The sequence below is a fragment of the Choloepus didactylus genome, chromosome 13, assembly GCF_015220235.1.
Source record: "Choloepus didactylus isolate mChoDid1 chromosome 13, mChoDid1.pri, whole genome shotgun sequence".
Classification (NCBI taxonomy): Eukaryota; Metazoa; Chordata; class Mammalia; order Pilosa; family Megalonychidae; genus Choloepus; species Choloepus didactylus.
Genome location: NC_051319.1, coordinates 92,284,971 through 92,429,149, shown reverse-complemented (window position 1 = coordinate 92,429,149; position 144,179 = coordinate 92,284,971). Strand labels below are relative to the sequence as shown.

Genomic DNA, 144,179 nt, shown 5'->3' with positions numbered 1-144,179 from the left:
GATTTGTCCTTTTATTCTCTGAATCTCTGGGGAAGCTTTTTCAGGGGATGTCTTAATCACCATACTTTAAACTTTCACGAACATATCCAACAGATTTCAGCATTAAAAAATAATAAATATTTGGTTTCACTCAATGGTCTCAATGAGTTTTGGACCTATAATATTACAAATAACCTTGGAAAGTCTTTAGTTCAAGAACTGGGGCTCCTCTGGCTTTAGTAGTTTAGCTCTCACTAGCTACTCCTCACTTTTTAGCTGCTCTCGATTCACAGAACCTGTACTTCCCCTCACATTTTTTCCCATTTGCTCTTAACACTTAAATTGCTCACATATCACCAGCTGGTGGTGGTTATGGAGCGGCTCCTACTACCTGAATTTCTCAGGTTATTCCAGTCTCCCCTGTGCCTCCCATCATCCAAATCCCTTGTCTGGACTTCTCTTGTCTTTCCTTATAGCAGTTCTAAATTTTACCTGCAACAAAAATCATTAGCCCTTTCTTAAACATCTTTTTCTGGTTCTCCACAGAAAGTTTTAGTGCCTATTATCAGCTGTTTATGACTTTTTAGCAACTTGAAAGGGAGCTGAGGAGAAAGGAGGCAATTAAGCTAGCAGAGTAACTAAAGAAATCAGCCTTCTGGCTGGTACTACACTTCAGCCTTTTCCAGACATTAACAAATGTTCCTACTTTTTTCTGTGATCCCATTCACATGTCCTCAGAAGCCCATTTCCCTTTTGACTACCTTTCTTAAATTTGTTCTGCTGTTAGCTGATATTTAAGATACTCAACTGCTCATTTTCTCAGCTGTACCCTTTTCCAATATTGTTCCTGTATCTCCTAGTAAAAACGTATTCTCAGATGGTCCCATCTCCTAAGCTGCTTTTCTTTTTATGCACTATTTATATTATTGGATCTTTCTTCTCTATTACCATGTCTTTCTCCATTCTTCCCTGGTTTTATGTTTTCTTAGAAATTGCACCAATTACCTCACTGGTTTTAGCAGAAAAGAAACTGAAGTTAGAGTAAGTTTCAAAAGCTCCCATAATGACACAGAAGAGCTACCACTACCCTGTCCTATGTGTTTCCATTCTCCTGAAGTTTCCAAGAATGCTTCTTCTGGTGAGATCTTTTCCCTCCCATTTAGATTATTCTCCAAGAGGTTGTTTCCTTGTTCTGCTCTTTCTCAGATTTTCCCTTATTCTGGTCTAATTGTTTTCTCCAGAATCAAGAAACTAGCTGAGGGTCATTCACTGTTTCATTTCTTTCTTTCTTTCTTTTACTTTGTTTTCTTTCCTTTTTTTTTTTTTTTCTCTCTCCTATATATTTTTTATGAATGCAGAAAGTATATTACACCATTATTTTTCACATTTAAGAACTTTGGTTAAATACTCATAAACACATCAATCAACCATATCGTTTAACATCAAACAGGCAAAGCAGAATAGCATGATCACACAAATATTGAAAGTGGCAGGTTATAGTTTAATCTTTTTATATTGACACACAGTGTATTTGCTTAAAGGCATTTGCATTAAGAATTTTTTTTCCCCAAAAGAATGCATTAGCCTGCCTTGCTTTATCATCTAAAGTATTGCAAAACTTGTTAAGGAGATTTAAAAAATACAATTTTATTCTGTCAATTCAGTATTGAAGATTGTCATATAAAAATTCTGTTTACAAATTTTGGGGGAACTACTGATTAGTTATAATAGATTAAAAGACATATACAAATATTGCACAAAAATAAAAAGCTAAATATGTAAAACTTCTAGACTATGCATTACATTGTGAAAAAGATAATGTGGAAGTGTGCCTGAAAGTAGTCCGAGCAATAGGATACCTCAGATTCCTAAACAGATGACAGTCCTTCCCACACCAGTGAAGTTCCTCAGGCAGTTGACCCCAGACCTCTGTGGACGTCGGTAGTTCTGGTGGAGCAGTGCCGCCTTACCCCCACACTCAAGTGTTCTGGATCACAAGCCTGGGTCCGTAAGAAGACACATCTCCCTGCAAAGATGAACTCTGCAAACAGAGAGAACCCACCCTTATTTGTGCAGCACCAGGCTCTCTCCCCTCCCCAGCTGCCAACTCCAATCCTCCATATTCACAACTACCTCCCATCCAGTCCCACCCCAGCACAAATTCCCACACCTCACTTCTTCACACTCGGGAAACACTAGCCTGGCACCACATAGAATGGAAGAACTAGAATCATTCCTCATGAAATTTGAGTCTCTGATTGCAGTTCTTCCCATGGAGAAATGAGACTATTGACTATTCATGGTCCTGGTGGTGTTCTCCCATGTCACAGGACAGGTAGGTGGGGAGAGAAATCAGGGTGCTTGTCAGGAGCAGAACCCAAAGGACCTCCCACCTGAGGTCAGCTTCCTAGAAATAACACCAGTTTGACCATCTTCACCAAAGGACCTAAAATCAGTCCAATTTAGAGTCATAGATAACACCCTAAGCCTCAGGAAACCACTGCTGGACAAAGACATTCAGAAGGGACCCCTTTAAACCTTGATGAAAGAGATTGACCTGTAAACCTTGGGACTTTAATATCATCCTTAAGCAACATACTTTCCATTACAATTTTCCCGTTTCCATTTCCTTCCAATTTCCCCTCTTATTTGCTAGCTATGTACATTTTCTTCTTTCCAACTGTGTTCTGTGCATCTGGAGGGAAGGAGCTGAAGGTTATTCATTTGTAGATCAAAAACTGCATAATATAGTATTTTGTTCTTATTAGAACAGTAATTCAAAAAATTTTCTTGAGTCATTACTTTGAATCCTTCTTTTTCATTCCTCATAATAACTGGCACATAGGAGATTCTTCATAAGCACTTGTGTGAAGGACTGAATAAAAAAGTAATGTAAAAGCATCATGTCCTACTATCTCCTAGGACCAATTTAATTTATATAAACACTTGCAAAATGCAAAATAATGTGCTGATTACTATAACTCACCCACTGATATGAAAACACAAACCCTCAAATGTTGTCTATTCCAAAGGGTTGGAAAAGTACAAGAGGACAGAAAAGAAATAATACCAATTCAAAATGGGGAATTACAAAGAGATTTCTAATGAAGTGCTGCTGGGATGCAGAAAGTCAATCTCATTTCTAATGGGAATATCAATGAAAGCATCATGAAGTAGGTGGCATTTGAACTAGCCTGAAAGAATTCTTAATATTTCATCAGGTAGTTATGTCTGAAAGCTATTCATACAGAATATACCATAAGGAATGTGTTCAGTATTAGGAAGGATCAGTAAGAGATTCTTTGAGGGGACAAGAAACAAGACAGAAATATCAGAACGGTAAGCATGTTTGATGGAGATTGTAAGTAGAGTTGAATTCAAACTGAGAACTCTGCTCTTTAAGGAAGTAATTGAGAGTCAATGAAGATTTTGAGTAGATGTATGCCTTGGTTGGAATTGTCTTTTGAAGAATTACTCAGGAAACATGTGTAATATCAAGTGGATTGAGGAAAGAATACAGGAAAAGGGACAAGCCGGAGAGTTTAGCCACAGGTTGGTATGATGTAATGAAGATCTGAAATGAGGGCATTTAGTGGAATTGAGAAGAGGTTAGATTTGACAGCATAATAAAGAGAAAAACAAAGCAGCATAGATGCCAAAAATCCATGTCTATATTCTTGGGTGGATGTTAATGTCAACTTTTTCTCTTTCTCTTCTTTCAGGAGTGTGATGGCTAGGTTAAGGTGTCCAGTTGTTTGATCAAGCAAGCACTAGTCTTATTATTACAGTGAAGGTACTTTGTGAAGCATGTCAGTTGATTGCATCTATGTGTAATCATATATACATTCAATAAGGTAGAGCTTTCAGCAATGAGAGAAGTCTCATCCAATCAGTTGAAGACCTTAAAGAGAGAACTGATGATTTCAGCAGTCAGAAAGAATTTCTATCTCTACTTCAGTCAGCCAGCTTCTCCTGAAGGGAATTCATCAAAACCTTCATTGAATTCCTAAACTGCAGCCTACCCTATGGCATATACACTTGCCAATAACAACTGTTATATAAGCCAATTCCTATAATAAATATCATAATATTTACATGTATACATACACATGTACATATACATATACTTACCTATATTTTCCTGGAGAACCCTGACTAATACAGATATTTGTTACTGAGAGTGACTCTTGAGAAACAGAATCTTAAGGATAACATTTCTGAATTGGTTCTGGAATATTTGGAATTGGTTCCCTAATCTGATTAGATTAAAAGCCACCAATGACTCTATTTCCAATGATTAACATGGTTCTGATAGTCTGTGGCATGAATTTACAATACAGTTATGCAAAATATTACCATTGGATATTGCTGTTTATAAGAGGCAAGGCTCTGGGTGACAGTGAGTTGATATCTTAAGAGAGTGTTGTGGAGTTAAAAATATAATGATGTTGGCCAAGTATGCTGGATATAGTAGTTAAGACAGGGACTAGCTCAAGCCTTCAAATTTCCAGCTCAAGTACCACATGAAGGACATGACAGATACTATGTGTGCCTTGTAAGAAACTCTTCTTGTAGCTGCAGACTTGACATTTCTGAAAACTAGACCCAGAGTCTCAATGTGTGAGTGTATGAATTATAAGGGAAATTGAACTTCCAACCTTGCATGGTATCTGCTTTAATGTGAGGGCATTGATGGGGAAGGAATGGGATAGTGAAATTTGGGTTGGGGACATATTGGGTAATAGTGATGATGGTAGGACATTGAAACCCTAGATTTCACTGAGTCTTCTTTGCAAGATAAACCTATAAATGCCCCATATGAGGAAATAGCCATAACGTCTCTGAAGAGATTAATCCTGTTTCACCAGATGAAACTGCAATGGTTTGTCCTGAGGTTTTAGGCTCACAAGACACTGCTAATTCCTCTCATGACACCGACACCCATCTTTTGTTCCAGACCTATAATTAGACTGAAGTACAAAAGATACCCTGAAAGGTAAAGTAAAAAATGTGAACCATAAGGAGGTGTATTAGTCAGCGTTCTCTAGAGAAACAGAAACAACAGGAGATATCTGTAAATAGTATGAGATTTTAAAAAAGTGTCTCATGCAACTGTGCAGATGCATAAGTCCAAATTCTGTAGGGCAGGCTACAAGCTGGAAACTCCGATGAAGGTTTTCAATGAATTCATCAGGAGAAGCTAGCTGGCTGGAGTAGAGATGAAGGTTCTCTCTTCTGACTTCTGAAGTCATACTTCACCTTTTAAAGCCTTCAACTGATTGGATTAAACATCTCTTATTGCAGGAGACACTCCCCTTAGTTGATTGTAGATATAATCAGCCATAGATAAAATCAACTTACAGATGATTTAAGTCCATGAAATGTCCTTACAGTAACAGTTAGGCCAGTGCTTGTTTGACCAGACAACTGGGCACAATTACTTGGAGGTGTGCTACACTCTAAAAGAACTGCATGATTTTTGCAATTTTGCAATTTTTATAGACAAAAAAGGGGGAATATGTATGCAAATGGATATTAAGGATGTGGGATAATTGTGGAAGGAAGAGAAACTTGAATCAGGCTGAATTTACTGATATGGACCTACTAATCAGATTGTGGAATCAATGATGTAGCTTGAGGTGATAGAAATGACTCTAACAGTTTGATTAGGTAGTTGGCTGAAGAATGGACAAAAAGGTGGACCACGTTACCTGAAGTTGAAATGCCAGAACTGCCTTTGTGTAATGTAGATGAGGAGAGCCAAAGGTTTAGAGAGATTGGAATGCTTGGATGGATTTATCATGTAAGACCTATTCACCACCTCAGGAATGTCCAGAGATCACACCTTTCACCAGGTCTGTGAGGAATAAATTTATGAGAGCAGCTGTCATCCCTGAAGAACTCTGTGGTCACTCTTCTCTGTAGGTCAGATATTACTGTGGAACTGCTGCCACTGAACTTGGATCCTTAAACACAAGGGAGAAGATCAGATTCTGGGAGGGCAGGAGCCAAGTGGCAGCACTTAATTGCCAAAGACAAGATAGACATAGTTACTGTAATGGACAGCAGACTCAGGGCAGTAATCAGAATAGTCTGACTTGCAGAGACCTATGGCATTAGCTAGTTGACCATGGGGTACCTAGAAGTGAGATAGATGGGCACTCGACTAAATTCTCATTTGATCTATATAAGCAGAAGAGTTTTAAGTCAAGTGAACAAAAATCTATTTCAATCACAAAAACAGAGAGTCACATCTCCTCAATTCCCAAACTGGAGACAGTGTAGAGTCCCAGACCCCTTGAATGAAGGGAAGGCTGGGTCCCCTTGAAACAAGGCCCTGCTACACTGCCAAAAATTTATATTGTTAATCTTCCTCCCAGACTTCCCCAGAGGGATCTACAGCCTTTTACCAGGGTGACTGTTTATTGGAGAAAATTAAAGGATCAGGCATTTTTGTGATTATTAGACACTTGCTTGGAAGTGACATTAGTTCCAGGAGACCCAAAATGTCACTGTGGTCTACCAGTCATAGTAGGGACTTACAGAGGTCAGGTGATCAATGGAGCCTTAGCTCAGGTCCATATAACAATGGTTTAGTAGGTATCTGAACCCATTTTGTGGTTATTTCCCCTGTTCTGGAATGCATAATTGGAATAGATGTACTCAGAAAATAGCAGAATTCCTACACTGACATGTGGAGTAAGTACTATTATAGTAGGAAAGGTTGAGTGGAAGCCACTAGAACTGAGTCTAAATAGCCAAACAGTAAATCTAAAGTAATACTGCATTCCTGGAGGGATTGCAGAGATTTGTGCCACCATTAAAGACTTGAAGGATGTAAGGGTGGGTGATCCCCACCACATCTCCATCCAACTCTCTTATTTGACCTGTGTAGAAAACAGATAGAACTTGGAGGATGAGAGTGGATTATCATAAACCTAACAAGGTGATGTCTCTAATTGCAGCTGCTGTTCTGATTTGGTATCATTGCTTGAGCAAATCAACACATCCCTGGCACCTGTTATGTAGCTATTGCTCTGACTTTTTTTTCCCCCTTTATGCCTGTTAGTAAAGTTCATCAGAAAAAGTTTGCTTTCAGCTGGAAAGGCAAGTAATATGCCTTCACTGTCTTAACTCAAGGGTATATCAGCTCTCTAGCCCTATACATAATTAGTCCATAGGGAGATTGGTCACCTTTCCCTTAGATAAGATATCACACTGGCCCATTATATTGATGACATTATGCTAACTGGACCTAGTGAGCAAGAAGTAGCAACTACTCTAGACTTATTGGTAAGGCATTTGTTTGTCAGAGGGTGGGAAACAAATCCAAGAAAAAATGAGGAGACTTCTACCTCAGTGAAATTTCTGGGCATGCAGTGATGTGGGTCATGTCACATCTAAACAACAAAAAGGTACCAACACCTAACTGGTCTCTGGATTTTGGAGGCAACATATTCCTCATTAGGTGTGCTGTGTGTCTTCTCTTATTTCCTGATCATTTTAGTTAGAGGTTTATCAATTTTATTGCTATTCTCAAAGAGCCAGCTTCTGGTTTTATTGATTTTCCTTTATTGTTTTCTGCTTTCTATTTTACTGATTTTAAGTTTAATCTGTGGGTCTATTCCCAAGCTCCTGATTTGAGTCCATTGATAATTATGTCTATCTTTGTGCCAGTACCATGCTGTTTTGACTACTGTGGCTTTATGATAAGTTTTAAAGTCAGGAAGTGTAAGTCCTCCCTCTTTGTTCTTTTTTAGAATGTTTTTGGCAATTTGAGGCCCCTTTCCCTTCCAAATAAATTTGATAACTAGCTTTTCCAAGTCTGCAAAGTAGGCTGTCGGAATTTTTATTGGAATTGCATTGAATCTGTAGATGAGTTTGGGTAGAATTGACATCTTAATGATGTTTAGCCTTCCTATCTATGAACACAGAATATCTTTCCACCTTTTTTAGGTCTTCATTGACTACTTTTAGTAAAGTTTTGTAATTTTCTATGTAGAGGTCTTTTATGTCCTTGTTTACATTTATTCCTAAGTACTTGATTTTTTTAGTTGCTATTTTGAATGGAACTTTTTTCTTGACTGTCACTTCAACTAGGTCACTTCTAGTGTATAAGAACATTACTGACTTTTGCACATTTATCTTGTATCCTGCCATTTTGCTGAATATCTTCATTAACTCAAGTAGTCAATTTCTCAGGGTTTTCCAAAAGTAAAATCATATCATCTGCAAATAATGACAATTTTACCTCTTCCTTTCCAATATGGATGCCTTTTATTTCTTTGTCTTGCTGGATTTTCTGGTTAGAATTTCTAGCAAAATGCTGAATAATAGTGGTGACAGTGGGAATCCTTGTCTCACTTCCAATCATAGGAGGAAGGCTTTTAGTCTCTCACCATTGAGTCCTATACTGGCTGTGGGTTTTTTTATATATGCTCTTTGTCATATTGAGGAAGTTTCCTTCAATTCTTATGTTTTGAAGTGTTTTTATCAAAAAGCGATGCTGAATTTTGTCAAATGCTTTTTCAGCATCTATTGAGATGATTGTTTGATTTTTCCTTTACTTTGTTAATGTGTTGTATTACATTGATTGATTTTCTTATGTTGGACCACCCTTGCATGCCAGGAATGAACCCCATTTAGTCATGGTGTATATAATTCTTTTAATGTGCCTTTGGATTCGATTTGCAAGTACTTTGTTGAGAATTTCTGCATCTATATTCATTAGATAGATTGGCCTGTAGTTTTCCTTTCTTGTAGTATCTTTACCTGGTTTTGGTATCAGAGTGATATTAGCTTCATAAAATGAATTAGGCAGTGTTGCTTTAACTTTTATTCTTATTCTTTTCTCTGAGTGATAAAGAAAATATTCAAAAATTGATTTTTGGTGTTGAATGCATAACTATATAATGGTACTGTGAACAATTATTGTACACTGTGGATGATTGTATGGTTTGTGAATATATCTCAATAAAACTGAAGTATATAACAGCTTTTCTGAAGTATATAACAGCTCCAAACTACCACAAATAGGTGAATCATTGTTGTCTATTTTTTCTTTTTCTGTGATGTTTCACTCTCTTTCTTCTGGGACATCTGGTCCCTGATTCAATTGGTGAATTCTAGGTCCCAAAACTGACTCAGATCTGGAAACTAGTGAAGGTAATTTGACATTTTATTGAGGGATAGCCCTCAGCTTCATGATTATCTATCCCTGATTTCTTCTTACTGTATTGATTGAAGAATACCCTTATTGACTGCTGTGATGGTTAGTCTTATATGCTTAGGCTATGGTACCCACCAATCTAGGTGTTGCTGTGAAGGTATTTTGTAGATGTTATTAATATCTACAATCAGTTGTCTTTAAGTAAAGTAAGTTGCCCTCTAAATGTGGGTGGGCAACAGCTGAAGGCTTAGTTTGCCAGTGTTTCTTTGATAAATCTTACACATTGGTTGGCTTAACAACAGGAATTTATTGTCTCAGATTTTCAGAGGGTAGAAATCCAAAGTTAAGGCATTGGCAAGGCCTTGCTTTCTCCCTGAAGTTGGTAGTGTTCTGGAGCTGGGTTACTGCATCCTTGGGGTTCCTTGGCTTGTAAATCTGCCTCCTGTCATATGGTGATGTCATTGGTTTCCTCCTGGGTTTCTCTGATTTCTGCATCTGAATTTCCTCTCTTATAAGGCCTCCAGTAATATAGATTGAAGCCCACCCTGATTCAATTTGACCACACCTAAAAAGGATCTTAAAAGATCTTTTTCAAAAATAAGTCCACACCTTAACTGATCTTTAACAGGTCCTACTTACAAATGGGGTCATAACCATAGCAATGTGGATTAAGAGTAAGAATGTCTTTTGTTGGGGTACATAATTAATTGTATCAGAAAAGCTTTAAATGCATATACTGAGGTTTCCCAGAGAAGAAGAAATTTTACCTCAGGACTACAACATCAACTCCTGCCTGAATTTCCCGCTAGCTGGCCTGCCCTATAGATTTAGAGCTTGCCAGCCCCTCAATTGCATGAGCCAATTATTTAGAATAACTCTCATATGAAATTATATAGAATCTCCTATTGGTTCTTTTTTTCTAGAGAACCCTGAATGATATGGCTTTCCATCTAGTTTTCTACTAAGGAAGCTGTATTCAATTAGCCATTTCTTTACCTTTCTACAGAGCATGCCCCCTTGGCTGAAATTCTGACTTGCTGCTCATTATGATAATTTTAACCACCTGGCTCCTGTCAAATACTGCTACTCAGCCTGGCCTCTATTGTTTAAATGTCCCACCATTTGCCTTGTTATTAGGGAACCCAGTTCAGCAATTTCATCTTCTACCCTCAGACCCGGTCCTCAGAGTTCCATGAACTTCTTAGTGATGCTGGTTTTCCTCTCACAGGCATATTTCATAATGCAATGGTGAATGGCATATCTTCCAGCCCTCTCTTAATGGGTTTTTAGCCTCAAATTTTGCATCTGGTATTTGCAAACCAATAACTCAGACCAATCCATCTGCTGGAAAAAAAGGAATGAAAAAAGAGAAAGAAACTCTTGACAAAATATTAAAAATATCTTAATGAAGACTTTGGAGTACTAAAAAGCCAGTGAAGAAACACAGAGCCAAAATTTGGAAGAGGAAAACCTAGAAAAATTAGCATACCATTCAAAGTCACTTTTACCATAATGGCATCTACGAGGATAAATAACATTGATTGGTTTTCAAAATTTAAACCAACCTGCATTGCTGGAACAAACCCCACTTGGTCATAAATTGTTGTATTTTATTTTTTTAATGTTGTTCATAATTTTTACATCCAAGTTAATGGATATTTGTCTGTAGTTTTCTTTTCTCGTATCATCATTTACTGCTTTTTGCATTAGAGTAGTTATGACTTTGTAGAATGAGTTGGAATATATTCCCTCCTCTTCAATTTCCTGGAAGAATTTGTGTAGAATTGGTATTATTTCTTTCTTAAATGTTTAACATAATTCACCTGTGGTACCATCTATGAATGAACTTTTCTTCTTGGAAAGGTTTTACTTCAATTTCAAGTTATCTAATAGATAAAGGGCTATTCAGTTTATAAATTTCTTCTTGACTGTGTTTCAGAAAAACTTGTCCATTTCATTTTAGTCATGGAATTCACTGACAATGTTGTTCATAGCATTCTCTTTCAATATCTGTTGAATCTTTAGAGATGTCTCCTTTCTCATTTCCAATGCTGGTAATTTGTGTCTTCTTCCCTTATTTCCTGATCATTTTAGTTAGAGATTTATCAATTTCATTGCTATTCTCAAAGAGGCAGCTTCTGGTTTTATTGATTTTTCTTTATTGTTTTCTGCTTTCTATTCAACTGATTTTCAATTTAATATTCATTATTTCCATTTTTTATTCCTGTTGGGTTTAATTTGCTCTTTTTTTTTTCCCTAGGCTTCCAGTATAAGCTGACATCAATGTTTTGAGAACTTTCTTTCTAATGTATGCATTCAGTGTTATAAATTTTCTCCTATGAACTGTTTTAGAAGTTTTCCACAATTCTGATATGTTCTTTTCTTCTATTTTAATTAATTTCAAAATATTTTTTAATTTCCCATTTGATTTCTTCTTGAACCCATGGTTTGTTTTTTAAAAGTTGTTACATATTTTCAAAATATTTGGAGATTTTACAGAGATCTTTATGTTACTTTCTTATTCAATTCTCTTGTGACCAGAGAACATATGCCGTATGGCTTGAAATTGTAAATTTATTGAAACTTGTTTTATGACCCAGAAAACTATCTGAGTTGGTAAATATTTTGTGTGCACTGGAGAAGAATGTCTGTATTGTTGGTTGGGGATGGACTAGTCTATAAATGTCAATCAGGTAATGTTGGTTGATAGTGTTGCTTGCAGATATTTGTCTATTTGTTCTATCAATTATTGAGGAGGGGTATTGAAATTTCCAACAATAATTGTAGATTTTCCTCCTCCTTGCAGTTTTGTTCAATTTTAATCTTGTATTTTGAAGTTCTATTATTAAGTTGTTAAACATTTAGGATTGCTATATATTCTTAATTGGCCTTTATCATTATGAAATTATCTTCTTACTATAGATAATATACTTTGTTCTAAAATCTACTTCGTCTGAAATTAATATTGCCACTCTAGCTTTCCCTTGACCAGTGTGAGCCTGGTAAAGCTTTTGTCATCCTTTCCTATTTATCATATTTGTGTTTTATACTTAGAGTGTGTTTCTTGTAAGCAGTATATAGTTGGATCTTGCACTTTTATCCAATCTGACAATCTCTGGCTTTTAGTTGAAGTGTTTAGACCATTTATACTTAATGTGATAATTGATATTTCTTTTACCTTTGGCCCATTTGTTGCTTTTTTCCCTTCTTTTGGATTGAGTATAGGTTATGATTCTATTTTATATCCTTTGTTAGCTCATTAGCTGTAACTCTTTGGTTTGCTATTTAGTGTTGCTTTAGGGTTTATACTATACATTTTAACTTTAAATGCTATTACACCGAGGAGGCGGGGCAAGATGGCAGACTGGTGAGCTGTATGTTTTAGTTACTCCTCCAGGAAAGTAGGTAGAAAGCCAGGAACTGCGTGGACTGGACACCACAGAGCAATCTGACTTTGGGCATACTTCATACAACACTCATGAAAACGTGGAACTGCTGAGATCAGCGAAATCTGTAAGTTTTTGCGGCCAGGGGACCCGCCCCTCCCTGCCAGGCTCAGTCCCGTGGGAGGAGCGGCTGTCAGCTCCGGGAAGGAGAAGGGAGAACTGCAGTGGCAGCCCTTATCGGAAACTCATTCTACTGATTCAAACTCCAACCATAGATAGACTGAGACCAGACACCAGAGAATCTGAGAGCAGCCAGCCCAGCAGAGAGGAGACAGGCACAGAAAAAAAACAACACGAAAAACTCCAAAATAAAAGCGGAGGATTTTTGGAGTTCTGGTGAACATAGAAAGGGGAAGGGCCCTGAGGCGCATATGCAAATCCTGAAGAAAAGCTGATCTCTCTGCCCTGTGGACCTTTCCTTAATGGCCCTGGTTGCTTTGTCTCTTAGCATTTCAATAACCCATTAATCTCTGAGGAGGGCCCGTTTTTTTTTTTTTTTTTTTTTTTTCTTTTTCTAAAACAATTACTCTAAGAAGCCCAATACAGAAAGCTTCAAAGACTTGCTATTCGGGCAGGTCAAGTCAAGAGCAGAACTAGGAGAGCTCTGAGACAAAACGCAATAATCCAGTGGCTGAGAAAATTCACTAAACACAACAACTTCCCAAGAAAAGGGGGGTATCCACTCACAGCCATCATCCTGGTGGACAGGAAACACTCCTGCCCATCGCCAGCCCCATAGCCCAGAACTGCCCCAGACAACCCAGTGTGACAGAAGTGCTTCAAATAACAGGCACACACCACAAAACTGGGCATGGACATTAGCCTTCCCTGCAACCTCAGCTGATTGTCCCAGAGTTGGGAAGGTAGAGCAGTGTGAATTAACAAAGCCCCATTCAGCCATCATTTGAGCAGACTGGGAGCCTCCCTACACAGCCCAGCAGCCCAGAACTGCCCTGGGGGGACGGCACTCACCTGTGACATAGCACAGTCATCCCTCAACAGAGGACCCGGGGTGCACGGCCTGGAAGAGGGGCCCACTTGCAAGTCTCAGGAGCCATACTCCAATACCAAGGACTTGTGGGTCAGTGGCAGAGACAAACTGTGGCAGGACTGAACTGAAGGATTAGACTATTGCAGCAGCTTTAAAACTCTAGGATCATCAGGGAGATTTGATTGTTAGAGCCACCCCCCCTCCTGACTGCCCAGAAACACGCCCCATATACAGGGCAGGCAACACCAACTACACACGCAAGCTTGGTACACCAATTGGACCCCACAAGACTCACTCCCCCACTCACCAAAAAGGCTAAGCAGGGGAGAACTGGCTTGTGGAGAACAGGTGGCTCGTGGACGCCACCTGCTGGTTAGTTAGAGAAAGTGTACTCCACGAAGCTGTAGATCTGATAAATTAGAGATAAGGACTTCAATTGGTCTACAAATCCTAAAAAACCCTATCAAGTTCAGCAAATGCCATGAGGCCAAAAACAACAGAAAATTATAAAGCATATGAAAAAACCAGACGATATGGATAACCCAAGCCCAAGCACCCAAATCAAAAGACCAGAAGAGACACAGCACCTAGAGCAGCTACTCAAAGAACTAAAGATGAACAATGAGACCATAGTACGGGATATGAAGGAAATCAAGAAGACCCTAGAAGAGCATAAAGAAGACATTGCAAGACTAAATAAAAAATGGATGATCTTATGAAAATTAAAGAAACTGTTGACCAATTTAAAAAGATTCTGGACACTCATAGTACAAGACTAGAGGAAGTTGAACAATGAATCAGTGACCTTGAAGATGACAGAATGGAAAATGAAAGCATAAAGAAAGAATGGGGAAAAAAATTGAAAAACTCGAAATGGACCTCAGGGATATGATAGATAATATGAAACGTCCAAATATAAGACTCATTGGTGTCCCAGAAGGGGAAGAAAAGGGGTAAAGGTCTAGGAAGAGTATTCAAAGAAATTGTTGGGGAAAACTTCCAAATCTTCTAACAACATAAATACACAAATCATAAATGCTCAGCGAACTCCAAATAGAATAAATCCAAATAAACCCACTCCGAGACATATACTGATCACACTGTCAAACACAGAAGAGAAGGAGCAAGTTCTGAAAGCAGCAAGAGAAAAGCAATTCACCACATACAAAGGAAACAGCATAAGACTAAGTAGTGACTACTCAGCAGCCACCATGGAGGCAAGAAGGCAGTGGCACGATATATTTAAAATTCTCACTGAGAAAAATTTCCAGCCAAGAATACTTTATCCAGCAAAGCTCTCCTTCAAATTTGAGGGAGAGCTTAAATTTTTCACAGACAAACAAATGCTGAGAGAATTTGCTAACAAGAGACCTGCCCTACTGGGATACTCAAGGGAGCCCTACAGACAGAGAAACAAAGAAAGGACAGAGAGACTTGGAGAAAGGTTCAGTACTAAAGAGATTCGGTATGGGTACAATAAAGGATATTAATAGACAGAGGGGAAAAATATGACAAACATAAACCAAAGGATAAGATGACTGATTCAAGAAATGCCTTCACGGTTATAACATTGAATGTAAATGGATTAAATTCCCCAATTAAAAGATATAGATTCGCAGAATGGATCAAAAAAAATGAACCATCAATATGTTGCATACAAGAGACTCATCTTAGACACAGGGACACAAAGAAACTGAAAGTGAAAGGATGGAAAAAAATATTTCATGCAAGCTACAGCCAAAAGAAAGCAGGTGTAGCAATATTAATCTCAGATAAAATAGACTTCAAATGCAGGGATGTTTGAGAGACAAAGAAGGCCACTACGTACTAATAAAAGGGGCAATTCAGCAAGAAGAAATAACAATCGTAAATGTCTATGCACCCAACCAAGGTGCCACAAAATACATGAGAGAAACACTGGCAAAACTAAAGGAAGCAATTGATGTTTCCACAATAATTGTGGGAGACTTCAACACATCACTCTCTCCTATAGATAGATCAACCAGGCAGAAGACCAATAAGGAAACTGAAAACCTAAACAATCTGATAAATGAATTAGATTTAACAGACATATACAGGACATTACATCCCAAATCACCAGGATACACATAGTTTTCTAGTGCTCATGGAACTTTCTCCAGAATAGATCATATGCTGGGACATAAAACAAGCCTCAATAAATTTAAAAAGATTGAAATTATTCAAAGCACATTCTCTGACCACAATGGAATACAATTAGAAGTCAATAACCAGAGACTTAGAAAATTCACAAATACCTGGAGGTTAAACAACACACTCCTAAACAATCAGTGGGTTAAAGAAGAAATAGCAAGAGAAATTGCTAAATATATAGAGACAAATGAAAATGAGAACACAACATACCAAAACCTATGGGATGCAGCAAAAGCAGTGCTAAGGGGGAAATTTATAGCACTAAACACATATATTAAAAAGGAAGAAAGAGCCAAAATCAAAGAACTAATGGATCAACTGAAGAAGCTAGAAAATGAACAGCAAACCAATCCTAAACCAAGTAGAAGAAAAGAAATAACAAGCATTAAAGCAGAAATAAATGACATAGAGAACAAAAAAAACAATAGGATAAATATCACCAAAACTTGGTTCTTTGAGAAGATCAACAAGATTGACAAGCCCATCTCTAGACTGACAAAACCAAAAAGAGAGAAGACCCATATAAACAAAATAATGAATGAAAAAGGTGACATAACTGCAGATCCTGAAGAAATTAAAAAAATTATAAGAGGATACTATGAACAACTGTATGGCAACAAACTGGATAATGTAGAGGAAATGGACAATTTCCTGGAAACATATGAACAACCTAGACTGACCAGAGAAGAAATAGAAGACCTCAACCAACCCATCACAAGCCAAGAGATCCAATCAGTCATCAAAAATCTTCCCACAAATAAATGCCCAGGGCCAGATGGCTTCACAGGGGAATTCTACCCAAACTTTCCAGAAAGAACTGACACCAATCTTACTCAAACTCTTTCAAAACATTGAAGAAAATGGAACACTACCTAACTCATTTTATGAAGCTAACATCAATCTAATACCAAAACCAGGCAAAGATGCTACAAAAAAGGAAAACTACCGGCCAATCTCCCTAATGAATATAGATGCAAAAATCCTCAACAAAATACTTGCAAATCGAATCCAAAGACACATTAAAAAAATCATACACCATGACCAAGTGGGGTTTATTCCAGGCATGCAAGGATGGTTCAACATAAGAAAATCAATCAATGTATTACAACACATTAACAAGTCAAAGGGAAAAATCAATTGATCATCTCAATAGATGCTGAAAAAGCATTTGACAAAATCCAACATCCCTTTTTGATAAAAACACTTCAAAAGGTAGGAATTGAAGGAAACTTCCTCAACATGATAAAGAGCATATATGAAAAACCCACAGCCAGCATAGTACTCAATGGTGAGAGACTGAAAGCCTTCCCTCTAAGATCAGGAACAAGACAAGGATGCCCGCTGTCACCACTGTTATTCAACATTGTGCTGGAAGTGCTAGCCAGGGCAATCCGGCAAGACAAAGAAATAAAGGCATCCAAATTGGAAAAGAAGAAGTAAAACCTGTCATTGTTTGCAGATGATATGATCTTATAATCTAGAAAACCCTGAGAAATCGACGATACAGCTACTAGAGCTAATAAACAAATTTAGCAAAGTAGCGGGATACAAGGTTAATGCACGTAAGTCAGTAATGTTTCTATATGCTAGAAATGAACAAACTGAAGAGACACTCAAGAAAAAAGATACCATTTTCAATAGCAACTAAAAAAATCAAGTACCTAGGAATAAACTTAACCAAAGATGTAAAAGACCTATACAAAGAAAACTACATAACTCTACTAAAAGAAATAGAAGGGGACCTTAAAAGATGGAAAAATATTCCATGTTCATGGATAGGAAGACTAATGTCATTAAGATGTCAATTCTACCCAAACTCATCTACAGATTCAATGCAATCCCAATCAAAATTCCAACAACCTACTTTGCAGACTTGGAAAAGCTAGTTATCAAATTTATTTGGAAAGGGAAGATGCCTTGAATTGCTAAAGACACTCTAAAAAAGAAAAACGAAGTGGGAGGACTTACACTCCCTGACTTTGAAGCTTATTATAAAGCCACAGTTGCCAAAACAGCATGGTACTGGCACAAAGATAGACATATAGATCAATGGAATCGAATTGAGAATTCGGAGACAGACCCTCAGATCTATGGCCGACTGATCTTTGATAAGGCCCCCAAAGTCACTGAACTGAGCCATAATGGTCTTTTCAACAAATGGGGCTGGGAGAGTTGGATATCCATATCCAAAAGAATGAAAGAGGACCCTACCTCACACCCTACACAAAAAATTAACTCAAAATGGACCAAAGATCTCAATATAAAAGAAAGTACCATAAAACTCCTAGAAGATAATGTAGGAAAACATCTTCAAGACCTTGTATTAGGCGGCCACTTCCTAGACTTTACACCCAAAGCACAAGCAACAAAAGAGAAAATAGATAAATGGGAACTCCTCAAGCTTAGAAGTTTCTGCACCTCAAAGGAATTTCTCAAAACGGTAAAGAGGCAGCCAACTCAATGGGAAAAAATTTTTTGGAAACCATGTATCTGACAAAAGACTGATATCTTGCATATATAAAGAAATCCTACAACTCAATGACAACAGTACAGTCGGCCCAATTATAAAATGGGCAAAAGATATGAAAAGACAGTTCTCTGAAGAGGAAATACAAATGGCCAAGAAACACATGAAAAAATGTTCAGCTTCACTAGCTATTAGAGAGATGCAAATTAAGACCACAATGTGATACCATCTAACACCGGTTAGAATGGCTGCCATTAAACAAACAGGAAACTACAAATGCTGGAGGGGATGTGGAGAAATTGGAACTCTTATTCACTGTTGGTGGGACTGTATAATGGTTCAGCCACTCTGGAAGTCAGTCTGGCAGCTCCTTAGAAAACTAGATATAGAGTTACCATTCGATCCAGCGATTGCACTTCTCGGTATATACCCGGAAGATCGGAAAGCAGTGACACGAACAGATATCTGCACGCCAATGTTCATAGCAGCATTATTCACAATTGACAAAAGATGGAAACAACCCAAATGTCCTTCAACAGATGAGTGGATAAATAAAATGTGGTATATACACACGATGGAATACTACGCGGCAGTAAGAAGGAACGATCTCGTGAAACATATGACAACATGGATGAACCTTGAAGACATAATGCTGAGCGAAATAAGCCAGGCACAAAAAGAGAAATATTATATGCTACCACTAATGTGAACTTTGAAAAATGTAAAACAAATGGCTTATAATGTAGAATGTAGGGGAACTAGCAATAGAGAGCAATTAAGGAAGGGGGAACAATAATCCAAGAAGAACAGATAAGCTATTTAACGTTCTGGGGATGCCCAGGAATGACTATGGTCTGTTAATTTCTGATGGATATAGTAGGAGCAAGTTCACAGAAATGTTGCTATATTAGGTAACTTTCTTGGGGTAAAGTAGGAACATGTTGGAAGTTAAGCAGTTATCTTAGGTTAGTTGTCTTTTTCTTACTCCCTTGTTATGGTCTCTTTGAAATGTTCTTTTATTGTATGTTTGTTTTCTTTTTAACTTTTTTTTCATACAGTTGATTTAAAAAAGAAAGGAAAGTTAAAAAAAAAAAAAAAAAGGAAAAAAAAAAAAAAAGATGTAGTGCCCCCTTGAGGAGCCTGTGGAGAATGCAGGGGTATTCGCCTACCCCACCTCCATGGTTGCTAACATGACCACAGACATAGGGGACTGGTGGTGTGATGGGTTGGGCCCTCTACCACAGATTTTACCCTTGGGAAGACGGTTGCTGCAAAGGAGAGGCTAGGCCTCCCTATGGTTGTGCCTAAGAGCCTCCTCCCGAATGCCTCTTTGTTGCTCAGATGTGGCCCTGTCTCTCTAGCTAAGCCAACTTGAAAGGTGAAATCACTGCCCTCCCCCCTACGTGGGATCAGACACCCAGGGGAGTGAATCTCCCCGGCAACGTGGAATATGACTCCCGGGGAGGAATGTAGACCTGGCATCGTGGGACGGAGAACATCTTCTTGACCAAAAGGGGGATGTGAAAGGAAATGAAATAAGCTTCAGTGGCAGAGAGATTCCAAAAGGAGCCGAGAGGTCACTCTGGTGGGCACTCTTACGCACACTTTAGACAACCCTTTTTAGGTTCTAAAGAATTGGGGTAGCTGGTGGTGGATACCTGAAACTATCAAACTACACCCCAGAACCCATGAATCTCGAAGACAGTTGTATAAAAATGTAGCTTATGAGGGGTGACAAGGGGATCGGGAAAGCCATAAGGACCACACTCCACTTCATCTAGTTTATGGATGGATAGATAGAAAATAGGGGAAGGAAACAAACAGACAAAGGTACCCAGGGTCTTTTTTACTTCAATTGCTCTTTTCACTCTAATTATTATTCTTGCTATTCTTGTGTGTGTGCTAATGAAGGTGTCAGGGATTGATTTGGGTGATGAATGTACAACTATGTAATGGTACTGTGAACAATCGAAAGTACGATTTGTTTTGTATGACTGCGTGGTATATGAATATATCTCAATAAAATGAAGATTAAAAAAAAAAATAAAAAAAAAAGACATAATGCTGAGCAAAATAAGCCAGGCACAAAAAGAGAGATATTGTTATGTTACCACTAATGTGAATTCTGTGAAAAAATGTACAATGTTTTATACTGTAGAATGTAGGGGACCTAGAGATACCAATTAGTGGAGGGGGAAAATGATAATCTAATAGGAACAGATAAACTATGGAGGGTAATCTCAATGTTATGGGAATGCTCAGGATGATTATGGTTTGTAACCTCTCTTGGATATAGTAAGATCATGTTGGAAGCAATAGAGTTATTTTAAGTTTTTTTTCCTCTATTCCTTTGTTTTCTTTAGGGGTTGTTAATTTTTCTGGGGTATGGTAGGAACATGTTGGAAGCAATGTAGTTATTTTAGATTATTTGTTTTCTTACTCCTCTGTTTGGACATGGTTTATTAATTTTCTTGGGGTATGGTAGGAACATATTGGAAGCAAAGTAGTTATTTTATGTTATTTGTTTTCCTTAATCCATTGCTTTGTTTGAAATGTTGTGGGGTTTTTTTGGTTGTTGTTTGCCTGTTTGTTTTTAACTTTTTGATAAACAAAGTTAAAAAATTGAAAAAAAATCAGTAGAAAAATGGGAGGTAAAAACTAAATGACAAATAGGGTGGGATGGGGGGATGGTTTTGGGTATTCTCTTTTCACTTTTATTTTTATTCTTATTCTGATTCTTTCTGAGGTAGGAAAATGTTCAGAAATAGATTGTGGTGATGAACGCATAACTATATGATCATACTGTGAACAGTTGATTGTATACCATGGATGACTGTATGGTTTGTGAATATATTTCAATAAAACTGAATTTAAAAAAAAAAAAATGCTATTACACCATTTCACTTATATACCAAAACCTTACAATACTATTTATCCCCTCCTGGCTTTTATACTAATATTGCCATGCATTTTACTTTCACATAGGAAAATAAATAATAATAATTTTGGCAAATACCTCATTATGTCACATATAACTCATGTCCTTTCCTTTCTAGTTCTTACTGAAACTTTAATAATTATGGATTTAGTCCTTGTAAAATTGTATAGTAATCAACTCTTTAAAAGTCTATTTCTCTGGATAGTCCTGAAATTTATTCATGTCATAGACCCTTCTTTTGTCCTTTGTATCACTTCTCCCCATACAACACATTGTCTTATACTTAGTGCTGCTGGTAAAAACACATGAATCTTCTCTACTGCATAGCTAGCTAAGAGTCAGTCAAGATATGTTAAACAACAGTTGTGCTCTGGACAGATGATCTTATAGGGCATAATTTTGTTCTTATTTTGCAGACAGACTATTAGTAAATTCAGTTCTTTATCAAGACAGAAGATCTATCTCTTTAGGTGTTTTAGTTGGCTAAAGCTGCTGAAATGCAGATACCATAAAATGGGGCTTTATTGGTTTACAAGCTTACAGTTCTAATGCCATGAAAATGTCCAAATTTAGGCATCATCAAGATGATACCTTCTACCTGAAAACAGGCTGCTGGTGATACTGGACTCCTCTATCATGACAAGGTGCATGACAGTGTCTGCTGGTCTCTCCCTTATCTTCTGGGTTTTGTTGCTTCCAGCTTCTGGCTTTAGTGGCTTCCTCTCTGTTGTTGTGGTTTTCTCTCTCAGCTTCTGTGTCTTTCCTCTGTGTCTTTCTCTGAATTTCATCCTCTTATAAAGGGCTCCAGTAAGAGGATTAAGACTCACCTTGGGCAAGCCTCAATTGAAATAACCTAATCAAAAGTCCCACCCACAATAGTTTTACACCAACAGGAATGGATTAGCTTTAAGAACACGGATTTCAGGGGTCCATGCAGCTTCAAACTACCACATTAGGTTACTTAATGGTCTGATTCTTATCTACAGTGACACAGGCATGAGAAAATTCTGGTCTGTCTCTTGACAGTCCATTTTTCCCAGTGTCTTTGAATTTTCTTCAGTGCCTTCAACATTTAATAAGGTTACATTTTTATCACTTCTTCCAACTTTATGCCTTCTTTTGCATGTATCCATATATGAATAAGTCCTCTTAATATAGCGATACTTAAAGTTTGTACATTATTTCTGGTCTAATTAGTACATAATATTATGGGTTCTCATTCTATCTTCTTCCAAAACTGAATTTCCACTATCTTTTAATGTAGCTCAAGTTAATGTGAAACTAATGGGCAGATTGATTCCTTGACCCATTTTTACTTAAAAGGTTAAGGCTTTTGAATTTTTGATGCTTATGAGCAGATTCTCCTCCCACCAGTATGCTTAATTAACCAGCTCTCACCTTAAATAGAAATAGAGAAAATCTTTCTATGTGACTTGTAGTTTGGGAAAATGAACACAGACCATCTCCTTAAGAGAAGAATTACCTTTACAGAGACAAGACTGACATTCAGTTGCATGAAGAGAATATTTATTGAAGATTCAAATGCATAGGTTTTTACCAGAACTTTGCTTGTCCCACATCATTAAAAAGAAATTTGTTCTCTGAGTAGAATCTTCCAAATGGGACCTGTTGACCTTGAGCATCGGGGAGACTCAGCATGATCCATAATTTGCCAAAGTAAGTTCACCATGACTCTCCCTACAATAGAAATCATGTTTTAAAAGGAAAGCTTTGGAGAACTTAAATGAAAAGTTGTATATTCTTAGACCAAGCCAGCCAGATGAGTATGTTAGCATGAAAGGTGAGCAAATAACATCCAAGTCTCAGCACTGTGGAAAAATGAAATTCAATGTGGTAGTAAAAACCAGTATGTGGAGCCAAGGAATCTGAAAATTTCCCCTTATGTACCACTTAGTAATGTTATGCTGTTGATGAAGTCTCTCATCTTCCTAGCTCATTTTCTTTTTTTTTACTTTGTTCATTTATTTCATTCTTTCTTTCTCTCTCCCTTCCTCTCTCACTATGTCTCTCCTACTCTGTCTTTTTTTCTGGAAAATATTTTGATTCTCAGTGAACAATCTCAATTGTCTATTTTCACAAAATCATCACCTAGCTTTTTAAGTAGCTAAGGTGGTTTCTGATAATGTGGGAGGAGCTATTTCTGCAAATAATATATTGAACCCAGCACTTACACAGCAGCGTTGCAAAATGAACATTTGTTGGGATATTCTTGTCCATCAGATCCACAGTGAGGTTGGAATTCCATGGTACATATTTCAGAATATCCAGTGCATTTAATCTACCCACCCATTGAAAAAAAAAAACAGAAAAATCAGTTTCAAATTTCAAATAATTAATTCATAGAAAATGAATATTTTAAAGGCCCTGAGGGATCATTTAGTCCATGTCAAACATACAAAAATATATATCCTGTGAAGCTAACATCCTCTGACCCAATAATGGTGAGCATCTCATCAAGCAATGGACAGCTCAGCTATTGTATAGCCCTCCTTCTCACTCATTCCCTACATTTAAGTGTTAAACACTTCCTGTGGATTCCACCTCATACTAAACTTCTGAACCCATTCTCTCCTCTCCATGCTGTCATCCACTGCATTCAAGCCCTCAAGTTGCAACTGTCTGCCAATTTATTGCTGTGCCACCATACTTACCCGATATTCAATCACCCTCTACATTAATGCTAGTGTGATCTTTCAAAATCAAATTCAGATCTTGTTCTTCAAACACTAATTGATTTCCTATTAGAAGGAATTTCCCTCATGGCCCCTACTTATCTCTCTAAACTCATCTGCTACCATTCTCTGCTTCTTATACTAAGTTCCATCAAGCCTAATGACTGAATTCCCAGAGTGTTTCCTGCTGTCATACATTGTTGTGCCTTTGCTTCTGCTTTTTTCCTATCTTACAAGACCTTACCCACTTTGTCCATCAGGCCAATTCCTACTCCTCCTGTAAATGTCAACATAACTATTTTAGACAGTTTTATGATGACACATCTCTGCCTCACCCATAGAGTTGGGTTAAGAGTCCCTTCTTAAAACAAATTATTTTTACTACCACAATCCCCATTTACGATGCTCTAATATCACATTTCAAACTATATTATTGTTAATACCCTACTCACATAGCTCTTTATTCCTGACTTAATTGTCTCTATACCGGTTCTTGAATTTTTTCATGCTTTTTAAAATAACTTCCTTTATTGTTGTGAGAGTGTCTTTTACTCCCTAATATTCCCTTAACATAAATTTCTTAATCTTCTATTAATTAGTTGAAGTGTTAGAAAATAACCACACGTTTACCTGTCTGTCCCAATTAAGGGTTATGAATACGTTTGTGAGTATTCCTATGGGTAAGTAAATTTGTTATATGTCATGTCTTCTGTTTACTCTGGCCTGATGCTTTATCTATAATCACACATAATAATAGACTCTTTCTAGAAAATAAATCTTAAAATAGTTAATCTCTATGAAAATGAGGGATTACTGTAACATTTTACATTAAGAATAAAGAAAATTTCTACCACTTACACATTCTTCGTCATGAAGTTTTCTCAGTTGAAGTCCTGTTTCTCTGGAAAAGAAGATTTTATTGAATAACATAATGCAATTATTTGGGATTTCGTAATCTACAGAGCAAAATATAGTCATAAATCATTCTGCGTTGTCTGACCTGGACTGGGCATGAGGAGTTCTGTTTAATATACTACTTTAATTGGCTGATATTGAGTGTAAATATCTTTGACAGAGATAATTTTTCAAACACCTATAAGAAAATAAAATCAACACTAAAAGGAGAGTGTACAATTTAAAAATAGTCTGTGAATACTCAGTTGAAAATCAAGGACATAATACAGTGCGAAAACATTTTTGCACTTAAGAAAAAAATATGCCCAAATCTATCTCTGTCACTCTTAATCTATGTGATTGTGTTATAGCCACTTTTCCTTTCTGAGTATTAGATTCCTGCCCTCTAAAAAGAGGATATGAGATAATATAATTAACAAGATCTTATCTGTCTTTAATCTCTTATGGTTTTATTAGTGTATGAGCTTGCGTGGTCTGAGCCTCATTTTGAACAATTCTTGCAATTGTACTTGACTGCCAGTGTTCAGAAGGGCTGGAAAATATGCGATAAAAAAGGAGGGAAAAAGGTAAGAAGGAAGAAAAACTAACTTCTATGACTATTCAGTCTGTGCCAGCTGTTCTGCTAAGATTAGTTTTATCACAGTCAATACTAAATGTTATTATAATTTCCATTTTACAGGTGAGAAAACTGGAGCTTTTGGTGGCTTGGGCATTGCCTAATGTTACAAATGTAATAAGCAGTCTGGATTCCAAACTAGTTATCTGACACCAAAGCCCATGATTTTAACCTTTAATCATAAAGTAGTGAATTTATTTTGCTGGAATAGCATGCAAGTACAGTTCTTTCGTTTTAGAAGCTCAGAATGTCTTAAAAGGACTTTCTTTTTAAAACAATTCCAAATGGACAGTTGGAATTAGCATTTTACAACCACCACCAGCTCCACAAATTTAATATTAATTTCAACTGTTTATACTGTAACTGTCTACCCTTGACTTTTTCATGATCATTAGAAGCAACACGCATTTTTTTTATTTAAAAAAATTTTTTTTTGTTTTTTGAGTATGAAGGATAGATCAGCCTAAATACAAATCTATGTGTGCTTTCTCAGTTCCCATTACATAGGAAGAAAGATTCACAGAAAACTGACCAAAATACATTTACTGACTGATTCCCAGTTTCCTCACATGTAATGTTTGCATAAAAAATTTCTGTATGTACCAGCTAATGCTCATATAATATAGGCATATATGTATGTGTATATATATATATATATATATATATATATATATATATATATATCCTTAGAGATAAAACCTAAATTGTTCATTGCTGTTTTAACTAAGCAATGTCCAAGGTTTATTGAAGGAACATGCTGCAAGATAGAATTTGTCAAACCAAGTTTTAGAAAACCAAGCAGATTTAGGCCACTATGGGCTTATGATCTAAAAGAAGGGCTCCAAATTGATACTTACTTGTTTTTCATACAAAGTTCGCATTCATTGTTGTAAGTTTGCTGATCTGTGCCACATATTTGTTTAAATTCCCTTGTGCATGAAATCCCTCTGCTTTTACTGTAGTATTTGGAGCAGTCCACCTATAATTGGAACAGCAAAAAAAAATGCCTTTCAATTCCCACAGACAATCTCCCAGCAAGATGGAGAAAGAGGAAGAAGAGTGAAAAGAGCACTAGCCTCTTTAGCCTTTCAGCAAACACATCTAGAGCATTGTCTGTGGACCAGGTGCTGTGCTACAGAAACAAATCAGACATGATAAATGCCTAAATGAAAGGAAAATCAGGTTTAAGGATGGCATATTAGTGTTTTTTTGTTGTTTTCTTATATATTTTAATTCATTTTTCATTTTTTTATTTTTATCTGATTTCAATTTTATAAAGACCACATGGAGAAGGTAGTACTTACCTCTGTCCCTTTTGCTTATTCACCAGAGGGGAGTGGGATGAGACACAATTGGAGAAATGGAACAGGAGAAAGAGAAAATTCCATAGTTAGAAGTGTGAAACTCTATCCGTTGTTCACAGCAAACAAAACCCATTCCCAACATCCCTATTGTAGCCCCATCCTAAGAGAGGCCATTTCTTCACTTAGGGCCAAACTCAGGGTGAAGACAGAGATGTGTGAACCCTGAAATAAAGAGGGAGGAAAGCCCTGACATATGAGAAATGGCCAAGACCTCAGAAGGTGTCCAAGAGTTCCTGTGGGCATGCCTATGGTTAGAATTCATTTATGGTCCCAAGTTGCATGGGTTGTCTCTGAAAGGAGAATTCAGAAAACTGAGGGGTCTGACCAGGATCTGAGCAGAGAGTTTGTGATCCTTTTTTCTTCTGCTCTGTCTCTCTCTCTCACTGGAGGTCTGACCCATTCCCCTCCATTAATCAGGTCAATCCCACTAGACACCTTCTAAACTTTCCATGGGTTTTAACATTCTATAATTTGATGAAAGCTGAATATATTGCAGTCAGCATAAAGGCATAAGCATTGGAAAAGAATCCTAACTCACCAAGGGGAGGGGCAGCCCACGTCGTCACAGCCAGAGCAAGGATGACAAAAGCAGAGATGCCCTGCATAGTGATGGTGGGAGAGGTGGTGGAGATGTGCTTCTCTGAGATGAAAAGTCCTGAGATAAAGCAGTCTGCCAAATATATATATACACACACACACATACACACACATACATGAGGCCAAGTCCTCCTCATTTGAAACTGACCTTTTCACTGATGACTGGTTGTTTACCCAAGAGAAGGTGTGTATTTCTTTTGTCAAGGTAAGCTTCCTTATTATCTTGAATTATTGGCAGTTGGAACAGTTGCACCTGGAATCTGCCAAAAGATTTCTTGCATTGTGACTCTCTCATGTTCTCAGCAAATACAATGCCATTGCTATATTTGAGATCAAATAAAATCTTACTTATCGCAAGAGGAAATAAACACCTAAATGACAGGTATAAAAGATATTAAGATTATATTACTTCTGGGCAATTAGAAATGGAAAAAAGAGGCAATGAGACATTTCTTTAAAATGTGCAGTAGTAGATAATATTAACAGTTAATATTAACTGATAGTAGATAATACTAACAGTTAATGTTAACTGATGATACCTTGCTTTTATAGACTATGCAGATACATTACAATGTTTTATGACGGCAAATAACATGCCTTTGCCTGTGGTATAATTAATCAAACTTACAAAATATGAATCTCAGTAGTGTTACTATTTAACAGAAGGAGCAATAAACTCAGAAAGATTCAGTGGGCTGTATTTAGTCACACAATTAACCGTTGAATGAGCCAGTTGTCCAAAACCCAGTCTTGGGTTTTGGAAAATAGTTTCTTCTAAATTATTTTTTCATTCACCAAGATGTACCTCTTCCATAACTAAAATGGATATTTATAATGAAAATCCAGATTTTAGAACACTACCACATGTCTTCTAGGATTATAGCATGACATTCTGTTTAACACATTCCCTGCACCAATATCTACATATTTCTGTTTAGCCTCTTACCCACTATTTACAATTTACTTTAATATTTTATTAAAAATATATGCCCCACACCGGGGATGAGCCTGGACCAGCATTGTGGGATTGAGAAAATCTTCTCAACCAAAAGGGGGAAACAAAATGAAACAAAATAAAGTTTCAGTGGCTGAGAGACTTCAAATGGAGTCAAGAGGCCACTCTGGAGGGTATTCTTAAGTGCTATATAGTTACCCCTTTTTAGTGTTTAGTGTATTGGAATAGCTAGAAGGAAATACCTGAAACTGTCGACTGCAAGCCAGTAACCTTGATTCTTGAAGACCATTGTATAACCATGTAGCTTACATGCTATAACTTTGTAATTGTGAAAACCTTGTGGCTCACACTCCCTTTATCCAATGTATGGACAGATGAATAGAAAAATGGGGACAAAAATTAAATGAAAGACAGGGTGGGATGAGGGGATGGGATTTTGGGGGAGTCCTTTTATATTTTTATTCTTATTCTTATTTTAATCTTTTTTTTTAGAGCAATGAAAATGTTTAGAAATTGACTGTGGTGATGAATGCACAACTATATGATGGTACTGTGAACAACTGCTTGTACACTGTGGATGATTGTATAGTATGTGAATATATCTCAATAAAACTGAATTTAAAAAATATAAGCCCAGTGATTTCCACTCACTTATCCCTTTTACTCTTATTATCTAGGGTTCTCACATTAGTTCTCCAGAAAAGAGAGTTAATAGCTCTACTTTACAAATGACCCAGAGTTAGAGGACTTAAGCAAATTCCCAAAAGCAGAGCAGCTATTGAGTGGTAGAATCTTGAGCAAACCCAGAGCTTCTGATTTCAGAACTCAGATCTCCCCATAACTATTTGAATTTGATTCTATTTTTTTTAGATGTGTATTTCTCAACAGCACTTTCCCTTTGATGATATCACCTCTCCTTTTCTCAGAAAGAATTCTACTATTTTAGCTTATGATATTTTGAAATTTGAATATATGCATCTTGACCATATTTCAATGTTTCATCAACATTTGAAATATGTACACTAAAATGAAATGCTCTCCAGAAGCTTTTCTGGGTGGAATCAGTTATTTTCTTCCCAAGTCATAAAGAAGCATCTGACTAGGTTGATTCTGTTCTAAGTAGATAATAGAATTGAGAACAATGGCTTCACCAGATGTTGGTGTCCCAGACACTAATCTAGGTCTGTGGTTTTCAAGCCTGTTGTTGGTTTTGCTCAATTAAGAAATGAGACTTTTTTTCTCCAGAATTTAATTTTATGAGGCAAACAGTAAATGCAACAGATTTTGAAAAGGTGTCATTTAAATTGAAGCAGGAATGGGTTCCAGAGTGCCTGCATTTCTGCCACACAAACCAAGGGTCCATAGAAATCAACTTGAAAACTTCTAATCTATGCCGCACACACACAAAAGAGAGACCCTGAGATTGGGAATATTTTACCTAAGACCACTCAGTGAAATCAAATCCCCTGATTCTAGTATAAGATTCCTTTAGCTTCCCCACACCTTCTAACACCACCACGCAGCCCCATGTCAACATGGGATTTCTGTTCCTGCTTACTAGCTCCTTAACAAGCTCAATGTGTTCCAAAATGGCTTGGTTCTGATTCTAGAACAGCCAACATGATGTAGATATGCACTGCACAGAATTCATAGCAAAGCCAGGTATAGCTCCACAAATAATAGGTGTGAATATTAATCAATAATTGTTTGTGCATATCCACTCTGTTATTTTCTGTAAACAAAATTACATCTGATTCTGAGCCAATTATTCCACCTGGATGATGGGTGGTTTTGTTTCATTCATAAATGGAATTTCACAAGGATCTAAGATGCATGAGAAGCACACAAAAAAATTAGAGCAGAACCTCTAACCTCCAATCGTGCTTGCTATCTGTATCATGATGGTTCAAGACAGCTATAAGTGGTTCACTATACTGAGGTTGCTCTGTGCTTTTGTGTCACCCATGGGGCAGGGTGATTTTTGAGATAAGAACCTCTGAAACTAAGGTTCAGTAGACACTTTAAAGATTCATACATTTGGTAGTCTTTGCTTTCTCAGGATGCTGCTAAGCAACACTCTGTACATATATAAATTTGCCTTTTTTAATTGGAGAAGTTGTAGGCATACAGAAAAATCATGCATAAAATTCAGATTTCCCATTTACCACCCTATTATTAACACCTTGCATTAGCATGGTACATTTGTTACAATTCATGAAAGAATACTTAAAATTGCATTATTAACTATAGTCCATCATTTACAATAGGGTTCACTGTGTTGTAGGGTTCTATGTTTTTTTAACAGTTTTACACTGGTAACAGGTAACCCCTTTTAACCACATTAAAATATATAATTCAGTAGTGTTAATTTCATTCACAATGTTGTGTTACCACCACCACCATCCATTACCAAAACATTGCTATCAACCCAAAAAGAAACTTGGATCAGTCTAAGCATTAACTCCCCATTCCCCACCCTACCTCCCATCACCTGGTAACTTATATTCTAGGTTCTGATTCTATAAGTTTGCTTATTCAAATTATTTTATGTCAGTGAGTCATGAAATATTTGCCCTTTTATGTCTGGCTTATTTCACTCAACATGATATCTTCCAGTTCATCCATGTTATCCCATGTATCAGGATTTCATCCCTTTTTATAAATGAATAATATTCTATTGTATATATATGCCGCATTTTATCCTTTCATTGGTTGATGGACACTTGGGTTTCTTCCATCTTTTGGCAATTGCAAATAATGCTGCTATGAACATTGGTGTGAAAATATCTTTTTGAGTCCCTGCTTTCAAATCTTTTGGGTATATACCTAGAACCGGGATTACTGAATCATATGGTAATTCTATACTTAACTTTCTGAGGAATTGCCCAACTTCCACAGTGGCTGCACCATTTTACCTTCCCACCAACAATGAATGAGTATTCCTATTTTTCCACATCCTCTCCAACATTTGTAATTTTCTATTTTTTAAATAGTAACTATTCTAGTGGGTGTGAAATGGTATATCATTGAGGTTTTGTTTTGCCTTTCCCTAATAGTTAGTGATATTTAATAGCTTTTCATTGCTTTTTGGCCATTTATATATCTTGTTTGGAGAAATGTCTATTCAAGTCTTTTGTCCATTTTTAATTGGGTTGTTTAACTTATTATTGAACTATAGGATTTCTTTCTATATTCTGGATATTAAACCTGTATCAGATATGTGGTTTCCAAATAGTTTCTCCCATGGAGTAGATTGTCTCCTTATTTTCATGATAAAGTCATTTTATGCACAAAAGTTTTTAATTTTTTATGAATTCCTTTATCTAGTTTTTTTTGTTGCTTGTGTTTTGTGTTTGAGATCTACAAAATATTGTGTAACACAAGGTCCTGAAGATGTTTCCCTATGTTTTCTTCTAGTTTTAGTTCTTGTTCTTATATTTAGGTCTTTGATCCACTTTGAGTTGCTTTTTGTGTTTGATGTGAGGTAGGAGTCCACCTTCCTCTTTTGCACATGGACATCGAGTTTACCCAGCACCATATTTTGAAGAGACTATTCTTTCCCATTGCGTGCATTTGGCACCCTTGTCAAAAATCATTTGGCCATAAAGTTGATTTCTGAACTCTCAATTTGAATCCATAGGCCTATTTGTCTGTCCTTGTGGCAGGACCATGCTGTTTTGATTATTATAAGTTTTAAGATTGGGAAGTATGAGCCTTCCAACTTCTTTTTCAAGATGGCTTTGGCTATTCAGGGCCCCTTAACCCTCCATATAAATTTGATGATTGGCTTTTCCACTTCTGCAAAGAAGGCTATTGGAATTTTGATCGAGATTACATTGAATCTGTAAGTTGTTTTGGGTAGAACTGACATCTTAACAATATTTAGTCTTCCAATCCATTAACATGGATTGTCTTTCCATTTATTTAGTCTTTGATTTTTTTAGAGATGTTTTGTAGTTTTCTGTGTACAAGTCCTTCACATTCTTGGTTATATTTATGCTTAGATATTTCATTCTTTTAGTTGCTATGGTAAATGGAATTTTTCCTTGATTTCTTCTTCAGATTATTCACTACTGATTTTTGCATGTTGATCTCGTACCCCACCACTTTGCTGAATTCATTTATTAGTTCCAATGGTTTTGTTGTGCATTTTTCAGGATGTTCTGTTTATAGGATCATGTCATCTGCAATAGGGAAAATTTTACTTCTTCCTTTCCAATTTGGACACCTTTTATTTCTTTCACATGCCTAATTGCTCTCCAGTACAATGTTGAATAACATTGGTGACAGTGGGCATCCTTCTCTTGTTCCTGATCTTAGAGGGAAAGCTACCAGTCTTTCAACAGAGTATGATGTGAACTTTTCATACGTCTTTTTCATAGATGCTGTTTATCATGTTGAGGAAGTTTTATTCTATTCCTAACTTTCTAAATGATTTTATTAAAAAGGGGTGCTGAATTTTGTCAAATGCCTTTTCTGTATCGAGATTATTATATGTGTTTTCCTTTGTTGTGTCAATGTGATATATTAAATTTATGATTTTCTTATGTTGAACCACTTTTGCATACTTGGGATGAATCTCACTTGATCATCATGTACAATTCTTTTGAGGTTGGATTCAGTTTTCTAATATTATGTGGACAATTTTTGCTTCTATTTTCATGAAGGATCTTTGTCTGTTCTTGTGATACTTTCTTTTCTTGTGGTATCTTTATCTGGCTTTGGTATGATGGTGATATTAGCCCCATAGAATGGTTAGGGAGTGTTCCCATCTCTTCAATTTTTTGGAAGACTTTGAGTAGCATAGGTATTAATTCTTAGAATGTTCGGTAAAATTCATCTGTGAAGCTGTCTGTTCCTGGGCTTTTCTTTATTGAGAGGTTATTTGTTACTGATTCATTTTATTTGCTAGTTACTGGTTTGTTGAGAACTTTTTGTCTTGAGTCAATGTAGGTAGTTTGTGTATTTCTAGGAATTTATCTATTTCATCAAGTTTATCCAATTTGTTGGCTTACAATTGTTCATAGTATCCTCTTATAGACCTTTACATCTCTGTGGGGATAACAGTAATGTCCCCCTTTGTCTTTCTGATTTTAGTTATTTGTGTCCTCTCTTTTTGGTCAGTCTAGCTAAAGGTATGTCAATTTTATTGATCTTTTCAAATAACCAATTTTAGGTTTTGCTGGATTCTCTCTACTGTTTTTTAAATTCTCTATCTCATTTATCTCTGCTCTAATCTTTGTTATTTCCCTTCTTCTGCTCACTTTGGGTTTAGTTTGTTTTATTTTTCTAGATCCTCTAGTTTTGATATTTGAGATCTTTCTCCTATTCTAGTGTGAGCATTTAGAGTTATAAATTTCCCTCTCAGCACTACCTTTGCTGCATCCCATAGTTTGGTATGTGATGTTTTCATTTTCATTCACCTCAAGATATTTCCTAATTTCTCTTGTGATTTCCTCTTTGACCCATAGGTTGTTTAAGAGTATATTGCTTGATTTCCACATATTTGCGAATTTTCCATTTCTCCCTCTGCTACTGATTGTTAGCTTCATTGCATTGTGGTTGAAGAATATATATTGTATGATTTCAACATTTTTAAATTTAATGAGACTTGTTTTGTGGCCTAATATACGGTCTATCCTGGAGAGTGATCCACATGCATTAGAAAAGAATGTGTATTTTGCTGCCATTGGTTTAAGCGTTCTCTATATGTCAGTTAGGTCTAACTGATTTAGAATATTGTTTAAGTCTTCTACTTACTTATTTATCTCTCTAGATGTTCTATCCATTATTGAAAGTATTGCATTTAAATCCCCTACTATTACTATAGAACCATCTATTTCTCCCTTGAAATCTGCCAATATTTCCTTCATATATTTTGGAACTCTGTTGTTAGGTGCATATGTATTTATAATAGTGATGTCTTCTTGTTGAATTGATCCCTTTATCAGAATATATAGTAACCCTGGTTGTACCTTCTAACAGTTTTTTACTTACAGTCTATTTTATCTGATATTAGTATAGCTACCTCAGATCTCTGTTAGTTACTACTTGCATGGCATATTTTTTCCATCCTTTCACTTTCACTTATAACTTTGAATTTAAGGTGCATCTCTTATAAACAGCATATAGTTGGGTCATTCTTTTTTTTTTTTTTTTAATCCATTTTACCAATCTCTGCCTTTTGACTTGGTAGTTTAATCCATTTACATTTAAAGTCACTACTGTTAATGCAGGCTGTTCTTTTGCCTTTTGTGTCTGTAAGTCTTATACCTTTTTGGACCCTCAATTCTTCCATGTATGCCTACTTCCATATTTGTTTGCCTTTTGATTGCACTACTGTGAGACCTTTCTCATTTCTTTCTGAATATGTTTTCATATTTTTTTGTGTGATTACCATAGAATTAAAATTTGATATCCTAAATCTCTGACAGTCATATTTGTATTGATAGCAACTTATTTTCAATAACATACACATCTGCTTTTCCTATATCCTTCCATTCCCTTAATTTATTTTACTTGTTACAAATTATATCTTTGTATACTGTATGTCCAAAAACATCAAGTTATTATAATTGTTGTGCATTTGCATTTTAGCACCTTTATGAAGCAATGGAGTTACACAGCAAATAATACAATACATTAGTATTGGCATTTATAATTACCCATATGGTTACCTTTTTCAGAGGTCTTTATTTCTTTATGCTGCTTTGATCCACTGTCTAGTGTCCTTTCCTTTCAGTCTGAAGGACTTCCTTTAGCCTTGCTTTTAGGGCAGGTATAGAGGTGACAACTTCCCTCAGCTTTTGTTTATCTGGAATGTCTTAATCTCTCCCTCATTTCTGAAAGAAATTCTTGCTAGATATAAAATTCTTGGTTGACAATTCTTTCCTTTCAGTGCTTTAGATATTTCATACCATTGTCTTCTTGCCTCCACAGTTTCTGATGAGAAATCAACATTTAATCTTACTGGGATTCCATTGTACATAACTCATTACTTTCCTCTTGTGGCTCTCACAACCCTCTCCTTGTCCTTGGCATTGTACAATTTGATTACTATGTTTCTGGGCATGGTTCTTTTTGAATTTATGTTTTGGGTTCATTGGACTTCTTGAATGTGCATATTCATGTATTTTATTAAGTTGACATTTTCTGCCATTATTTCTTTGACTATTTTTTCTGCCCCTTTCTCTCTTTCTTTTCTTTCTTGGATTCCCATAATTTATATATTGGTATTCGTGATAGTGCCCCACTGGTCTCTGTTCGTCCTTTTTTATTCTTTTATCTTTCTGATCTTCAGCCTAAATCATTTAAATAATTTTGGCTTCAAGTTCACTAATTCTTTCTTCTGCCACCTCCAATCTGCTGTTGAAACCATCTAGAGAAATTTTCATTTCAGTTATTGTGTTCTTCAACTCCAATATTTCTCTGGAGATATTTCCATATTGTTCATTCATCGTTGTCCTCATATCCTTTACTTCTTTCTCTGTGTTTTCCTTTCTCTCCTTGAGCATATTGAGGACCCTTATTTTAAAGTCTTTGTCTGGTCAGTCCAAAGTCTGGTCCTCTTCACTAATGGTTTCTGGATTTTTATCTTGTGCCTTTGGATAGGCCATTATTTCTTGTTTCTTTGTTGCACACTGTACATTTTAATATTTTAAGTGTTAACTCTGGGATTTTTGTCCCTGAGTTGTCCCTTAAGTTTATATCCAGTAGCGATATGACATAGATTTTCTTGAATGCCAGGAGCTAATCAAAACAAACAAATCAAATAAAAAGGCACATTTCTTTCTCTTTACAAATTGTCTCTTCTTTGACTGGTGGTCTCTTTCAGAGCTTAGCTTTCCTATGAAGCAGGTCATCCCAAGGCAAATGGGAAGTGCAGAGTTCTCTCATGGAGCTGAAGCCAGGGAACATGCTTCTCCTCCTGGGTCTGTACTCTCTGGAAGCCCCAGGAATTCCTAGTTTAAGGTCCACAGGAGTTTGAGTGAGCATCCCCTCAACTTCCTTTGGAACAGAGCTCCACCCCTTCCTGGGTGCTCTGTCAAGTGACTTCCTGCCTTCAGGAAAAACTCTTGGAGGGTGAGCCCGAGACACATTCCCTGGCACAGTCCCTTAGATGTCTACCTGATTGATTGGCACTGATATACATGCACTCTAGTATGCAGTATACATAGTACACATTGATTGGCACTGATATACATGCACTCCAGTATGCAGCCACTCTGCTCCCTCTGGAACAGAGCCAGGGACCCACAATGAGAGTGAAAGCTGGTTCCACGCTGCATTTTGGGGAGGGGCCAGCAAGGGCACCAGGAGCTCCTTCTAGGGCTTTTGAAGGTATGTTTTCTTAATTCAGCACTAGCCCGTTTAATACAGCCCTTTAAATGTTTTCTATAGTTTTGACGAAAGTTACTGTCTATAAAAGTCATCTGCCACATTTGCTGGAGTAGGGTTGGAACGATGGTCACCCTCAGAGCCAGCCCCCAGCAATCTGAAGTAGCTGATCAAAGGTAGAGATCTGGGATCAGAACACAAACCCCAGGAATTTGTAGGACTAGTCTTTACGTCTTGCCCTGGCACCAACAAACTGCTCCAGGAGCCAGAACTCCAGTCCCCACTGCTGCTCTCCACAAAGCTGGGGGAAGGGGCCTGTTACCACTGCAAAGAGAGCAAAACTCACTGGTAGTTTTCACAATTTACCAACATCATCCATCTGCTCCTCTCTGGATGATGCACAGTGTTCCCTACATGCAGGAGTTTCAAAGTGGTTGATTTGATAGTTCCTGCCAGTTAGTTCAACAGTTGTTTTTGTGGAAGGACTGATTCCTGGAGCTTCCTACTCTGCCATCTTCCTACAATCCCCTCCCTAAGCAATATTCTTGATCACTGTATCACTGTCACACTGTTAGAATGCAATCCTTTTCATTTCTCTTTAGATTTTAATTCCTTATCTTTTGGTTATTTTCCAAAGTAGTCAAGCAACTAGGATTAATTTCTTGCCCATTACATATGCTTTTGTTCAGTTTAATGCAAATACCTTCTAAGGCAAAAGTACACATTTTTATTGCTAGTTTTGTGATAGGAAGAAGGGGAGAATCTCCAAGGAAACTAGTTAATAGCTTTTAACTTTTCAGCATTGTTTTTGCTGTTGATGCATTTCCTCCAGATTGACCTACTGACATCGTAATGACTTGCCAAAATTCCATGCTTCCTCTGGAATTTTATCCCCTGCTTCCAATAAGAGCCTATCTAGGAATGAACAATCTCACCAGAAATCCTGCAGTGGTTCTTAACTTTTGAAACCCATCCAGCTGCCTAGGGTTCCTCTTAGTGGACAGGTACAGCCTCTGGGTGGAGAAGTTTGTGGCATTTCCTTTCTGAATCCTCAATATCTATCTTGTGACCAGAGGACGAGACCTAGGCAAATATTCTTTGTGGACACAACTTGCCAATAGCTCATTTTTAGATACCTTGGCAACAGCAGTTCTGGCTACTTTCTCACTTGAAACTTTAGAAGCAATGTAGATCAAGAGATGAATATATAATAACTGACAACTTTTCATTTTATTACTGACTCCTGGATTCTTTTCATGTAAGACAAGCCATTGGGATTCTCTTTCCTTTGCTAACTCATTGCTGTAAGTTGAATGCATCTGCAAATGTACTTTCTCCTGCTGTACATTCCATAGATTTGGAATTAAAGTATTCCAAAATTAGCAGAAGTGACCATTTCTGCAGATAGTGAATTATTTTCTAGGGTGACTAGATACAAATTCCATTCCTTTTGCCTGAAAACACCATAAGATACTATTATTTGTAAAAAGAGCTTGGAGCCAGGTGGGGTTCACAAGACTAGAGGGAGTAGTGCATAAAAGATAAGACAACGAACCATTTACTTGAATTCATATTTCTGATTTACACCCACTTAAGTAAGCTCAGAAAATCAGTTTCCCTCTTTGGGCCTCCGGATCCCCATATATTAAAGATGTTGAGTAAATCATCTTTAATTCTCTTCTAGCTCTGTCAATTTATGATTTTATCAACCTGAAATGCCTTTCCCTGATTGAAATCTTCTTTATCAATGACTTATCATATATTTAGCTGATAAAAGTTAATTAGTTGAAAATTAGTACAAATTTATTTCCCACAATACATGACACAGCCTATTTTTCTGTGCTCATGCTGGTCTTTGCATTCTTCTTTACTTGCAGCTTTTGCTAATATTTCTGAGAAACATCTCAAGAATTTAGACTTTCTCAAGGGATGGTACATTTTATAAGTTCATATTTTCATGTAACTAGCTTGTTCCCAACCATCGATGCCAGCAATTTTTAGTTTGTACCAGGACAGGAATGCAGAGTCTCTTAGTTATCTGATAAATAATGGTCTTGCCCTATTCTTGTCAGCTGTGTAACTGACCAGAACTGGGAGTTTCTGTACTAAACATTATTCCCTTTTTAGACCTTTATCTTAAGGGCCTAAGTTTACTCAACAAATTTTAATGAGCAATTCTCCATGCCACTCATGGTACTAGGCACTGGGGATAAAAATATGAACATTAAACTGTCTCTTCTTTAAAGAAGTTATCAATTACTGCTGGTTATATAGGCATAAGGACAGGGTATTATGGGAACATAATAAAGAAGTAACCAATTTACATTTGTAGGGGAAAGAGGTCATGAAAGTTGTCCTGAAAAAAGTTGCACCTTTACAGAGGTGAGAAGAAATTAGTCAAGAGTTTGGAGGTATGGACATTGTCAAATAGAAGAAAAATATGAGAAGGACCAGAGGTGGGTAAAGAACATATTTTAGAAGAAGAGAACATATAGGAACAAGTTCGACAAGTGTATAAGGAAAGGAGGACAATACAAAAGTTGAGGGTGAAGTGGTGAGCCGAGGCCTTGCATGTCAGGAGTTTGCAGTTAATCTTTGGGGCTAGAAAAGCCATTTAAAGGTTTTAAGCATATCAAATTTGGATTTCAGGTAATTACTCTGTGTACAGTGGAGGATGGATTGGAGGGGACAAGACTGAAGCAGGAACTAAATTATAAGACTGTTGTAGTCATCCAGGAGATGATGATGATGCCTTGAACCTAAGAGATTATCAGACTCAGTGATTAACTCTAAGGGGGATAAAAAAGAGGGGAAGACAATGAGAAGACCTAGATTTCAGGCTTCTTTAGATATGCTTTATTCTAGTGCTGTGTGGCTGCTTAGCAGAAGTTTTCAAAAATCTATACTGGAGAATAGAAATGAACAAACTGGTGTTTCAGAGAGGTCATTTTAGGAAATAGATCATTAAAGTATGGAGACAAGAAAATTTGTTGCAAAACTCCACTGAAGATAAAAAAAAAAGTACATCTGAAATTCATAAAAGAATAAATTAAGGTAGAATGCAAGGAATCTATAGACTTAAGAGCTATTTACAAATACAGTAAGGTTAGAATGGAGTGCATAGACTGACATGGGAGAAGACAGCATATCATCCTTCTAAATAAGCTTTAAAGTCAATGTAGTCCAATGAAAATATCAAGGATGCCAAATATTTGATTTGATTTGTTTTCCTGTTATCTCTCAATGATTGACATTGTTCTCTCTGTTCTCTCTTCACGCTTGAGGAATGATTTGTAATCCCATATTTATGTAGAGAGAACTTTAACTTCAATACTGGGGGCAGGGGGGAGGGGGGAGGATCCATGTGCCAGAATGATGTCACAGAAAGAACAGGACATACTGTTTGCTTCTCTTGTTGAGGACAACCGGTTGAGATACCATCCACCAATGGTTAAGGCCACGGGAAGTGTTATTTGCAGACTGATTTACTTCATTTCCCATAATCTAACTGGATAATATATGAGACTGGCCTTTCCATGTGGCCTTGGTCAAAGTCAACCAAGTAAGCCACAAAAAATATTAGAAAAAGCATGGGATTTGGTATAAATGTGACCCTTGTCATGTGCTTTTCTCAATTTCAAGCTAAACTTTTATTATTAGAATGAGACGTGTGCTTGGTATTTACTAGTATGGAAGGGAACAAAGTGAAGGTAGCTATGTTACAAAGAAGAAAGAGACAGATTCTTGCCCATTACTGTGTTGGTCTAGATCAGGGAAACTACAGCCCACAGGCCAAATCCAACCCACCAGCAGTTTTCATAATAAAGTTTCATTGGAACACAGCCATGGCCACTTATTTTACATAATTTAAACCCACTTATTTACATTCATTTACACAACAAAAGCACTGAGTAGTTATAATAGACTATATGTCCCACAAAGCCTACAATATTTACTATCTCTTTACAGAAAAAGTTTGTTGACCCCTAATCTAATCACATGCTCTCCTTGCATCTTTCTGGCTTTCAGAGAGATGGGAAGATTTTAGGTGGGCTTCTTATACAAGAAAATAAGGAATTTGACAATGATAGATCTCTGAAAACCCATATTCTGAAAATGAAATCTGAAGTATCAGCTATAGGGAAATGCATAAGTCTGTAGTAGTAGCTAGGAAGAGGTGTAAGAAACGCTTTTTGCATTTGATATTCTCAGGCCCAAAAGCTGGAACATTTAACTAATTTAACAGGTGGGATAGAACAAAACCTCTAAGCCTCCAATTCTCCAGCTATAAAATAGGGGTGGATACCTCCCCCACTGGGCTGGTGAGGCCACTGATGGGATATATAATAAACACTCAATTGGTTAGGTCCCCTCTTCTTTCACTTGCTCTCCTTACAAGGCCATATTTTATTTAAAACAAATTCTTAATAAAGGCTTGGCAAGGTGATGAAAACACAACAGTAGAGGATGAGAATGAGAATAATTCTGTTGTAAATGGGCGGGGCTCTCCCCCCCTCTCCGGCTGGGGGAGAGTTAGTTAATTAGTCAGTTGTCAGTCAGTCAATCCTATCAATGTCTTCTTTTATTCAGTAAAACAAACAAACAAACAAATAAATAAATAGTTTTTTAAAAGACCTGTGGCTGCCTTAAGGATCTTTTGTTACTTCCTGGTTTAGAATTTTAGGATTGGTGTCTGAGGTCTCAGTGAGATGGATCTGGTTTTCATTTGCCTCTCATCCATCAGGATATAAACAAAGAAGCAATTCAAAGATTAATTTACTTGATTTTTAATGCAACTATTTTGCTGTGACCATTTTGACACAAGATGACATTTTTATATTCGCCCCAAGTTAGTGCCTCCAAACAAATTAACTCTCAGCTTTTTAAAAAATTCCAAGTGTTTAACACATTCCCACTTCTTACTCCCATCTCTGAGACTCACTCCATTCTCAACCTTCTCTTCCTGTCCCCCACCTCATCCCTGACCACTGAGTTCCTGGGCCTCTCCCCATTCCCATCTCTCAGCCATTCAGGACCATCCTATCCTCCACCCACCCTATTCCTAAACCGACACTCAGGGTGGGATGACAAAGTCTTTTGCAAACATTACTTAATAAAAAGACATGTAAATGGTTTCTACTTTAGATCTTAACAAAATGTTCAAAATTACTTATCAAAACACCTACCTCTCAAAAAAAGCATATCTCTTAGTCACGTCTAGATTCCTTAGACATGACCAGGAGGAAGATATAATCTTGTAATCACAGAATCCCTAAACTCAACCTGTATACCTTGAAACTGCCAGAGACAATAATCTAGTAGGCTTTTTTTTCTGAAATGACTATTTTTTCATGCTTGGAAAATGATTTACTAGTCTTTTTTTTCTTTTTTCTTAATGATAACATAGAAAAAAAGAAGCATAAGGATTGATTTATTTTCACTCATTTGCAAAGGACAAAGATCACAAATTCCTACTAAAATTAGCCTACAGAACTCATTAAAAAATTGCAGAGAGAAAATCCAAAATTAAATTCCTTAATCCAAGAAGGCCTGTGACCCTAGACATATTCTGATTCTGAAAACAACTTGGACAATGAAAGGGTTCCATAGGTTTTTTTTTCTCATAAGTGTGTTCAGCACCAGCCTGGAATCTTCAAGTGAACTGGAACTTCAAGTAAACTAGGGACTGACACAGGTCGCCAATAGCAAGATTCTGAGAATGACAGAGTTTCAGCACGGAGGCAGAAGCTTACAAGTTGTATGATCCCATCTCTATCTAATGCTTGGATCCCTGGCTAGTTTTCCCAATCCATTAGCTCACACTAGAGCTTCACTGTCTAACATAACAGCCTCTAGCCACGTTGTTATGAGATGAATGGGGCCCCCCAAAAGATACATTGACATCCTAACTCCTGGTACCTATGAATGTGACCTAATTTGGAATAGGGTCTTCACAGGTGCAATGAAGTTAATAGGAGGTCATACCAAATTAGGATGGGCCTTAAACCCATAGGACTGGTGTCCTTTTAAGAAAAAAAGAGAGAACAGACACACACAGACCTAGAGAGGAGAAAACCATGTGAAGACAGAGACACACAAGGAGAGGATGACCAGAAGAAGACAGGGGGAGAGACTGGAGTTATGCTGCCACAACCAAGGAATGCCTGGGGATACCAGAAGCTGGGTAGAGATCAGGAAATATTCTTCCCTAGGACCTTCAGAGGGAGCATGACGCTGATGACAACTTGATTTCAGGCTTCTAGCCTCCAGAATTGTGAGAGTATAAATTTCTATGTTTTTAACCCATCAGTTTGTGTTACTTTGTTACTGTAGCCCTAGGAAAATAATATACACAAGTAATATTAAACATTTGAAATGAGGCTAGTCCAAATTAAGATGTGCTGTAAGTGTAAAATACACGGTGATTTCAGAGATTTAGTTAAAAAAAAGTTATATTGATTACATTTTGGAATAATATTTTGGATATATTTGGCTTAATAAAATATAATATTAAAATTAATTTTACCCCTGCCCATTTCTTTTTTACTTTCTTTTCATTAGCTACTACAAAATTTAAAGTTACATATGTGGCTTGCATTATATTTCTATGTGGACATCACTTCTCTCAAGACTTGCACACATTGCTAATTCTCATTTCCTTAATCTTCTCCAGTCTGTGGATTCAAAGATTTAACAAAGGAAAATATAAAGAGGTAACATGATTAGAGAGGAGAAATTACAGGTTTGAGTCTTGGATGGGACCCATGCAACTGAGAGACAGTTATGTTACTCACAGAAATACAGAAGCTAGCTGGGGAGCCGTTGCGGTGATGGGGAATAAAGGTGAGGTTGACTAGAAGCCCTTACCTCCTCAACTCTCTCCTATACATTCCTTCCAAACCCAGGATAGCAAATGGCATCTGAACAACCATGAACACTCTCTGTCCATCAATGAGCTTAGCAAAACAAAAGGGTAGAGTTTATCCAGCTTCTGTAAGAACAAGTTTCTATTATCCAGGCAGTGACTTAAGAAATTCCAGAAATGATGCTCTGCTGAGTTTACTTTTATTGAACAAGCAGTTGGACAGGTAGTGTTGTGATCAGGAGGTTTCCAGGGCACAGACTGGGTGGAGATGTCTCTGTGCCCTCAGAACACAGAAGTCTGGGAGGAAAGAGATGGAAAAGACTGAAAATCAGTGAGTCCATTCCCCCAACAGTTTGGTACTGTTTTCTATAGTAAATAAGACGAGCTCAGAAGAGTTCTTTGTATATACAGATGGTGATGGTAGGAGATCCACAGAATTTGGGTATATGTTTTCCCTCATAGCCTTCACCATTTCTCATATCATTTGTCCTAGAAAAGAAGATGGGTGGATTAGATGCTGGGTACTCAGGGATACTGCAGCGATGGGGGCTGTACATTTATAAATATATCCTAATCAAATAAATTGTTAGATTCCTGCACTCTGCCAAGGACTTGCAATTTAAGAATCACTTTCACATTTTATTCCATTTAATTAAACAGTATTTATTAAGCACCTAGTGTGTATTAGCAGTTGAGATGGATACAAAAATGAGCTTAACTCTGCTCTTGATTACATAAGACAGTAAAATTATCAGCAATTCACAGAAATTTGGGTTCAAAGAAGTTAGTGACTTGCCAAGGTCTCACACTGATCATGACTAAAATTTAATTCTTTCTGTGTCTTCCTTGCCTGACTAATCTATATATTCATACACTATTAGGATAAACATTAAAAGCTGGGGATGGGGTGGTCAGCAGCTTTTCTTCCATGTAATTACACATCTTCAGCTGGTACCATCTTGGGCACAAGCAGCACTGTCATTCTAAACCCAAACCCCCTTATTTCTCACAACAACTGTTTGAGGTTTTCATTGGTGGGAAAGTCTTGAACTATGATCTTGATGAATCCTTGACAATATCTTTCATGATATTGAGGAGCCACTTATTGGTCTCATAGAATAATATTGATATTTTCCTTAATATGTTAGTTTCTTTCCAAAATAGCAAGTATTCTCTTGATTGACATAAATCTTTGTTCAGAGATCCTGGTTTTCAGCAACTCCTGACAACAAAGGGATGGTGGAAGAGCAAAAGAAATAAAGTCAGAAGATCTACACAGGATATTGATATTGAATAACTGTGGTAAATCACACAATTTCCCCCAGACTGATTTCCTATAAAATGGGGAAGATAATGATCACTGCTCTACTTACAGGACTTTTGTGAGGAGGCAATAATAAAATGCACAGAAAACTCTAAAGAGCTACATAAATCTTAGTAGTTAGTCTATAATAATTGTTGTTTCATAGAAAGTATTGCTTCAATAGTAAGTAAAAGTATAGATTCCAAGATCCTCAGTCTATTTTTCCAGGAACGTTGTGATTACCTGGTGTTTTATTATAGTCTCTCTTAGAATTCCAGACTGACTCTCTTAGAGAATGTTCCATCCAGGAATAAAGTTCAGGCAATAGGATATCCACCATAACAGTCATCAGAGGAAGGCTGGGCCATGACCCACTGTAACCATGTACCCAAGATCACAGCATTGAATCATACAGAGGGAACTGAAATTTCACCCGTTCTGCTCCATGTCTAAGGTACCTCTTGTTCTAATGATCTGGGTACCTCTTGTTCTAATGATCTGTTTCACAAGTTAACACCATAATTACTGTCTTTCTATGGTTTCTTTTAAACAATTCTAGTTGAAGGAAATCAACCAAAAATTAAAGAAAGGAACTGCTTTAAAAACTCCTTCCTGCTGAGCCCTGGCAAGATTCCTCATTATCTGAATAAAAACATCTTATCATCATGACTATGCAAAGTTCCTTATAAAGCAGTTTTTTGTCAAGGTGCCTACACAGAATGAGAATTATAGCAAGGTGTGGTCTACAGATCATGCACAAGGATTATTTTGACCATATTTCTATCCTCTCTGTTCTGAAATGCATGCAACCAGGTGTGTTTGTAAAGCGGGGTGATAGCATATTCTGTCAATAAAATAGGGAGCAAACCACTGAGAATTTATATGTAAGACAGAAAACACATTATGGGGGCTAGAACACAAGTTTAAACTCTCTCATTTTATGGATGTGTAAAGACCCAGAGAGGAAGATGATATGGCAAGCCTACACAATAAAGGAACAGAGGTCTTAAAATTTTATCTCAGTACCCTGCCTACTCTAACTCGTATTCCAGCTGCTGGTGTGAAACCAGAAACACCCCAGCTAACAATGGTGATGATGATAATAGAAGGTGGAATTAATTTGTCAGATACAGTGCCAAATGCTTATAATTTGGGATTTATTGATTTTCAGTAGCTCAGTGAGGTCTTTGGCTTAGAGTATTTAAGTAATATGCCAGAGGTCTCATATTTAAATATATTTAAACAACAACAAAAACTGTATTTGAACCCAGATTTATCTGATTACAAAATATTTTTCTTACTTGAAAATTCCTAATTTTTTTTGCAATTTACATACTACCTGGCCTGAGGAAGAGATTCCTCAAATACATCCACCAGGGAGAACACCAAACTCAATGCCTGCCAAGACATCCTTTTAGGAGTTTAAATGAAAAAGGTCAATTTTCCAGTTGGAAACAGTTCAATGCACTATAAAGTGCAAGATTATGGGATTATATAGAAATGTTATAAATCCAGCTATCTCACTTAGTAAGACAGTATCTGACTTCTGTTGGTCTCTATTTCATCTTTTTATTGTAGATCATGGATAATAAAACCTACCCTTCAAAGTGTGAGAAGTTTAGAGGTATTGCTCATTAAAAAACATCTATTAATGAATTCAGTAAACAATTTTTAAATGTTAACTGCCATATTATTTCCACACATTTTAGTAATTACTTAATTATCTTCATAATGAAGAGTGACCAATTCTGGGGTCACATGACCTAGTATCACTTCCCTGGCCGGAGAAATGTCCCCTACCCAGTACAAAACAGAAGCAGGACCAATTGGTTCTTCCATTATAACCATGAATACCAGTGTACTTACAGATGTTGGCGTGCTGGGAGATGTTGTTCCTGGTGTGCTATTCTTCTCACACTTCCCTTCACTACGTATACGTACATTAGTTTGGTTCATCCTAAAACCAGAATAGAGGAAACTTCGAAGATAAGAGTACTCACAGTTATAACGAGAAAACAACTAAGGACTAATGCAGGGAATGTTGGACATCATGCTTGAACTGAAAGTAGGGGTAGGGCCTGGGATCTTCCAGTAGATATCAGCCAGGTTCAGTCCCTCCCCCCGATTTAGCTCCTGGTTTGTTCCCTAGCCCTGAGCCTATCCATCACATTTCATTCAGTTATCTATCCACATAATCACTGAATGTTAGAACTTGGGGATCATCCATTCCAAAAGCCATTATTTTATAGATGGGAAAATTGGGTCCCAGAGAGAAGTTTCATTTTATTAAGTATCTATAATGTGTCCTGGGGACTATAAAATAAAACAAGATTCAGTCACGTAGTCTGAATTTGACAGTTGGAAACAATCTTAAAGGACATGAATTTTAATGCCTCTCTTTCTTACGAAATGTTATGGTTCAAGCTTCTATCTGTTTGCCTGTGCTGATGGGAAACTCATTGTCCACCAAAGCAGTCCTTTTTGTCTTTGAACATTACTGAAGTTGAAATTGCTTCCCTACAGTTTCCTCTAAAGCCACAGAAACAAGTATTATTCCCTCTTGCCTAGGATAGCCTGAATGTTCTTGTCTCCATTTTATATACTCCCAGTTCCTTTAGCCAAACAATTTATTCTGAGCTATGCTTTATTAATATCTTCATAATTTGAGTTTCTGACTTTAAAGTTCCCTTAAGTATAAGATAGCTTGTTGTGGATTTACTCAGATAACAGAAAGCTTGAAGAAAATTAGATGGATAACTTAGGCCCCACATTTGCAATAAAGATGAAAGCAAGTATTTCTGGACTGAAGATAAGGTATATATAATGACTGGATTTCTAGATGGCTCTAATCATTCTTTAAGTAAGGGTTTCTTAGTTCTTGAAACTATAAGTTCCATGAATGGATTTCAAGTGGTCCATGAACCCACAGATATGCACATAAATTATTAGTGTGGCATAATTTATTTTTCTTCCCTGAAAAGAGGTAACTTTCTTCATTTTATCAAAGGAATCTTTTGTCCCCAAATGTTTAAGAAATCACTGTCTTAGATATAATAGTAATGTAATAAGGAGAAAAGAAAACTGTATTTAGACCCAGATGAGCAAGATTAAAATCTTGGATGGTCTATTTCCCAGCATTATGACTATGAACAAATTACCTGGATTCTCTGAGCCTCAGTTTCACCATCTGTACAACGACGATGATACCCGCTGTAGAGCAGGTTGGAAGGACTCGGTGACTGGATGTGAAAGTGCCTTGCCAACTATCAACTAGCTATGGAGGTGAGAACATGCAAAGCACTCATATTCAGATTTTATTTTTTTAAGTATATGAACTGAGGAGTGGCTTATTCTTTAACACTGAAAAGGAAATAAATGAGAATTCAAATATTTTTCCAGGATTGAAAAGCAGGATATCAGGAAGTCCCATTCCCACGTTGCTTTCCCCTTAGAAGGATAGTGTGGTATATGGACTGCAATGCTAGTCTGGGTGGGGTGGGGTTCAAGGGTCAAGGTGAGCCACCAATATTTCATTTAAAGCTTGGAAAACAGAAACGGGGAGGAGCTGAGGAATATTGCAGGAGTAAAGGGAAATTATTACCAAAACCAGATAGCATTTGAACAGAATAGCAATAACAAAGATACCACCAAAAATAAAAGCTGTAGAATGAATCACTGGGACTTATCCTAAAACAAAATACTTTCATATCTAGCAATTATTCTCAATGCTATAAAGTTAGCTAGCTCAGAGAAGTCCTCACTTCTCAGATGAAGAAACTGAATTTCAAAATGATGAGATAATACACCCATGGATGCACACAGAGGGATAAATTTGACAGTAGGCAACCATGTGTGCCATTTGTCAGTGTACTTTCTTTTGCATGTTACCACTTCCTGCTCCAAGCAGAAGGCTTCTAGAGGATGGGAAATCAGCATTTCCCATGCACTGATAGGACCCTCTAGAGATTAAAGGCTGGGCTGATTGCATAGCAGTGGCTCTCAACTACTTTTTCTCTGCTATACACCAGATGGATGATGTTTCACACTCTCATGGGTACACACAGGCTTATAGAGATGTTCTGTAATCGCTGAAACCCCACCACTTTTTTCTTTCTCCTCCACTGAGCAAAGTATGTATTAATGTAGATAAGCAATTTTTAAAAAGAGATAGCCTTAAATCTTCTGTATTTTGTACATAAGCAACATCATTCACAAGTTTTGAATGTTTGACTGCTATGATTCATAAATTATTTGCAACAGACCTCAAACTGATTATCACTGCACTGTGTTGGGTTAACACTATAGTTGAGAACCTCTATATTGGAAGATTAGATGGTGCAACTTGTGTACTTACAGGTTTTCATGACAAAGCATGCAGGGATTGTTGTATGTCTGTCCATCATCACCACAGACAGGCTGATAATTCTTTGGGCAAAGGTAACCCATCCTAGGCAATATTCGATAGCGTTTGCATATCACAGAATCCTGAAGAAGCAAAAAATAAAACGGACTTGTTCAATGGCATTAAGGCCATTGGTTGGTTTCCTCAATCACATTTGAGTAAATTATTAGCAGAGGAACTGTAATATCAGTCACACAAACGCATGTATTTATTTCATGCAAGATTAGGTAGTTTTAATCTCCTGTATGTGGCTTCTTTTCAGTAGAGAAGATAAGAATCTAAAGAAAGAAATAAGGCAGAACAAAGCAATAAGAAAAAAGAAACTGCATGATATTGGGCATGTGGGTAGGAAGAAAAAAATGATGGTAATTGTGCTATGAATAATATTCTTTTTTGTTTTTAAATTTAGTCACTGGTTAGAAACAACCTAGAAAGGAAAGACTGAGAGGCAAATACTAGTTAACTGTGTGAATTTTGGGGTATCATCTCTGTCACTAACTAGAGACTGATTTATCTACTTTCTCTGAGCTTTAATTTTCTCATCTGAAAAAGTGTGAATAATAGTAGCTCTTATCTCATATTGTTGTTTTAGGGGCTTAAATCAGATAATGCATTTAAATGCATGTTCAAGTGTTCAGTAAGTGGTAGTTGTTAGTATGTTTTCCATGGTAAAAAATATTTTCTATTTAGAGGAGGGAATGAATGTATTTGTTCTTTATAATCTTTTGGAAGAGTGAATTTAATAATCATAATAAATTTTATTAATAAAAATATGCACAAGAGTAGGATTAAAGGAAAAAAGAACATAAAGACAAATTTAAAGCCAATAGGAATATAGGAGATTTAAATCCAATGATATCTGTTATTTCATTAAATATTAATACACTAAGTACTTTAATTAAGACACAGATTGTCTGCATGGAAAAAAAAGACTCAGCAATATAACATTGACAAGAAATACATTTTAAATATAGGAAACTGATAGATTGAAATTGAAAGGATGGAAAAATTATGCATGCAAACAGTAATCATGTGAAAATTATAATATTTATTAATAACTCTAAGAAAAGAAACATTAGCAGAGATAGAGGAGTCTTTCTAATGATAAAATGACAAATTCATCAAAATCAACCCTAAGTTTGTATGTGTGTGTGTGTATATATATGTATATATATACACACACATATATATATACACACACATATACGTATATAAATTATAGTTTAAAAATCCATGAGGCAAAAAAATGACTGAAAGGAAAAACAGGCAAATTCACAAACAGAATGGAAAAATCTAACACACCTCTTTCAGTAATTGATAGAACAGACAAAAGAAGTCAAGATATATATTTGAACAACAATATTAACCAGCTTCACCTAAATGATGTTTATAGGACTCTACATCTGACGATTGCAGACTACTCCATCATTTCAAGTGCACATGAAATAATTACCAAAATAGAACATATTCAGGGCTATTAAATAAGTATGAATTCATTCCAAAGAATTGAAGTCAAAGAGTAAATTCTCTGCTCACAAATTATACTAATAATCAATATGATAATGAGAACATCCCCAAGTATTTAGAAACTAAGCAACACATTTCTAAAGAATCCACTACTCAAAAAGTAATCATAATGGAATTTAGATATGTTTTGAACTGAATGATGATGAAAATAAAAACTATCAAATCCCAGCAGTTAAATTAGTGATTTAAGGGATCATTATAACTTTACATACATTAGAAAAGAAGAAATTTTAAAATCAATTACCTACACTTGCATCTTAAGAAGCCAGAAAATGATGAGCAAATTAAGTCTAAAGAAAACTGAAGAAAAGAAATAATAAAGAAAAGAGAAATTGATGAAATAGTTAACAGTTGTTTGAAAAGGCTGTTACATTTATAAGTTATTGCAAAATTAATCAAAAAGGCAAGAAAATACAAATTAACAATATCAAAAATAAAAAGGGACATCACTACATTTACTATCACTATTAAAAGGAAAATGTAGAAATATTATCTATAGACCAATAAATTTGACAATGTAAATGAGATTAACAAATTCTTTGAAAATCACTTTCTGAAACAAGACACAAAAAAGAAGTAGAAAATTTAATAGTATTTAATAAAAGAATAAAGAAGTATTTGCTTGTTTGTAAGTTTTGCTCAACAAGTCAAGCATTTAAATGGACTGCTTTATAATGTGGTGAGTCCCATGTCCATAGAGATATTCAGGAAGAAGTTAGATAAGCACCTTCTCTGAATCTCAAGCATAGGTAGTATGAACCAAATACATCCTTAGTATTCCTCAAGTAGCTGCTGCTAAAGCATTCAAAACTACTAATAAAGCATCACAGAGAAGAAACAGGTACAGGCATCAAACCTGTAAACAAATCTTGACTCCACCTTCAAAATATACCCAGTATCCAACCACATCTTTAGACCTCCATCTATATGTTCTATGTTATAAGACAACATCATCTCTTGGCTAGCTGGCTGCCCAGCTTTTGCCCTTGCCTCCCAGCAGTATATTTATAATGCACCTAGAGATATTCTTTTAAAACATAAACCAGATCACATCACTTTCTTTCTCAAAATCGTCAAAAGGCCCAAAACCTTAAAATGGTCTATAAAATCCTTATAGCCTCTCTTTATCTTTCTGAGTTCTTCTCTTACAGCATTCTCCTGAGGTCACTCCATTTCAACTATGCTGGACTTTTGCTGTTCTTTGGCCCCTTCCTTTTTCTGGAATCCGTCTTCCCCCAGGTATGCATATGGAATCAATCCCCTTAGGCTTTGGTGCAAATGTCACCTTCTTAGAGAGCTCTACTTAATGCTAGCATTTACTAGCATTACTAGACTGTTTTCCTGCTTTCTTTTCTTTTCTTTCTTTGGCTTATATTTTATTTATTATCTATTGTTTATTTGTCTATGTTCCTCCAATGTAACATAGATTCCATGAGTGTAGACATCTGTGTGTTTTGTTATGGCTATTGATCCAGCATACAAATATAATGCTGGAATTAGTAGATGCTCAATAAATATTTGTTGAATGAATAAATGGACTGCTAGATGGTTGGAAAAAATGATTAATGAATGTCACGCTCTTCTTCAAGAGAAAGCCCAGCGCAAAACCAGATTGTGGATGAGGAGGAAAAACGAAGGAACTTCTCGTCTACTGGTGATGTTCTATTTCTTGACCCGGATGCTGGTAACATGGGTGTGATCACTTTGTTACATTTCATTTAAACATACACTTACGTGTACTTTTTCTATATGACTATTATACTTCAGTAAAATGTTTAAATAAATAATAGATTTTGTGAATCATTCTTTTCTATGCTTAGGAATCCTCATGCAGTGCCTAATTTACTGAAAATATGTAATTCAAATCTATTTCACTTGTGAAGTTCATGTATTTTCCTAGATAAATTGGGTAAAAAAATTAGACAAAATTCATGTTTTATACCTTTCTTTCTCCTTTTCTGGAAAATCTGCCCAGGTGCTAAAGTCTCCCTTTTAGAGCCCTACCTGAGATTCCATGCCATGAATTTACCACATGCTCTCATATGCACTTTTCTCTTTTCCACCCCTCACTTTGCCAAAGATCTAACAAAAAATCTGATTAGATTAATTTTCCCTACAGGACGCATTACTTTGTTCCACCAGTCTGTATTCTAAATTAAAAGTTTTAACTTTTTGGTAGAATTTCGTTAAGTGTGAGTATGCTAAGCATATCGTTCCAAGTTGCTGGGGAAAGAATTTGTTTGGGATAAGGGAAGGAGAGGTGAGTGCTGATGATTCTTTTTGGTCTCCTGATATTGCAAAATAGAGGTACCTAACTACTTATTTGAATGCATTTGAGATCAGTCACGTTCTTTACACATGCATTTTTTTAATATTCATTTTATTGAGATATTTTCACATATGATGCAGTCATACAAAACTAAGCGTACATTCGATTGTTCACAGTACCATGACATAGTTGTGCATTCATCACCAAAATCAATCCCTGACACCTTCATTACCATACACACACAAATAACAAGAATAATAAAGTGAAAAAGAGCAATTAAAGTAAAAAAGTACACAGGGTGCCTTTGTTTGTTTGTTTGTTTCCCCCATTTTTCTACTCATCCATCCATAAACTAGACAAAGGGGAGTGTGGTCCTTATGGCTTTCCCAATCCCATTGTCACCCCTTATAAGCTACATTTTTATATAACCGTCTTCAAGATTCATGGGTTCTGGGTTGTAGTTTGATAGTTTCAGGTATCTACCGCCAGCTGCTCCAATTCATTAGAAACTGAAAAGGGTTGTCTATATTGTGAGTAAGAGTGCCCACCAGAGTGACCTCTCGGCTCCTTTTGGAATCTCTCTGCCACTGAAGCTTAATTCATTTCCTTTCATTTCCCCCTTTTGGTCAAGAAGATGTTCTCCATCCCCGATGCCAGGTCTACTTTCCTCCCCGGGAGTCATATTCCACGTTGCCAGGGAGATTCACTCCTCTGGGTGTCTGATCCCACGTAGGGGGGAGGGCAGTGATTTCACCTTTCAAGTTGGCTTAGCTAGAGAGAGAGGGCCACATCTGAGCAACAAAGAGGCATTCGGGAGGAGGCTCTTTGGCACAATTATAGGGAGGCCTAGCTTCTCCTTTTCACATGCATTTTTTAATGTCCTAAATTGGCTTGGAGAAGCACTGACAATTTCAAAGAGCACAGAGAATGCATTGATGAGTAACACCAGAACTCCCACAAGCATGACCTGCACTTAGTCCTCAGAGAACTTGAGACTGCGCTGAATCAGACTTCCCCAGATCCTTCTGTGGAAATGGGATTTATAGAGTTGCTTGTCAACAAGCCTAAAAGAACAACAGAACTAAGTTTAGCTTTTCAGCTATTTTTCTCACCAGGGAAGAATTGGTGTGATCCGCACTGTCTTCTTCTTCAGAAGCTCTAATGTGAGATGACTTTGCATGAGTTCTTGCCCTTTCCAACACTTCATTTTGACTAGAGAAGGAAACAAAATATAATTTAAAATGATATCCACAAGGGCCTCCTCCTAATGCCTGTGGGAGGTTAAAAAATCCTAATAAAACATGATAGAATGAAAAACCATTTTATTAGAGTATGACAAGGACAATAAATTTAGAAAAGACCTCATCATTTAGTCTCTTTAAGTAGGTTGCCTAAACTCCCTGAGCTTCGATTTCCTAGAACATAAAAGGAGTATAGTATTAATACTTCCTACCTCAAAGAAAATACAGTCAAAAGCTAAATAAATAGTATTGTTGTGTTCATAGTGTTTATCACAACCATAATCATCAATACTGTCATCATTATCTATCATGTCCATTGTTCTCCAAATCTGGTTGCTTACCAGAATACCAAAACCCTTCTTAAAAAAAAACAACAACAAAAAAACAGATTTCTTAGCCTTGAATATTCTGATATAATGTTTTGGAGGTGTAAAAATCTGTATTTAAAAAACAACCCTATTGGAAACAAAGATCTGTAACAATTTCCTTTAATGGTGATCCTGAGAGTTGCAGATTTTTTGTTTTTTTGATCTAACTAATACAGCTAATAAGTACCATGGTTAGAACTTTCGTCCAAATTTCTTGTCTCCAAGTCCATGTTTTCTTTCTACTATGTCAATGGTTCTCAATTTAAGGGCCTTGAATATAAAGACTTATTTCGAAGGTCCCCATGGATTCATGAGAACACATATTTATTCAATCAACAATAAAAAATGCAGTCTCCCTACCAGTTGAAAAGGAAGCAGAACCCTCTTACTCACAAGACAGTTCTGCACATATGGCATTTGTTCTTATAAAACTTTCCATCTGCACCACGCACAGGGTCATTCTCTCGAGTGCAGGTGAGCTCGTTGTTCCTTATATACGCCCGAAAGTTCCCGCACCCATCCTAGAAAATTGAAAAGGGGAATTGAGAAGACTTTGCAAATGTTGTTTTTTTTTCTTTTTTTTTAAATTAAATTCAGTTTTATTGAGATATGTTCACATGCCATACAGTCATTCACAGTGTACAATCAGTTGTTCACAGTACCATCAAATAGTTGTGCATTCATCACCCCAATTTATTTTTGAACATTTTCCTGACACCACAAAAATAAAAATAAGAATAAAAAATAAAAGTAAAATAGAACACCCAAATCATCCCCCCCCATCCCACCCTATTTTTCATTTAGTTTTTGTCCCCATTTTTCTACTCATTCATTCATACACTGGATAAAGGGAGTGTGATCCACAAGGTTTTCACAATCACACTGTCATCCCTTGAAAGCAACATTGTTATACACTCGTCTTCAAGAGTCAAGGCTACTGGGTTGGAGTTTGATGTTTCAGTATTTACTTCTAGCTATTCCAATACATTAAAACATAAAAAGGGTTATCTATATAGTATGTAAGAATGTCCACCAGAACGACCTCTCGACTCCATTTGAAATCTCTCAGCCACCAAAGCTTATCTTCATTTCATCTTGCATCCCCCTCTTGGTCAAGAAGATGTTCTCAATCCCAGGATGCTGGCTTCAGACTCATCCCCAGGAGTCATATCCTGCATTGCCAGGGAGATTTCCACCCCCGGCAGTCAGATCCCACATAGGGGGGAGGGCAGTGAGTTCACCTGCTGAGTTGCCTTAGCTAGAGAGAGAGAGCTACATCTGAGCAACAAAGAATTATAAGCAGGTTTAGCCTCTCCTCTGCAGTGACGAGTTTCATAAGGGCAAGCCCCAAGATGGAGGGCTCGGCATACCAAGCCATCAGTCCTCAATGCTTGTGAGAACATCAGCAACAATCCAGGTGAGGAAGCCCAACACCTCCACATTTTCCCCCAGCTCCTCCGGGGGGCCCTGCATATATATTTTTATTCTCCACCCAAGTTACTTTGGGATGTGTTGCTATTTCACTCTAACCTATACAAACCTACCATATCTCACTTCCATGTAATGCAAACATGGTTTTAAGAAGTCCCTTCTTGGCTCAGGGCTCAGACTCACTACACTTATCCTGGCAGAGGAGGACAAGGAACAACCAGAATGAAGCTGAGAAGCTTTCCATTCTCAGCTTCATTCCAAACCTCTCTGCTCTGGTCTTGGAAATGTGGGAGAAACATAAAACAACACTTGATAGACCTCCTTGGGCCCCTCTCTAACTCCTTCCATCCTTCTTTTCCTCCATTTTCCAAATAGGGGCACTGTTTACCAAAGGACAATCTCATAGAAATCTAACTCTACAAAAGTGATTATCACTATTAAAGGACTGAATGAAGATGCCTTCTTTGCAGTCAGGAAGAGGAAACAGAATAGGCCGCCTCATGCATGCACACTATTGACGCATTGATACTGAGAAAATCACCTGGAGAAACAGTAAAAGACATCAAGAAGAGAAGCTAAAGGACAGGCTTGAGATTAGTTTATATTACCTGAATTATTAAATTCAATGTCTACAAGATACCTGAACCCTCATTCACATTTAAAGTCTCACAGATAAGCATGCAGTTGTGGTGGTGAAGAATTTCATCCCTTATTTTTTGATCAAGATTTTTCATAAAGAGGAGGGTCTAAAGCAAAAATTGACACATACTCTTGGAGAATTTGCTACAAAATCAAGAAAAGCATTAAACCCCAAAGCCAGAAAAAAAGTTTTATTATGGCCTAAAGTGACAAAACTGGCAAAACCATTTTTTCTTTGAAGTAAAAGCTTAGCATTTTTATTATCCAAAAATTGGAGGAGAATGCAATGCTCTGAATGTGAGATTAAAATAGCTATCTTGGCGTCTTTTAAGAAATAACCTTTGCATCATTTGAGGGCTTGGCGCTCGATTTTTCTTCATCATTCTTTTTTCTTTCATTAGCTTCATGCTCACTGAAGAATAAAAAAGGAGAGGGGAATTTTCTTTAACAAAGTATTTCTCTAATTCTAAACATTAGCAAATTTAACACATTTTTCTCACATTAAAAATATTTAAAATTTCCTTCTTAAAATTAATCAGCTCTGATTGTTAGAATTTCCATATAATATATTTGTAGCAATGCTATCAACTTTCATTAATTCAGTTACTACACAATCATCCATAATGATATGATCCTAAAAGGTCACTATTTTTTTTCTTAATACAATATAGTTATGGCTTTAACATACAGAGTTGCCTCATTTCTCCCTTTTACTTTTCTAATTAAATTACAACTAAACTTTACAGTTTTGATTGTTCCATATATAATTATCATGCTTTGAAGTTTAAAAACATTTTTACAAATATTATTTCCTTGCATTTCCATAAAAACTGCATGTTGTAGGTATTTTTCCCATTATATCGATAGAAGGAACTAAGGCTCTGCAAAGTGAACTGACCTGTTCCAGGTTACTGAGCTGAAAAGCAATGATTTTGCCGCTATATAACCACTGTCACCCTACTCCAGTGGCTCCAGATATGCTTCTCTTTATCAAAATAAAAATATCTTGCAAAAGTGCTTAGGAAATTTACTGTCTTCTGCAAAAGTGGGGAGCTATTGTATTTTTAATGTGTGAGGCCAAGTAATAGGAACTATTTCTTGATACACAGGTAAACATATTAAACTGATAAATAAACCTCTTCACCTACAAGATTTTCTGACACATAGCACACTTATTGACGTGCATCTTGCCATCTGGGCCTCGAACAGGGTCATAATCTTTGGTGCAGATAAACTTTCCCTCTCTTACCAGATGACGGAATTCTTGGCACTCATCCTGCCAGTATGAGCAAAAAAAAAAATGTTAATACCATTAACTGATGTTTAAAATTTGAAAACACGATTGGCTGGTTAGATATGAATTCACCACATTTGAGGGAAGAAAAAAAAACTAGATAAAATGGTATTTCATAGATGGAATGTGTTTTAAAGACATGTTATTCAATTTCTTCTTAAGAAGCTTGAATACTCTCAATAGCATACCTCTCAAACGAGTTTTTTGGCCCAACAGAATTCCACTACCACCTAAGTCAGCCCATTCCATTTTGGGGCAGTTTTCTATTAGGCTGAGCCTTGAATCTGTCTCCCTGCAATCTGCAACTCTACTCATTATTCCACACATGGGGATATAATTCAAAAACCTTGGAATGAATTAAGAGATACTCTTCTGGCCAGACATACGAACATGTAAACTTTTAGTTTTGTTCTTCAATAAGAAAATTTTTTAGAAAATTATTATTAGATGCATATTACATGCCAGGCACTCTTTGTGCTCTGACTTTCCCTCAATTATTATAATAATCCTACAGACACATATTATTCCCATTTTACAGATGAGAAAAATAAGGCTTAGAGAGATTAAGAATTTAAAGTAAATTTTTGATTTGTGACTTAAAACCTGCTAACAACCAGATTATATTGTCTCTTCTTTGCTTTTACATGGCAGAAAACAAAACTCCTATCCATTTGGAAGAAGAAGGTGTTATGCATTTTTTTGTTCATTGAAGAATAAGGACCTTAAAAAGAAGTCAGTGGGACTGAGCCTACAGAATCTGGCTTCTGTTGAAATCTTTAGAGATCTATACAAGTTTATCTTCAGTTTTCTCTAAGCTCAGAAGTCAAAGTAGACATATGGGAATATTACAGTAAAAAATACTGTAATAATCTAGACTGTAGTTATCCATCTTTCTTTAAATTGTGATACACAGAAACAATTCCAGACTACGTGGATCTGCAGTGTTTTAATAATTCCCCGGAATTGAATGTCTCACAACCATCATTTTCAGAAGTTAGAAATATTTTTTTCTTCCTGGCCCACAATACCACATACATATATGTCAATTATAGCACTGATCTGTCTGTGTTATAGCCCTTGCTTTAAGGATTTAGTCTCTGGCTCTTCTATTTATTATTTATGTGTCATTAACTTCTCTGAGATTTTCTCAACTGTAAAATTGGAACAATACCATTCACTGACTGGATTTGGGAAAGGGTTAAATAGGTTAACGTATGTGCTGTGTAAAATTTATTTTGATTTGCATGTGTAGACATGACCCTAGGTCTTTTTGTCACAAAAAATCTGGATTTTATATATATGCTTTTCTTTTTGAAACTTCTAAAATAGATATCATGACATTGAACATTGATTAAGATTTTAAATAGAATAGATGCCAGTAGAGATAATTTGAAGTTGTATAGTAAAGTCTTTCCTCAGAGCCATTCGTATTTCAAAACGTGCAACAGAAATTCCCAAGATAGTTTTAAATAATGATAACTACTATTACTGCTTTATTGTGCTGAGTCAGTACAGACCTAATGAAAAGCTGCCTCACTAATGGAAAACACTTCCTGGGGAATTTTCACTATTTTGATTTTTTAATTTGAGTCTATAGATGGATTAGAAAAATTGTGTTGTATCATATTCTATGTTCTGGTGTTGTCAAGCTTTGAACATTATAAAGCCAAAAATTTAACACCAGATGCTGCTAAAGAACCAGATCAAAAAGTTATCATCCAGAACTCAATTTTCAATACTTGTCCTCTAGCTTGTAATTGCTGGCATCTGTTGCTGGATTATTTGTTTGTTTTAAAGTTCCATAAAAGAAATCGATGGGATAACAACGATAATTCGACAATTATCAGTGGTCGTACAAATGTGTGGTAAGTGCATCAGGGTTGCTCTTAGGATACTTAATAGCATGCTATTTGCTTTGCAAGATCTGGCCACGTTTTTCTTGTTCATTATTTTAATTCCAAAGAGTGGGACAGAGAAAATGTTCCATAACTATTTGTTGAATGAATCAACCAAATAACCAACTAAATTTATATATTAGTATATCTAATACATAATACCTGCTTTTCATTGTTCTTTCCACTAGTGCTTCTCTGGCCTTCCTCCTCTTTCTTTTTTCTTTCAGCTGCTTCCTTTTCTCTGGAAGAAAAAATGAAAAGGAACTTTTCAACCAAAGTGAGCAAACATTTCCTGAATTACTAAAATATCTGCTTAAGAAAAAAATGTTATTTTCCTCAACTGATGAGAGATAAATGGTATACTTTAAATGGCACAATCAAAAGCCTGTATTTTAAAAATACATACAGTTTTTCTTTACACATGGCACACTTATTGTTATGTGTCTTGCCATCTGGATCTCGGACAGGGTCATTTTCCCGAGTGCAGATAAGTTTCCCATTTTTCATTTGACCTCTAAATTCTTCACATAAACCCTGGAAAGAAGGGAAGAACATGTTGGAAATACTGTTTTTGCATGTTTTTTTATTAGATTTGAAAATCAGAAGATTTCAGTTCAAGAGTCAGGCAGCCACTTAACCTTGCAGAATAACAGCCTCGTGAAGATGTTACATCCCCTGGAACCTGTGAATATGTAGCAAGGAGGAAATAAATTTCCAGAAGGAATTAAGGTGACTAATCAGCTGACTTTGAGATGGGGAGATTGTCCTGGATAATCCAGGTGGCCCCGCTATCATCACAAGTGTCTTTATAAGTGAAAAAGGGAGGCAGGAGAGTCAGAGTTAGAGTCATACCTTAAATCCACTGCTGGATTTAAGGTTGGAGGAAGCAACCACAAACCAAGGAACGTGGGGCGCTCCTGGAAGCTGGGAAAGGTAAGGGAACAGATTCTCCTCTAGAGCCTCTGAAAAGGAACAGATCCATAATGGCACTTTTATGTTAGCCCAGTGAATCCGTTTAGGACTCCTGAACTCCAGAAATGCAAAACCATCAGTTTATATCATTTTAAGCCACAACGTTTTAGGGATCTCTTGTAACAGCTAATAGGCAACCAACGCAGTTGCTGATCCTCATTTTCCTCATCTACCAAAGAAGGTTAAAAAACTTTATTTTACCAGAATGTTGAGAGAATTAAATAAACTATCTTTTATAAAAGTGCTTGGTAAAGTGTTAGACTGAAACATTTCCATTTGGCATAAGATTTCTACACTAAACTAGGCACCAGTGATATTCTCATTAATGATGGCTTCTGACTTCCTAAGGGCAAGGTCTCCAGTGGTGAAACTGACTCCCTTTTCCCATATCTTTGATGGCCAAGAGTTGGCTTACAGAAAGACCATTCTTTCTAAACCCCGCCTCTTGACTCACCCCTCCCGAGGCTGATGAAGTCCCATCTGTTCTGAAGCTAGCTTTATTTTTTTCCTCTTCTTCTTTTTGCCTAGAAGAGAAAAGAGTCAGCGGTCATCCTGTTAACACATACTCAGGTTGATTATAACCCACCTCCTTCCAGGAAGTCTCTCTGCACAGCCCTGAGATAGCGACTCATCGATTATTAAGACCCCAGTGCAAGAAGCTCCCACACTACCACGTAGACATTCTACATAGATCAACTCTAGTAATTACAAAGTCTACTTTATTTGTGCCCAAACTGATCTCCATATAACTTTCATCCTTTACTCTTATTTCACATATTTAAGATAAGTCAGAACAAGCCTGCTAAATCTGTTACCTCTTCCAGAGAGGTAAAAGCACATTTTCCTCTCTAAGCCCACTCCCTCAGTTTCTTTGCCTTTTCACATAAGCTATGGTTTCATCATACGCTTTCATAATAAATAATAGTTTTGAACCTTCCACCACACTCCCATTTTGGTTCCCTGATTTGTGATTCAACTCATTTTAATATTATTTCTTAAAGTGTGGAGCCCAAGCCCAAGGTTGAAAGCAGTCATCTAAAAGTACCTTAGTACCGTGCTTTTTAAAATCTCTTACCTTTCTCATAAAATATTTATGTCCTTGGTTCCTAAATTTTAATGTGTATTAAGAATCACCTGAGAACATTTTTAAAAATCAGATTCCCTGAGCAAATGGTTCACAAGATCTGGATTGGGGTTTAGTAAACTGATTTTTTTTTTTTCCACTTTTTTAAAAATTCAGTTTACTGAGATATATTCACATACCATACAATCATCTATGGTACTGTTCACAGTGCCATCTTATAGTTGTGCAATCATCACCCCAATCTATTTTTGAACATTTTCCTTACACCAGAAAGAATAAAAATAAGAATCAAAAATAAAAGTAAGAAAGAACACCCAAATCATCCCTGTGCCAGTTTGAATGTATTATGTCCCCCCAGACGCCATTATCTTTGATGTAATCTTGTGTGGGCAGACCTATCAGTGTTAATTAGATTGTAATTCTTTGAGTGTTTCCATGGAGATGCACCCCACTCAACTGTAGGTGATAACTCTGAATGGATAATTTCCATGGAGGTGTTGGCCCACCCATTGGGTGGGTCTGAATTAAATTACTGGAGCACTATATAAGCTCAGACAGAAGGAGCAAGCTACTACAGCCAAGAGGGACACTTTGAAGAAAGCACAGGAGCTGCAGATGAGAGACATTTTGAAGACGGCCATTGAAAGCAGACTCTTGCTCCGGAGAAGCTAAGAGAGGACAAATACCCCAGGTGCAACTGAGAGTGACATTTTTGAGGAACTGCAGTCTAGAAAGGAACATCCTGGGAGAAAGCCATTTTGAAACCAGAACTTTGGAGCAGATGCCAGCCATGTGCCTTCCCAGCTAACAGAGGTTTTCTGGACACCATTGGCCATCCTCCAGTGAAGGTACCCGATTGCTGATGTGTTACCTTGGACGCTTTATGGCCTTAACTGTGTAACCAAATAACCCCCCTTTTATAAAAGCCAATCCATGTCTGGTGTTTTGCATTCTGGCAGCATTAGCAAACCAGAACAGATTTCCCATCCCAACCCTATTTTTCATTTAGTTTTTGTTCTGATTTTTCTTCTCATCCATTGATACACTGGATAAAGGGGATGTGATCCACAAGGTTTTCACCATCCCACTATCACCCCATGTAAGCTACATAGTTATACAATCATCTTCAAGAATCAAGGCTACCAGGTTGCATTTTGATAGTTTTAGGCTTTTATTTATAGCTATTCCAATACAGTAAACCTAAAAAGAGAAATCCGTATAGCGCATATGAATGCCCACCAGAGTGACTTGACTCCATTTGAAATCTCTCAGACACTGCAGCTTTGTTTCATTTCACTTCCCCCCTTTTGGTCAAGAATATGTTGTCAATCCCATAATGGGTCCAGGTTAATCCCTGGGAGTCATTTCCTGCATTGCCAGGGAGATTTACACCCCTGGGAGTCAGGTCCCCTGTATGGGGGAGGGCAGTGAGTTCAAGTAACCTGATTTTTAACAAGCAAGCCAGGCGATTTTGAAGCAGCTGTCCCAAGTACCAAACACTGAAAACCTCTAATATGCGCTTGTCTTTTTCAAAGTTTCACTTTGTTTTGTACACAAACAAAGGCATGTGTATGTATGTATATAAAATAACATGTGTTTTTCCTTTTTATCACTAATGACAATGCTAATAGTAACAATTTGAATTTACTGTTTGCCTACTTTGTGCCAGACACGGGACCAAGTCTCCTATATTTGGAGAGTTGGCTCACCTCATTTAACTCTCAAAAGAAATATCACATGGCTAGTATGATTATTATTGCCCTCCCATTATAAATATGGGAAGATTGAAGTCTAAGGAAATGAAATAACTGTCCAAAGACATGAAGCCGAAATAGTTGTCTGATACCAAAATCCTAGTCCCACTCTGACACCATGACTCTTTAGAAGAATTTTAATAAAGTGGAATAAATACTAGACTGGTATTCAAAGAAGAACTGGGTTTAGAGTTTCAACTCTGGAGCTCATCCCCACGAGACCTTGGGTAAACCAATTCCTCACCCTGGCTTTCAGTTTTTTTCATTTGTAACACGCAGCATTTGGATTAGATTTTCTCACGTGCTCTGACCTACCACAAGACTGTAATTCATTCCTTCCTTCTCTACCTTCCTCCCTTCCTTCTTTCTTTTTTCCTTCCTGCCTAGGTGTCAGGGAAGGAGGCGAAGAAGGTTGGGTGGGGCCAAATAGCATTAAATATTTATGAATTAATTATCATAATTAGGAGCATTGTGATAGTGGCATCAAGATTTAGAATGATAAGGACCCTTAAAGGTCACCTAGAAAACTCCCTCAATTTATAGATGGAACTAAGAGAGGTTATGCTACTTGCCCCAATAGCACAAATTAAAAGTGGCTGTGCTGAATCATAAACCACTCCAATTTAATACCATTCAACAAAGGAAAATGCATAGAAGGAGCAGGCCCTGGAATATGCAATGTGTGTCCCACACATAAGACAAGAAACCAGATCTCAAACTCTGCTGGCCAACTATCCCAAATGACTATCGCAAAGTCTTATTAAGATTAAGGCACATCCATTCTAAAGAAAAGTTATGGCATGATGGCAATTATAGGTCACAGAATTATGATAGAAAATTGAGTAGGAAATAGCCACTTGATAAGCTGCCCTTGCTAGGGCTTATTGTTCCTCAGGATATGCAAGAGAAAGAGATAAGATTTGAGAATAAGCAAAAATAATAATTTTCATGGAGGGAGTCGTAAGCAAATGATCAATAGCCATTACTTTGGGAGGGATATGTGAACATCTTTTAGGTATGCCTGTTGAGAGCAGTACTTACAGTATTGCTTTGCACATGAGACACTTATTGTTGTACGATTTGCCATCAACACCACGTACAGGATCGCTCTCCCGAGTACAGCTGAGTATTCCATGTTTCATTTTTTCCCGATACTCAGCACATTCGTCCTGAAAGGAGAGAAGAGAGCAGGCCTCCTGGGTAGCTTAGTCTGTGGTATTCTTATTAAGTTTGCTAATAGCTTGAGTGTGAAAAGTTCTTGTCTACCTCCCCTTATAAGAAATAAAATATCTAGGGTTGATATCCACAGAGAAAGAGTGACTAAAATGGTCCATTTTCAAATCATAACACCTCAGTCATCTTGCCTACTAATGTTGCTTTTAATTTTCCACACAGGGAAATTATAATGCTGGCTGGGATTTAACAGCGTAGCTCAAGGGTCAGCAAACTATAGCTCATAGGCCAAATCTTGCCTGTTGCCTGTTCCTATATAAAAAGTGTTTATTGAAACACAGCCTCACTCATTCATCTCATTATTATTTATGGTTGCTTTCCTACAATGATGAAAGAGTTGGATCATTGCAACAGAGATCATATGGCCAACAAAGCCCAAACTATCTACTACCTGGACCTTCAGAGAAAAAGTTTCCTGACCTCTGGTATAGATGGAAGGGAGAAATAAATGCTGGAAGGAGGCACAAAGGTCTGCAAAGGAGATGTTAAGGAAGATAGGTTTGATCAAATTATGAGGAAAATAGAAAAAAAATGTCTTAACAGGTTTATCCCTTGAGAGTGAGAACTTTGCATCCTAAAGCAGAGAAAATTGGAAAAACAGAAAGGCCAGAGTCTCTCAAAGATAGAAATTGTGTCAGGTCTAGGAGCAAAGAGATAATCTTGATATCTTAAGGTCATAAAAGAAAACTAAGGTAGCCATAATCCTATGAAATTGTGTTTACACACCCAAGAAGTGTGCTTACATGCAACATTGTCATGCTGACCTTAAAAGTGTCTCAGTAAATATGCTAAACACTTTCCTAGATTATTTTGTTTTATCCCTCTATGAGTACTGCTTTATAAAGGAAGCTAGAGTTCACTGAGATGAATCTATTCATGGCTTCAGAAGCCATAAGTGGTAGGGCCAGGATTGTATCTCAAGCCATCTGACTACAAAGCCTATGCTGTTTTACTATATTTTGGATAACTGGTTTGGATCGCTAGAAAAGATACTTCAAAAATATGGTTCCTTTCAGGACAAGAGAGAGTAATAAAGGAAAATAAAGAGCAAGTGGTGCTGATGAGATCGATTATTAAAATGAGGACTAGAATACTATAAAGAAAGGTCAGGAGACTGAAATAAGGACATCAGGTTTAAAGAAGACAAAATGAGCACTAGGGAGGGTAAATATTGCTGAAGACCTTAACCTTCAACATTAAGGGGAAACATTAAGCATCCAAGGATGTTTTCCCACTGAACACTAAACATATTCACTTTTACCATGGATCATGTCGTGGTCCCATTGTCAATGAGTGGAGTCCACTCTGGTTATGGAAATTAGAGGTTGTTCTCACCTCAGCTTTTCCACCACTACCACCACCACCACCATTGGAAGCATTCTCGTGAACTACTCTCTGATCTTCCTCTTTTTTCCTCTTTCTTTCTTCATCTTCTTTCTGGCTGGAAATTAGAAAATGGAGGATAAGGAACAATAGATTAGAAAGAGTGCAGTATAGTTCAAGGAGTTCTTATCATATGACCAGATTGGGTTTGTCCAGAATTTAGCAGCATTTATTGAACATCTACGGAAGTTGAAGGCCCTCTTCTCTGAAAATAAAAGATGAATTAGGTAGAGTCCTTTGCCTGGAAGGGTTCTCATTACAGTAAATGTAGACCAACATGTATGCAACCATGTACCACACACATGTAACCATGAGCAATTAACTAGTATTTCATAAATGCTCACTGGGTATCTCCATCTAGGTTATCTCTCCAAGTACCTCATATTCAAGAGGTCCACAATAATTATCGTCTCTGCCAAATGTGTTTTTCCTCCTAGATTTCCTACCTTTTGTGAAGAACAAAACTTGAAATCATCTCCAACTGCTCCCTCTACTTCAGCTCTTATAGCTGTTGCCACATAACATTGATTTCATCCTTGCAATGTCTCCTATCATGACTTGTCCACCTTCTGTCCTACTCCCCTTGCCCTAGTTACCACTCACTGGATTACTGCTGTCCCCTCCCGCCAGGAGCATTCTGAACTTTAGCCCCTTTCTTCTCTTTTACCCTTTTTTACTGCTGACATGAATCTTCCTAAAGGAATGGCATTTACGCCACTCACTCTCCTACCTGAAATTTTTTAGCAGCTTCCCACAATATGTGGAATTTACTTCAAAGTCCTTGGACTTACATTCAAAGCTGGTAAGTTCTAACTGAAACTAGATGACTTGTTCTTTATTATACATAACTATAGTTTTCTCAGCTTTAGAGCATCATTATGTTCTTCCCCTCTTCTCTACTCATTCTTTCTTCTCATGCTCACATCCTTTACAAATCATAAGGTCCAGTTCTATCCCTCCTAAAACTTTCTAAGCGTTCCCTCCCTGAAGTACTATAACAGTTAGTTATAAAACATTCTGAATTTAGAAATTCCTCCTTTGCATTACATTATGTCCATGCTTTATCACTAGTATGATATCTAAGAAAAGTCTCTATTTTATTCATCTTTGTACGATCATTATACAGAGTGTACACTGTAGATGTTCAACAAATGACTATTGAATTACTTAAATATTTTAGGTGTCTTTCCCAACTTTGTATAAAGAACTACTTTTCATTTTCCTAAAAATGTGACATGCTCAAAAATATAGGTAGAGGAGTTAGAATGACAGTAAAATCTGTGTGTTTTCTTCCAAATGGGAATATCAAGATAATCCAGAGAAAGGATCTATTTGACAGCAATTTTATCCTGGAAGGTACTGTGGTCTACTGGTAACTCCACCCCAGAACTCCTAGTGAATGGAATAATCTACTAGTATATTGTCTATTTCTAGAACTGTGAATCTTGCCCTTTTGAAAGAAGAATTCATTTAAAAATGTTTACAGTTTATCATCTGTTTTTTTTAATAGGTAAGGAAAGGACAAAAACAGTATCAGCCTAGCTCGTTGCCTCCTCAACTTGCCAACCCACTGCCAGGGCTTCATTTGTGCACTCACAAGACTGCTTTGCACATGGCACACTTGTTGCCGTGGGTCTTGCCATCTGGGCCACGCACAGGATCATTTTCTCGTGTGCAGAAAAGATTTCCATTTTGCAAAAGACTCCGAAATTCACTACACATATCCTAAAAGGAGGGAAAAAAAAAAAAGCAAGAGCTTGGGCATTTCCCTGGAAATTGGTTTGTTAGGTTTCTACAAAGTGTTTCCTGGAAAGAAGAGAAAATGACCTGAAGAATTTTTTTCTGTCACTTGTATCATTCAATTCCCACTAAGAACACAGGACTTAAAATGAGATTTGTGTTTCTTTTTCCTTGAGATTTAGCCCCCTAATCCCAAATGAACTTGCAACTGCATACAAATAAGACTTTCTTAATAAACCGGGTTCTCTGGCAATTGGTCCACAGTTCTTACTCGGGGTTTTGTGATGCATATCTATTATATTATAATGCAATCAAAACACTTCAAACATCATATAATCAAAAAACTTCAGGTATAGACAGAACCACAAAGTCCTTCTGGTCCAACCACCCACACTGTATCCCAAACCCTTTACATAATGCCTGCCAAGAAGCCAGCCAATTTCTGTTAAAACACCTGCAGTGATGAGGAATTTTTTACCTTCCCAGACAGTTCATTCAAAAATTTCTATTAAATAGTTCCACAAATCAGTCATAGTAGTACTTTTGTGAAACCATGGAAAGTAACTCTAACTCCTATAGGATTCCTATTCTTAGGGTTTATTTTACTAAACTGCCATTAAAAATAGAAGAATATGTTACTTCAGATTAGCAAGCAAAGTTGACTTGTTTACTTCCCTAAGAGATAGAGGATATTCTGCTTCTTCCAAATAAGAGACCTTCAGATATTTGGAGAGGGCCCTTTTGTCTTTCTCCCACACCTCCCTGTGTTATCTTCTAAGAGCTAAACATCCCCAGACATTTCAGTAATTCTGTATATGGCATGACTTCAACATCCTTTCTCATTCTGGATTCTTCCCCGTTCCTAAAGAACTTAACATAGTTATTAGGAATAGTGCTGGATTTAGTGTGAGGAAGCCTGGGTGTGAATTTTTTTTTTTTTTTTTTTTTTTTTTTTTTGCCACCTGTCAACTGTCAGAACTTTGAAGTATGAAGATAAGGGTTCTGATACTAATGTTCCCAATTACTTGGTAAGCAAATTCTTTCCCCTCTCTGGACTTTAAATCTTTTCAGTTTTCAAATATAGGAAAGGACTAAGCCAGGGGATCTGCAAACTATGGCCTTTGGGACAAAATCTAGCCAACCACCTGTTTTCGCAAGTAGTTTTATTGTAACACAGCCACATCAACTTGTTTGCACATTACCTAAATAGCAGCTTTCAAGTTATAACAGCAGAGTTGAGTACTTGCCACAGAGAATGTATGGCCACAAAGACTAAAATATTTACTATCTGGCCCTTAAGAAAAAGTTTCCCAATTCCCTGGTCTAAATGATCCCTGAGTTCCCTCACAGATAGGACCTCCAAAACTCCATGAATTATTTTCACAGAGAAACGGCAAAACCGCATCCTATCACTGAGGTATCAACATACTAGAACAGCTACCTTTTCTGCTTCTCTTTTAGATTTTGCTCTGGATTCTGCTTCTTTTGCTTCTTGCTGGCTACAAGAGAAGGGGAAAAAATATCATTTCTAGCACCCAACACAGAAATATTCCATTACTCCCATATCCCTACCAAGTTAGTTTTGGAATAGTAAGGCAAATGTTCTTACTGTTTTTATTGTTGCTTAAAGAACAAGACTAGCATACCATAGCAAACCAGTAAATAAATTTTCAGTACTATGTTTCTTTGGGAAAATACAGGATATTGTCCTTTTCCCCAGAAACACAATCAGGATAATTAAAAATGTTGACCACTATGGCTAAATGTTAACAGATTTCCAATTTGTTAGCAACCAATGATTACATCTTTGTATTATCCATGATAGTGACCTATGTATGTAGAAGACAAAAGTCCCAGTCCTTTTATATCATTAACTCTAGGGAATTTGCCCTTAGCATACGGTCTTCCCTGGATGGTGGTCCAAGTACCTTTCCGAACACTGGGGTCACTGCAGAGACATGCTCTAAGAGTATGGCTTAACAGCAGTAAACCCTCTGAATTCAGTGCAAAGGCATCCTTCACTATCCACCTCCTGGAGAAAACCTTCAATATCATCACCCTCGCCCGCCTCTGGCCCCACTTCTCCTACACTCAGCAGCAGCAGAAGCTGCAGCAGGACTCACAAGAGGGCCTCACACATGAAGCAGGGATTGCCATGGATTTTCCCATCTGGACCCTGGATGGGGTCATTTTCTCTGGTGCAGGTGAGCTGTCCATTTCTTACATAGTTGCGGTATTTGCTGCACAGTTCCTGCCAAATGATGGGAGGATTTAAGAGGCAGATAACTAAATATTGGAAACTTTCGCCCACATCACCCCTTTGGAAACTATGACATAGTGTTTCAAAATATAGTGAATGCATTGAAGAGGTGATGCAGAAGATCAACATTACCCAAGAAGCTTTTCAGAAGCCTCTAGCTCACATTATTTGGATGTAATTTGTCTCATAGGAAAACCTTCAATTTGAGTCACATATTATGCAGGGTTAGTAGGGTGGAAGATGCAAAGAAGGATAATTTACAGTTTCTTTTGTCAAGGAGCTTGTAGTTGGCAGAAATGTGGCCCCTCCAAATATGTCCATGCCCCTATTCCAGGACCTTACATTGCAAAAAGAACTTTGCAGATGTGATTAAGTTAAGGACTTTGATACGGGAAGAGGATCCTGGATTAGCTGGGTGTACCCAATGTAATCTCAAGAGTCCTTAAAACTGGAAGAGGGAAGCAGAAGAGAGAGCGAGAAGGGGATGTGACTAAGGAATAACAGTCAGAGAGATGCAATGCCGCTGGCTTTGAAGATGGAGAAAGGGGTCCAAGAACCAAGGAATGTGAACAGCCTCTAGGATCTGGAAAAAGCAAGTAAGCAAATTGTCTCCTTTAGATTCCAGAAAGGAAAGTAATCCTGCTGTGCCAGTTTGAATGTATTGTGTTCCCCAAATGCTGTATCTTTGATGTAGTCTTGTGGGGCAGACGTTTTGGTGCTGATTAGATTTGCTTGGACAGTGCCCCACCCAGCTGTGGGTGATGACTCTGATGAGATATTCCCATGGAGGCATAGCCCCACCCATTCAGGGTGGGCCTTGATCAGTGGAGCCATATAAATGAGCTGACTCAAAGAGAAGGAACTCAGTGCAGCTGTGAGTGATGTTCTGAAGAGGAGCTACAGCCAAGAGGGACACTTTGAAGAAAGCACAGGAGTTGCAGATGAGAGATAGTTTGAAGATGGCTGTTGAAAGCAGACTCTTGCTCCAGGGAAGCTAAGAGAGGACAAATACCCCAAGTGCAACTAAGAGTGACATTTTTGAGGAACTGTAGCCTAGAGAGGAACATCCTGGGAGAAAGCCATTTTGAAACCAGAACTTTGGAGCAGACGCCAGCCATGTGCCTTCCCAGCTAACAGAGGTTTTCCGGACACCATTGGCCATCCTCCAGTGAAGGTACCCGACTGCTGATGTTTTACCTTGGGCACTTTATGGCCTTAAGACTGTAACCGTGTAACCAAATAAACCCCCTTTTATAAAAGCCAATCCATCTTTGGTGTTTTGCATTCCAGCAGCATTAGCAAACTAGAACATCTGCCAAGCTCTTGATTTTAGCACAGTGAGACCTGTGTAAGAACTCTAATAAATTTAAGCCACCAAGTTTGTGATAGTTTGTTATAGCAGCCACAGAAAACTAATAAGAATTCTTATTTTTGGGGGAAAATAATATATAGAAGCAACTATAAGTCAGAATGAAACAAATGATGTAATAGAGAAATAAAGTTGCTGGCAGAGCTGTTAAATATGCTTTTTTAAATGGATAAAATCTTTAGGGGGCAGCTAATACTTGTTCTAAAGCCATGAAAAGGGACAGAATTTTAATTGATGGGGGAAAGGGACAGTCATGACTGAACATGAGTTAAGCCATAGAAAAGGTAAAGTTCAGTGTATGTTGAGGCTCATTGTATGTTGACAAGTCCCTAGGCAAAGAGATTAGAAATGTAGTGATAATAAAAATAAAAACAGTACGCAGTACATATTAAGCATGTGAAACATATAAGCACTGTGCTCTTGTATGTTGATGAGTTCACTGGACTTCACAAAAAACAATAAACATAATCATAATAGCCATATTTTATATATGAGGAAACTAAGACTTGAAAAACACCATCTAACTGAGCTTACTGGTTAGATAGAGCCAGGATTTGACAGTCTGAGCCAAGGTCCAAGTTTTTAACCACAGCGTTATTGAGTCTACATCATGGCAATCCAGAAGCCACATGCTTAGCATGTCCAAGAAGGATCAGTACAAGGACCAGTATGGCTGGCATGAGCCAGGCGATGGGTAGAAAAGTAGGAAGTGAAGTCTGAGAGGTGAGAGGGGTCAGATCATGTATTGCTTTGTAAGCTTCTAAAAGGACCATGGTTCTTACTCTGAGTGAGATGAGAAGCCACCAGGTGACCTAGTTTGCCTTATGTTTTTAAATAATTATTTTAGGCTTCAGAATTGAGAAGAGACTGTAAGGGGCAAAGGTGAGAGCAGGGAGACCAATAAAAAAATGAGAATTTCCAAATTAGAAAAGGATAAAGGAAAGGCATAACGAAGACTTGAAGCACAGGCTGCAGGAATATTCCAAATGGCAGTGGAGTCCAAAATCTTAAGTACATCATGTGCTTTGAAGCTAGATCTTGTATTTCAACTGCTAGCTCTCAAACTACTACCCATATGTTTGTTAACTTCTTCGTTGAGCCTCTGCGTCTTCATCTATAAAATACAGAGAATTATATAGAATTTGAATGGTTATTTCAAAGATTAGTCATAAAATGTTTATGCCATCAGGAACACAGTAAGTAGAAATTAAATAACAGCCTTCATGACCACCATCAACATCATCGTCGTCATCATCATCATCATCATCATCATGTGGGATTTTACAGAATGGGAATCCAAGGCTCAAAGATGCTCTTAAGTTGGGAATTGGAAAAAACCTGGATTTATTTTTAACTAAACATCCCTTATACAAAAAGGTATGGGGAAAAATATGAACATCTGGCTCTCTAAATTTATATTCAGGCAACAAGCTGATAAAATCTGTGACACTTCCTGCTTGAGATAATGTAATTCACACTGTCAGTGGGAGAAGATGGTGATTGGGCTCCTCTCTAATTCAAAAGCAACCAAATCAGATTCAGAGTGAATGAAGTGAATAAGGATGAGGGGTCATCTTATACAAAAGGATCCAAATGCATTTTCTCAGTTTGCAAAATCACTTAGGAAGTGGGGTTAGGAGGAAGGAGTAGGAGCCTTGCTTAGAGAGAATGATCACTGAACATTTATGAAGATTTACCTGTACTGCTTCTCTCTTAACTTTTTCAGCCTCAACTTTTTCCTTTTCTTCCTTGTCATTATTTTTCTTTTCTTCTTCTTCAAGTTTGCTGCAATAGAAAAAGAAGACACAAGCTGAATACTCTTTTCCATTATCTTTGGTAGCTTGTTTTAAGAAGGAAATCTTAAAGGAAGTCTCCAAAGTTCAGATTCACCCTCCAGTACAAATAACATGAGAAATATTATTGCTTTGGCCAGTGATGCAGATAAATTAGATAGTTCACAATCGCCCTTTGAAAACTAAAATAAAGATGGCATGTGTCTTGTTTTGTAATTTTAATCAGTAGGCAGTCTTCTGGTGATCATGTTATCTGTAGGTCAGTAATTTCAGTCAATGATCTCTAAAAGAGGCCACAATTGTCCTGATATATTTTTATTCATAAAAATTTTCCTACCTAAAGAACTATTTTATCAATGATGAAGCAAGGGGTGACACGACGTGGTACTGTAGGCTCATAATCACAATAAATCATGTTTTAATATAAAGCAAAATTTTAAAATATTACTTTGATGAAATTAAAATTCAAGGTGAAATTTGGAGTGCAATAATGATTCAAATTAGTTACAGAACTAATTTTTTTGGTCAATCATGAGCCCAAGATTAAGGCTTTCTTGCCATTTCCCCCTGATATGCAGAATGTCAGACAGAGCTGGAAAAATTCTTGACATTCCTTACATCCAGTCACGGTCACCAGCAAATCCATCTGGTCAGAGAAGAATTATGATTTCTGGGATCTCAGGCTACTGTATATTCAGCTGTCCTACTCCATCAGTCTTTCCTTTTGAGTAATTATATGCATATGCTTAAGGATGCACCAAGATATATGAAACCTAAGGCAAAACTGATCAGTTTTACACCTCTTTAAAAAGATATATATATATATATATATATATATATATATGTATAAACATTTATTTTAGAAAGATATATATATATATATATATATATATATATATATATATGTATAAACATTTATTTTAGGGTGAGGCTTGGGAGGGGTTTGGAGGAGACTAAGAACGAGGAAATCTGAGGGAGTAATTATCAACTTCTATATTGTCCCACACCATGGAGCTCTGGTTCCCGGTTTACTCAAACCAGCAAAACAAATGCCCAGAAGGCCCTGGAGCTGGATAAACAAGAAGACATTTTAGTAAACATCTATTCCATAAGCCTGCCACTTAGGGTTTCACTTTCTACACTAAACCACTTATCCAAGTATTTATTTCACATATATATAGTAATGCCCCTGAAATGTCTCCATTCCGTTTCTTGTTCAGATTATTTTAACACTCTTTATATACTGACACCCAGACCCCTATCCAGCTGGTTTTCCCATAACCCATATCTGAATATAGTCCTAGAATCATAAAATGTCAGGTGTGGGAGAGAGACCAAAGACATTATCTAGTCTAGATTATCAAAGTTCTGCTTGTTCTCTCTTTGTTATAAATGAAGATTATTGAGTGTTAAAAAACACCTTAGCACTAAAAAAAAAAATCAGCACTAAATTGAGACTTTTTCCTTGACTTAATTAAAAGATGGTAGGATGAATGAATAGAGAATAATACTGCCACTATATGATTCAATATTACTTAATGTCTTATCCATGTGCTTTTAAAATTAATTATCTGACATATAAGCCACAGTATATATTCTACATGGTTATAAAGAATCTCAAACGTGTAGAAGACACATGATAGAGAAATTTAGTGGGTGAGATAAAGCTGGACACTTACAACAAATGTGCACACATGGAACACTTGTTTCCATGCATTTTGCCATCTAGGTCACGGACAGGGTCATTCTCCCTGGTGCATGTGAGCACTCCGTCCCTCACTTGGTCCCGAAATTCATGACAGAGATCCTGGAAAATGAAGAAAACATTTTCTTGGTGGGGAGTGTTTCTGCCCTTCCTGCATCCTTGTCTCTTATAGAGTGAGGAATAAGTAATGGAGAAAAAAGAAATAAGAAGAATGAATACATGTAGCAGTACCTCAAGTATTTACAAAGCTGCCAAGAACTGTCTTGACTCTATAGTGGAATTATAAATATTTGTCATTATCATTCTCCAGAAGAGGCTTATAATCCAGGTAGGGAAGAAGGCTGGCAAAAATGGTAGAGATCAATATAAAGATATAAAGTGTGCATTCTGTTGCACATCACAGTCTATAAAAGCTAGGAAAGATGAAAGGTGAGCGGATTCAATAGGTCTAGAAAAGAGGCCTATCCGGATGGACTGAGAATATTTGCTGAGACTTTTTTGTTTTAGGAGGCTGAGGAGAGTACAACTGTGCTTAGACTAAGAAATGAAGTTTTTGTTTTGTTTTAAGAATCTGTGAGAAGAAAAAGATGGATGTGGGAAAAACTATGATCCCTGAAGAAACTGACAACTTTCTGGGAATATATTGATAATATCCAGGGGTGGAGAATGAGGGTTTCAACCAGGAGAGGAACAGCAGGGTTGGAGGGAAGGAGGAACCCATCAGAACCAGTAGGGAAACCCAAGACAACTTGGTGACTGACCAGATACCATGGATGACACAAATTTTCAATTCTAAGTTAACAATTAAAAGATGGTAGCAAATAAGAGAAAGTCATTGAGAAAGTGAGTCAATTAAAGGTAAACTTCTTAACTGTGTCAACTTTTCCCAAATAATTATTAGATTTTATTTTTGTAACTGTTATTAGGAAATAGAACAAAGGTAAATCTTGTATATGGTTATTTCATGAGAGTAATCTAGAGTTGACACACAGAATTTGCTCTGCTACTTATAAGGTTATAAAATTATATAAGTATGGAGAGTAGATATTTTTTAATTGGATAGTCATAGGACTTAATTATATTAATTGGAGTTGAGAAAATTAGCACTTCTATAGCTGGGTGGTAATGAAGATCGTATACGATAATATATGTAAAATTATTTTATAAATTGTACCAGTGTGTGATAGGGATCTTGTACTGTCTATTTGAAACAATAGAGGTATGAATAGCATAAATTGAAATTAGCAAATTGTACAAATTGATATTAATAATCTATACATAAATCTAAGAGAAGTCAAATACATGAAATACAATTTACAAAGAGTTAATACTGCAATTTTTATGAAATTAATATCAAAATTTTAATAATCATGAAATAAAGTTGGGTCTCTGGAAGCTTCTGATTAAGACAGTTATTTCAGGTTAAAAGTTGTCTGCATTCATTTCAGGCATGGAAAATGAGCAGGAATATACTTATGCTAAGGAGATCCCTAGGATTCTTTTGTAGAAGAAAAAAGTCAGGCATAGCACAGCATCCCTGAGAAAATTACCTTTGCAGCTTCCCTTTTAGCCTTTGCTCTTGTTCTTTCTCCTTGTTTACTATAAGGAACAGAATAATAATATTGATTAAAAGGTGAAGAAGAAATGGATCTTAATAAAGTAGATCCTTAACATTCACAGATCAGTGATTCATTCAATAACATTTATTGCTTTGACTATTCTCTAGCAAACTCAAAGAGCCACCCACAGTAGTTTGCAGTTTGGGGGGATAATAAACTAAAGTGGTGCACCTCACCTCAAGGAGTATGGTGTGTAAGAGTAAGTCCCTAGTTATAAACTTATATAACTTTATAACTTACGTAAGTAAACATATTTAACTTCCCTACCTCTGTACTGCAGTAATACTTTCTTATTCGCTAATCCTTTTGCACCTGCAATAACTATTTACAAAGTGAAAGTAGATGGTTTCCAGGAGGCAGTATAGATGGTGGTTAAGAGGAAAGAATCAGAAGCTCAATCGCATAAGGAACACAGGCAAGTGCTTTAACCTCTCACCGCCACGATTTCCTCAAATTTTAAATAGGGGGACAGAAGAGGACAGGTAAGAAGAGCACCTTTCTCATAGGATTGTTTTGAGGATTAAATGAGTTGATAATTGTATAGCACTAACAACAGTGCCCGGTACATCACAAAGTGATTGATTTTGATTGATATTACCATCATTGTCATCGTCATTGAGAGTGAATCTTCCAAAAAGAGGTGTACGATAGAAATGAAGTGAGAGTGATAGCTCTTAGCCATTTTGGATAACTAAGAGTGCTGCAAACCAAATTCAGAAGACTAGATCTAAAGCATAATTGGATCTATAACACAAATAATTCAATTATGTTACATAGACAGAAAATCATTAAATTTTTCTTGAAAATATTTTAGCATGTTCCAATCAACATAAGACTTGCACATCTGTCAAATCAAAACTTAAAAAAAATTAACAGACTGTTTACATGTGGTATAAAGATGTGCAAGAAATTAGTTGGGAGAGAATGATTCTCAAGAAAATCAATATCCTGGGTAATGTATCCATAAAATTTGAGGTGATAAAACTTTTTTTTATAAGGAATTTTTATAGAGATGAGAAGAAACTTACTGAAATAGCTTTAAAAATGTGAATATTTTCATATTTCTTTATATAGATACTGGTCTAAATTTTACTATGAATCTAAGTTGAGTAAAAAACTTAAAAAACATTTTCATTCCATAGTGTGAAATTATCAGAGGAAGCAGCAGAGCTGATCACTAGGTGGCAGAATAGTTCCCTTTCGATGAAAGATTTATATAGAGCTAAAGAAAAACAGACTGAAATCAGCCATAAATCCAGGCAAAACCAACTACCAGAAACTCATAAAGGTCTTGATAAATTATAAGATCCTGTCTACCCCATACAGTGAGAAATATATCATTTTCTTCATCCATACGGCACATGCCCTGAGCTGACAGTTTCATCATTGTCACCTTCTCTGGGACTTAATGTTTTCATTTGCAATTTGTGATAATACAAAACCTATTTCATAAGGTTCTTGTGATCATTAAATGAGATAAGATAGTAAAGCTCTTAGCAAGTACCATTGATTGTATATATTCAATAAATGGCTATAATGATTATACAGTCATTATTTTGACTTCCATCTAATAGATTTTTAGTACTCCCATGGCTCAAATGCTATGGGAGAAATCTGCTGAGTCATATTGCTCTCTGTCAGGGAAGACTGAATAATTGAATCCTTTTAGAGATTTTAGAAAATACATTGGAGTATCCTTTGGGTCAAATACCAAGAGTTCAGGAAAATCATAGACTTTTTTTTGAGGACACATATCATGTCATTTATTCTAACAGCATAATGAGAGCCCCCTATAAATGGGCATCCAACTCCTATGCAACAAATCCACCATTCCTGAGGCAGTATTTCCATACTCTAAATAATACAAAGTTCATTTTCAAGTTGAGCCCAAATCTGCCTCTCCATAAATGCTCAACTATTTTAGTTCTATTCCTTGACATCACACAGAACAAGCAGGAAGACAGTAAGTTAAAAAAAAGAAATTCATAAAATTTTCTGTTTACCATTCTGATATTTTTTACCTATAAATCTCATCTATTCTATATTATCTGGATGATAATCTTTCAGAAAACTAAAAGCAATTATTATGATTATCATGGAGTGTTCTCTTCTCTGGGTGAAAGATTCTGAGTCTCTTCTTAAATATCCTAGAAGAAATTATTCTGAATTTCTCCACCAAGGCAATAGTTATCATCTTAAAGCTCTCCACTTGTTTGTTGTTGTTGATGTTGTTTGTTTTTTGTTTTGTTTTGTTTTTAGTCCCTTTTTATGTGACGCCTAGAACTAAATACTACAAGGAAGAGGAAAATGCATTATTCACCATATGCATTGTTTGAAAACTTCCCATAGCAGTTCTCTCTCCTACTTCCTCTATAGCCCTGTACCTACAACTCTACTCACAAGAAGGCTTCACACATGGAACAGGTATTGCCATGCATTTTCCCATCTGGGCCACGGATGGGGTCATTCTCTCTCGTGCAAAGAAGCTGTCCATTCCTCATAGATTTGCGGTATTCACTGCACAACTCCTGTGAAGGAAGTTGGAGGTGATAAATACAGTTTGGACCAGATTGAATAAATAGTTGCAGAGTTTAGACTTTTTTTAAAGGAGGTCAGCAATGGGATTTTTAAGAAAAGGTTCTTACTTTCGAGACTTGGTTGTATTTGACTATCTGATAAAAGTCACGGACCCTCAACCTAAATATGCGTATGTGAATGTGTAAACACACAAACACAAACTGTACAAATGTTTCATACAGTTTCAGGGAGTTGCCTGAACACCACCCATGGTTCTCGAAGTACATATGCCCCTGACTTCACTGACCTCAAATGAAGTTGTATTCACAGATTGTCTTCTATGTCTTGATTCACCTTCCTTCTTTTTCTTTTCTTCTTCTGATCGGCTAAAAAAAGAGTGATTAGAAATGAGATTAGTAAGAACCATAGAATCTCAACATTGAAAGTGATCCCAAATACCATGTAATACTTACAGTTAAAATTTATTTTCTTACTATGTGCCTAAACCTGTGCTTATACTATTAAATTCTCACAACTGCATTAGCAGGAACTTTCATAGTACTACACTTTAGAGATAAGAAAACTGAATATCAGATAAAACGCGTAATTTACCCAAGGACATAGAGCTAAAAAGTGTTGACTAAGATTTGCTAATGAATCAACGATTACTAAATATCTAGCTTTTGCTTTAATTCTGCCAGTGAAATCTCTACCCATATCAACCTTCACAACCATGGTAGGTTGCTCCATTTTTGAAATCCTCAAACTGTTAGAAAATTCTTCCTGGCATTGAGCTGGAATCTGTCTTCCATAGATTTCACCCAATGGCCTCACCTTCATATATGGAGATAATCTAGAACTAATCCTGTTTTCACATTTAAAAATAAAAACTCTTCGGATAATTAGAGACGAAGTCTGCTCGAATCTTAATCCTCAAAGGACATGGGTTTTACACATTTCCCAAATCAGGCAATTCCTCTAAATACATTTTAATTCTTTATTTTCCTTTTGAAATGGCCCTTTCCTAACTGAACACAGAAACAGAGGAGAAAGGAAAAAAACATCTTTCATTTTCCCCACCGCAGCTCCACTCACAAGAAGGCCCCACACATGGAGCAGGTGTTGCCATGCATTTTCCCATCTGGACCCTCAACGGGGTCGTTCTCTCTGGTGCACGGCAATTTTCCATTCCTCACAAGCTTGCGGTATTCACTGCACAGCTCCTGCCAAGACAGAGAAAGGAACTTAGATATACAATTTATTCCTATTCAATGAAGAAGAGTGAAATATCTATATTAGCATAAACTAATATTGTGTCTCTTTAAGCCTAGAATATTAGTTTTGTTTCTCTCATATGTAATTCATCAAATAAAACTCACCATTTGCTAACAGACGGGAAAAAATGAGACATAGTAAGATGTTACAATATAATAGAGGAGGAACAAAACAAACTCTACCATAATCTAGACAGAATAAACCAAATATAAACATATAGATACAAGAAAACCTGAGAACTTAGAAGTTGGGACCATGAAATCTGACTGTGGAAACCAGGGAAGATTCTGGGAAGCAAGAATAATTTGGGTGAGAATGTGAAGAATAAATAGGATTTTCCTGGGGGAAAAAAAATGAGAAATAAGCATACTAGATTGTGACAATAAAATAAGATGAGAAACATAGGTAGGAAACTATAAGGCACATAGCAGAACATGAATTTCTCAATATAGGTAAAGAGCCAAATAAGGAGAGAGAAGGAGATTGAAATTGATTCTATACTTGAACATGAACTATTTTAAGTGCAGCCATATTGTGATCTCATTTATATTTGAAAACATTATTTTAGCTGTGTTTAGGGAGGATACTTGGATAAGGAATAGATAGAATCCAGTAGGAAAATTAGGAGACTTTCAGTATCTAAACCATAGGTGCTGATAATTGATTTAAGACTATGGAAATGAATATTGTAGTATTTCAGAGGTCCAATTGTGCCTTTATTGTAAGATCCAGGTATTTTTTATCTCAATTCAGATAAGAAATTTCAGCAATACACATATGTAGAAAAATATACATGTAGAGTTTCTCCAGAAAGTGGTTAGCAAAAGCTAATAGCTCCTCCTTGTTTATGCCAGTATTTACACGTTCTTTTCTAAAGCGAAAGCATCACAGATGTGTTGAGATGATGTGGGCAATGTGGGGAAGTCATTCTAGAATCTGGGCACTTTGCACTTCAGTGCTCTCACATCCTGTCTGGCAGTGGCTGCTCTGTAGAGTCCATTCTACTTCAGGGAAGTCAAAAGCCTTGTTTGGATTTGGCTCAATTCTAGGCCTCTCAGGAAGCTGAGAGTACTGGTGCTTCTTAAAGGTTTATCATAAATATAGATTAAAGACTCCATGAATTATTTCCTTAGCTTGTAAATCTTTCAGAGCCCTCAAATTTACCTTAGTATCTAGGTAGCCTTTCAGAATCTTAACACAAATCCATGTTTGTCATAATTGGGGGATGTTTCCCCTTCTCCATAGTAATAAAACCTTACATGCCCATTCATGTTTTATAGTTTACAAAGTACATTCATATTATTTACCTCCCAGTTCCTCCCAATAATCCTCTGGAGCAGGAAAGGCAAGGATTACTAGCCCAATTTTTAGAAACTAAGGAGGAGAAGAGTTTAATTTTGTCTTGTACAAGAGAACACAGCCTGTACATGTTGGAACCAGAACATGAAGTCTGCTTTTCAGACTCCAAATAAGTCCTTTACTATTATATAGAATTAATCTCAGAAACAGCAATAATTGTTCAATATATCAACCTCCATGGCATTGACCTCAATGGCATCCCCAGACTAAAGTATTACTATTTTCTAGATACTCTTGTAGGGCAATATTCCAGCCTTTAGGCTCTCTGTTCAAATTACAGTGCCAGGGAGGACCAATTGGGTGGATTCAACTTACTTCATACGAGTGAGCTTTATCAGATTCTCTTTTATTTCTTTCTTCTGCTTCAGCCTTTTTCTCTTCTTCAGCTTCTGCTTGGCTGAAAGAGAAAATGACAAGGAGCCATTAGGACTGAACACATGCAGTTACTTCTTCACATATCTGTATTTCCATTCTGCTTTAGACAACTTTGTCCCTTTATCACTTCATATCAGTGAGAAGCAACAAGAGAGCCTCCAAAACAATGATTTTGTTGCAAATTATTTTCTTCCTAGTTTCTGATTAAGATTGGAAGAAAGAAGGTAGTAGTGGGCCTGGAAAACTGGCTTTCTATAAATTACTTTGTTGCCTGTAGTCAGAAAAGAATTATCATCAATGCCCACCAAAGAAGTATCAAAACTGGAACCATGGTGATCTAATACCTGGAGACTGAAAATTTCCTTAACAAAGCACATTGACACTGCCCCCTTGTTTCACAGAGAAAAAGAGAGGCAGAGCAGGACTTGGCCAGGATTTTGGAGTGAAATATCCTCAGAGTATAACTATAACCAACTACCACATCGTGTCCTTGCTTTCATTTATTCAACTTAAATGTATTGCTTACTCAAAACTATTTTTTCTAAAGGATAAAATGTGAAAAGGGCATAAAAAGTCTAATCATTACCATGCACTAATAACTCAAATGAGACTAAATTTGTTTTATAAAATGGAGTCCCCTTGTATGGTATTTCTACCATACGTATTTATCAATCTAAATAGAAAACCATGGATTCTAAGTGTAAGTCAATTACTTAATCTGAGCTAAACTAGATAAACTGAGAGCTGTTCTCAATCTTGAAAATGAATGGTAAGTTCTAACTCAAGAAATGTCATATTATATAAAGAAGGATTTACTGTAATTTTATAGGGGTTTATGGTTGTTTCATGGGTAATTTTCATTCTGAGTGATTTGTGCATTAAGTGCTAACTTTGGATCCTAACCCCCATGGAAGATAAGATGCCTAAAAACTGCTAAAACAGGTTCACATATAAAGTTTTAGCTGACAGGAAGCACAAGCTCAGGTTTGCCTGGATGTTCCCATGCTAAGAGAGTGAGCACCAGTGAAAATGAGGCATCTTGGAACAAATAACTTTAGGTAGCTATCTTAGCTCTATTACCAATCTTATCTGTTTAATTCATTCAGCTGCCTTCCCATAGCCTCCCCATCCATGTAACAAGCTGGTTCAATGAGATTATCTTTAAAAGAACTCCTCTCCTTGATGTTCTAGATTTATATAACTCTATACTTACAAGAAGGCTTGACACATGGAGCATAAGTTGCCATGCATTTTACCATCTGGACCATGAACAGGGTCATTTTCTCTAGTACAGAAAAGAATTCCATTCTTTGCATGATCTTTATATTCACTGCAGAGTTTCTGAATAATGAAAATGAAGCAGTTTATACATAATTCTTTGCTCTTTGTTTATAAATTTTAAATGCTGTTTACCAAAATTATTGAAAAAGGGGAATTAAAGATTAAAAAATAAAACTTTTAAGACCACCCCAAAAATTGTGATATTTCTGTTTAATATTCATTCATTTAAGTATTCAATAAATTTAGTAAGTTAAAGGGATATAAATATTATTAATATTTGGTTCCTTTATCAGCCAAACGGAAAGGACAAGTGATTATAATATAAAAAGTTAAGGGATGTAACACAGATCTGAATTAAGTGAGCATGGACATAAAGGAGTGATTTATGGAATGTTCAGAGAAGAGCTTATGACTGAATTGTATCTTGGGGCTGTGTCCAGAACACAATGTGGCAAAAAGTTGCTCCAAAACAAATTGTGATGTCAAAGGCATGGAGGCATATAAGAACATGCTATTTGAGATTTCTCACATATCTGTGAGTAAAGTGGCTAAAGAATTCATTTTAGAAAGAGGAAGTTTTAAGATGTGGTCAAAAAGACCATAAAGATCAGTCAGACCACCAAAAGCTTTGTTTACTTTTGAAAGGAATATGGATTTTAATATTAGCCCATGGTAAATGGTAAATACTACAAAGAGCATAATCAGATCTTTGTATTAGAAAGATTGCCTAGCTAGATGTGTAGAAGATTTGAGTGAATTGGACTGCAGTTAGGGACACTAGCTAAATTGCTATAAGAAATAAATATATATGTAAATAAATGAATAAATAATACATAAATACAAACAAATAATTGTAGTTGGAAGTTAAGTATAATAGTGGCAGTTGAGAGGTAAAATTAAAATGATTGAGAGAAGAAAGGAGCTTTCTAGGCAATAAGGGCTGTAGGTACATGAAGGCAGATGGCGGCTTCATGAAGTGGGCTACTTTATGAAACATGTAAGTCTGGATAACCGTCTGGAAGAAATAAGTTAAATAAGTTTCTACATGGAGTAAAATGGTACAAATATGTTCTAGGATACCTTCAAACACTGGAATTTCACAATGCAATGGGTTCATGGAAACATCTACTTTATGAGAACATAGAGGATGCAGTGAATCTAGAGGAGTGAGGAGGATGGGGGCTGGAAGTACAGAGACAAGGTAGGATGCTAATATCTCAATACAAAGGAAAATATTATTTGTCCGAGCTAATATAGGAGCAGTGGGAAAAAAGCAAATGACTAGTTAAGTGACATTTAGAAAGAGAGTATACTAAAATTTTACATTAATACCACTTTTAAAAATAAAGCCTCCAAAACAGCTACCACGTGTTTCAAGTTGAGTACATCTCACACTTTGAATTCAGATAATCTTTTGGTATATTGCCTTCATTTAAAAGTGTGGAATTATTTTACTATTGTGTGATTTGATTAATTTCCTCCAAATGCAGCTAGATTTGCCATGCCATAATAATAAACAATGACTATAAATTAGTTTCCAGAAAACCCATTAGTAGTAAGAAAAAAATTAACCAGTATTGAAAATGCATGTTAGAGTTATGTGCAAACACACAAACATTATAACTAGACTGATGAAACTAATCCTCACCTCAGTTTCTCTTTTAACTTTATCTTTTTCCTCAGCCTTCCTCAGGTTTTCATCTGCTTTATTTTTTGCTTCTGAAAAACGCCGTTGGCTGGGGAGAAAAAAATAGATAAATGAGTGGAGCTGCTTCAAATCTTCATGTTACAAAATAATCATTTAGGGGCAGATAAGAAAACAGCTAAATTTTCTGGAGTTCCAGTACAAATATTTTCGAATTACCTTCAACTCCGTTTCATGTAAGTTTTATTAAATTGAACTTTTTACTCTTTTCTCAAAGAGCCCCTTGCATTTTACATAAGGGCATACCATTTCCTTCTGCTGTAATCTTTCTTCTCCCCTCCCCTTCTTTTAAGTCTCTCCAGCTCACATTTTGCCTTCGTTAAGATGGCATCCCAGTCCCCAAATGGAAATGAGCTCTAAATATTCCACTGCTCTGACCATTCTTTTCTTATGGAATAGTTTTCATTGTGCCTTGCAATATATTTAGGTGTGCACATGCCTTATTTTTGCTATTAGCTTTAAGTTTCATATTTTTATTTAATTACTCATTCAATATTTAGCTAATGACTATGTTTTTGCCAAGGTTAGGATTGAGCCCTGGGCATACAGTGGTACCCAGTGCAAGCATATACCATGTCCTCATACAGCTTATAACCTAGTAGAGTAGGCCAATAGTCAGCAAATAGTCATAGATGTAATTATATAATTACAACTGCAATGATAATTATGAAAGAAAATTAAAGGTCATAAGAATTAAATTTAGACTGGGGACTTTAGATAGTCTTATGAAAGGAAGGAAAATCTTAAGATCAATCCACTGGACAATTGATATCTAAGGAATAGAGAATGTTCAACAAGGTTGACTGTAAAGGTTTAGAAATGGATAGCACAATACTTTTTGATGGTAGCCCAATACTGTAAGTGTAAGTTAACAAAGCTGAGTGTGAATATATTTGAAAGAGGAAGGCTAGGGTCGTGTATGTGACTAGAAGGAGAGCTAGAGGATTAAAACTGGGACTGTATATAACTTAGCAAAACTTAGAGTGGATGATGACGGCGGTTAATTGTATAAATATAAGAAAGTTCTTACATGAACTAGAACAAATACATGCCTCTATTACATGGTGTTAATAATAGGGTAGCAAATGAGGAAAAATATAGTTAATGCAAAATAAGGGCTATAGTTAAGAGTAACATTGTAATATTCTTTCGTTAATTGTGACAAAGGCACTAAACCAAAGCTAAATGTCAATATTAGGGGGGTATAAAGAGTATGAGTATAGACTTTGTTTGTTTTCTCAGAAGAAATGAGAATGTGGTGGTAAATGCATGACTATGTGCTTATACCAAGAACCACTGATAGTACCCTTAGGATGTATTGTATAGTGTGGAAATAAAACTGTTTTAAATAAATAAACAGATAGATAGGTAAATAAATATTAAAAATATATAGTCTACAAGAGGAGGAAGCATTAGCTGGCCAAGACTAAGAAGGAGTAGCAGATAGGAAAAATCTTAGAGTGTTCAAGGATCTGAAAGAAAGTAAGTGTGTTGAGACCTTATCTTTAGACATCTTCATAAATGCCATAATTTATTTATGGTGAAATTTGCCCTTCTCCCAAGGACAGATAACCCAAATGAAAAGTTAAGTAACCCAATTAACATATGAATATGAATTTCCTGACAAAATCCCATCAACTCTGTCACAAGGAAATAACTACCAAATAAAAGCAATCAGTCTTTGTACCTGTTTTATCCCTATTCTTTGTTATGCCTACTCATAAAGAGGATAACAAAGGTCACATGGGAAAATGTTAAGTACTTTGTAAGCCAGTCTTCCAAATGGAAAGTAAAACAAAGCTGTACTCAGAATAGACACACAGGGTTAGAGCCTTCTTACTAGAAGATATTTTGATTTGTGGAGGGCATAAAACTGTTCAAATAGCTCTCAATAGCAAAAACTTCCCTCAATGTTATTCTTACTCATCGTTCCAATTGATCTCCACTTCTACCATTTGAGTGACTGTGAAAAATTACATTAATACTTACAAGACTTCTGCACACAGGGCACATTTGTTGCCATGCATCCTGCCGTCAGGGCCACGGACTGGGTCACTCTCTCGTGTACAAAAAAGTCTCCCATTTCTCACTTGGTTCTCATATTCCTTGCAAAAATCCTTGAAAAGACAAACAATTCCATTTTGTACTTGTCTACTCTTAATTTAGAAATTTTACATGATACGTTTATAGTCACAGAATGTCAGGTATAGAAGGCACTGATAAACTGAATTAATAGGAAACAGTAATCAAATTATTTGGTACCTGTATCTCCTATGCATTATGTTTATTAAGGTAAAATATCCTAGAAAAGAATAAGGCTGAGCATTCCCTGAAACTAAGTAATTCTTGTTAACTTCTAAATTCATGGGTAAAAAAATTTTCCACAGGTTTCCAATAAAGACATGGTAAAATGTATAGGCAAAACCAAAAAAAAAAAAAAAAAAAAAAGTTGCCAATGAGCAGAAAATAGAATCTGTGAGATAAGATATTTAAAAGCTATTTAACATGGATCAGGTCAAGAACAATCTAACTTAGTGTGCAGGGGAAAAGGAATTAATATGGTATCCAACAGCATTATGCTCACTTTTGTCTTCTCTCTGTGGCTCTGTGGATCATATTTGGGTACTCTACCTGCTTTATTGATATTAATATTGTAGTTGGAATCCTCAGAAGGAGTGAATCTAATTTTCCTTCACTCCCCATCCTAGAGAGGAAGACCATGAGGCCTAATATGTATTTTGAAAACCTTGAAAGTTTATGACTTCACCAGATTTCATGATGCTTTAGCAGTACTTCAGGATTCTCTGTTTTGCAAATTCTAATATCTGATGAGGCTTTATTTACCAAAAAATATATACCTCCAATTACTCTAGGCTTAGGGATAGCTTAGGTATATCTACGTTTATTGATGTCAAAATATGTCAATAAACACATTTTGTGAGAGCATAAATTACAGTAATATAATTTCCCAAAATTCCTGCTCTATAACTTTCTTTTCAACTGTATGACCTTCATCTTCTTTCAGCTAAGGAAACAAGAGCATAATGAGCAGTAGCTGGGAGTCAGGAAATCAGGGCAGCTAGACTGTGGCTCTAACTTAATGGGAGACGTAGCAAAATCCCATGACCTTTGGAACATCAGTCTCACAACATACACAATGATGTTATTGTTTTAGAACTTTTTCTAGATCTAGAATTCTCTTATTTTAAAAAGTAAATCATGTTTCATTAGTACACTTTAAAAAAGAATCTTCACTGCCTCCTAATAAGACTTTCAGTTTTGGAAGAGCAATGGGTGTGTTCCAAACTTCCTGGTTGTAACAATCTAGGAACACAGACAGAAAACAGTCACCCAATAATCACAGCATGGTAATAAAATTAATGCTCAATGATTCCCATAAGAGAAACAATGATAATTTCAGTTTATAAGTTGTGATTCATTCAAGAAGATGCTGAAGAAACACTTTTGGGAGTAACCCACTAACAAGTTAATTATGGGACAGATATTGAGCCATCACTATAAAGCAGTCCTATTGACTACAATCATGTGCAATGATCACTCCAAAACCCAGCCACACAGAAGAAGAGGACAATATAGCCAAGACCTGATGAGAAACAAAGGAAAAGAACTCTGTGCTTATGGAGTAATAACAGGATGACCCAAAGCTTTAGGCAGAAAGTTAACAACCAGTACAAACGAATTGCTTTTCAAATCCTTCATGAGTGTTGAACAAACTATAAAGTATTGTGAATGCTTCATTTTCCTTAAACTCTGAACACCCTATTTAGGGTGGGAACTTTACTTTATTGAATGTCATTATGAAGTAGAAGGTCTGTCCCAGACTATCAAAAAGGGGCCTTTTCCTCCCCTTAGGAAAACACATGTCCTAAGTCCTCACAATTCACATACTGGTACTAGCACAAAAGAATGAAGGACATAGACACACAATACAACAGGAAGGTAAAATTGAGATTATCTATCCAACCTCTTTATTTTGCTGACAAGAAAATTGAGGACCAGAAAGAGGAGAGGATTTGTTCAACTGCACACACCCAGAGCATGACAGAACTAAGACTAGAACTCAGGTGTTTTGATTTGCAAACAAAACACTAGTCAGTTAACAAAGTAACCATAGAATACTCTCATTATACATAGGATTTAATAACTATGGTGATTAAGAAATCCAGGCTTCATTACCAACCATGCTCATTCAATTAACAAAAGAAGTAATTTTTTTATGCTAGGTTGAAAATTTAAATCATCAAATAACTTGAAAAAAATAATTTTAAGAGTATTTTTAAAGTCACAATCTCAATATTTGTTTGAGATTCTCATTTAAATAGAAGCAAGACCTTTATAAATGCAAGTTCCACTGAGAGTAATAACTGTAATGGAAAGTGAATAACTCCAATTTGTGACAATGGAATTATACATAAAATGTGTAAAATTTAAAAGACGCTGGATTATTTAAAAATGTATTCCTGTGTAATTTATATTATGTGGCAAGCTTTTTTTCCATAATTTATTCAAAGCAAAATGAATTTATATTAAGTCAGGGGGAAAACTGGTATAAATTAAGCAGAATTTGGTTTGCATGAGCTTTTACGTACCCTTTTTGCATTTGGAAGTAAGGTGGGAAAATTGCATATGTTGAGCTTTAGATGGGAAATGCTGTTTTAATGCAGTATAATGATCAATATACTAGGAATAGTCAACTTGTGGAATTTTAAAATTAAAAAAAATTTCAATGTAGTAATAGAAGACAGTGACATTACTGCATTACTTCAAATGTTTCAGGCATAAGTTTGTTAATAGTTATGATCCCAAAAATCAACAAGTACACCAACCTTGTGTTGGTGAATCATTTACCTTTTCAGCATTTCTTCGAATTCTGGTTGCACCTTCTTGCTTGGCCTTCTCTTCAGCTTCTTTTAAACTGTTAAGAAAAGTAAATAGTTGGTTTACAACCGTTTAAAAGTAGTTTATGGTTCAATAGTATTTTCAATGTCCAGTTCTATATTAAGCACTTTCCTATCCTTTGCCATAACTTGTTGAAACCAATCCACTTACATGAGACAAAGCTCTTGAATGTCTGAGCCAGGGAAATTGCCATAGATAAGGAAGGCTGTGAAACTGACTCACTGACAGTCAATTAGGAGCTTTGTTCTGTAAAACTACATGGGTGTGACACCGTGATTGACAAACAGAAGATTGTCAGGAAAATTCCCTTTAACAGGCAGAACCAAAGGCTTCAAAACAATATTTTGACAAGGATGAAACCAAACAGAGCACTTGAGGTATTGCCATCCACACCCTTATGCATAGCTTTTTACCTTGTAAAGTATTTGTTGCCTTCGCATAAAAGTGCAGATGTTAATAAAAGCTGTATTTGAATTATGCTTTGGAGCTTCCAAGCCTTTTCATATCTATTATCTAACTGCAGTCCCACCCTGGGAGACAGGAGTTACTATCTCAGTTCTGCAGGGGAAGAAACCATAAAAGGCAAGGAGGGCAAAATTCTCTTTTTCAGGTAGTGCATGAAAAGAAACAGAAAACCACAGAATTAGAACAAGTTTGAACACTAAAACACATGCCTCCTAGATAAGAAAGTGGAAATCAAGCTGATTTCCTGTCCAAAAACCTGCTATAATCATTGTTTTGTGAACCTAATAGGTCTTGCCCTTAAATTCTACAATATTAGAGCCTGAAGACACATACACACAAATTCTACAATAACTGTAATTTTCAAAAATAGTTGTGAAGTTCATTAACCTGTTAAATCCCTCTCTGTCCTGCTTTGAAAGCACTAATGTAGAGTACCTTAAGGACTGTTGACAAGCAGATTAGAGAATCTATACCTTGTTTAACAGCCAGACCATTAAAGACTCATTGGATCTTATTCATCCCTGGGTCTCAGAGCCCAGAGAAGTGCAGGGAACCTAAGAAAAGAATTTTGAGGGAAAGAATAACCCAACAGTTCTTCCCTTTCATAAATTCCATTGTTAACCCTAATAATGAATCCAGCCACATGACATTTATTATTATTTTTAATTAGACTCTATGCAGTATTTAAGGTCTTGAATTTAATAACTAACAATCACTTTATCTACTCCTTCCGAGAAACTTCAGTAGATGATAAGAAGTAAAAGAAAGGAACCCATTCTAGGAGTATGGCTTGATTCACATTAGGAAGGCAGAGCATTGAATGCTTCAGTGAAAAGGCTCTAGTTCTTCAGCAAGTGGCTCTCAGAACAGGAACCACCGAGAGTGTCATCAGCTTCACCTGCCTGGGAATGATACTTACAACAGTTCCGCACACATTGCACATTTATTGCCATGTGTCTTCCCATCAGGACCAAGAACTGGATCATTTTCCCTTGTGCACCCAAGTCTTCCGTCCTTCACATAGGGCCGGAAAGCACTACATATATCCTGATGAACAGGGAAAGAAATTTGAAATCCACCATTTTAATTGTAGTACTTAATTGAAAGTTCTTTTATCAGCAGGTGGCAGTGCTGGAGCTACAACTCAGGTGAAGTGACTGAAGTTTAGTCCCTTTTTCACTATACATCCAGTCTGCTTTTGATTTGATTTGTTTTGTTTGTTTGTTAATAGACAATAGAAATAGAGCTGAAAGGCCTAACTACCAAAGTAATCTGCTTCAGTTTCAGGAGTTATCAGTTACTTTTTCATATAAACAGGCAGCATCCCATTTCAAGCGAACAAGAACTACTTTCTTCCGGAATCTCCACCCCCACCCCCAAGAAAGTAGAGGAGAGCTTCTGCTTTCTCTAAAGTCATCCCACCCTATTTCCCAGCACGCTGACATTTGCCGTCACCTGTTCTGGATGACTGTTCTCACATTCCCCTTCACTTTTTACATCAACATGGGACCTGGTCTTCCTGAAATCAAAAGTTAGCAGAAACAGCAGTTTAATATCTCAGCCATCATCCCACCATTCAAATCTAACCTCATTTGATTTCCTTTGCTCCTGAAAAGAGCGTGTCATATTGCATTCTTTACTTACTTAAGTAAAAATGAGAGACTATGTCTATGACTTGGTGTCAAAGAAGTGGAGTTACTTTGAAGGACTGATAAGTTCAAACCTATAAATAGTTTTTCCAAAAATCTTTTTTCTTCTATGTCTTTGAGGGATCCACTACAGAAGGTGAGAAAAAGTAAAGCTCATAACTAGATATTAGATGCCCACCAGGGAACTTTATTGTTGCTTCTGCTGTAGTTTTAAATAAATAAATTCAAGTTTATTTATTTACTACTATATTCCTCTTCATTTGGGTTATGCTGACTAGCATTTTATTTTTCATCAAAAGTACATAAAATCCTTATAATTTTGTTTGGTTAAGTAGAGCTCTAAAGTATATCTGAGAGCAGAAAACCATAAATGTAAGATATACTTCCTATAGTCTAAAAAATAAGACAGCTTATAATCATAGTATCAGTATATCAATAACAAAATACAGTAAGTCAATACAAAGGGAAACTACTAAGTAGTTATCTGTGACTAGATAAAGTTATATCAAAAGATACCAGCTGAAGGAAATTTTAAAAAAATTAAATTGCAGTATTACTGCAGAGCTATCTAGCAGCCAGAAGTTAGAAGAAAATATGAGTAATGACTCTCATTTTCTAATGAAAACAATTATATTAGAAATTAGAGGAGAGAAACTTTCTTCTGACCCAGATATTTAGAGAATTTATTACAGAATTCCCCATATAAGACATAGTCGAGAATCAAATATCCGGTGTACTCACAGCAGTGTTAGAAAATATGTATGAAAGGAAAACCTGTATGTTCTTCAAATGTATGTTGATTTTTGTTTTGTTTCTTTATGGTGACCCTTGGTGAGAACTGAAGGCATAATTTTGGGTGTATTTGTGAATATACAGTCAAGTGAGGTATTACAGTGATTTAATTCAGTTGTATTTTAAAGACAATACTTATTACAAAAAGGGATAAAGCTTACAAAGCCATGAACAATGAATATTTGTTTTATCCCTTACTAGCCTTCTCAAACACTAGTTATTATGTTTTCAAAAACTGAATAGCAGACAATTCAAGATTGAGGTCACAAGCCAGAACCTGCAAAGCAGGTATGCCATCTTGTTAGTTGAGTATAATCAATAGCCAAACCTAGCATTGAGGGTGGAGAAAGAAGAAAATGGGGGCAAAATTTAGGACAGTGAGATGCTTTAGCTATTGGGAAGAAGCTCAATATTATAAATTCCTGAGCACTTAATAAGCGTCATTTGATGATTAAATCATTCTCTGTGAAAAAGGATTTAATCTCAGATAGATAATGTGCATAGATGTGTGTGTATATATATATGTATATATATATATATATATAAATATATATATATATATACATGGATGTGTGTCTGTATATATATGATGTGTATGTATTGTGTGTGTGTGTAAATATATCCTGTTCATTTCATAAAGACAATGAAAAGTATCTGATAAGTTGCACACAAAAATGCTTTGAACAATAAAAGGTGTTATACTAACTATACATATATATATATGTTTTGATTTTTTTTTACCAGTAGTTAAAGAATTTGTAGCACTATTTTATGGATGGCTAACTCCCCTGAAATGGTTTGTTATCTTAAAGGCTGTAGGGAAAAATGTGTCATTAACTGTACAGAGAACATGCTTTAAGCAGAAAGACTTGCTTCAAAAATACTCACGCATTCTCTGCACACAGAGCACATCTGCTGCCATATGTTTTGCCATCTGTGCCACAAACAGCTGCATTATCAAGGGTACAGATAAATTCCCCATCTCGTTGTCCCTTACTGAAATTATCACAATTCAGCTGCAAGAGACAGAATCAAGGAACATCAAAACATAATAAATGAAATATTCCTCAGATACATAAATTGGTTATCACTTTAGGCCCTTGACAACATAACTCAGTGGAGGAAAAAAAACATATTCAGGTGAAATCATGGATAACAACACATGGTTCAAACATATTCAGGTGAAATCATGGATAATAACACATGGTTCAAAGAAAAGAAGACATAATTTGATTTCAGAAGAATGCCCATGTGATTCAGGCCACTTGTTGGCAGGGTGATCTGGGCCAAATCACTTCTTTGTAACTTAATATACTATTTGTCTGTCAAATCCTGCCTGCCTATTCCCCAGAGTGGTAGTGAGGTCAAGTAGATAATGGATATGAAAGCTCTCTGCAAACTATAAGCTATACTAAAGTTTTTATTATTATAGGTTAGGGTAGAGTTAAGAGCACGACTGTTGGGTTTAAAATGCTAACTCTGCCACTTACTACCTATGTGATTTGGATAAGTTACTTAAACTCTTTCTGCTTTAGTGTCCTCTTTTTTTTTTGCAAAATGAGTATAATATTACCAACCCCCAGGATCATAAGGAGATTTAAATGTAATACATGCACAGCACTGAGAACAGTGCCTGGCACGTCATAGCTATTTGTTCTTATTGTTTAAATTTTTGTTTTTTACTAACAATCAAGCAAGGAAAAAACTAGTCTTCAATGGCTCGTGGGAGAAATCCCAAATCTTGGCTCTAATAATATGACATATACTTAGGAACAAACCTGTATGGTAAGGAAAACAAAACAAAACAAAACAAGCTCACCAAGAAATAATGGAAGACAAGTGTTCAAATATCAGATCTGTCACCTACTCACCTTATCTCTTTAAACCTCACTTTTCTAATCTGCAAATTGGGAATTCACACCCTGCCTATGTTAGAGCCCTGTGGTGATGATCAAATGAATATTTGTGGAACATTGTTGACCATTCAAATATAATATTATTCTTCATTGGGAAACTCATTACTTTGATGTAAACTAGCTAAAGATGTACACTTAACTTGAATTTAACTTCTATCTAAAACAAATGAATTCAACTGGCATTTTTTTCATGATATAACATTGCAAAATAAATTTTTGTGGCATATCATCATAAGAAAACATTTTAATAAAAGATATGTAACAGTTGTTAGACATCATACTGCACTATTCATGTCATGTTTAGGAAGAAGTTAAAAATAGAGTGAAAACAGGAGAAGTAATGGCCATATGTGTTATTTCATTTACTCATTCATTCCTCAAAATTAATTTCACATCTACTAGGCCATATATTCTATTAGAGTCTGAGATTTCCACAATGAAAAAGAGAAACAGCATACATGCTCTAAAGCGCTTGTATTTGATGGGAAGAGTCAGACAATAAATACAATAATTTAAGATTATGGTAAGTGCTATGAGAAAAATAAACCAAGCAAATTTAAAATGGTGTTTCTTTTAAATATAGTGGCAAGAAAAGTCTTTCTGCAAAGGTGACATTTGAGTTGAGATGAGAATAATGAGAAGGAGCCAATCATCAAAGATCTGAGGGAAGAATATTCTAGGCAGAGAACGGCAATTGCAATGGATTTGTGGTAGGAACTAGATTCTCCTTTTTGAAGGTCAGAAAGAAGTAAAGTGTGTCTGGAGCATCAAGAATAAGCAGTAGACCTACCGGTTTCTCTTAAAAATAATTTCTGGATAAACTACAAATGCATAACGATATTATGGATCAAAGTAATTAACTGGGGCAATCACTGTTATCCCTTTTTACAAGAAAAATCAACAGCAACATACCAGGTCACAGGTGTTGGCATTGTAATGACAGGGTAGATCCAACGCCCAGCTGGGAGGTGATGAGAACAGGTGCAAGCATTTACTACTCCCCCTCCTCCCCCTCCAAACCCCAAAAGCTAGTAGATTATAACCTACAGAGGAAACAGATTCCTAATGGTGACAATTTTTGAGGCCTTACAGATGATTTCCTGATGCGGTGGAGTGGCAGCAAACTGGAGTGGCAAAGCAATGCTAGTTCCAGAAACTTCAGCTCTGGGCTTTACCCTTTTCTTATCCTGACACTCAACAGGAGGGACACAGACTGAAACTTGGTAGCCCTAAACATTATCTAATACACTTTACCAGGAAAAAAATAACTAAAGCCCTTATGGAAACTTACAGACAAACTACCTGGATGTCTGGGGAGTAAAATACATAAAATAAAGACAACAAACTGGACAACATGTATCAACTGAAACAGAAGTATTGGAATGTGCAGGACAATAATTTTTAAAAGTCTAACTATGCTCTAGAGAGATAAGAGAAGATACCTTCAATATGAAACAGGCAAAATAAGCTATGAAGGGAAAACAAAATGAAAGTTTAGATATAGAAAATATTGACACCAAAATAAATAAAATAATATAAAGAATAAAAGTAGGATGGATACAAATATATAACAAATTTGTGAACCAGAAGATCAGACCAAGGGTCTCTCCTAGAAGGCAATAAAAAGAAAATAAAAATTTAAATAGAAAAGTTATAGAATATAAAGGACAGAAGTTCCCAAAAGGAGGGAAAATATATAAAACTAAATATTTGAAGAAATAGGAAAATAAATTCTATAATTAATAATAAAAAAAAGAACAAGAGCAAAAAAAGAGAACTATCCATAATATCTCAGAGCTAAAATTCTAGTCACTAACAACCTTGTGGATGTTTGGGGGGTTTTAACAAAATGAACTGGAGAGTATTCACATTGCAGGAGAGGAGATTCAAATGCACAATAGATACAGATATATTTATAGTGCTGAATAACTATGAATATGATATTTGGCCATAATAAGAACAAAAACAGATGTGTAACTTTTAAATCATTGTCAAAGAAACGCTGAGAGGAAGAAAGCAATTTAAAAATGTAATTTTTAAAAAAATCAAGTGCAATAACTGAAAATACTAAAAAAAGGGAGAAACAAATCTTAATATAATGGAAATGACAATAAATGTAAATGGGTAAAACACAAATTAAAATACAATTTTCTGTTGGACTTAAAAAAAGAGTATTAAACAATGTATAACAAGGGACAAATTAAATTAAAAGGCATAGAAATATAAAAACGATAGGATAAAAAAGATACATACTAGGCAAATATGAATAAGAAAAAAGCAGGAGTAGCAATGTTAACACTTGGAAAAAAATAAGATTTGATCTAAATACATCATAAATGACAAAGAAAGACATATTGTAATGTAAAAGGAAGAAGAAACCAAGAAGATTTAACAACCATGAGCATACATTCATGTAATAATACAGGAGTTAAATATGTCAAACAATAACCAACAGAATGTAGTTGAATTAGACAAACCAATGTCTTATGGATAAGTTAATAAATCAATAACTTAAATCGATAAGTTAAAGACTGTAATATTCACTTCTCAGAAAATTATATATCAAAGGGAAAAAGATACAATACTGTTTTGCACTATAAAATTAAGAATCTTAAGTCATTAGGTCTATATGGAAAAATTAAGAAATGTTTGGCACTGAATGACAAATGGAAACACTTTAAATACAAATTGTGGAACAGATGATCATTAGTATCTTTAAATATACTTGTCAGAAAACAAAAATATTAAACATTAAAGAATTAAGTATTCTTCAATCCATTTTAAAGTGAAGTACAGAGCAAATGTAAAGTAACAAAAAGGAATGGCATAGAGAACAAAAAAAATAGAGATTAACAAAAAGTTTGTTCTTTAAAAATTATAATAGGATATGTTGCCAGTAGTAGTGATAAAAGAGAAAGAGGGCGAAAATAAAATGTATGTAATAATGGGGAACAACTATAAATATTCAGATACACAATGAAAGAGTGTTTTGAGTATCTATATGCTAATAAACTTGAAAATTTAGCCAAAATAGAGATATACCTATAAAAAGCATAAAATACCAAAATTGGTGCAATAAAAGAAAATTTCAAGAAAAAAAGAAAACATTAAATAATTTACAAGTTATTACAGAAATTGAAGAGTATAAACTGAACAATTTTTAAAACCTCTTTATTGAGATATAATATACATATCATAAATTTCACTCATTTTAAATGCATAATTCATAGATGTTTTAGTAAATTTACAAAGTTGTGCAACCATCACAACCCAGTTTTAGAATATTTCCATCATTCCAAGTTCTCCTGTGCCCATTTACAGTTAATTCCAACTCCCAGCTCTAGCCTCAGGTAACAACTGATCTTATCTCTGAGATTTTAAATTTGCCTCTTCTGGATATTTCAGATTTCAAATGGGATTATGCAATATGTAATCATTTGTTTCTGTCTTTGTTCAGTTTGCAAAACATTTTTGAGGTTCTTCTAGATTGTAACATGTATCAGTAGTACCTTCCTTTTTATTCCTGAATAATATTCCATTGTATAAATATACCTCCTTTTGTTTATCCACTCACCAGTGGATGGACATTTGGATTCTTTCTAGTTAAGAACAAGGCTGCTATGAATATTAGCTTGCCTAGCTTTACTTGGCAAATGTTTTCATTTCATTGGGACAGATTCCTAGGACTGAATTTACTGGGTCACATTGTAGGTTTATATTTAACTTTTTAAGAAACTGCCAAATTGACTTCCAAAGTGACTGCACCTTTTTACACTCCCCCAGAAATTTGTGAGAAAGTCAGTGTCTCTACATCCTTGATATCACTTGGTATTTTCTGTCTTTATGATTATAGCCATTCTAGTGGATGGGTAGTGGTCTCCTGTTGTGATTTTATTTTGCTATTTCCTAAAAAAATAATTATATTTAGCATCTTTTCATGTGCTTATTAGCCATTTATATATATTTGGTGAAATGTCTATTTTTAACTGTTGTCTGTCTTATAATTGAGTTGTAAGGGATTCTTATATATTCTGAAGACAAGCCCTTTATCAGGTATATGACTTGTAAATATTTCCCCCAATCTGTGGTTTGCCTTTTCATTCTCCTAATGAGGTCATTTGAAGCACTAAAGTTTTCAATTCTGATGGAGTCCAATTTATTAATTTTGTTTTCATGGATCTCGCTTTTGGTTTCATATATAACCAAAATTCATGGATATTTTCTCCTATATTTTATTTTAGAAGTTTTATAATTTTAGCTCTTACATTTAAGACTATAAAGAACTTTGAGTTAATTTTTATGTAAGGTGTAAGGTAAGGGTCTACATTCAATTTTTGCTGGTGGATATTCAATTGTCAAGAATTAAATTGTCTTGAGATCTTGACCATAAGGTCTCACGATAATTGACCAAAAGTATAAGGAATCTCAATTCCTTTCTCTCTCTCTCTATCTCTCTCTCTCTCTCTCTCTCACGCGCATGCATGCACTCCACATATATATGTACACACACACACACATACACACACACATAAAGGCCTTGCACAAAAAACATGTTGCCTTTCTCATAGTGACTTTATATAAGTTTTGAAGTGAGGTACTGTAAAGTGTTCCAACATTTCTATTTCAATTTGTCTATTTCTCCCACCCTCCCCCAACAACAACAAAAAAAACTTCCACAAGGATTCTGATAGGAGACATGATGAATTTATAGATTAATTTTGGGAGAATTTTCATTTAACAATAGTGAATCTTCCAATCTATGCATATGGGATATACCACCATTTATTTAGAGCTTTCATTTCACTCAGCAATATCTTATAGTTTCCAGTGTATATGTTTTGTGCTTTTTTTGTTAAATTTATTCCTACATATTTTATTTTTGATGCTAATATGAATGCAACTAATAATTTAAGTTGTGGATTTTTCATTGCCAGTATACAGAAATACAACTGAGTTTGTATATTCATCTTATATATTGCAACCTTGCTAACCTTGTTTATTAATTCTAGTAGTTTTTAAAGGAGGGAATCCTTAGGATTTTCTACAAACAATATCATTTTTCTGCAATTAAGGACAGTTGATTCCTTTCCAACCTGGATATCTTTAATTAATAAATTCAAATCAAAATTCAACTGATTAATTTTGCCTTATTACACTGAGAGAAACTCCACATCAATGTTGAACAGAAGTAGTGAGAGCAAATATCTTTACTTTCTTCCCAATCTTAAGGGCAAACTGTTCACCCTTTCAACATTAAGTATGATGTTAGCCGTAGGTTTTTGTAAACGCCTTTTATCACCCTGAGAAAGTTTTCTTCACTGCTAGCTTGTTGAGAGTTCCTGTCATGAATGAATGTTGGATTTTGCCAAATGCTTTTTCTATATCCACTGATATATAATGTGGTTTTGCTCTTTATTCTATTAATATGGTGTATTACACTAATAGATTTTCTGTTGTTCATCCACTCATTCATTCCTGGAGAAATTCCCACTTGGTCATGGTTTTATCACTCTTGAAATAAATTTGTATTGTAAATTTGGTTTGCTGGTGTTTTGTCAAGGACATTCATGTCAGTGTTTTGGAGGATATTTGTCAGTAATTTTCTAAATTTCTTATATCTTCATCTTGGGTTGGTATCAGAATAATACTGGCCTTACAGAATGAAATGGCGAATATCACCTTCTCATCTATTGCCTGAATGAATCTGTAAAGAATTGGTATTATTTCTTCTTTCAAAATTTGATGGAAATCACCAATGAAGTCATCTGGGAGTGGGCTTTTCTTTGATTTATCACTAGTTCAATTTCTTTGCTTGCTATAGGTCTATTCTGATTTTCTATTTCTTCTTGGGTCTGTTTCTGTAATTTGTATCTTCCTAAGAATTTGTCTATTTCATTTAAATTGTCTAATTTGTTGGCATAAGGTTTTTCATAATATCCTCCTTATAATTCCTGTAATTTCTCTGGGGCATGCAGTGGTATCTCCTATTTCCTTACTGATTTTGGTCATTTCTGCCTTTTTTCTTTTTTTCCTGGTCAACATAGATACGGGTTTGTCAATTTTGTGGGTCCTTTCAAAGCAACTTTCAGTTTCATTAATTTCTCTATTGTTTTTACATTCTGTATTCTACTGATTTCTACAATAATCTTTATTCTTTCCCTTCTGCTTTGCTTTGGGTTTAGTTTTCTCTTCTTTTTCTAAGTTTCTCAAAGTGGAAATTTATATTATTGATTTGAGATCCTTCTACTTTCCTGATATAGGCATTTAAAGCTCTAGACACTGCTTTTGCTGAATCCCATAAATTTTATATGTTGTGTTTCAGTCTCATTCAGTTAAAATTATTTTCTAATTCTCTCATTATTTCTTCTTTGACCCATCAGTTATTTAGAAGTGTGTTTAATTTTCAATTATTTGGGGATTTCCAAACTTCCTTTCTCATGCTGATTTAAAATTCAATTATATCATAGTCAGAGAACATATTTTGTATGATTTTAATTATTTTAAACTTATTGAGCTATGTTTCATGTCCTAGTATATAGTCTCTCTTGGAGAATGTACCATGAGTGTTTGAAAAGAATGTGTATTTTGCAGTCGTTAGTAGAGCGTTCTCTATATTTCAGTTTGGGTCAATTTGGTTGATGGTGTTATATCTTTGACGATATTTTGTCTAGTTCTCTATTAATTACTGAAAGTAGAGTTTTGAAATCTCAAATTATTGTTGAATGCTTCTTTAAATTATGGCATTTTTTGCTTCATGTACTTTGAACCTATGTTACTAGATGCACATACATCTTCTTAATTTATCACATTCTACTTCAGATTAATACTTAATTCTGGTAAAATATATAATCTTTGCTCCAACAAATCTCCATTCCCTCCATTCTTTCTTTGTGCTAGTGTTGTCATATATATCATAACTATAAACCCAGTAAAACAGCATTATAATGATTGCTTTCTACAATAATATACCATAAAGGAAGTTAAAAGAAAACAAGAAAATGTTTAGAGAGTGCCTCATTTTAACCCATATATTTACCATTTCTGATGCTTTTCATATCTTTCTAAAGATCCAAGTTACCATCTAGTGGTCATTTCCTTTCAGCTGCAGGAGTTCCTTTAGTATTTCTTGTAAGGCATATTTGTTAGCAGTGAATTCTCTCAGATTTCATTGATGTGTTAATGTATTTAATTTGCCTTAAATTTTGAAGGATAGTTTTTGGGGATATAGAACCTTGGTTAACAGTGTTGGTTGATTTTTAATCCCTCAGTATTTCGAAAATGTCTTGCCATTGCTTCTGATCTTCATTATTTTAGAAGAGAAGCCAGCCATTAAGCGTAACTGTACAGGATTTATCATTTTTCTCTTGGCAATTTAAAAATTTTCACTGTCTCTTGATTTCATCATTTTGATCATGATGCACTTAGTTGTGGACTTCTATGTATTTATCCTATTTGGAGTTTGTTGAGCTTATTGGATGTGAAGATTAATTTTTTCATCAAATTTGGTATATTTAAGGCCATTATTTCTTCAAATATTTTTTATGTCTGTCTCTCTCCTCTGTTTCTAGAATTCCCATCAAACAACTGCTTGAATGCTTATTGTTGTCAGTCTCTTAGACTTTCTTCATTTGTCTCCAATCTCTTCTCTCTGTATTTTAATTTATAATTGTAATGCCTCTTTCTACAATTTTACTGATTATTTTTATGCAATCTAAAATCTGCTGTTGAGTCCTTGTACTGAGTTTTTCACTTGCTATTGCACTTTTCAACTCCAGAATTTCATCTTGTTCTTTTTATATTTCTATTTCTCATTGAGAATCTCTATTTGTTGATTCATTGTTATTATAATTTCATTTAGTTCTTCAAACATGGTTTTCTTTAGTACTTTAATCATATTTTTAAGAGCTACTTTGAAGTCCTGTCTGCCAAATTCAACATCTGGGGATACTTACAGATAACTTCCATTGACTTTTTTTTCCCTGAGTATGAGTCACACATTTGTGTTACTTTACATATCTTCTATGTTCTGTTGAAAACTGAACGTTTTAGATAATATATTTCAGCAACTCTGGATTCTGATTTCCCCCTAAATATTATCACTGTTGTTTTTTAAAAAATGTTCCTCTTTTTAGGAACTTGCCTGGGTTAAATCTGTGAAATCTTCATCTCTCATGATGTGCAGCTGCTCATGGGTTTGCTATGGACATTTTAAAAATGATTATTATTTTAAACCTGGCTTCCTAGATTTATTCTCATGTCTGTGTAGCTTAGTGCTCAGCCAATGATTAGACACAATTTGTTCTTAAACACTTCAAGCCAATAAGGCTTCCATCCTCTGCAGCTAGATCCATGAATATAAGGGAGTGCATTCAAAGTTCATGCTATTTTTAAATCCATCCCAACATTTGCTATCCATTGGGACTTTCTGTGTCTTCCATGTTTGTTCACATAGCTAAAATCAGCCAGGAGTGTGTGATCAGCCAGGAGTGTGTGTATTGCTTGGCCCTCTTTGGTTTCTGCTGTCCATGTCTGAAGCCTCAGCTAGAAATACGCTGCCTGCAACCTCAGGCTAGTAGAGCCCTCCTCTGTCATCACTTCTACTGAAAACACCGCTGGGCATGGTTGTTGCCCACTACTTCAAATCAGGAGAACCCACTTAAACTGTGGCCCTGCAGCTACCAAACCTCACAGCCTGTCATGCTTTGGTGGAACCTCAGACCAACTGAGCTGAGGGTAAGGTGGGAGGAGCTCTAGGCAAGAATGCAACAGACTTCCTTTGTTCTTATTCAAAGTTCAGTTTTTCAAGCATAAATGTTCTCAGATTAGCATATGCTTTTGGTTTTTACTAGAGTGCTAAAATGGTTGATTTTATCATTTTTGTCTACTTTTATAGCTGATTTTTGGAGAGAGGATTTGCTGACCTCTTCACTCAGCCATAGCAAGAAGTCCTACCTCTTAGGGTAATTTAATATTGATTCTCAACCCAGAAAAGAATAATTAAGAAAAGTAAAGAGTCATTTTGGTTAACAGTTGCAAAATTTCTAAATAAAATATTAACTATATGTCTTATCAAGTATGAGTTACCCTAAGAAGCAAATAATGTTTTAAATATAAAAATCTATCAAAAAATGTATTACATTAATAGGTTAAAAGAAAAAAATCAGAGGGTTATTTCAATAGTTACAGAGAAGACATTTGATAATAACCTACAGGTATTAAGCAAATTTATAGGAACTTCCTAAACTTGCTAAAGCCTACAGGCAAAACACCTATAGTAAATAATATACTTAATGGAGAAACTTTATATGTATTCCTTTTAATGTGGGAGGAGAGGAGGTAGACAGATATTCATAATCATCACAACTGTTTAACCATTGAACTCTAGATCCTTGCAAATGATGTAAGGATAGAAAAAGGAAAGGGGTGGTGAGATTGGAATGCATGTTATAAAACTCCCATTATAACCAATGATGGAATCAACTACCTAGAGGAAAACTAATAAAATCAACAAACTATCAGAATTAACAGAATATATCAGCAAAGTCATCCAATATAAAATCGACCTGCAGAAACCATTAGAATTTGTCTATACCAAAAATAAATAGATAGAAGTATCATAAAAATGCCATTCAAAATAGCAATAGAGTTACAAATTTTCTAGATTTAAAAAAATATTAAAATTCTCTATGGATATTTCATGAATACATAGTAATTACATGAAATAATGGTAAGGAATTCTACGCTCCTGAGTTGTGCATGTTAATATTATAAAAAGTCAATTCTACCTAAGTAATTTATAAGTTTGTTGCATCCCCAATCCAGATGGGTTACCAAATTCAAGAGAGATTTTTATAAACTCAGTAAACTTTTTATTTCTAATATATACATGAAAAATATGCATAGCTTGGTCAGCATTGGAAAAGGTGAACTAGGAGGTGGAACTTGCCTTACTAGTTATTAAAGCAATCAACCAATTTGAACAGGATAGAGAATTCAGACACACACATACCCATGTCCAAATTAATATCCTACACAGCTGGCAACCTAAATCAATGAGAAACATTAAAAGAGTCAATCAAATACATTAAAAAACAAATCTTACATGAACCGAAGTTGTTAGAGGTCAGAAATTATGAAGGATTGGACTGGGGTGGTTAGAGATGGAAAGAATGAAAAGAGGTCAAATTTGAGATATATTTTGGATACAATACTGCCAAGATGTGTTAATGGAGTGGATATTAGAGCCGGGAGGTGAAAGAATGACATACTAGCAAAGAAGAACTTGTTGAAGCAGGAGAGAGAGGATGTCTGAAGGAGGGCATTTCTGGAACAGAAATAAACAGAACAGTTTATTCTGAGAGTGAGTGGCAGGGTTGATTTTTGACAGGAGCAATCTAAGCAAAGAAAGTGAATAAGTCATTCTCTTTTATAGTGGAGACAACAATACAAAAACATAGGTTAATTGCACAAATCCATTCAAACTCAGACAACTAAAAATATGGATAGAAACTACTTGAAAGGCACATGACCAAATATTAATTGCCTTAATTTATGAATATTTTCCTAGATAACAAGCCACATAGCCTCTAAGAATTTTAACTAGATGTAAAAATTATAACTCAGGCATGAAATGTTAACATGAAGGTATAATGTTTTTAAATTTTGTGATTTTATTACTTAAAAATCCCATTCTGACTAACACTAAGGTGTCTCTAGATATGGAAACATCTGTCCAGCAATATTAAAAAATAGCAGGTTTGTTAGGATTGGGGTGTGTAGGTGTGTGTATGTGTGAGTGCAATTTATTTTTTGGTTGTTTGTATTTTATACTTTTAATATCACAGTTTTTCATGAAGGTGACAAAGGAGAAAGAGGAGGAGAACGGATCATATGGATTAAGTCTCTGGTTGAATGTGACAAATAAAGGCAGATTTGAAAGTTACCAATAAAGCTTTCTGTCTCTCCTAAGTTTTGTAGAGTACAGAACTATGTCCCTGTTGCTACAGATAAAATATTTGCAGTTATTGACCAACTGAGTGGTGACTGTGGTTATAAGATACATTGTTTAAAAAGTGAGGCTGGTTAAACCTAGGTAAATAATTCTGTTCACTAGGTTTATGGAGAAGCTGAGGTTCTCAGGCATTCCTGAGTAATATTGCCAAGGAAGATGGTAGCCTGGTAAGACTGGGGATGTTATTAGTAATTTGGGTGTGCTCTGCCTTGACTGATCATTTTAATTATAAGTCAGGGCCAGGAGAGGAGGAAACAAAAGAAGATATTGGGGCAGAAGCTACACAGGAAACTTGGAGTGATGGTTGCAGTAGTCAGGATACCTGATTACAGCCCCAGCTTTGTTAGTAACCTATCAGGAGACATTGTACATCAGAAATTTTTCCCTACCTGGCCATCTTTTTCTCATCTATAAAGTGACGTGGTTGTATGATGGACTAAATTGCTACACTTTCTCTCTTCCCTCTTATTTTTTATTTTTTTTGCCACAGATGATTTTTCTCCAATGATACATTAGCCTGAATCCCAAACTTCAAAATTGATATAGAAAAGCAATTCTGTTTGAAGGAGGAAGAAAAAGAGAGAAAGAAATGGAGTAAAATGAATCAAAAGTCTGCTAACACATGTTAAACACTGTGCCCAGCTTTTAAAACTCAGTTTCTCATTTAATTCACGTAAGAAGTCTTCCAATTCACAGATGAAAAATATTGAGACCCAGAAGTGGGTAAACTGCCCAACTGACACAGAGCATAAGTGAGGACTCTAAGATGTGAACTTTGTTCTACAGTCCCAGGAACATTCTAGTTGGAGGAAAGACAGGAAGCAGGAAAGAGAAATGGCCATGGAAGACAGCATCACACTGTCTTCCTCCACCTCTCAGCATATCTTACTGCCCCAAGTCTTTTTGGAGAATTGGGTCATGGGTTGGGCAAAAGGACAAACGGACAAACTGTACCGATATTTAGCCCACCCCTGGACTAAGCCATGTTCTCTCCCTTCTAAGTAGTTAGCTTCATAACTGGTATGACCTAGTAATTAGGAAATAAAGAGACAGAACTAGATAGAATCAAACTTAAACTCTAAAGGAAACATGACAGGTTTTCTCCAAATATTCTCACCTTTGCTGGCGCAGTGGCCCTGGTGGCTCTTGCTAAATGCCTTGCCCTTTTCTGGAATTTGGCTTCCTTTTCCCTGGAAGAGAGCAAGGAATAGCATAGCTTAGACACGTTTGCCCAACTGTTGAGATAACAACTTGCATAGTAAACTTAATTTTGCCCTGTTTAAGAGCTGCATACTGCAGTCCTCAACCCAATCTGGCATGTCACAAGTGGAAGTTGATCCAAAAATGGACACAGTATCACAAATGTCTCCACAGTGCTGAAAGATATCTCAGTCATGTCTCTATTGAAGGAGTATTTCCCCAAGGCAAAACTCTCTACCTTTATCTGCTACTTCCCTTTAATACTTCCAACAGCCAGGTGTTCGACAAGTCTGAAAACCATTAGTTAAATTGATGGGCTTCTCTGTTTGAAAGACCATATTTACACTGAACCAAAATCTGCCTGTGTGCATTAGTTGTAGTTCTAACCTCTAGAGACCTACAAAGCAACTCAACATCCTCTTCTATGCAAAAGTCATTCAGCAACTTGAGAATAGCTTTTATGCTTCAAAGAATCCCCTCCTTTTCAGGCTACAAAACCAAGCTTACTCCCCCATCATTTACATAGGTAACAAAAACAATAATTGAGTGAATGACTTTCAAATGATATGTCTTCTGTGTCTTAAGGTATTTTTATTTTTGTTTTAAATTATTTTTCAGTAAATTCATTATATATATGGTTTTGGACCCCTATCAAAAACACCCTGTGGAACAAGAAGGAAACTTTATTGTAAATAACACACTTGCTTTTTTACAATCAGCTTTCAAGAGAATAAGAAATGATTGTTCACAGTGCCCTGAGCATCCCCCCACCCTAAATCTTGCCTTGCCTACCTTCATCTTCCCACAGTCTCTTCACTAGAAGCGAAACAAGTGATTAAAGCATCATTATCCCAATATTACTGAATATATCAAATTAAATCTCCTGACACATACCAAACTGACATTTAAGAAGTCATAATTATTGTAAATGGGTAAGCATAGCATTGGCTTGTTACCAGTGTTGAAGTGTTGTTGATGATCAGAAATTGAAGATGACTTCTCTGTTCAAAACCAACTAGAACATTCCAGTTTGGGGATTTATAATTGATAACTCAAGGCTGCTTCCCCATTTGGGGTGTCTTCAGAGAGAAGAAAACCACATTAATAAGCTTTGGATAGATGTGGGTTAATGATCCCTTCCATGATCCTAATTCTTTCTGAGTTTCAGAGTAAGCTGGAACCTATAATCTACCCTGTAGTAGAACCTCAGGCACATAAGATTTTTGTTTTCTTTCTCTCTGGTTGTTTTTTTTCTGAGTGGACCACCAGCACAACCATAAGGATTTTGTTTTCCTGAGCGTGGAACTATCTCTGATGTTTCTTTCTTTGTGTGCTCAACTCTTACAACTGTAAAGGAAATCTGTTATTTGTGAAAAGCAAGCAGTCATATCTGTGCTACTGGGATGTGAGTGTATTAATCATATATCCCAGGACTCCAGTTGTCGTAAAAGCCACATTATGTTAAACATTAACAGGTTTGTGTAGAAAGAACATTAATAAAATAATAATGTACCCTGTAGGTAAACAGTTTTTTTTTTTTAAAGATTTAAAGATTTCAGATTGCCTCAGGTTCAGGGAAATAAAATCTTGAACACAATCAACTTACATATTTTATAAGAATCTCCCTCAAATGAGATAACATGTTAGTAGTCTAGGCAGAGGAAAGATGTTTCATTTTTAAAATTAAATCTACCATCAGTGAAAAGTAAAAGCAAGAAGAAACAAACTATTTTTATGTTACCAAATTCTATCTGTCCATAAGTTCTTGTGTAACATTTTGGTGAAAGTGGGACTCAGTTCCTTTTTCCAACTCCCAGAGACCCTTTCAACACAAAAGCTTGTGTTTGCAAACCGTATTTTGGGGTTTGGGGTTTTTTGTTGATTTTTGGTTTTGTTTTGTTTCTGTTGTTGTTGGCATTTTTCAGGTCAAGCTGCTTCAATAATAAAGGCAAATGTTTCCAAATAATTTGTTTTCGCCTCTTCATGTATTTGTACATACTGATTAAGTATAAAAGAAAAGTGCGTTTTTTCTGCCATATTTCCAATCTGTGTTGGTGCTTATTTAGAAATTAGGAAACAAAGGATTCAAATATTAAAAAGTAGATTAATAGATGCCTGAAGGCACTGGCAGTGTACAGGGACAGGATGTATTCTGCTTAAATCTCCTGCTGGTTTGCTCCCACAGGACAGACAGACCATCATTCTCAGTGCCAATGTTACAGCAAAGGCAGGTCTTAACAGGCCCAAGGAAGCTGACTTTCTATCTGAAATTCTTTTTTTCCAGAGCCAGGAAGCTCAAAAAAGACCTACATCCTCAAAAGACTATAAAGTGCTACTTATGCAATCGTACCAGGCCTTATGGAGTGCTTTTAGACTACCATGTGAGTGATTATTAAAACCTTTCCAGTTTGTTGGCAATTACCAACTTTGTCTGAAGGGAAAGTCAGAGCAATCTGCTAAGCATTTGTATTTAATCTTATCAGTTTAGAGAAACACATTTGAAAGAAAAAAAAGAAAGAATACATGTACTGGCTCTGAGAAGAGCTGTTAACTTAAATACTTGAAAGAAATAGGGCCTTTACTCACAAGATCACTTTGCATGTGGCACATTTGTTGAGGAGCATTAATCCATCAGGACTCTGAAAAAGATATTTATCCTTCGGACAGAACAATTTTCCATTTTTCATTAATTTCTGAAATTCATCGCAGGTTTCCTGAGGAAAAGACAAAACACACTGTGTTTATTTAAATCTCATCAAAGCAAGGCTTTGCTTTCTAACACTTCTTTCAGCAGTGTTACTTAGTGATCACCACACATGTTGATATAGAAGTCAGTCACTCAACACAAAAAAACACAAACAAAAATAATGACTCTGGCTTGTATATTGGAGATTTCACATTACCTAATAAGCATTCACTTAAAACAATTAATGAAAAGCAAAGAACAAGGGACTTGAATTCAAAAGACCTGAGTTGCTCTTCCAGAATTTTCATTTACAAGCCACATAGTCCTTAGCAAATTATCTTCTCAAAGGCTCCATTACCCTATCTGTAAAAATAGGGGATATGAATATATACATTTTGTAGGTTTTGTGAGGATTAATTATTATTATAAGTATGTATAGCCCTCAGAGAGTGCCTGGTACATAGCAGATATTCAATGAACAGATTCTCTGCTCCTCCTCCTCCTCTTTCATTATTATTGTTGTTGTTATTTTTGTTGCTGTTGTCACTATTAATGCTATTGTTGGAAAATGCTAAGATGACACATGTAAAAGTACTTAGCACAGTAGGCCAACAACAAATGCTATCAATATATGAAATGGTTGCTGGAGAACTGAAACAAAGTGTGTGAGCATTGAAAACATAAGGAGCCTCTGCAAGTGTTTCCCAAAGGGTGTAATGTAAAACACTAGCTCCTAGAAATGTTTACAGTTCTTAAATTTTTTTAAAAAAGGATTCCTTGATCAGATATGTTTGGAAAACTATCATGAATGGCTACCAGCAGCCAGCACTGGAGGTACTATCATGAACAAAACAAACATGGCTCCTTGAAACTGGATTTTAATGAGATGGACTGGTTCCTTTTCCGAAACAAATCTCAGATCTTGTGACATAGCATATGCATTATGAAAACAGGCAGATTTACTGTAAAGGTAATGAAGCTTAAGTTTCAGGACCCTTCATAGTCACATCCCACTTCCAAAGTTCTGGGAGAAGCCCCGACATTTTATACTGGCATATTTGTATTCTTTTCCTAAAAAGCCCCAGCACCACAAACATTACCATGACCACCAGAAGCACACCTTGTGAACCTATGGAAGCACTGTGAAGCTCCCCAAAAGCTTGCTTACACCTTTCTTTTTCATTCATTCATTCTTCCTTTCCTTCATTTCTATTTTTGTTTGTTTGTTTATGGGTTTTTGGCCCATTCTCCTAGATTTTTTACTGTTCTGTGGGACATCCTTCAAGACATGTTGTATTTTACTTGGTTTTGGATCTCTTTATGTAAATACCAATGACAGCACTGCACCAAGTTTCGAGAGCAGAATGGAAGCCATTTAGCATTTGGAATGTTAGAATTCTTGGAAAAGAAGACAGTGGGCTAGATCTTTGAAAGTGAGGGTTCTTTCTTTTCATTCAATATTATTATATCAATATGTATTTATTGAACGCCAGTAATAAACATTCACTCTTTTTTCTAGGAGTTTAGAATCAATGTTGTATTTGTATGACTTAGTAAAATACTGATTTAAAGTGATATATTCCCTATTTATTTAGAAAATCTGCTAGGTCTTTAGAGCAAACCTTTGGAATCTAAGTTTTTTGGTGTTTTATTTGTTTTGACTTTACAAAAAAAATAAAAAATAAATCCTCCTTCATAACGCTTTTATCAGGAAAAAACAACAACAAAATCAAGTCTTTGCTTCAACTCTAAGAAGCCATACAATCTCTTCCAAAAGACTAATTATAGAATTCTATTCAGCCTACTGTATCTTTATAATAATCATCTAGTAAATCAACAAACACTCATTAGGAGATGACAATGTTCCAGACACTCTGCCAGGTGTTGTGGATACATAGAAAATAAAACAGAAGGATCCTTACTTGAATGGTGCTTACAGTAATGGATAATGACATATATAACCTATCCTCTTAAACATGGTAGGCAATTGGTAGCTCTCACAGAACGATTAATGGTGAAGAATAACTAAGTAATACCAGAGACCAGCCCTGAGAGATTTTGCTAAGGGTGACCTACTAAATATCCCTAAGATTATTGTCAACACCCAGTGATCTCCTCTGAGTAGCATTGCAGTGAGGGTGACAACTGAGCCTCATGAGTTCTGTGTGAAGTCTCTGATTATTTAGTATCCTATGCCAAGTGCATTGTTGCTGTTCAGCTTGCTGGATATTACTGATTCTACAAAGTACAGATGAAAAGACTATCAAAGAATCAGAGAAGAGCCTAGTGTCTTTTTAACAGCAATACATCCTTTGTGAGGAAGATCTTAGAGATTGTTGAGAATAAAGAATAATGATAACTGTAATGAAGCTCTAAATAATTTTGTTAATTGAAAAAGCATAGCATCCATCAGTATAACTCCCGAATTACATATCTCCAATGTCACAGTTAGATGAGAATTTAATTCCTAAAAAGACTTGCTCTTTTTGCAAATGAGCAAACTGAGGCCAAGAGACTAGGTGAAGAAATTTGCTCAAATTGTTTAATTAGTTATTAAGATGGGACTCAACTATTTTTTTCTGTGTTGTGAAATTCTCCAAATTTATTCTCGTAGAAAACAGGAGAAGACCTTAAAAACTGAAAGCAGAAGTTGTCTCTTCCTCTGGGAAAGATGGAATTTCCTCCCAGTTGCCAATATAGAAGAGATGAAACAAGAAATCTAGACTAAAAAGTCACCTTGGCAGAGGGAGATGACTTTTCAGCAACTGTTTACTTCCAAACTGCCAGCCCCTGGCTTGTTTTTGTTTTTGTCTTGTTTTGTTGTTGTTTTTCCCCACACGCCTCTGAAACACTGAAACCCTCTAGGGCCAAGTCCTTTCTGTTTCCCTCACTGGCTGTGATCTACCTCCTGTCTTCCACCTTAACAATATTCCTGAGAAACTGGCATTACCCCATTTCGGTGCTAGAACAGTAACATGTTTGCTTTCGGCTTCCTAATAACCTTTCTGTGATGGCAAATTTACACAAATGTTAAGATCCTTGCAGATGACTACCTTGCTTTCCCATCCTGTACTGGCCCATGTTTATAACATTCAACATGGTTTTTAGGGTTCCAGAAAGAACTGACACTACTGAACTTAGAAAATAGCAAAAATTCCAACACCAAGAGAAAGACAATCAATAGTCTTCATTCTGAAAAAATAACCAGAGACCATCATCAGAAAAGTTTCCAGAAAATAATTACTTCTTTGTGTTCTTCTTGCTTATTCCAATACAAGAGGTTGCTAAACTTTTATTTTGATAGTATATTTTTCACTAAAACTGTTTAACTGTATGAAAAAAATCAGTGGAAAATGTTGAAACAATCACTAAAATCATCACACAATAACATTGACTCCGAAAAAGAAAATGGCTTCATATACTACAAAATTTACATAATATTTTCCTTTTCTGCCTGTATAAAGCATCCAAGTGAGTATCCACTCAGATTCCCAGAAATCCAGTCCTCTTTCTACACTACCACACTTTCTGGACCTCTCCTTATTCAGCAAACTTAGATGAAACAATAATGACCATGATGAAATTCTCCAGAACATTCTACACTAAACTACAAAAACTGCTACACTAAACTACAGCAAGAGATTATTTAATCATGGTTCTAAGAGTTTTGATATAGAGAAGTTTGTTTTATTATTCTTTTAATGTTCATGGCCTTGGAGAGACATAGCAAATATTTGCTCATATCTAGCCCATTTAAGTGCTAAATTAATAGCATGCATAATATGTGTGCATATGTGTGCATAACTGGTTCTTTATCTTGCCTTTCAAAAACATGGAAAATTTAAGTTCTATAGAAAATGATTCTTTAGTTTTTTCCATGAAAAGACTTCTAAGAGTTAGTAAAACACCCTCCTGCCTCAGGGCCTCTGTAGTTGCCAGTCCTGCCTTGTCTGCTCTAAGTTGCAAATATCTGCATAGTTTACTCCCTCATCACTTTCAGATTATTGTCTACCTTATAGAAGGAACTTTCCTGACTATCTTAATGAGAACTGATACCACCTTCATCCCCAACAACTTCTATTCTCCATCCTGCTTTATTTTTTTCTTTATGCTAATGGTTATTTAATGTATTATATGTTTTGCTAGTTTGCTTATTAACTTGTCTGTTTTCCTCCACCAGAATGTAAGTTCCATGAGGGTAGGAACTTTATCTAATTTTTGTTTACTTAAAATATTCCCAGCATGTAGAATGGTGTCTGGCACATAAGGGATGCTCAATAAATATTTACTGAATGAAATACATACACTGACACAAAACTACAGACTACCCTTTATTTCAACATCCTATGTGTGTCTTAACTTGTTCAGCTGTAAAGCTGAAGTAAACAATTCACCAGATTTCCTTTGTTTGTTTATGAAATTTAAAACACCTCTTAGGGACGGTGACTTGTTTTTTGCAGACATTCACCATCAATAATACATTGTGTGTGTCTGTGACTCATGTGTTGATTCATAAAGACCTGTTTCTGTATTTTTAACAAAATCAATTAGTATGTATCAGTCTATATCTGTATTATTGACATGAATGTATTGGCCACAAACCATTTTTCTTTATGGATCTTAGAATAGAATCTATGAACAGAAAAAGCAGGACTAACCTGATTTTCCTCCTCACTGGCAGCATCTGGGACAAAAATTTAGAAAACAAAGTTAAGGTAATATGAAATATTTAATAAAGAAAACAAACAATTCATTCAGTGCAGTAATGTCATTGCTTTAATAGCAATACGTTGTAAAACCTTGTATTTGAACAAACTAAAATTTACCATGATAAATAAAATGAGGGCACTACTCTAAGAGATCAATATATTCACTCACAAAGGTACAGTTACACATAAAGTTCCAATTACTTTGGAAATAATACTCATCTGATTTCTGACCCCTCAAAACATCTAATTTCCAAAAGGTCTTTTCAGATTAAAGCATAGCAGACTCCTTTTTAAATTATAACATAATGAACATATTTACTAACTGAAAAAGTTAAAATAAATAACATCCAGTCTAATATAATGTAATTGATATAGCATGAAGGTTATAGCATATACACATAAAATTCAATTTTCTGAATTCTGGTAATTTTGCATCTTCATTACATTTACAAAAATTAGGGATCTCCCAAAAATTAAGATTAATTAAAGTCATCAGGCTATTATACTATCTTATTAACAGGCCTCTTATGTACTTGTGCACTTTGCTTCAGGTAAGTGGGTATTATTTATGATCTCTCTGACTCTCCATCTCTCAGGTTCCCTTTAAAAAATATAAATGCTTGAGAGCATGATCAGTCAAAAGAATCTGTTTACCCCTCAAAATCAAATAGAAAATGCAAAAGCCTGCCTCCTAGCTCCCAAGAAAGTCCCTCACCCTTTAGAAGAAATACTTCCAATCCACTTAGGACTTGAAATCACAAAAATAAAACAAGCTAGAAGGTACTACTGCTTAAAAGTAAGAACAGAAGATTGTTGCATTTGTTTTTTAAAATATTTATATAAATTTACAATCAAAATATACTACTTATTTATAAGATTAAAAATATATATCATGTATATATGCAATATGAATTGCTACACTTGAGGGGAAGATGAAGAATCTGTTAGTTTTCTTACAACTAGTGTGGAATTAATGGAAGGATTTCTCATGAATAAAAATTCAGATACTTCAAGCTATTTAGTATTTCTATAGTTATAAATCCACATACATAATTCCTCACAGCTCTGTGTCTAGCAAGACATTTAAGGATTTTATACATATAAATACATACATATTTTCTTTTATCTAGGACAAGTCTCTTCTCTCCAGCTTGAGATGTGTGGCAAGAGACTTAGGTTATATGCAAACTGCTCACCTTGTATGAAGCAAAGAGCCAGAGTCAGAAGGATTGGCACTGTGGCTATCTTCATGGTGAAGATGACGTAGGCTGGTTACAAGTCTGCTCCGTGCATTGCTCAGCTGGTGCTCCGAGACTGAACCCGTGGAGGTGCATCTCACTTTTATATACAGCTACACCCACACTGACAGGCCAACATGAAACCAGTTGTTCAAGGTTGTACTAATCTTAACATCCTTTACCATGGGGTGTCAAGGTGGCAGATTTAAACAGATGATGTCTATTTCTAAAGCAATAATGTGTTTGTTAGCAGTAATGTGATACCTTCCCCCAGAAGGCAATAGGCTGGCTCCAAGAACCCTGTTCAAAATTAAGTACCCCATAACCCTATATGAGAATGAATTCCTCAGCAGCACCAGACATGCTACCTCGTAGAAAAACATGTTTCTAACTGGTCTCCCTTCATACGTGGGAGGGGAGGAGAAAAGACGACAGATTGGTCATCCTACCACTCAGATAAAGATTTAAAGATTTCCATGTCTGGAGAAAGCTGCTTATTGTAAGAGAATCCAGGCTTCCTGTTGCTTCCATCTGCAGAAGTTCTGAAGTGTCTGATTCAGTGTCATAGACTCAATCATAAGTTAGAGTTGACAACCCTAAGAGATAACCTAGCAAAATTCTAACTTTCATTTGAGGACACAGAAATGCAGAGACGGAACAATGACTTTCTAAGAGCGCACAGTTTAGATGGAAGAGGCAGAGCTGGCACTTGAAAGCTACCACAAGTTCAGAATTGTTTCCACTCCTACCTTGCTTCACCCTTACACATTAGTAAAAGCAGAAACTTTGTGAAATCAAAGATTGCATGTAACTAAATGTTTTTTAAAATTCCAGTCTGAACAAAATTTTTTTTACTGTAATGCCTAGTCTTACATTCTAACCAAACATCACAATGCTGAAAGGATTAGAGACTCAAGGGGTGACTTTCCATAGCCCATCACTCCCTAAATTACTTTTTGAAAAATTTGACTCAGTTTCCCATCAATTAAGTTTACCCCTATATTGCCTCATTATTTAGTCTCCCAAGGAGGAAAAAAAAGTTTTTGAAATATAAATTTATGCTTTTCTAGAGATAGTTTCTTCTTTTCTTGTATTGTGCAAGAATTTTGTCTCCCAGCTTATTTTAGTCTACTGGTTTAAGACAGCAGCTGAAGAATCATGCAAAGTTGACTGAAGCCAGAGGCAGATGAATTGTTTCCAGTACCTCTCAGGGTCGCCACATCCATAGAAAGAAAATTTGAACTCTATGGGATCAAAGCCTTTCTAAGTTTTTGCCAGAAAACTGATCTAATGCTGTACAATTTAAGGGTCATATCAATATTCTGAGAACCACCAAAGCAAAAGTATCCCCTTTTCTTTTTTTCAATGAAATAATTTATTTCCTACAAAAATACAATCACTGGTTTCGAGATCTGCTTTATAAACAAGGCTAGTAGCTTTGGCACTGTAAAATTAGTGACCATGGAGAGCAGTTTCAAATTGCATTACTGTTACAGGTTAGAACACTGAAGTCCAACATAGCTTAATGGAGAATGGGAGTAGGAGTCAAGAAATCTTGTTCTGGTCTTCTCTTTGCAATTACACCATGTAATGGAAGCAAACCTGGCATTGGAGATAGGTAGATGTGGTACCGAATCTTGACTCACCAATTACTAGCTGCATTGCTTTGGGAAAGTCACTTATTTGCTCTGAGCCTCAGTTTCCTAATATGTAAAATAGGAATAATGATACTTATATTGTACAATTGTTGCAAGGGTTAGAAGTAATTCAGATAGATAGATAGATGGATAGATAGATAGATAGATAGATAGATAGATGATAGATACATGTAATGCCTAGAACAATTCCAGGTGTATGTGATAAGTCTGATACTTGATGATACCTGGTCTTCCATTTTTATGTAATTATAATGATGTAGTTGTGCTAGATAATTTCTAAGATTCTAGAAAAGTGAACCCCTTTTGAAAATGAATCTAAACAATAGATTTAAGTTTACTTACCATAGAACAATTACTTACCCTCAACTCTGAAGTAAAATTAAAGAGTAAAGATATATGTTCCCTTTTTGACTTTGTAATTGTATTCTAATCCCCAATATCTAAAAACAAGTCAACATGTCAGTTGTTAAACTTGCCAAAGTCATTGCTAGACTTCAATCATTGTCAATTCCTGGCCTCTATCTGTAAAATCTTCTTTTAAATATTAGCATACAGTTTTAGTCTTTCTTATGCTCTGTCAGACCATATGAAATATATCCCAATTGTACACTCAGTTATTGGTGATGGGAAAGTTTAATGCCTTACAATAAAATTGATGATTGTGTAATATGCTCTAGTGACCCCAAATCTAGCCCAAATTGATAATATTCCTAGCAGTGGAGGTGGTGCTAGGGTGGAACAAAAAAACCGAAAGATGATTGTCTCTCTGAAGAATCTCTGCTATGAGGAAAGGCTGAAGGAGTTGGTTTCCTACTAACTGGAAAAGAGTGTCTAACTGACTGACAGCACCTTTGGAAATGATGAACAAGAGGTTTGGAACTGATTGCCTCTTGCAAGAGGAGAAGGGAGCCAAAGGAAAATTCAGTGAGCGAGCATCCCCAATATTGGAAGTACCAGTCAGCTGGCTCATGTCATCGGAGCTTTCTCTCCATTTCATTTCAGGAATGTTGTAAATCCAGAGGTGATTCATCATATGCTCTCTTAATCATTCCTTTGTTTCTGAAAAACAACAGAATTTAAATTGACATGAATTGGATTGAGGTGTTGAAGAATTTGGGGTTTGGGTTGGAAATAAATTAGAAAAGTATCTTTCTCAAAGCCCAAATTCCACCTTTTTTTAACTTTTTCAATTATTCATCACACATGTAGAATTCTTTTTCTTCCCATTAAAATGGGACTAGGTAATAAGAAGCATAAGCTTTACAATCCTACATATGTATCAGGTGGCCTGGTATATCAATTCACACAAAGGATAGAGACACAGAAGGAAGAGATGAGAAAATGATCAAATAAAGAATTTTTTGTAGCTCAGTGATATAATTTGAGATTGAGATTATTTCCAAAATCCAAAGTCATCAGATTATTGTTCAAATCTTCTCTTTATCTATGTAGAGAGATCCTTGACTACAACAGTAGTTTAATAAACAACTATCGTCTCTTACCAGTAAATCGCTTTCCGCAGCTTTCAAAACGATCTGCCATGTTTATGCAATGTTGTGAGGTAGCAAAATAGACATTGTTATCCTTTCCTTGCCTGCCAAAATTGGTACCATTGAAGAACCCCAGAGTAGAATTAGCTTGGATGGTTTTCCAAGACTGCCAAGTTCTCATCTTTTATACCTTTAATTTCTCTGAATCCCAAGGGCTAAATCACAGCCTTTCACAAGGTTGAAAGAGAATACAGATGTCATAGATGTAGCAGTCCACTACTGGAAGGGCTTATAATTATTTCATATTACAGAGGTGGAAACAAGTTAATGGAGCATTTCAAGATGAGAAGGTGGATAAAGGCTGTTTTCCAATTAGTATCTTTCAAAGAGGAAAGTATCAATGATCAGAGGAAAACTGACATGCCTAAAATCACATGACTGATTAAAAGTAGAGCAGTTATGAGAATCCATATTTATGCTTCATTATTCTGTGATCAGGTCTTTCCTCATACTAATGTATTTCTTTCCTGGAATCCTCAGCATGCTCATGCGCTTTTCTCTCTCTCTCTCTCTCTCTCTTTCTCTCTCTCTCATACACTCACAAATGCTTGCATGCGTGCATGTATGTAAACATACACACACCACACACCCACAGTCACTGGGGCAAAAACGTATGTGATATGATCATGACTGGAAAGTATATATCTTAATATATTTTAGAAAATGAAGTAATTTTATTTTTGATATTTTCTATAATTCTCATTTTTCCCCACGAATTCAGCATGTCTATTTTCTCTTTGAAAGATACTAATTGGAAAACAGCCTTTATCCTCCATCTCAATCTAAAAAATTCAGCTTTCAGAATAAATGATCCATTAAATATTTGTGAGAAACAAAGTTTTGCTCTGGTAGTTTCTTTCATCTGACATCTTTAGTTTCCACTATATCACTAGCTATCTAAAACTATTCGTGTGTGTGGGGGGTATGAAATTAAAATTGAAGATGGAAATTATTTTGCATTTATTTATTGTTGACTTTTATTTTGAGTGGCATATCCCATGTGACATTAATGTATGCCATCACCAAATCCTTACTGTAAAATTGCTTGATTGATATTTTTCCAGAAAGTGATTTTAATATTTTTGAACAAGAAGCCATAAGTTTTGAATATTTACTTTCCAGCCACAAAAACAGCATTAGAAAATGCAATAACTAGTTTCAGTCTACAATGTAAGATAGGGATTACTTTTTTTCACTCCTTTATGAGAAATACGACTCATACTGCTGGGAAAACTGTTGAAATGTATATTAGAAATTATTTAGGTATTCTATGCAGTTATTAGCATTAATGAAGGCATTGTCCTTTCATTGTATTTATTATATTGTAGCAAATCATATGTATAATTTATTGTATTTTAGAATAATACATATTTACAGAATAATTTATAGTGTACTACCAATTTCTACATAATATGTATGTATAGTTTTATTTTATACTTTTTTTATTTGACCTTCATGATCTTTTTATACCTCCTGCTACAAGAAGACACTCATGTTTACTTTTCTTTTTAATTTACTTATTAATTATTAAAAAATTTTTATTACAGCCATACATATACACCCTAAAATTTCCCTTTTTAGCCACGTTCAAATATATAACTCAGTGGTGTTAATTACTTTCACAATGGTTGTGTTACCATCACCACCATCCATTACCAAAACTTTTCCATCCCCCCAAACGGAAACTCTGTACTAATTAAGCATCAACTCCCCATTCTCTGTCCCCTCACTGGTCCCTGGTAACCTGTATTCTAGTTTCTCACCCTATGTTTGCTTATTCTAATTATTTCATATCATGAGATCACACAATATTTGTCCCTTTGTGTCTGTTTATTTCACTTCACATGAGTAAGCAAGCAGAGGTAAGTGGAGAGTATTTTGTCATCTCCATTTCATGGCTGAGAAGGCTGAAGATCAGCATGGTTGAATGATTTGCCTAAAATCTATTATCCATAAGTGGAAGAGTTGAGACAGGAGCTCTGGCCTTCTGACTCTTGTGCTGATATGTTTTTTCTACTCTCTCACATTGAACATGGGTTTAAATACCAATTCAGTGAAATAGAATAGGAAATAAGGAGGAAAATGGAGAGAGTACAAAAGAGAGACATAAATTCAGAAAGAAATAAAGAGAAAAACAAGATACCAGGTTTAATCAAATTTAAACCAGTCTTGGTGACGAAGGCAAATTTTAATATTTATAAAATACTCATCTCATTTGGGCCTCATGATAAACCTGTGAGATGGGCTAGACTGATATTATTGATATGTCTCCATTTTATGAAAATTTAGAGAGATTAAGAAACTTCCCCAAAGACACAAATATTAAATGGTGAAAGTTGGAGCCACACAGCAGTCTCTTGGAAAAAAAATTCTATAATGTTTTCCTTATGCCCTGTTGACTGTCCTAACAATGTGAAAGGTACTTAAAGATATGAAAATTCATAAAATAATTAGGAAGCAAATGACAAGTCTTTGAGAAAGCAGATAAGAAGAATAAAACACCTACTTTATCCTGGAATGAGAAATAAATTAGTATGTGAACTAAGGGATATACCAGTTTATTTTTAAATGACAAGTGAGATTTTCACTCTGGCCAAGATGAATAGCAGGGACAGTGTTACCTTCCGATTTGTAACAAACAATCACCTGAACAACAACAAGAAGACAAAATATATGAAACAATGGTTTTCAAGATACTGGACATCAGTCTGTTGAAGCAAAAATAAGTAATCCTTGAAAGACAGAAAACAAATAAGCTGAGCCCTAGAATTGCCTCCTCTTACTAACTTGAGAAAATTCTAAGCCAGAGAGCAGGGAGGAGGAACCCAGGTGGAACCATGCAGACATTCTGAGCTGACTAGATAGCTGAGATTCCAGAGATCCAATGCAGGTAGAGTTAATAGGACAGGGTATCATTGATAAGACAGGTATACAGAGTGGGAATCCCAGAAATCTGAATATACCCTGAGTGTTTAGCAGATTACTAATCATCAAATGCATAGACGGAAACTATGTGAGACCAGGAGAAAGTCTACCTGAAAGGATTAATGAGAAGAGATCTGATGCTCATACAGGGTCAGAAATAGTGCTTGTTCCTACTGCCCAAACTGGAAAAACCTCAAAATTCACAAGGCAGTAGGTAAAGTACTAAGAAGAGTCTTGCCTCAGCAGTAGGGGATAATTAGCCCTAGCCTAATGTTGCTCTGATCCTGCCTAACAAATCTTAATAGCAAGACCTGAAAGATTCACATGGTTTCCAAGTAACTTAACTGTGTCCCAGGACAAAATCAAGAATATATAATGATATACAAAAATATCAACTCTCCATAAAATGGAAGATTTATAATATTTGGCATTCAATCAAAAATTATGAGACATGGTAAGAAGCAAGAAAATATGACCCATAATGGGAAGAAAAATCAATAAAAACTTACTCAAACTGTTACAGATATTAGTTACCAAACAAGGGCACTAAATGAACTATTCTAACTGATTTCATATGTTCAATTTAAAGTAGAGACATGGAAGATATAAAAAATACATACTGAACTAGACATGAAAATTACAATATCTGAGATGAAAAATACACTGGTATAAATATAGTGGTACAATATCACTTTGAAGGTAAACTATGATTATTAAAGATGCATACTGTAAACAGTTATGACTAACAATATATTAGATATTGTAGAAGAAAAGATTATTAACTTCAAGATATACAATAGAAACTATTCAAAATAAAACACAGAGAGAATGAAAATTAAAAGATAAGAGCATTGGTAAACTGTGAAACAATTTAAACACCCTAATAAGTATAACTGGAGATCCCCAAGGTGGTTGTAGGGATATAGAAAAAATATTTGAAGTAATACTAGACTAATTTTTTTCAAATTATATACCTGAAAGTCCAAGAAGCTCAATGAACCCCAAGCACAAGAAAGGTGAAGAAAAATATACCAAGATACATCATAATAAAATTTATCAAAAGCAGTTATGAAGAGAAAATTCTTAAAAGCAGCCAGAGCAAAAGAAGTCACATTATATATGAAGAAACAAAGTTTAAGAACAGGAAGATTTCTCTTTAGAAACAATGCAGATGAGAAGAAGGTGAAGCAAGATCTTTCAAGTACTGAAATTAAAAAAAAAAAAAAAAGCAAACTGACATCCTAGAATGCCCTGTGAAAAGATCTTTTAAAAATGAAAGTGAAATAAAGACTTTTTAAGACATTCTAAAGTTGAAAGAATCTATCATTAGCTGACCTACACTAGAAGAAATATCAAAGTAAGTTCTTTAGGCAAAAGAGAAAGCATGCTAGATGGAAATACAGAAATACACCAAGAAAAGAAAATCACTAGAAAGTGTAACTGGGGAAATATACATATTTTTTTCTTATTTAACTGTCTTTAAGCATACAACTCACACTTAAACAATAATAACAATGTATTGTGTGATTTATAACATGTATAAATAAAATGAACAGTAGCATAAAGATAGGAGAGAGAAATTGAAGTATACTACATCAAAGTTCTTATACTCTATGTGAAATGGTATACTATCACTTGCAGGTAGATGGTGATAGATTAAATAGGCATACTATAAATGGTTATACAACCACTACAGTAACCAAACAGTTATTGCAAGTAAGCCGTCAAAGGAGATACAATAGAATCATTAAAATCTTGATTCATCCAAAAGAAGGAAGGAAGGGGGAAAAAAGGAACGACGACAGGTGAGACAAAAGAAAGTAAAGAGCAAAATAGTTGACTTATATCTAACCATGTACATAATCTATATTATGGTTAAGGAATCTAAACACTCCATAAAAGACAAAGATTGTCAGATTAGGTAAAAAAGCAAGACCCAAATCTTTACTGCCTACAAGAAAGACAAATATAAAGACAAATAGATTAAAAATAAAGGGATGGGAAAACATATGTACTGCTAACATTAATCACAGCAAAGCTTGAGTTGCTATATTAATATCAAAGTAAATTTCAGATAAAAAAATATTAGCAGAGATGAAGGGAATCATTTCATATTGACAAAGGGATCAATTAATCAATTTGGATGAAAGAATATTTCCCATTGTTGGCTCTGTTAAATGAAAACAACACTTTCTCAGAATATATTTAGAAATAATAGTATCTGTATATAATCCACTTCAAAACAGATCTGTTACATCATGGCACACTGAATATTTAGGAGTTTGTTGAAATTCTTTATGATCAAACAGGAAAATGAGAGCAGAGCTGGACTTGATAAAATTTAAAGGCAGGTTTGACTCCACTGTAAGCTCTCTAACAAAGAAATCTTTCCATAAATAAAACAGGTGGCTGCCTTGGGGTGATTGTTTTATGCATCTGGATAGCACAAGACACAGAGCTGACAGTTAGGGATCCTATAGATGAGATGCCACTGTCTTGGCCTGGGATAGGATAGGTGGATTTTAAACTCTAAAATTTAAATGTTATATAGAAATTAACTAGAAACAGTAAAGATGAAGATGGTACAGGGTTAAGAAAATTTTCAACATAGAGATTTGAAATAAGGCATTTTTCTTGTATTCTGGAAATTAGCAAAGAAATTAGTGCTAATCAAAAAAATTTCAATTTGTAGAGTCATGTTGAATTTTATTGATTGAAAGCTTGAAAACCTAGGTGCTGGAGATAAGGAAAGAGTTTAGGAGTTAAAAATAAAAAGTTTACTCTGCCCTAAAGAATCTTTCACCTAATAAGACAGATAATACTGACATCAGAAAAGGAATAATTTAATAGATCATAGTAAGAGTCATAAAAGAAGGACAGATGAAATGAGTAGAAATGACATATTATTTCTATCTGGGGAGGTAAGGTATAACTTTTTTAGAAGATGTGGCCTTTGAATTGTGTCTTGAGGATTAAGGATGTTTTAACATGTATGGAAGGGAGTACAGCTGATATTTCAATAGAAGAACAGCATAAGCAAAGTTCCAGGAGCAAAATAATATGGGGCCTCTATGAAAGAATGTGCAATTTCTTTTGTCTGCATTGAATATAAAAGAAAGAAAGGAGTGGAAAATAATATTAAAAGAGTAGAATGGGGCCAAATCAGTCACAAAAATGAATTCCAGGACAAAAAGTTTGAATTTGCAATTCAAAACTTCCAAAATAGAAATCTCCAGTCCTAGATGATTTCACTGGAGAATTCTATCAAACACTTAAAGAAGCATTAACACTAATGTTACCCAAATTCTTCTATAAAATAGAAGAGGAGGAAACACTGCCAATTCCTTTCATATAGTATTGCATTGACACTAAAAGCAGACAAAGTCATTACCAAAAAAAACAAAAAAACAAAAAAAAAATGAAAACTACAGACCAATATCCTGTAAGAAAATAGATACAAATATCCTTTACAAAATATTAGCAAATAGAATTCAGCATATATAAAAATAATTACACCCCATGACCAAGTGGGGTTTATTCCAGGGATGCAAAGCAGGTTCAATATTCAAAAATCAATCAATATGATCAACTGTTTTAAAAGGCTAACATGAAAATTCACATGAACATATCAATGCATGCAGAAAAGGCATTTGACAAAATTCAACACCAAGTCATGATTTTAAAAACTCTTAGGAAAATAATAATAGAGAAGAGCATCCTCAATGTGATGAAGAGCATTTACAATAAATCTATAGCTAACATTATAATAATAGTCACAGACTGAATGTCCCCCCCACCCCCCAACATTGAGAATGAAGCAATGATACCCACTTTTGCCACACTTATTCAACACAATACTGAAAGTTCTAGCCACAACAAGAAGTAAAAAAAAGAAGAAATAAAAGGCATTCAGGTCATCATAGAACAAAGAAAATTTTTCCTCTTTGCAGATGACATGATTGCCTACATAGAAAATCTCAAGCAATCCACCAAAACAAAACAAAAAAAATTCCTAGAACTAGTAAGTATTATTCAGTAAAGTTGCAGCATACAAGATACAAAAATCAATTGCTTTCCATTTTTGCACATTCTATCAATGAACACAGGGACACTGAAATTTAATATACTATACTAATTTGTCCACTTAAAATGAACTCTTAAGTGTAAATCTAACAAAACATGCATAAGACTTGTATGCTGAAAACTATAACACACTGATGAAAGAATTCAAAACATATTGGAAGACTCATCAAAGTAAAGACGGCAACTATTCCCAAGTCGATATACAAGTTTAATACAATTTCTATCAAAATCTCAGCAAGATTGTTTGTAGATAGAGGCAAGATTATTCTAAAATGTATATAGGAAGGAAAAGTAATTAAAATAACTAAAGCAATTTTGAAAAAGAAGAAAATGGTAGGATTCATTCTATCCAATTTCAAGACTCATATAGATACAGTAATCAAGACTGTGTGGTGTTGGCCAAGGGAAAGATATGTATGTCACTGGAAAGAAACAGAGAACTCAGAAATACAGCCAAACAAATATGTCCAACTGATTTTTGCAAAAATAATTCACTGGAAGAAAGGTAGCTTTTCAACAAATTAGTGCTGGAGCAATTGGACATCCATAAGTTAAGAAAAAAAAATGAATCTTGACCCCAGTCAATGGATCACAGACTTAGGCACAAAACTCAAAGCTATAAAACTTTTAGAAGAGAAAAATGGAGGATGTCTTTGACGTCTAAGTTTAGGAAAAGTTCTTAGACTTGATCATTAAAGGAAAAAATGATAAATTGGACTTGGTCAAATTGAAAACTCTTTGCTCTGTGAAAGACTGTTAAGAGAAGAAAAGATAAGTTACAACTGTATGTTGTCTATAAGAAACCTATTTTAAATATAAAGACAAAAATAAGTTTAAAAGTAAAGTTATGGAGAAAGATATACCATGCTAACACTTATCAAAAGAAAGCCAGAGTATCTAAGTTAATTTCAGATAGAGCAGACTTCAGAACAAGGAAAATTATCAGGGATAAATAGGGGCCTTATCTAATGATAAAGACATAGCAGTCCTTAACATGTACGCATCTAACAACAGATGTTTGTTAGGCAAAAACTGATAGAACTATGATAAGTAAATTCACTATTATAGTTGGAATCTTCTCCCCTGTTTCAGTAACTGACAGCTAAAGCAGGCAGAAAGTATGTAAGGACACAGTTAACTTAAATAGCACCATCAATCAACTTGACCTGATTGACATCAATAGAATATTTCATCCAACAAAGCAGAATATACATTCTTCTCAAGCTTGCATGGAACAGTCTCCAAGACAGAAGAGATTTAATTGTTGGGGGAAACTGGATAAAGAGCACATGGGAACTCTCTATACTATCTTTGCAAATTCCTGTGACTCTATTTGGAGAAAAAGTTTTTTTTAAAAAGTAGATTACAAAATCTTATGTACTTTCTATAAAGTTAAATATACATCTGCCATATGATCCAGCAATCTCACTTCTAAGTATTTACCCAGGAGAAATGAAAACATATGTCCTCACAAAACCTGTATGAGAACATTTACAGCAATTTTATTCAAAATTACCCAAAACTGGGAACAACCCAAATGTACACCAACTGGTGAATTAATAAACAAACTGTGGTACATCCATATTACAGAATTGTATTCAAGAATAAAAATTAATGAACTACTGTGCCTGCTACAGCATGGAAGAACCTAAAAGCATTATGCTAAGTAAAAAAAAACCAGGTACACAAACTGTTACATACTTTATGATCCTATTTACATTACATTTTTAAAATGACCAAATTATAGGGGCAGAAATCACATTAGTGGTTGCCTGGGGCTGGAGATCAGGGTAGGGGATTGACTACAAAGAAGAGCAGGGAAACTTTTGGGGGTGATGGAACTACCTATATCTTGTTTGTGCTGGTAGTTACACAAGTGTATATATTTGTCAAAACCTGTGTAATTGCACACCTATAATTGTGAATTTTACTGTTGTAAATTTTACCTTAATATGCCAGTCTTTAGAAAAAATTTCATATTCAACGTCATACTATTTTTAAAAACAACCATTTTTTTTATGCAATAAGGGAGAAAGAAAGAAATGTACAAAACCTCCCAACACTGATTATCGCTGAATGAAGAAATTACTTACGATTTTTAATTTTTATTTTTCTTGACTGGTAAGTTTTCTGCACTGTTAATACTAAGAACAATAAAAAAGTTATTTTCAATAAAGTGATCGGATATTTTTAGGCCTAGATAGGACCCAAAAGTCATCTACCTCTCCTCTTTAGTTTATATGTGAAGATAGTAACACTAAGACCATCAGAGTGATTTTTCCTGATTATCTTCCCTTTAAAAATAAGCTCCACACATTCTCAATACTCCCAGCCTCTTGAGATGTATGATCCAACTGCAGATATCATGATTTATTTTGACTATGGGACACATTGTTTTTCATCCTTCCAAAGCAACCACTCCATAGTATTCTGCAAAGTAAAGTGCTTCGGGATTCCTGGACCTGCATGTGAGTTCAGACAGTGCCTTGACAAAGGCAATCTGTGCTGTAGACCAGCCAATTTGGGGGCATCTGTGTGCCATGCTAGCCTCTGACCTCAAAGGAATCATGAGATCATCATCTGCCTAGTAGATTGTTGGGCAGATTGAGATGAATGTGTGAAAATGCTGAAGAAGCTATCATGAGTAACAGTTCAAATCCTACATAGTGAAGCCTACTTGTGAAACTGCAGCTATCACAGCTTAGAGGTGAAGTGTTGCATGTCGGAGAAATGCTGCCTGGGCTCAAATTCTGGCTTAGCTTCTTCATTGTGTGACTGTGGGAAATTTACCTAAACTCTCTGTCTCGACTTCTTCACCATTAAACTGACAATGTAATAGTTGTCTCCATGAGGATTAAATGAATTAATACATTTAAAGCATTTACATCGTGCCTGGTACGTGGTGACTGCAAAATATTAGCTGTTATTAAAAGTGTCTTCACTCTCGTTAGAAGTGTCTTATGGTTAACCTGTTGATTGCAATGAATTAGAGGAAATGGGGAAAACCCACTTCTGGGCTTAAGAAGTACTAAATAACTGTGTGGGAAGTGCTAAAAACCAGTGCCTAGTTTCAGGAATACAAACTAATAGCCTCCAGAGTTCGAGGAGTCTTCTCTGCATTAGTGCCCCTTCCAGGTGGTGAGGCCAGGAACTGGGTTACCTTCATTAATGAACAGTAGCTACACAGGCTGGACAGACTGACAGGCCATTTAAACCATGAAAAAGTGGCACTCTCTCAATTAGGTCAAAAAAAGAAAAGATCTCATTATAAGCTCTTGAATGTTCAAATTTCTCCCTTTCCTTAAAAGACAGGAAATGTCCATCTGACAGGTGGAGGTGGGTGGGTCAGAAATCAGTCATTCTTATGCCTCTAGCTCACTAGCAAAGTTATAAGTGTAGTTAAAAGACTACTTGTTATGGAACTAGGAGGTCTGTGTTCTCATTCCAGCCCTAACTTTTCACTGAAGGGAGACTGGGAACATATACTAAAATCCTAAATTACTCAGGAGGTGAGGAAATGAACAAGGGGGATAAAAAGAAGGTAGACCAATTAAATTCTACTAATCAAGTATAGCTGTCCATATAATGAAAATATTGCCTTTCGGGACAGCAGTATCTAGAACATAGTCATATTCAATGTGTACTAAATTAATTGAAGGCCCCTTTGACCAGAACATTCCATCATTAAGTTACTTAGAAAACACACAATTGTGAAAAGGAATTTAAAAACATGAGATTTGAAGTACAAACTGGGCCCCTCAACTTGTCTGTGGTTTTAGATATGTTTATTTACTTCTCTAAACTCATCCCTAGTAACAAAATAAAAATAATAATACCAACTCCATACCAGTTTTGTCACAAAGATATCACTAAACAATGAAAATGGAAGTGTTCCATGAGTACGTATAAAGTGCTAAGCAAAAGTTTGTCACTGTCCCTGCTATCCCAAGGCCTGCTTTGATATATATTGATACAATATGCCTTAAGCAGCCTCAACTCCCACATTTATTAGGTATGCTCACAAGTCTAGCTCATTACATCTCAAAGTGGGAAAAAAATAAGGAGGGGGGGAAAGCTGAGCCTTTACTTTTATGTCTCTAGATTAATTAATATTTGTAATTTTTAATTAAAGTGAGCCCTTAAAAAATACAAGGTATTGTCATCTGGGTGTGGTTGCAATGTAAGATGCCTCTGCTGTGAGGGTGGCTGGTGGCACAAGGCCAAATCCCCTGTGGGTGTGGAACATCCAGAATAAAAGTATCACTCCACCCTGCTGTCATGTTGCCTAATTAGCAGGTTTGCTATGAAGCCAAACTGGAAAACAACTCTTGGGAGTTAGAGTAATCTCTCGTCTTAGAGTTGTGATGCAATGATCAAATGGCAGCCTACTTACGGTGGAAATGCTGAATATCCTCTGATGTCAGTTCTAAGAGAGGTAAGCAGAGCGATCTGGGCTCTATGATTCCCATGGAAATTCATGCTGATCTCTTGTGCACAGCCCGGTTAGCTTACCTTTCTGAGTTTATCAAAAAGGGCTTGCATAATGCAGGATATGACTCCCGGGGATGAATCTGGACCAGGCATCGTGGGATTGAGAACATCTTCTAGACCAAAAGGGGGATGAGAAATGAAACGAAATAAAGTTTCAGTGGCTGAGAGATTTCAAATGGAGTTGAGAGCTCACTCTGGTGGGCATTCTTACGCACTGTACAGATAACCCTTTTTAGGTTTTAATGTCTTGAAATAGCTAGAAGTAAATACCTGAAACTATCAAACTCCAATCCAGTAGCCTTGACTCTTGAAGACGATTGTATAACAATGTAGCTTACAAGGGGTGACAATGTGATTGTGAAAGCCTTGTAGCTCACACTCCCTTTATCCAATGTACGGATGGATACGTAGAAAAATGGGGACAAAAACTAAGTAAAAAATAGGGTGGAGGGGGATGGTTTGGGTGTTCTTTTTGTACTTTTACACATGATGGTACTATGAACACTTGATTGTACACCATGGATGACTGTATGGTATGTGAATATAACTCAGTAAAACTGAATTTAATTTTTTTTTTTTTTTAAAGGGCTTGCATAGCCAAAACTCTTTGGCCCCAGGCTTCCTCTGCAGGAGATAAGGAAAAAAAAAATGAGTATCATCATCTTATGCCTTTGCTGATCACACTTCCTTCCTCCATTTCTAGTGAAGTTAAGCAGTGAGAGTGGATATAAGGATGAGTCCAGTGAGAAAAGGTAAAAGAAAGAGGGAAAACCTGCCAGGTTAAGTCCTGACAAGAGAAAACTCTCAGCCTTCTTGAGTCTTTGAGAGAGTTCAATACCCAAATAACTAGGTACAGATTTGTGAATAGTCACCAACTTATTACAGTCTTTGCGCTGGCCTTAGTATATTTAAATGGGTCTAGTATATTCAAATACCTTTATTACCAATAAGACCTGGCAAGAGAAAATATATTAAGGTCAAATAGCTAGAAAGTGGCAGAGCTGGAACTTGTTTCACTTCTGACTCCCAGAGTAGTGTGCTTTCCCTAAACCACTTCTTTTCCAACCACTCGGTCATGCCTGATTTGGAGACTGACCCTTTCAGCACCTTGTATTCCAGGAAACAAACCCAGACATCTCCTAATCAGCAATTTATACAATGGGTTTGATCTCTAGTTTACATTTTTATTAATTTTACTCCATGTCAGTGCTTCTCAACCAGAGGCAATTTTGCCTCCAAGGAGACATTTGGCAATTGTCTGGAGACACAATTGGTTTTAACAACCAGGGAGGTACTGTGGCATCTAGTGGGTAGATGCCAGGCATGCTGCTGAACATCTGACAATACACAGGGCAGGCCCCCACAACAAAGAATTATCCGGACTAAAATGTCAATAGAGAGGTTGAGAAACCCTGCCCTATGCTTATTAACCAGAATTAGCTTCAAAGCTTCATTAATTCTTTTGTTGATTAGACAGTAGATTCTGGAACAAAGAAATCTGCTATGATCCTTATAGGGGATTTAGGTACTGATCAGAAAGCCAAGTCCTACTTGTTTTTAATGATCCACTACATTGGCCAGTTTCCCATCTGTATTAGTCAGGGTCCTCCAAAGCCAGGGGGTGGGGGGCAGGTAGGGTGGGGAGACAGAGAGAGGGAGGGAGGAAGAAAGAGATTGATTTAAGGAATTGGTTCGCATGATTGTGGGTGGGGGTTAGCAAGTTCAAAACTCACAGAGTAAGTCACAAGTTGGAAACTCAGGCAAGAGATTTATGGTAGTCTTGAGGCAGAATTTCTTCTTCCCTGGGAAACCTCAGTTTTTTGCTCTATGGCCTTCAACTGACTGGATGAGGCCCACCCACATTAGGGGGGAAATCTCTGACTTAAAGTCAACTGATTGGAGATCTTAATGAAAATACAAAATACAAAATACCTTCACAGCAACATCTAGACTAGTGTTTGACCAAACTGGACACCATAGCCTAGCCAAGTTGACACATAAAATTAAACCATCACACCACCTCTGATTTAAAAATCAAATTCTCACTGTACTGAGTAAAAAAAAAAAAAAATGCATGAATAAATCTTGAATTCATAAATAACCAATTTTGGCCAGACATGATCACTCTCATGAAAAGATGGAAAATACTGGGTCTTTTACCTTGACCTTCTTTTCACCCCTCTCCTCCACATTTTCCAATCATTCTGTCATCTAACATGGCTAAGGCTAAACTCTGAGATCTAACTTTCAGAAATGTTCTTTTCCTTTCTTTGAGTAGCTTCCAGTCTTGCTGAAACATTGCTACCCAGGGACTCACAGTGGGTCACATTCTAAAAGTTTATTTGTATTTCTGACACTTTTTACGGTTACAGCCCTGGCCTATCTTAAACTTGAGTTCCCAAAGCCTGCTCTCCTAACTCCTTTCTACTTGCTACTTTAGGGCTTTCCTAGGTGCCTTCTGTCCTTCCTCTGGACTAGCTATGTTTCTGTCTTTGCTGTATCTAATTCAATATTTAAACAATAAAATGTGTTCAAATTTTATCTGGAATATAATTATTATATACGTGATAAATTAAAAAGTGTTTTGTAGTCAAGTAGACACGGGAGGCCCAGGATGCCTCACCCATGTTCCCCTTCATCACAAGTGTAGGGGTCAACTGTTTAATCACCCGTGTATATCCAGCATCTAGCACACTGGTGATGCATGCAAAGAAGTATATACATATTTATTGAACAAAATGAACAAGGGGAAAGACATAAACAGTTTGAAAATCACAATGATGCAAAGTGTGGACACTTTCTCCTTGCTACATTTCCCCCAGATTTTAGATTCTCTTAGCTATGTTTCATCTTGTATCAGCTGAATATTCCTTATGTAGTGAAGAATTGTATCTTTCCCTGCTAAACACATTATTCATACTTGCTACCCCCCTCATCATTTTTAAAATCCATTTCTCACCTTCTATTACCTCAACAAAAATGACTTATTTATTTATAAATTATTGTATTATTCAGAAAAAGTGTTTTGACACTGCTCCTCTTTAATGATACTGATTACCATGTTGGTAATACCTGATACAGAAGAAACGCTGGAACTGGAAATCCAGAGACACAGACTGTAAGCTTGGCTCCCAATTACAAGTCATTTGGCCTTGGACAAGCTACATTTTTTCTCAGGCCCTGACAGATTCCTTATATATGTCATGTAGGGATTACACTAAATGACTTTTAATTTCAAACAATGTCTTCTGCAATGCCTGATGTTTCCATGGAAAATCATCCCTCCTGATATCTTTGAGGAGAAAAGCAGCCATAAGATGTTTTCCTAAGCATGATCTCTAGGCACTGGAGGTAGGACCACTAGCTGGTTGGACACAGTTCAAGGGAGTCAATCCAGAGGCTGACTGTGCAGATGCCTGGCACAACGAATTTTGCTTAATAAGGGCAAAGGCTATTACTTTAGTTAAGCAATCTCTGCTAATGGAATTTGAGTAGCATAATACAAAAAGAATCAACCAGCTGGTTATGGAAAAAGAAGTAAGACCAAAGGTAGTAGGTCTAGAAAGGAGTGGAGAGAGGAGAACTAGTGAAAGAGTTGGCAAGAAAATCCACTGTTCCCAGAATTGAATGATTCTATAAAACATGAGTTCAAAATTGTAAAATTACTAAATACAAAAACATATGTATGGCAGTCCAGCTTGCTGCTCCTTGATGACTGCACAATGATTTTCGTGGAATATCAAAATTTTAAAGAAAAAAATATTCTGGTGTTTCTGCTTTGCTGGTCCCATAAGTTATATCCTTAATCTACCTGTTGGACCATTTATTTGAGCTGCTATTGGTCTTTAATCAAAGCCCTTCCAGGTTTCCACTAGGACCTACTTTTTATTGCCACATGTTATCCTCACATTACATTCCTATTATTAGAAGTAATACTTACTTCTAATTGATTAACACCTCTTTTCCTTGAAACCCGGATAGCTAACTAATATGTTTTTTCATCTGTCATCTGATTTAGTGTTCACAATAAACCTATGAAGTATTATTTTCCCATTTTAAAATGAGAAACTGAGACTCAGAGGGGTGAAATTTCTTACCAGAAACCATAAAACTAGAGTGACATAGACAGGCTTCAAACCCAAGAACGTGTGACCACAAAGGGCAAGCTACTGTGCTCCCTTCCAGCTTTAAAGTCCCACAAGGCTGTGATCCCACACCTCTAGCTAGAAACAATGTTGTGATATTTTTCAGAATGCTTTCTATCCTTAATCCATTGGATAATACGACTGTTTCTCATGTTCTTATGAGGCAGATAGATGAGAAAAAGTAATGACTTTCCCATATTACAGATGAGAAAACCTACAGCAAACTGGAGAAGGTACAAAGAAAACTAGTGCAGAGGAAGGGGCACATGCTTTAGAGCCTGCCTCCTCCACTTACCAGAGCTACGAACTTTGGCACACCACTAACAGGGAAGAAGAAACACTAACATTGTTTGCATACAATAGTGTGAGGATTAAAGTTAAATGAAATTTAGCCCATAATTGGCAAATAAATAGTGCTCAATAAATGTTCTCTTCCTCTTTCATCCCAGAGCCCCACCCCCACCCTCTTTTTAAGAATTAAATCACACTGTCCTTAAGATCCATCAAATTCTCCAAGGTCAAATTATGACATGCATTGCATGAGGTATGAGTCATTGTATAGGCTTTCCTTAGATTAAAAGACTGTCATTTTATCCAAGACAACTCATGTTTATTTATGCTCACTTACCAACTTATTTCCACCCCACCTTTTCTAAAAAACATTTGACGCAGACGACTCAACTCTTAAGTCAGTTTGCCTGGATATAAACAGTGACATAAACATTATGAAAGCCACCCTTTCAGCAATCTTCCAAGGAAACAATTATATACAGGAAAGGAAAGAAGTGCTGAGGTGCATTATCTGGAAGCCATATATATTTAGAATTGAGTACTGATTTCATCCTTTAAAAAAACCTGGATTCTAGGAAAAATTGCCTTCTCTGAGGCTCTGCTTCCACATCAGTGAAATTAGGGGGTAGAATTAGTAGATCCCTAATTTTCTTCCCCATTTTATAATGCAATATAAAATAATATAATATGGGAGAAAAATATCAATAGGTGAATCTTTCCACTGCCTTAAAATTGAGGTGGAGCAGAGTATGATCCACTTCCAGAAGCCTTCCCTGTCTCCCAGTCTTCAGGGACCACTCTCTCCTCTAATACACACATGTCAACTAGATCACCCATTTGATACTAATTATTTTAATGATTATATAATGAGTTGGGTTTTCTTTACATAGCTGTATATCTAATGGGGCAGAGTCAATGCCTCATACATTTTGTAAGCAGAATACCTGAAGACAGTAAACAATTTTTGATAAAGGGAATTTTTCATTTTTTATCCTCAAGATTTAAAAATGCAATTACCTGGAATGTGCTTAAACTTGTGGTTGTTCTACTGTCCAGTCAGAACAATTTCTGTCATAAATGCTGATCTCTGACATTTCAAAACACTTTCACCTTAAGTAGTCATGTGATTCCTCCAATAGCTCTAAGAAAAAAAAATTGTTTTTATTCCTGTTTCACAGTTCCATAAATATTTAACTTGAACATATCTGTAATCCCGAAATTCAACTTCATTATGCTAATGAAATAAAAGGACAAGTGTACACATACAAGTTTGATCACTGCAGGGTTCTCTATAAAAGAAATCATCACCAACAAACACAACAGCTTAAAAATCCACCAAAAGTCATAACAGTCTTTTCAACAAATGGGGCTGGGAGAGTTGGATATCCATATCCAAAAGAATGAAAGAGGACCCCTACCTTATACCCTACACAAAAATTAACTCAAAATGGATCAAAGATCTCAATATGAAAGACAGTACCATAAAACTCCTAGAAGATAGTGTAGGGAAACATCTTCAAGACCTTGTATTAGGCGGACACTTCCTAGACTTTACACCCAAAGCACAAGCAACAAAAGAAAAAATAGATAAATGGGAACTCCTCAAGGTTAGACATTTCTGTACCTCAAAGGAATTTGTCAAAAAGGTAAAGAGGCAGCCAATTCAATGGGAAAAAAGTTTTGGAAACCATGTATCTGACAAAAGACTGATATCTTGCATATATAAAGGAATCCTACAACTCAATGATGATAGTACAGATAGCTCAATTATAAAATGGGCAAAAGACATGACAAGACAGTTCTCTGAAGAGGAAATACAAATGGCCAAGAAACACATGAAAAAATGTTCAGCTTCAGTAGCTATTAAAGAGATGCAAATTAAGACCACAATGAGATACCATCTCTCACCAATTAGAATGGCTGCCATTGAACAAACAGGAAACTACAAATGCTGGAGAGGATGTGGAGAAATTGGAACTCTTATTCATTGTTGGTGGGACTGTATAATGGTTCAGCCACTCTGGAAGTCAGTCTGGCAGTTCCTAAGAAAGCTAGATATAGAGTTACCCTTCAATCCAGCAATTGCACTTCTTGGTATATACCCAGAAGATCTGAAAGCAGTGACACGAACAGATATCTGCACACCAATGTTCATAGCAGCATTATTCACAATTGCCAAGAGATGGAAACAACCCAAATGTCCTTCAACAGATGAGTGGATAAATAAAATGTGGTATATACACACGATGGAATACTACATGGCAGTAAGAAGGAATGATGTCGTGAAACATACGACTACATGGATGAACCTTGAAGACATAATGCTGAGCGAAATAAGCCAGGCACAAAAAGAGAAACATTACATGTTACCACTAATGTGAACATTGAAAAATGTAAAACAAATGGTTTATAATGTAGAATGTAGGGGAACTAGTGATAGAGAGCAATTGAGGCAGGGGGAACGATAATCCAATAAGAACAGATAAGCTATCGTGGGTAAATTTAATGTTCTGGGAATGCCCAGGAATGACTATGGTCTGTTAATTTCTGATGGGCATAGTAGGAACAAGTTCACAGAGAATATATTAGGTTACTTTCTTGGGGTAAAGTAGGAACATCTTGGAAGTAAAGTAGTTATCTTAGATTAGTTATCTTTTTCTTACCCCCTTGTTGTGGTCTGTTTGAAATGTTCTTTTATTGTATGTTTTTCTAAATTTTTTTTAATTTTTTTTAATTTTTTATACAATTGATTAAAAAAAATCCACCAAAAGAAAAATGGTTTAAAATACTATGGCATAGCCCAATGCCCCTATTTAGACTTGAGTCTATTAGTCCTTCAATCCCAATTCTACCATTACTATAGCCTCTCAGTAAATGTCTCCAGCTTCAACTCAATTTCTCAAGTCAAAGGCCTCAGATTCTTGTCTTATTCCACTCTAAGCAATCATCACTAAATCCTAGCAATTCTTCCTCCACAGTATACTCTGAATCCCTTCACTGCTACCAGCTAAACCAAGCTATCACCATTTCTCATATGGACTGCTGCTCTAGACTCCTCATCAGCTTCCCTGCCTCCATTCTGGCCCCCAATCAATAATTACACAGCAGCCTGGGATATCTTTTAAAAATATAAATTAATCCATTAAACCACCTTCTTAAAGTTTCTGATTATTTTCCATCAACTTTCACATATGGAATTAGATCCAAACTCCCAACTGTGGCCTACAAGGTGCTAATAAATGTTTCCATTCTCAGCTTGAAGTATTATTTCTTCCCTAACTTATTATTTTCCAGCTCTATCAGCCCTGTTCTTGTTCCTCTAACATGGCAAGCTCATTCTCACCTTAGCATCTTATACTAACTGTCCCTTTTGCCTGGAACTGCCCTCCCTAGATTTGTGAATTGCTGACTCCTTTTCACCATGTCGGGTTCAACTCAAATATTATTTTGTCAGAGAGATCTTTCTTTACAGACACATGTAAAGTAGATCTTCTGTCTATCTCATACTCAGGCCCAGTTACTTTCTATTACATGATTTATTTTATTTTCTTCATAAAATAATCACCATCTGGAATCCTCTTGTAATGAATTTGTTTACTTCTTCACTATTTGTCTCTCCCACTAGAATATATTCTGCTCCATAAGAGCAATGGCCTCACCTCACTTTCCTCCATGGAAAAGCATTTATTACAATCATTATTATTATTATCATCATCATCACTATCAGTAGTATTATTGTTTTATTGCCAGACTTGAAAATTTCTATGTTTTACCCTATTTCTGAGAAAAAAATTCCTTTAGTTAGACATCATAAACCATAATGTAGCTTCTCTCACTCATCTTTTCTTATACTCCCATTAAAAATATAAAGTCATTAATGTCCTGCTGATGGTTTTCTACTCTTATCATATCATATTCTAACCCTCTTTTCATAAATTATAATGTCTATATAGCAATTAGATTTGCAGTCTCAGAAGACTGATAAAATAAGTTTTAGCATTAACTATTTACTTTCAATCATTTAACCTTTCACATCATTTAAACACCTGCAACAATTTGCAGAGGTATCATAGTGTCCAGTTTGTGAATAATATCTAATATTTATTGACTGATTACTCCATACAAGGCACCATTAAAAGTGTTCTTCTTGTGTTAACTCATTTTTATAACAACCCATTTTACATCTCAGGAAGCCAAGAAGGAGAGAAGTTAATTTGTCCAATATTTTAGAGATTGTTTATGGTAATGTCGGAATTCAAATTCAATTCCTTGGACTACAGCTGCCATTTGCTTAACTTCTATACTATATTGCTTTCCCAGAGGAAGAAATTTTGTTTGGGAGAGTTTGAGGGATTTGAGAGTAAGTAGCAGAACAGGGCTGGAATAAAAAACACATAATCTAAACCATTAAACCACGTCACTTTATTCCAAAAAGATTTGGTGCCACAGTCAGGATCATGAAATGTTTTACAACTGAATAAGCTGACAGCACCCAGGTCTCCCCTCTCCCATGCCTCTCCTCATTCTTCTCATTCAACTGTCGATCTCCCTTCTCTAGTGAAAGTTTCCTTCTTCATAAGATTAATTAAAAATCCGGTGGCTGTTAAATATACACAGTCAGGACTGGCATAGAGGGGAAATTCAGCGAGAAACTGCAGTTGCAGGAACATGGGATAACAGGTCTCAATGAGAAGCAGCAACAGCACTAACAGCTAGAACCCACGTTCTAGGCACTCTGAGGACAATGCACACTTTATCCCCTTTCGGGTCCTCATAACAACCCTGTGAGATAACTGCCATTATCTCCATTTCCAGGTGAGGAAACAAAGAATCAGAGAGGTTAAGTGACTCCCCCAGGGTCACTCAGGTAAAAGTGAAGCACCAGGATTTGAATATGAATCTTCCTGTCTCCATGGACTATTCTTAAACACTTCCTATATGGATTTCCAAACACAATTAGGAGGGTACTTTGAGGTAGGTATTTCAAGCCTGTTTATCAATAACTGTTTAAATTGTAATATGTACAATTCAACTCAGTAAGGCACAAAGGAAGAATGCTGGATGTGGGAGGGCTCAGAATTCAGTGAGGGCATCCTGAGGTAGAACACTGTCTGTCTTTACATAAGACAGGTACATAAAATGTTCCCTGTCCAGACATGCAACATTCAAAGCTGCCATTCCCCATTATGATTATGGTGCCATAGCAACTGATTCAGGTCAGAATTCTTGCATTTACTTCTTGAAACACAGTGGAAAGAGTGTAGTATCACATTGGCAGAACTCAAAACTCTTTAGAGTTCATCTAGCCCAACCCCTTCTCTTTTGTAGATTAAGAAACTGAAGCCCTACTGACACTATTACTACGTAGCCACTTGGATGAATCTCAAAAGCACTATGTGGAGTGAAAAAGCCAGACCCAAAAGGCACATGATGTATAATTTTCTTCATCCGAAGTACCAGCCAAGAAAAACAAATCTCTGGTGATTGTCATCCAACTAATGGCAACCTCTGGGCTTGGGAGTGGTTGAGTATTGAATATAAAAGTTTCCTCAAAAAAACCTTTTGAGGCAGTAGAAAAGTTCTATATTTTGATCTGGATGGTGAAACACAGGTATATGCATACAAAAAATGCATCAAACTATATACTTATTATTTGCAAATTTTAGTGTATGTTTATTATAGCTAAAAAGACAAAGAAAAAGAAAATACCTGTCTAGAAGCAAAGATGGCTGGCTGAATCTCACCTCTTATTGAGACTATCCAGAGACTGGTTTGTGGTACATTTAGAATCATATTTACAACTGTGGATAAGAAAAACTAAGATACAGAATAGGGAAGAAATTTACTCAAAATCTTGTAATAAGGAAAGAGCTAGGATTAGATTTCTCATTTCAGTGCCATAATGGCTTAGAAATACCTGGCATTATTAATGAGTTTTAATTGAGGCCCCTCTAGTACAATAGAAAAATCACAGTAGAAAGAGAATTGAGTTGAAGTCAGATAATTTGTATTCAAGGCTTAGCTCTACCATTTATCGTAAAAATTACATCTGCCACAAGGTAGGCACTCAGTTGACTTGTGGGGAGGGGTAAATGGATAATTGAATCAAGCATGAGAAAAATTTAACCTCTCTGAATATAAATATAAAAATGAAAACATTTTGTTTCTTCTATTCTATAGAAGAATAGATATTTATATTTGTGTTATTTTTTAAAAGCCTTTTAGGGTCAATATGTTTTGCCAGTGTTGGTTTAAACAAATTAACTTTTCTTGACTGCAGGACTTCTTTCAAGTGCTAATATGCGTGTGAATTTTCTAGAGGAAAATAGAGAATGTAGCATTTTCTATAATCATTTGACCACTGAACCCTCTTAGTTTGGAACATTTATTAAAATCTCACAAAACAAAAATGCATTATAGGACAGTTTGGAAACTCTGCTCTAAAATTTCAGTTATTCTCATTGGACTGATAACCATAAGTCACTGATGTTTCATCCTTTGTTGGAATTTGGCTATATACAGGCCCCTGGAAGTGTAATTTACACATTTGAACAATAAATACAATTTCATTAATTTATAAAAACTTTTTGTTGAGGAGCACAGACTTTTACTGCTCTCCGTGATCCTCCAAACATTCTTATATTATAAATAAAGGGAAGGAAAGTCATCTCCTTTTAAAAGACAAGGGAACAAGTGATACATGTACAAGGATACATGGAATAAAAATGAATGGAATGAGATGAGATTGCACATTTACCACTGCCAAACTCAAATTTAAATATTATTTCTTATTATTAATAACTTTAAAAGATGTGATGTCTTAAAGCAAAAATATTTAGCTCTATCTGGGATTTATTACACATGGAGAATTAAAATATATATGACCACAATGGCACAAAGGATGGGAGGGAAGAAATGAAAGCATACTGTTCTTAAATCCTTACATAATAAGTGAAGTGGTACAATGTTTAACGATAGATTGTAAAGGTTAATGATGTTTATTGTAAACCCTAGTGTAAAACTTAATTTTTTAAGAGATATAACTGTTAAGCCATTAGTGGAGGTAAATAGAATCATAAAAAATACTAAATTAATCCAGAAGATGGCAAGAGAAAAAGGGAACAAAGAACACAGGATGAAACATTTAAATATATAGTAAGATTGTAGATCCATACCCAGTATTATCAATATTTACATTGAATGTAAAAGATTCAAATACTTGAGTAAAAAGACAGGTATAGTCATATTAGGGGAAAAAAAAAGAACCAACTATATATAATCTACAGAAAATCCACTTCAAGTGTAAAACATAGATGTATTAAATGTAAAGTCAATCGAAAGAAAGCTGGAGTATCTATATTAATATCCATCAAAATAAATGTCAGAGAAAGTAATAGTACCAAGGATACAGAGGGACATTACATGAAGAAAAAGATATCAATTTGTCAAGACATGACAATGTTAAATTTGTATGTAACCTAACAACAGAGTGAATAACACCAGAAAGGACAAATACATAGGCAAATGAATATTGAGTGTACATTATTACAAAACATTATTATTGTACATTTTTATTTCAAACATGGAATTTGAAAAATATATGTTAAATTAAAATACATGATAATAACACAGAAGTTGGAAAAATATTAAACAGATTTAATTATTCCGAAGTACTGGCAATAAGAGGGATCCATTAAAAGTACTAATATAGAATAGAATGCAGCAAGTTTAAATCTCTAATGTAACCACTAAAAGGAAACCAGGAAAACAAAGGTAAAATAATGCATAATTAAAAAATTATTACAAGAGAACATGGAACAATAAAAATTTAATTAATACAAAAAATTCAAAAAGGAGGAAAAAGAAATATAAAAACAGAGAAGTCAAAGAAAAAATAAATAAGATAGTACATATAATTCCAAACTCTATCAATAGTTACATTACATGTAAATTGACTAAATACTTCATGTAACACATTAAGATGATCAGATGGATAAAGATACAAAATCAAAATCCATGGTGCTTACAAAAGATACACTTTAAATATAAGACCACTAAAAGCTGAAAGTAAAGCCTGGAAAAAATATAATTTACAAACATTAAGCAAAAGAAAACACATAGCTACTTTAATATTAGATAAATTTTACTTTAAGGCATGAGGAAATACTGGAAATTCAATAAACTGAAATCATTCAGAATATACTCTCTAATAACTAAAAATGTAAACCTCAATCTACAATAATAGATAATTAGACAAACAACTCCTTGGGAATCTTATAAAGAATATTTCTAAATAATGTATGAGTCAAGAAACAAAAATTAGAAAATATATTTAAATGGCAAATAATAAAAACACCACATATTAAAACTTTATCTAATATAGTGCTTAAAAGGAAATAAATAAATATATATTTAAAGACAAAAAGTTGGAAAATCAATTATATAAGTTTGCATCTTAAGCTAGAAGGAGAACAGCAAATCAATCCTAAAGAAAAGTGGAAGGAAAGGATGAATAAATAAAAATAAGAACAGAAATTAACGAAATAGAAAACAATAAAGAACATCAGGAATGCCAAACTTTGGTTATCTATTAAATTAAAAAATGATAATGAAACCAATGAAAGACGAAAGGGAAAACTTGATTTGCTAATGCCAGAAATAAAAAAGGAAGAAGACATCACTAGAGATCATGTAGGCATTAACAAGATAATGAGAGAATATTATGAATTACTTATACCAGTCAACTTGAAATTGAGAAGATATTGACAAATTCCTTGAAGGACATAGTTTACCAAACCCAAAGCTAGAAGAAATTGTCCTGCAGCTCTTAAGGAAATTTAACATATAATATAAAAATTTCCCAGAAAGCAAATTTTAATCCCAGTTGGCTTCACTTGTGAATTCTTCCAAATGTTTAAGGAAGAAATTATATTAAACTTACAATTTTTTTTTGACAGAATAGAAAAACAAGGGAGTATTTCCAAGCACAGGAAAAAAAAAACTTAAGCAGAATATTAGTGAAATAGGATCCAGCAATATATAAGCAGCATAGTATGCCATGACCAAATGGAATGCTTTTTTAGAAATGCACAGTTAAAAATCTCTTGACATAATTCATTACTTTAGCAAAATAAAGAGGAAAAGCTACAATGG

At 35.7% G+C, this 144,179-nt stretch overlaps 1 protein-coding gene across 1 annotated transcript; it reads right to left on the bottom strand.

Annotated features, from left to right (window-relative positions):
- Positions 1 to 46,697: 46,697 nt before the first annotated feature.
- Positions 46,698 to 116,027, bottom strand: SPINK5 (serine peptidase inhibitor Kazal type 5; the record flags this gene model as incomplete). The annotated part of the gene is made up of 32 exons (XM_037801467.1): positions 115,842 to 116,027; positions 114,595 to 114,620; positions 109,837 to 109,964; positions 107,168 to 107,240; positions 94,012 to 94,139; positions 92,138 to 92,201; positions 91,602 to 91,729; positions 90,167 to 90,233; positions 87,287 to 87,414; positions 85,241 to 85,328; positions 83,525 to 83,652; positions 82,252 to 82,333; positions 80,398 to 80,525; positions 79,610 to 79,688; positions 79,186 to 79,313; positions 76,717 to 76,765; positions 75,141 to 75,268; positions 73,366 to 73,453; positions 70,163 to 70,290; positions 69,481 to 69,538; positions 67,897 to 68,024; positions 66,252 to 66,357; positions 64,725 to 64,852; positions 61,300 to 61,369; positions 60,280 to 60,407; positions 60,036 to 60,114; positions 57,833 to 57,960; positions 57,024 to 57,096; positions 55,008 to 55,135; positions 54,118 to 54,217; positions 49,162 to 49,292; positions 46,698 to 46,764 (listed from the first exon to the last, which is right to left on the bottom strand). Coding segments are annotated over exons 1-32 (3,147 nt in total), but the record flags the coding sequence as incomplete, so codon positions are not given.
- Positions 116,028 to 144,179: the final 28,152 nt, after the last annotated feature.